The 144179-nt window shown below is 32.5% G+C and overlaps 4 protein-coding genes, 1 long non-coding RNA gene and 2 other non-coding genes across 7 annotated transcripts; 3 read left to right on the forward strand and 4 right to left on the reverse strand.

Moving 5' to 3' along the window:
* Window positions 1–418: 418 nt before the first annotated feature.
* Window positions 419–55438, reverse strand: LOC123662550. Its single transcript, XM_045597396.1, has 15 exons — window positions 54799–55438; window positions 20665–20784; window positions 11114–11247; window positions 9889–10061; window positions 7916–8091; window positions 7383–7490; window positions 6972–7132; window positions 6129–6229; window positions 5531–5662; window positions 5025–5190; window positions 4731–4810; window positions 4225–4450; window positions 2533–2707; window positions 1237–1379; window positions 419–547 (listed from the first exon to the last, which is right to left on the reverse strand). Exons 1-15 carry the CDS (start codon window positions 55436–55438, stop codon window positions 419–421), a joined length of 2664 nt encoding a protein of 887 aa, XP_045453352.1.
* Window positions 55439–63237: 7799 nt separating this feature from the next.
* On the reverse strand, window positions 63238–63812 carry LOC123661298. Its single transcript, XR_006744327.1, has 2 exons — window positions 63740–63812; window positions 63238–63349 (listed from the first exon to the last, which is right to left on the reverse strand). It is a non-coding gene; the product is annotated as an uncharacterized LOC123661298 (long non-coding RNA).
* A 5383-nt stretch (window positions 63813–69195) lies between these two features.
* On the forward strand, window positions 69196–85262 carry LOC123666559 (dual specificity protein phosphatase MPK-4-like). Its single transcript, XM_045600672.1, has 7 exons — window positions 69196–69304; window positions 70099–70230; window positions 70394–70493; window positions 70988–71223; window positions 71512–71876; window positions 72732–72924; window positions 85142–85262. The coding sequence occupies exons 1-7, from the start codon at window positions 69196–69198 to the stop codon at window positions 85243–85245; spliced, it is 1239 nt and encodes a 412-aa protein (XP_045456628.1). The 3' UTR covers window positions 85246–85262.
* LOC123667322 lies at window positions 80370–80573 on the forward strand. The gene has a single exon (XR_006745420.1). It is a non-coding gene; the product is annotated as a small nucleolar RNA U3 (small nucleolar RNA).
* Window positions 83289–83492, forward strand: LOC123667307. The gene has a single exon (XR_006745419.1). It is a non-coding gene; the product is annotated as a small nucleolar RNA U3 (small nucleolar RNA).
* A 1357-nt stretch (window positions 85263–86619) lies between the features above and the next one.
* LOC123662559 (zinc finger protein 84-like) lies at window positions 86620–91129 on the reverse strand. The gene is made up of 6 exons (XM_045597403.1): window positions 90925–91129; window positions 90092–90629; window positions 89592–89760; window positions 88843–88937; window positions 87801–87979; window positions 86620–87377 (listed from the first exon to the last, which is right to left on the reverse strand). The coding sequence occupies exons 1-6, from the start codon at window positions 91033–91035 to the stop codon at window positions 87210–87212; spliced, it is 1260 nt and encodes a 419-aa protein (XP_045453359.1). The 5' UTR covers window positions 91036–91129; the 3' UTR covers window positions 86620–87209.
* A 340-nt stretch (window positions 91130–91469) lies between these two features.
* LOC123661309 (ADP-ribosylation factor-like protein 16) lies at window positions 91470–92750 on the reverse strand. Its single transcript, XM_045596284.1, has 3 exons — window positions 92497–92750; window positions 91778–91876; window positions 91470–91691 (listed from the first exon to the last, which is right to left on the reverse strand). Exons 1-3 carry the CDS (start codon window positions 92746–92748, stop codon window positions 91488–91490), a joined length of 555 nt encoding a protein of 184 aa, XP_045452240.1. The 5' UTR covers window positions 92749–92750; the 3' UTR covers window positions 91470–91487.
* Window positions 92751–144179: the final 51429 nt, after the last annotated feature.

Raw genomic sequence — 144179 nt, forward strand, 5'->3', positions numbered from 1 at the left:
TGGTTACAAATGTATCTCTTTTGACTCACAAATGTTCGTTGGCTATTACCATTACAAATCACATAATTCAATAAAATCAATGAACATACGTGATTTAAAGTAACCGAAAATAGTATAATCTCAATTAATTTAAATTGCAGCATATCAGGAAACAAAATAAATATAAAACATATTTTATATATTAAATAATATTAAAAACATTTGAGGCAGAAAAATTGGTAAACGGAGTGGATACGTAAATTGCAACATCGTAAATGGTAAAGCTAAGGGTGACGCTTATACTTTAAACCTGTTTCTTTAATATAAAAATATTGTTTTAACATTATAAAGCTGTTAATAACATATTTTAGTTCCCCTGCATCAGGATCGATGTAACCTATGTATATAATACATATTATATAGGTTAAGAGTATTAGTATCACACTCGGTGGGGTTTCTTCTGCGGCGACAGTATCTTGAGCATGGTGACGATGGGCGCCTCGAACGCCACAGATATGACAAACGCCAGGAAGTATGATATCACGGTTAGACCCAGGAAAAGAACGAACTGAAAAGAAATGTTTATTTTATTAAAGCCTTATTATGACTATTCTTGTCAAAGTATTTGTTCTCTTTTTTTTTTTCGAATATTGACTTCAATTTGCAGGCAAAACGTATTTTGTAAACATTTCATAAAAAAATATTGTGAGGTCCTTACAGTTCAACAGTTATTTTTACTACATATTATCTTGAAACAACATTCAGAGCTATAGATATAAATTTACAACGAAAATACTAAATAGGCACAGAAATTATACAATATGTTCCAACAATCAAAAGTTTCGAACTTCGTTTATTCGTAATTTTATTGTTACTTGGGACCTTTTATATAAAACAAAATTAATAAAAGTTGGAAAGTTATTATGTAAATTAGTAAAAAAATAAAATAAAATAGTAATAAATTTTAAAAAAGTACATAATGTTATATCATTTGTATCATATGTATAATCTTGTGTTGTTCAAGTAGCTACTTATTGTCATTGTCTGGGGGATTGACGCTGCATGTCGTAACACAGGTTGTCCTAGTATGGCAGCAGAGGAATCCTAAATATAACTACTGTGAAATTACTTTGTAGCTACCTACATTTAATTTCATATGTAAATCTTTTTATTTGGAAAAAATAAAGTATTATTATTATTATTATTAAATTACAGTAGTCATAATCACGTTTAATCATAATAATTATGTGTACTGACCACGAGTAGCTCTCCCAAGTGTATGGGGTGCGTGAGGTGCATGGCGACGTAGCGCAGCACGACGGGGTGCACGAGGTACGCGCAGTACGTCACTCGCGAGAACGGGTACAGCGCCGGGGCCGACAGCAGCGGCCGCACCCAGCCTGGGGACACGGGAATACTTATTGTAGGCCTTCATTAATCATAGCTTATATCCAAGGATTAAAGTGTGTCTTCTGAACACAATGCATATTTACACACACATTATAAAAATAAATAGCAAATTAACTATAATTTATGTGTAATGAATGTGCTGTGTGGCTACGGCACTAAAGAATTTAGCCACCCCCTCTCTTCCTGTGGGTGTCGTAAGAGGCGACTAAGGTATAACAAGGTTCCACAATCATCTTGGAACTTAAGAAGCCGACCGATGGCGGGATAACCATCCAACTGCTGGCTTTGAAATACACAGGCCGAAGACGGGCAGCAGCGTCTTTGGTGCGACAAAGCCAGCCCTGCGGTCACCAACCCGCCTGCCCAGCGTGGTGACTATGGGCAAAACACATGAGTTCACGTTATTTTTGGCGTAAACTTGTGGAGGCCTATGTCCAGCAGTGGACTGTATAGGCTGTAATGATGTAATGAATACTACATGCCAAGACATTGTTATCATAGTAATAATAAATACTTTTTATTGGTCACCATTTAGAGAAACAAAAATAAAATAAATAAAAATAGTGACATAAAAAGAAAAATGTACAAAGGCGGTCTTATCGTTGGAAAATCGATCTCTTCCAAACATCATTTACATAATTAAATACACACAATAAAATACATAATAACAGCCATTATAAATTAAACATTAGTATTAAACACTAAATTATGAAGATACAGAAGTTTTATTTGAGCATATTTTGTAAATAAGTTTGGATATCTAAATACTTAGTTTTCATATACAAAAATCACACACACACACACGCACACACACATACAGGTTATTACTAACAATTTTCTTTATCCTTTTATTTATTTGTATTATTTGTAAAGCTTAGTTTGCTTCGTTTTATAACTTTCTATTAAGTATGAGTGTGTTAAGGAAGAGTGACTCCTTCTGGCACGGGAGGTTATTGTACTCAAAAGAAGAAGTCAACCTTTGTGTTATTATTGTAATGTGTTGGTTATTGATGCAATAAACATTTATTATTTATTATTATTGTTGTATTTATTTGTCTTTCAGAAAGTATGAAACGTATGTGGATTTAATGTAGAATATGCATAACTGTACCAAACTTAAACACAACTTGTAGCGCTCCTCACCTCCGTGTCCCGTAGAGCAGGCGATGATGACCCAGCCCACGCAGGCGGCCCACAGCGAGTGCGAGAGCGCGCTGTAGGCGGCGGCGGACGCCACGTCCAGCTCCGCGCGGTACAGCCCGAAGATGAGGAACAGCAGCGTCGCCGCGCAAACCGCCCAGCCCACGCACGCCCACACCTGTGGACGGTCATATTGACCGCTCGACGATATATTTACTTAGCAGTGACTATGCTGCCGCGCTTAAGGTCAAAGGCAAAGAAAATTTTTAGTGTTCGACCGAAAGTTAGGTTTCAGGCCGAAACCGAAACCGAATATTCGGCCGTGGCTCCAGTTTCGGCCGAAACTGAAACCGAAACTCATGTGTTCAAGTATAAAATTCCTTAAAATATTGAAATTTTGTGCATTTTACCCATTATTCTGCTTTAATTAGGACATGACATGGAAAGACAGTATATTTATTTTGTTGTAATCATTTATTTAATATAATATAAAAAATATCTATACTAATATTATAAAGAGGTAAAGTTTATAACTTTGTTTGTATGTAGGGGGTAATCTTCGCAAATACTGATCCGATCATGAAAATTATTTCACTAACAGAAAGCTACACTATTCAGAAGTGACATAGGCTATATTTTATTGTATTTGAACAAAAAAATCAGTAAATAAGAAAAAGATTAAAATATAATATCAAAATAGTAAATAAACTAGCGCCATCTATCGCTATTAGAAAACAATTTATTATTCTTTCGACGTTATTAATTTAGTCATAATTTAGTTTATCGACGACGTTTTCTCGATTTTTGATAGATGGCGTTGGAGCAACATATTATTTATTTAAGAGCTATAAAATTTGCTCTTTAAAGTATGTTATTTGGTTAATATAATCATAATTAACGCCCAACGAAGTGGGCACGGGTTGGCTAGTTGAAAATATTTTTATTATTTTTTCAAATTAAGTTCTCATAGCAAAATGTTTATCAGTTATCAATATTATCAAATCACTAATTGTTACTGTTTCATTAAATAATAAATACTAAGTATTGCTATTTTGAAATCTTATTAATAAATACTTTGGTTTGTATTTGTACTTAGAAGAATCATCAATCTAAAGCGTTGCCGCGAGTAACGAAGTAAGGTGAGCGTGCACGACAACTTCCGAAATCAGTTTCGGTTTCGGCAAAAGTTTCGGCCAATTTTGGCCGAAACCGAAACTACCGCTGAAACTTGATTTTTGGCCGAAACTCGGCCGAAACCGAAACCGAAACCGAACTTTCGGTCGGATACTAAAAATTTTATGTTTGGATTTATTTGAGCTAAATGTATGGTATTACAATATTAATATAGGCTTAGTGAAATATTTTACAATTGTAGTTATAAAAGAAATATAATGGCGTCAATATATTACGAAATCTATGAAAACAGTTACTTATTTTTACTTAAGCACGTCAGTAAACTACAGTGAGGAAATTTTGTTAAAAGAAATTACTATGTAGTACGTACGTAGTAAGTACTGGTTAGTAAAATAATATCATCCTAATATCCTAATATGTTGACGAATATAGTTTTAAAAAAGTTGCTGTATTTAAAAAGGTTTCTTACTGTAGTTAAAAAGGTTCTTTGGACTAAGCTCTGAATCTTCTCCTACGAGGAGAATGAGGCCTTAGCATATCAATCAATCAAAAAATTCTCACCTTGCCCATTTTGATCTTCAAATTGGTCTTAAACAATATCCAACCAGTGGCCATTCCAACTAAGTATGGACCGAGTCTCGTCCAAGGCTTGTCGTAGATCTTGTCGAACTGTGTGAACGGGTCTTCACTGTTCGGGATGTGTTCGCTGCTGTACGACACGTAGCCCGTTGTGATGAGGGACGACAGGAAGAAGAGCCCCGTGAGTACTGCTGATAGCTTGAAGTGACTACAAGTTTAAATGAGTTTTTACTTCACAATTTGAAAATTTGAAAATTAATTTTGTATATTTACTTCCTTCGAGTGATACTACATACAGCATTTTATTATCGATAGTGTATTTAAGTAAGTTCCCTGACTCTGATCTCAGCTTGGATGTTTGTATCTAAAAGGTCGGTTGAGACAAAAAACATAGCAATGTATTTAATTATCATGATTTACAGAACATTTTAAAGCAGAAGAGAATTTCAAGTTACCTTGAAAGTAAATAAAAAGATTCAAATACACACCTTGTAGCGAGGATAAGGAGTATAGCGCTGACAGCATAGAACTGTGTATCGTCAGAGAGATACCAACTCCACAGCATGCACTGGAAAAAAATATGCTCTTAATAATTTTTTTTCTTCTTCCAGAAACTTATAAAACTTTCCAGAAACTGTCAAATGAAATCAAAAATTATATGGCGAAGTGAAATTGAAAGGTTTATGATCATAGCATTCTAGAAGCAGGAGGTAGTGCTTTTAAATTCTATCAAAGTCCTCCTTGTGATTTATCTGTTAGATTATTTTCTGTATCTATTTTACCATTTGTTCGACGGGAAAGAGGGTGTTGATGTAGAGCAGGTTCCTCCACCAGAACTGCGGACACGTCTCGTGGTCGTTCGCTGGAGGCTCGAACACCGCGTTGTGCGCGAACCACTTCATCGTCACCTCCACCACGCCCAGCATGAACAGGTACGGTGCCGTAAGTCTGACAAAGATATTTTGTATGTCTTTAAACACCATTTTTATTTGTTTTCAGAGTTCAAACTATTTTTTTAGGTAGTAGAATATGTTCCGGAATTTTGGACAATTGTAATGACGTGTTGGACTTTATTCCAAAGGACAATGTATAATGCCAATCTTGTTAGTAATAACTTGTGGTAAATAACAACAACAGAACGTAAACCGGTAGGCCTAAATGGAGATTAAAGTTACGTTTACGATTAAACATAGGTTAGTATTGACCAATACTAATAAAATGACAGTGATTAAAATTATCAAAAATATTATCTAAACAGATAGGTTAAAATAAAAGAAGGGGGTCAGACCTTGCGAATCTATATCCGATGAGACCGAAGAACTGTATTACGCCGGCGGTGAGTTTGCGACGACCCTTCGTTAGGCGATCCAGACTACCCTTCGCGTTGGTGCGGAAGTACAAGAAAGATACCAGCATACCGCTGTCGGAACAAACAAGTAGACATTAGTGTGATAAAAAAATATAAAGTTTAATAAACATCTTAATTTTACTCGTAATGTATACTTATTAATGTCGAAGAGTTTACGACTATTAGTGACATCAAAAGTTTTTGAGGGTACATTTACCTTTCTGAAAGCTTCAGATAGATCCAAATAAAAACGATAATTGATGGGAAGTTATTGTAAGCTATTGTGTGTTTGAAACAGGGATTCCAAATAGCTTATTCATATTCGATACGTTAAAATACAATTTTTATCTGTGCATTTGTCGATCCAGATAGATTCATCAGGATCCCCAATGGAACTTAACATTTTATATCGGAGTTTTTTCACAGGGTCTTTTTAAAATAAGCACATGGTGATATGTGTAATAAATATCGTAATTCTTTACGTTAATAAGTTATATATCAATACTGAATGGAAAATATTATAATGTAAATTCTTTACCCAAGGCAGAAGAAAGTATCGACGCTGTATACGGCACTGATGATAAGTTGGAACCAGAAGCTCTTTTCTAGAATCGCCCTCAAGGCAGTATTGTCGGCGTACTGCGAATAAATTTATAAAGTATAATTTTCTTTCATCTAACAACTAATTGTTTAATTGAGGTAAAATCTGTGTTATAAGTTATAACTAACAATGAGTGTGTCGTGTGTATTTTATTGTTTGTTTGTGTCCCCAACCATACAATGAGTAACGATTAAATTTACTGGTCAAAGGTATCTATTGTTCGTGAGATACCAACTTAATTAGACAGATAAACCTAACAAATGGTATTTGTTTCATTATTATAAGTGCCGCTTTGAGTTCAACGGTCATCATCAGTAATTCCTGAAGGTTGTACGCCAATACAATTTAATGTCGATTCAGAGCGGAATGACACTGCTATAGTAGTTTCAGAAAACGCTAACTAGCAATGGTTGTTTGTATGTTTGTAAATGTAAATTTTAGGTTTTCATTCATGAACATCTACGGTATAATATAATGAAATTAAACCAGGTGATATATGTCTATGTGTCCTGTAAGCTATAGCTCTGTTCTGTATATATTTGTCAATTTTCTACTTTTAGATACCAGTATAAGCAGTAGTTGTTCGTGTCTGTGGACAAGTATCTAATCTGTGTATTTTGGTTGTTCTTGGTTTCTTTCTTTCGACCTCCCTCTACTTTCTGCCTGAATATTAAGAAAGCCTTATTTAGCGTCTCTAGCAAAATATCCTTTAACTTAACTAACTCAAAAATATCAGTACAATAGGAATTAGGTATTGATTCTAGAAGTCTTGAGTCTTACCTTAAACACTACAATACATGTATGCCCGAAGATGATCCAGACCATCGACAAGGAACGCAAGCCATGAACTTCCGGTACGGTGTCTGATCCGACAGACTGGTCGAAGATTTGCAGGATATTCGCTTTCATGGAGAAAGACAGTAGCAGCTCTGACCAAATACCTGTTTGAAAGGATACGGAGTCAGTAATTTAATATTAAAGTCAAGGATTTGTTTCATACGATTTACTAGATATTGTTCACAACATTGCAGATCTTATATTTACCGAGATACATTTTAAATTACATGGGACTAGCTATTACCAATTAACAAAAAAGCATAAAAAAGTCAAATGATATTGTGCCAAAATTAAAACCCTTATTTCTAAAAAAATTCAACCCTAAATATAATTTGTCCAACACAATGAACTTACTTAGTTTAAGTTCCTCTTCAGTGGTTGATGATGTCTCAGCAGTCAATCGTTCTTCAGAATTATTACTATTTATAGCAATATTATTGTTCACGTTGTACATTGATTTGCCTGTAATTTAAAGGAGTTTGAACATCTCATCATTGAACATCATCATTTGAATTATTTAATGCATATTTCCGCAATATATTCGACAATTTCATATTAAATTCAAGTATTTGTTTCGTATATTGGATATTGATCACGATTTCAACATAATTAACAAAGCTGCTTATAGGTTCTTCTAAAATAATGATGACCAATTTTAACGAAACAGTGATATTCAATCAATACTGACTCATAAATTAATACACTAGCTTATATTTAAATACCCTTCTCCTACATGGAGAAAGAGTCTTATGTCCAGCAGTGGAATGTTACAAGCTGAATCGTTTTTATATATTATATTTAATAGCATTCGATCATTTGAAGACGGTCATACTTTCAAGGACACAAGTGATATATTTATTGTTATTTTTTAAATTTAGTCAATATACCTTTCGAAACAGTGATAGAATCAAGTCCATTTAAGTTCATTCTCAAATCAGGCGAGCCGTTTTCAGCGGACGCCATGTTGGCTACGCGACACCTGCGCGCGCGTACCTCCCGGGCGATCTTCATGTCATACGCGGTCCCGGCGATTAGGAGCAGACTCACTATACATGATACTGCCCTGTAATTCAAATAAACGATAATTTTGTTGCAAAAATTTTCCAAGTATTTTTTCACTTTTGATTTTTTATTGATGAAATCTATGAACATAAGTTTGCTGTAAATAATATTAACAAAAAATTCCGGGAATTGCTTCTTCGCACTTAAAGCAAAATGGCGCTAATGAAGGCTTAAAAAGACTTGTTCGTTTGTATTTTTACTAGAAGCTAAATGTAGCTGTATATAATATAACATAGATGCATCATTTAAGGCGCAATTAACTCTAAAAGCATTCTTTACCAGCCAGCTTTGGGAAGTTTGGGAATTGCAAACTGGGACGTTTGTATGTGAGCAAAATCGAAAACTGAGAAAATTATGATGTTAAAAAAGGTAGCGTTAGTACATATTTTACATAGATGTACAATCAACCAGGAGTATTGATTACTAAAGGCAACATTATACGACACACCCAACGCAGTAACACAAGCAGGTGTTTAGCGCCCACAACGCCGCCAACAAGCATTCTATGATACTAGTAATAATCTGTAATACAGTTTCTGTTTGACCCAGATAATTTTCTATGATGTAATTCGATGTGGAGCGCTCGAGGCGCCTTGGCCTCCGCCACACGACAGTCATTACAAGTGAAACCTTTCGCTTTTTTTTGTTTTGAAACAAGTGTTATGTCAGCTGTGTTTAGTAGTGGATTTTTTTATTAAATGTTTTAAGACAGATACGGATTGATATACAGATAATACAATTGCTTATATTCTGTAAGTCATGTCAACGATATATGGATACTGCACTGTTTTTGACCGACTTCCAAAAAACGAGGAGGTTCTCAATTCGACTGTATTTTTTTTATGAATGTGACTTCAGAACTTTTGTCTGGATGGACCGATTTCGACAAAAAAAAAATTTAATCGAAAAATGGTGTGTGTCATTTGGTCCCATTTAAATTTATTTGAGATCTAACAACTACTTTTCGAGTTATATCTAATAATGCTTTTTTACTTGACGCTTTTTTCGTCGACCTACGTTGTATTTATACCACATAACTTTTTACTGGATGTACCGATTTCAATAATTCTTTTTTTTGTTAGAAAGGAGATATACCTAGTTTGGTACCATGATAAGGAAACTAGGATTTAATGACTCTGAGAAATCGAGGGAGACTCTCGAAAATCCGCATAACTTTTTACTGGGTGTACCGATTTTGATAATTTTTAATTTAATCGAAAGCTGATCTTTGTCATGTGGTCACATTTAAATTTATCGAGATCTGATAACTACTTTTTGAGTAATCTTTAATAACGTGTAGTTACTTGATTATTTTTTCGTCGATCTACGTTGTATTACTTGTCGATGTAATTGAAGTCGGTTTTGTTTTCGTTTGCGAGCAAATACAATTATATACGTGTGAAGTAATAGCTCATTTAGTATATTTATTTGTACTTAGTTCACAGCTATTAGTTATATGTGACTCTAAACAAATAGACACTATTGCGAGTGCATAAATACAAATTTAGACATATATGTGTCTCTAGAGCATTGTTTAAATTTTTACTTTATGCGACATCAATTTGTTTGTAACTCTCATTACCATTTAACTTGACATAATTATATTAATACAATTTCTTTGTCGACTAAACTAAAGTAGGGGAATTGCGTATAGGGTCACTTGCGATGCTTCTGGTGTTTTAGAAATACTTCTAAGCTACGGTAATCGCTTACCATCAGGTGAACCGTACCCTTGTTTGCGGACCGAATTGCGTAAAAAAAAAGTATCTCTCAAAGCTTTCATGTATATGATACTCACAAGAGTATGTGGAAGGTGGGGTCCTGTATGTAGGAGTAGCCGCCGTGCTGGGGCGAGCGCACTGTGACGACCTTGTGATTCAGCAGCGGAGCGCGCACTGCGTTCACCAGGTCGGCTACCTGTTCGCGGGAACACGCCCGCGGGAGGCAGAGACCAAGGTGGACAGTACGACGCTGTAGAGTTTTCAGAGAGTAATTGGTCAGTCGTGAGACAATTGTATTAAATGCGTTTTTAACATTTACTTATCGACTAAAAAAAGAAGAGGTTCTTAACTCGACGGTATTTTTTTTTTTTGTGGAGGCTGGTACTTGTACTTGCGACAATTTCAGCCCTGCGGTCACCAACCCGCCTGCCCAGCGTGGTGACTATGGGTAAAACACATGAGTTCACGTTATTTTTGGCGTAAACTTGTGGAGGCCTATGTCCAGCAGTGGACTGTATAGGCTGTAATGATGATGTAATGATGGTACTTGTTGCGTGGTCTCACTTAAATTTAAGCGAGGTTTTAGATAGAGAACACAATTATCACTCCATGGCATCGTAAAATACTTTAATGAGTCATGCGATTTCACTTGACTGTGTCTGTTACAGTATAAAAGTTTTACATAACACACAGTTAGGATGTACTACCGTTTATTGTAAATTGTTCGAAAGGTATGTTTAGATTCGAAAATTCGAAAAGTTAGTTATAGAATTCTGTACTGTTTATTTCATAATTGGTTTTTCGAAATTTTTATAATTTTTCTTCGTTGGGAAGAAAACTTAGATAATTCGACTAGCCCGTTGGCGCAGTTTGTAGTGCCTGTTTTCTGTTCCGCGGGTTGCGGGTTCGATTCCCGCCTGAGTCTGGGTATAATATTTGTATTTATATTTATATATGTATTATTTATATGTATATTTATCAAAAAATAATATAGTTATAACAGTCGGCTGTTACCTGTAACACAAGCATTAAGTTTCTTACCATAGGAACAGACGACCATGTGATAAAAAAAAAGAAAACAGTGTAGTACCTCGACCTTATAGAAGAAAAAAATATCAGCTGAATAATTATGTCATTCTTGTAATAATAATAATTATGTCTGGCAAGTTCGATTCTACGAAAGACAATTAAAAATTTTTTTATGCAGATCTACTACTACTACTATCCCTGTTTACTGTGTATTTTGTAATAGTCCATTATTTGGAATGTAAATTAAGTTTAACTTTAGTAAATATAACTTACAGTTTTAATAATTTCGGACATGTTCGTCGAGACGGACATGCGCACATTGTAGAAGGCGGTGTCGAAGGGCGGGCCTAGTCCAGTGACAGATACATCTTGACGCCATTCGCTGAAGATCTGTGAGCCTCTGCTTCCTAAGAAAATAATAAAATATTACTAAATATATTTAGACTTTTCACAACCTGTTTGGTAAGGCACAGCAAGAAATATCCTGCTGCATAATCTGGAGCAGCTCGACTGGGGAAATACGTTAACTTTTTAAAAGACTACAGTGTAATAATATTGCTCATTTATAGTATTAATATTTGGACGGGGGCTGGATTAGCAATACATCTGTTACTTTGTGTTGTAGGTGTCCATAGGCCAAGGTAACCGTGTACCACCAGGCACACCGTACAATTGTTCGGCGCTTTATTTGTATAGCCTGCAATTTTTGAAAACTGTGTTATGGTCTTAGATTAAAGTGCATTTGAATAATAAATTTTAAAATTAATAATCATAAGAAACTTACATGTCTGAATGACATTCTTAAATAAGTATTCCCGAAATGTAATAATTATTTTTTCTTTTACGTTCTTTTGTCGATATGATGTGTATGTGTTTTTAAGATGTAGGTTTTGTCGTTGTCTGCGTGCAAGCAAGTTGGACTTTCGGTGGTTCTTATCATAACTTTCTTTGTTATAGTTGTGGTAATTTACTGTGTGCATCGGTCAGAAAATTACTTTTGTTTTACTGTTACGTATTCATTACGACACCACAATGACACCATTTTTACTTTAGCATCGTAGTTTGCCAAATCAGTCAAAAGCTTTTACGAAGGTGATTAATATTCTTTTTCGTTATTGATCTTTCAGTGTGACAAGAGTTTAAATCGTACTTCTGTTAAAATTTGTTGCATTTAGAAATTCCTAGTTTGAATAAAAATGAAACAAAGTTGAAGGCAATTTTTAATAAGATGTTTCACTCCCTAAGGTTCAATAACCTTTCTAAATATATAATTTCCAGAAATAAATTCCTATAATTCAAATTACTTGTAAATATTTGCCTAAAAGTGTAAAAATGTTTTGACATACTTGAACAGTAAATACACCTCGAACATCGCACGTTGCTATTTACTTTACGTATAGTTTTAACGTTCTAAAATGTCACGCTCCAGTTGTCAAAAGCCTTCGCTCTTTGAGTCGGTTACGTAAACGTTTACTGCCTTTAGAATGATTCTATTGTCTAATTCAATAACACAACAATTGAGATAATTATAGTTTAACTAGCTGTCCCCGTGAACGTTGTTTTGCCATATATGTTATTAATCCCCTAAATCCCCCCCTCCCTTACAACTTAGGAGTGTGAAAAATAAATGTTGGCCGATTTTCAGACCTACCCAATATGCACACAAAATTTCATAATAATCGGTCTAACCGTTTCGGAGGAGTAATGTAACTAAATTGTGACACGAGAATTTTATATATAAAATTACTAAAAACAATTTACATGTGTCTTACTTTCCGCCCGCTTAACAATAACCTATTTAGCGTAATGGGAGGATTACAAAAAAGATAAGGATGGCATGATATTTTGAAGATTGTGCTGGTGTGGTCGACGCACAAACCTTACACTTTTATTCCACAGACTCAGTGGCAGATGTAAAGATCATCTGCGCAGATCGATTCAAACGGCATGCACATACTTCGAAGAGCTACAAATTGCGCGCTTTGCAATAGACACTCATAGACGTATACTGATTAATTCTCTTTTTACAGAGACAGTTGAGAATATCGTGAGTCTTTAAAGAAAAACAATAAGTTTTGTTACGGAACGAACGGTAACGCTATAATTCCTGCTATGTACCCATGTTAGCGCATACACCCCAAACGACATACGTCAATGACAACGATAAATTGGATAATTGTTTTTTTTTTTTACTTTTTGACAAGGTTTTTATGAATAGAAAATTTAAAAGAAAATTTAAAATTTATTTATTTTCTTACAAAAAAAAAAAAAAACATAGTGGTACGAATTTCGCCGTGTCAGCTATTTTTACATAATTGAAGTAGATTCTATAATAGACATATTATTTTTTATTTTAAAATTCGTTTAACGCTAAAAAACTTGAATTTTATAACGACTAAATCAGAATATTTCATGACTTAATTGTTTAATATTCATCGACAGATTATATCAATAAATGGGCAGGACCGACAAGTACATAGAAACAGAGTTGTGATGAAATCATTATGACATTTTATTTGTTTATGGAATTCTGTTAAAATTAAAAAAAAAAACTGCGTAAATATTATAATTTTTTTTTGCTACAAAATCCGGTTATCTTTTGCGTATTATGTAATAATCGTTACTAGTGGTCGTCCAGTGGTCGAAATTCGAACATGCTTAATAATTTAATTAACAAAAAACCGAAAAATGACTAAAATAAAGAACCTTTTTTTCAATAATTAAAATTAAGAACCTTTTTGTCAATTTGACTACAGACTTAACAATAAATAAAAGGGTATACATCTGTATGCGTGTGTGTGTCAAATACATGGTAGTGTGTGTGCCAAATACATGGTAGTGTGTGTAATGTTTTTTTTACTGATTTAATGTATTTTTTAAGCATAATTTTTAAAAAATATTAGCATTCTGCACTCCTTCTCTATATAAACTATAGGTGTACGAAATTTCATACTCCCCCGGCCACGCAATTTTCGTAAAAAGGGTACAAAGTTTTTGCTTCACGTATTAATAGATGTTGTATGAGATTACTTTAAATTTAATTAAAATGAAACACGTATGAGAAGGACTTTACACTTCGATACGGTGGCTCATTACAATGCGATATTTGGTCAAAACTTGTTCAAACATAGCACCCGCCATAATATACAATACTAGCTTTTACCCGCGACGTTTTACGCGTGGAATTTGTAATAGTGTAATTTTATTTCTTTGCAAAAAATTAAGCTAAAATGAAGCTTACAAAGAAGCAATTACTTTCTAAGTACAAACACTGTGTCTGAATTAGGCTGATTAACATGTTTGATTAAAAAAAAAAAAAAAACTTGAGTAGATATTAATAGGTCATTTAGTCATTATGTTAATAGTAAAGACAAAGGCAGTCGATAGTAAAAAATGCGTGTACAAAACGACTCGGTTATCATTTTTCTAATTTATTACTTGATACAATTTGATATATAATCGTATGTTTAGTTAGACTTCTAGGATTACTGAAAGCAACATCATCCATGCTTTTACAAACAACCCCGTAGAGTTTTTCTAAGTATCTCCTGTGTACAGACATCAACCTCTTACTTCTTACACGGTTTTTATTAGCTTCACCTGTTTGTTTGTATGTTTGTAAACGACTCCTTCGGACTTCATTTCGTCCCACTTTAAAAGTTCAGATTTCATTTAAACTTAGTAGACTTATCTAGAACCGATGACAATACAATAATTTGATAAGATTATTCCATTATACTAATTAAGATCTTCAGGATTAAATGATTTTTCTTTTTAATTTGGTTTATTTATAAAAGCATGTTTTTTTTTAATTTAATTAAACTATTATTTTATGTGTACGTATCGGTAATAAAGATCATATCAACCTTGTTCCAATGTTGCTTCCGACGATGTTTCGAGGATATTTTATAATACGTATTTTATAATACATATTTTATTTCTTAAGTTAGGTGTTATTGTCGTTTTAAAATTAATTAGTACTATACACAAAGTTTATGTAATTAGGTGCTGCTTTTAAAAGTAGCGTTGAAAGTTTGTGTTTTGTTGTAACTTGTAATTAAAAGAATATTATTGACATCCTATTGTAAGCTCATCTGCAAGAAACTATTATTAGTGTATCTGTTGTCACTTATCATATAGTAAATAAATAAATAAAATCATTATTTGCATGTCAAGGTCAGGGTATCAATAAATCTTAAGACCACGATACTTATATTCTTAAATGGGTGAATATAAGTTCGAAATACCTACATTTTTAAAATATGTGATTATTTTTATATTTTTGGTCATTGAAATATTATTGCCTTGATGATAATTATTACCAATACTATTGGAGATTTAGAGTGCTTTAAGAAAGGTAGGGTCTTTTATTAACCGTCGCAGCGAACGACGTCGTACGAGTAACTTATAATTGTGTTTGCAAGCAAACGAAGAAAAACCGGCTTCAATTATATCGACAAGTAATACAACGTAGGTAGAAGAAAAAACAGTCAGGTAAATACCCAATTAGCAAAGATTACTCCAAAAGTTGTAATCAGGTCTCGATGAAATTTAAATGTGACCACATGATAAACATCGGCTTTCGATTAAATTAAAAATCATTAAAATCGATACACCCGGTAAAAAGTTATGCGGATTTTCGAGAGTTTCCCTCGATTTCTCGGGGATCCCATCATCAGATCCTGGTTTCCTTATCATGGTACTAAACTAGAGATATCTTCTTTCCAACAAAAAAAGAATCATCAAAATCGGTTCATAAACGACGGAGTTATCCCCGAACATATATAAAAAATATATATATACGGTCGGAGTAACTTCCTCTTTTTTTTGAAGTCGGTTAAAAAGCACTCCAAGGGCGTGACAGAAAAGTACTACGTATTCACGAAACGTATTACATGTATGTATAGTATAGGATATATAGTATAGGTTAATTTTCAATTAGCACGTTTTAATTTAACCAAGCAGTTTTTTAAATTATTTATAAGATAGAACTGTTTTTTTTTAATAAAATTAAACTATATATAATAAGAAGAAAACACGCGGTGGTTTATAAACAGTACGTTATATTGTTTTTCTAATTAAATTATAAAGGTATAATATTTACATATAACGCGAACTCTACATGTTTTCATAGCTGTTTACTTTATACAATATCTGTTTCTATAAATAATTATATGCGATTTAAAATTAAACAGTATTAAAACATAAACAGAATTATTAAAAGAAAAAAATATGGCGCGTTATCTTTTTTAAGCGGTTTCAAAAAAAGAAGAGATTCTCAATTCGACTGTATTTTTTAGTGTTGCCTCATATCTTATTACTGGATGTAGCGCATAATAATTCTTTTTTTTTTTAAATTGAAAGCTGGTACTTGTCTTAGCCACATGAGCTATGCCTAATAATACCTATATATATAATGTCGATGTAAACTGAAGTCGGTTTTTTTTATTTGCGAGAAAATTCAATTATTTTTAATATTATTTAGCAAAGACTATTTACATGGAGAAGATTGTAGACATAATAAGAATCATGTACAAATAACAAGCTTTAATTATATATTTACCTAAATCTTGTTATCCTTGTTTGAACTTTTATATTGGTCCAATCACCCTTCACGGAAGATTTTACTAAAATATCAACTTTCACGAAAATATCATTACGTAGAATAATATAAATGTTCATACGGTTTGTCAGCCTTGTTTTTCGTAATATATTTTTGTAATACAATAATTTATTTTAATTTAAGAACGAAATTTTAAATTATTAAAAACTTGTTTGACGTTTTAAACGTTCTTTTTGTAAATCACATTCAAAAATTGACCAACTCTATGAGTAATGCTTAAATTATTTCTAAATATATATTTACTTGCTTAAAAACGAATATATTTTAATAGTTACATAACTTTTTATAGATCTGCAGGAGCAACCTAAAATATATTTACATAATTTTAATAAAATAGAATCCATCTGTAACTATTGCAATTTAATTGAAAAGTATAGTTGCGTAAAAATTATAGACTCAATTATAGATGACCTATTTTATATATTACAGAATACTTAGATTTTTTTATGAGCTAATCGTGACGCCACATCAATTTGTGGTGTTCAACATCTCAGCTTTAGGATAATTTAGGTGTTACTAGAATAGGCGCCACTAATAATGAATGAGTGAATGAAAGAATTAAGAGCGTACGAAACAATTGAACAATTAATTTTAAAAAAAATTAACACTCTAACATGGCAAAGATACAACTGGTAGCCTCATTGCTTCCAGAGCGATCTCATTCAAGAAGTCATCAATCTATGATAATAGATTAATGTTATCATAAATATGTTCATCTTTATATATAAAAAGATAAGTCCTGACTCACTCATCAACGTCCAGACCAAACCCTTGGACCTAAAAAGCTGAAATTTTGCACAGAGTTTCCCTTTATGATGTTTACAAGGAATAAGGAACAATATTTCGAAATTCAATCCCTAAAGGGGTAAAAGGGGGGTGGTTCGAAATTTGTATGGCGAAACAATATTAAATAGACATTTCGATTCGAAACTTCGTAGGAGTACTCCCAAAAATAAATAAGCATCTTTCGTGATTTTCTGAAAATCAACCCCTTCGATTTTATGAGGATTGAAGATTATGGTTTTTCAAGGTGTGATAACTTTATAACGGTACATTTTCCACTGACAAATATTAATTCGCATCTAGAATCTATTCTGCATATTTCTGTGAAAATCTCATCCCGATCAGGGTAACCGTTTGGGAGTAAATAGAAAAAAATAGTTCTCAACACCCCCAATATTTAAACGAATTTTTTGATAGTCCGTTTTCAGTTGATTTTTCTGTGCTAATAAAATAAGTAGTCTTAACCCTTAGGTACTTCCTTAGGTAGGTTTCCTGCGCGAACGAAGCCACGGGCAAAAGCTACTTAAACTATATACTTAACGAAATATACATAAAGTTTTAAAACAAAAAGTACGCTGAAACATTGTACATAATGATTAAAAAGCATAAAGGAATTCGAACCGATATAGCTTTTAGGTTTTTGTCATTTTATACGGACTAAAAATGTTTTAACTTTTTTACACTTTACATTACATTTCCGTGTTTATGTGCAAAGTATCATATAAGCAATTTAAATGGTTTTCATTAAATATTAAAATTAAAAAAAAAAATATTCAATTGTTTTAATTACGTAAATCATTCAAGTTTTTGTTAATTGATAGATTCGATTCGTGGTTGGTTGTATAAAATCTCTTTGGCAGAGCTCAAAGCCAGAAAATAATCACGATCGTGGGTAAAGCCGTAGTCGTAGGTATGGATTGTTTGTCAAATAATTTGACACTTGAAAAATGTAATGTTAGTTAGTAGATAAATGTCTATATTAAGCAAATGTAATTGTCAATTAAACTAATTTTAACAATAGTTTATTAAAACTTATACATTATTTACAATTCACAACTTAAAGTTTTTAAGCAAATTGATAGTGTGCGAATATTATTTTGAACTAGCTGTGGCTGCGACTTCGTCCGCGTGGAATTTAACAAAAAGTAATTGTTCAGTTTGCAGAGTTATAAAATAAATAAATTTCTACAATAAAAGTAGCCTAAGTCACTCGTTATTACATTAGCTATCTGCCACTGAAAGTCCCTTCAAAATCGGGCCAGCCGTTACCGAGATTAGCCGGAACAAACAGACAGACAGACAAAAATTGTAAAAAATGTTATTTTAGCATATGTATCGTGTATAAATCGTCATCCATATGCATTCACTAAAAAGCGGTTATTTAAATTTTATAAACAGACGCTCCTATTTTTTTTACTAACCGACTTAAAAAAAGGAGGAGGTTACTCAATTCGACCGTATATATTTATATTTATGTATGTTCGAGGATAACTTCGTCGTTTTTGAAACGATTTTGATAACTCTTTTTTTGTTGGAAAGGAGATATCCTAAGTGTGGTACCATGATAAGGAAACCAGGATCTGATGATCCCAGAGAAATCAAGGGAAACTTTCGAAAATCTGCATAACCTTTTACTGGGTGCACCGATTTAGATGATTTTTAATTTAATCAAAAGCCAATGTTTATCATGTGGTCACATTTTAATTTCATCAAGATCTGATTACAACTTTTGGAGTAATCTTTGAAAATGTGTATTTACTTGACTAATTTTTCGTCTACCTACGTTGTATTATACTTGTCGATGTAATTGAAGTCGGTTTTTTTTTTCGTTTGCCAGCAAACACAATTATTTTACTTGAGTGTTACCGGATTATTTATTTGTATAAATTTGTGATGGTGTGAGAATCATTTGTTTATTCTTTTTATGAACATTTTATGTGTTACAAATTTTTAAATGAATATATTAATGGAAAAAACGTAGAGTTTGGTGATGCACAAAAAAGATTTCTTTTTTTAACACACGTCGAGTTCAAATTTTCTTAATAATAGATATTATTGAGAAAATTTGATTTTTGTTTTTAACTTAAATACATCTTTGGGAGTGTGAGGAAAAGGGAGGATCCTTCAACCAGACGGGTATTGTGTCTGGTGGGCTACTGCCCCAACGGTTGTTGTCGGGATCTTGTATATACACTCAATCACTTTGTTAACTTTGATAGCGCGATGTAAGATACGTCAGTTTTTCGCTAGTTTGTATGCCGCGCGATAGATGTCGCTACACATCTAATAGTATACAGCAAATATCATTCTTACTCATAAACTCCTTAAATATTTTTTTTATTACTATAAAAAAATTACATACTCGTTGGACAAATGAACATTAAGAACATTAAAATTAACAGGAAGAAGATCAACAAAATGTAAATATGTAGGTAATAATGACATTGAAATAGTACGGCTTAACCTTCGTTCGGGCTTAAGGTAAATAACAAAACTTTATTTATGTTACAAATAATATAAAAAAAAGATATTATATTATATATCATATAGGTTCGGCAACGCATTTGCGATGCCTCTGGTGCTGCAAGCGTTTATAAGCTACGGTAATCGCTTACGGCCGAGCCGTACGGTTGTTTGCCAACCTAGTTGTATAAAATAAACTACAAAAAGTAATGTGATACTAATGGTCTGCACTCGTCAATCCTTGAGAAGTGACTGGCTATTATAAACAATATTTATGACATAAAAACCTTAAAGCAATAATTATATAATTGTTTATTTAACAATGTGGCCTTACGAAGTTGTTAGAATAACATAAAGTAGTTTGTGTATCGACAAAATAAATCTGGATTAAAATTTATTTTTACCTCTTGCCATTTATATTTTTCGTATATTAACATATCCACCCGTAATGTTGATGAAGGGATGAGAATTTTACTTCCGAATAATAAAAAGTACACAAAATAATAAATCTTTTTTTTTATAATTTCCTAACTGTTCCGGTCCACATGACCTTCACACTAGAAATACTATGTGGACATCCGAACTGAAGCTGTGCCGCAGGCTACAAATAGTTGGACATGTTTTCACTGACTTCGATTTCGGAATGCGATTATATCTTAATTTCCCATATTTTTGAATAATTATATTTATAGCCAGTTTTACCACTTCCACATAGTTATCTGACATATAATGTTCTAAATATATAAATCTGGCACACAAAACCTTGTGACGTTTATTTTGAAGCAGCATGGTGGATAAGACTATTTCTTAAATTAAATCTAGCTATGAACGAGTGTGTATGTTATTAGATATTTATTTAATTATATGAAGAAAGAGGACTATGCCCAGCAGTGGGACGTTACAGGCTAATCAATCAACTAGTCCATCAATATGACGGCTTAATATGTGTACTTACGATTGTTGTGTTTGGAAGGCGCGTGCTGGTCGTTGAGGATGCTGCACAGCTCCGCAGACCCGGTCCAGTAGTTGTTGCCCCAGTAAAACATAGAGGTGTAGCGACCGCTTGCGTCTTCCACTGCAAAGGTGTACTCATTTTAGTTATTTGTATCCAACACTAAAGAAAGTCACGATGATGACTTAGAAACATGTTATCTCTGTGTGTGTATAAATATCACTCTTGGTCAAATTATGATATTAAATCGAGTGACGAAACACCTCTTAAAACATTATACGTAAAATGAGGATGAGTAATTATTAATTTAAGAATGTTTTGATGCATTTAGCCTATTAAATGATTTATCATAATTTGATTAAAGCTTATAAAAATGATACTCAATCAAATGAATGAAAATCAAAAATAGCTTTATTTAAATAGGTTTCAAAAGCGACTTTGTGTTAAAAGTGAAGCTACCACCGATCTGGAATGTAGATTCTGTAGAGAAAAACCGGCAAGAAACTCTGCAGTTCCTTTAAAAATAAATAAAAACAAATTGTGCTTTTTACACAAAATTGGTAATATCTTGCATGAATACAGCTTCGTTAAATCAACACATCTTTATCATTTATGCAATCCTGTACCGAATAATAAACTTTAGCTATTAATTTTTTTTTAATACGAACATAAAATTTATTCTCAGACAATCGCAAAATTGTATGTGGGATTATATACACGCGATTACCATAACCCAGATCGTGTAAATATTGCGATTATTACTATTTATATAAAAACCAAAATATCTCCTTTCTCATACCTTATATATAAATATATAGTCATTGTAAATGTTTTTTTGTCCATATAATACACATAGATACATCACGTAGTGAAGAAATAAATGTTCCGCTTAAAATTAGATTAATTAACGAAAAATTAAAAACTTAATACGTAAGTAATGCTCAAAAATCTCCCACATCAAGCGAAAGTGCGGCTTAGCGCAGTACAACAATATAAATTGAAGAAAAACCTAAGTTTATTGTCAAGTCTGATTTTCTAATTGAAAAAAAAAAACCTTAAAAATCTCCCGTGTAAAGGGAAAGTACGGCTTGATTGAGTAAAACAACCTTAAGATAAACCGTAGGTCGTTGCCAAATCTGACTGAAAGCGTCCTTACAGACAGAGGTTAATGAACTAAAGAAACGAGTGCTATATTCGTTTCATGATTAATACGCGCAAGTCACGGTGGTTGTAAACCCTTGAACCAATGGTAATTACCCTGCAGTCTTTCCTTCCGTAAAACATAAGGAAATCAAACTTTCTGATGTCTCGGAAATTGCTTCCACGTATAATGACTGTCATCATAGCGAGTCATTCTTTTGTAAATTTTCAGCTAATGGAAATTAAACTCTATATTCGTATTTTAAGGTACAAATTAGTGATGGGAGTGCACGTTTTATGTTGTATGAATTATGATGGTAATTTTTAAGTTTTGGCAAGTAACTTGGAAGAAAATAATGATTTCGTTTTTTTTTTTCATACACGTAAATATTATTTTGAATTTATGACTGTAATGTATTTAATGACTATTTTAAAACAATTTTAATCGATTCGTTCAAAGTTATTTATTATTTTTTAATTACCGATTAGCATCGAAAGCGGCGCAATTAATGTTTCGATTTATTTCAAGGGAAGGTCGCAAGGTTTCTGACTTCAGACGCGGGAGGTCACGTTCAAGTTGCTTTGAGAAGTGCATCTTTAATATTGTAACCTATAGCTTACAATTATAATATATAGCCTATTAAAATATCATAGCAGCTTTATATGATTTAATGATGATTACATGAGAGGGATGTTGAGTTTTTTAAAAGGTCGCGCTGAGGCGATGCGTAGTCAAAAGCAAATTTGGCAACTAACTGAAAAACCAACAGTTTTTGTTATGAGTTATTAATGGTCTATTGAATCATTAATCATTTAGATCGACCGAAAACGTTTTTTTTTTTTACAGGAGGATAGTTATAGTTTAATTGATAGCTTTGCATTATCAGAAATAATAGTATATATTATTAAACATATCTCGTCTATTCTATGTGATTTATTATCATACTTGTTTTGTAAGATTTGTGATGTTTTGTTTTGATATTTTTTATATTCTTTAAGATTTATAAATAAAATAAAAATTTCTCATTATTTTTCCTTCTGCTTTATTAAACATACTTGATTTAAGTTCAACATTTGAAGAACGTTTATTTACTTCCTTATATATCCATAGGCTTTGAGTTATGTTCCTTAAGGTTTTGGTACTATTTTTCTTTTAAGTACCAAGTAACTTATTATATACGTGACGCCGCGTTGGCGCAACGGTCACAGTCATGGATTGTACCTTTTGCTGGCGGCATTGGCCTTTGCGCTGGCGGTTGCGGGTTCGATCCCCGCACATGACAGACATTTGTATTGGCCATATAGGTGTTTGCCGTGGTCTGGGTGTTTGTTGTTGAGAGCACGTTAAGTTGTCGATCCCGGTTGTTATCATGTACACCTGATAGCGATCGTTACTCATAGTAGGGAATATATTCGCCAACCCGCATTGGAGCAGCGTGGTGGATTAAGCTCTGATCCTTCTCCTACATGGGGAAAGAGGCCTATGCCCATTAGTGGGATATTATAGGCTGAAGCGTAACTTATTATATTATTTACAGTCATTAAACGAGTAATGTGTAAAAACTTGAAAATATTATCAACTATGTTAGGATACATGAGTTAATTTATCACTAATTTATTATATTGGTGAAATAATCTGTAAGTTTAATAATAAATTGTCAAGTAATGAAACAATGTGTCTAATAATAATTATTATTTAAAAAAACAGTCACCGATCTCTCACTAATCTAACAAAACTGAATTACAGTCTGCAAGATCTTTTTATTTTATTTTATTTAGTATTCTGTTCATTTTATAAAGCAGATGTAATTTATATGACATAATTTTATATTATAAATGCATAAGAATTTAAACTGCCAATTTGTTTGAGCCAAACCATCTGGGTCATAATTACCTGTTCTTAGAAATAATTGCTATACTTAGTAGGGAAGTATTGTCATATATGAATAATAATTAGGCAGACAAAAGAGGTTTTTCACTGTTGAAATTATTAATAGGTGTTGCTAGCGATGTTCTTCCGATAAATGCTTAATAACTATTATATAGTTGTATATTATACAGTTATCTCTCTTCTTACTGGTTTAGGTGTGGCAACCTTCGTCAAAAATATATAAAGGTTTTGTTTAATTTATGATTGATAATAAATGGTGTTAAAAGCCGATCTAACAACCTTTAAAATTATAAGTTTGACAAAATATACATACAAAATATAAATATAAATATAAATATAAATTCGCTTTCAAAATAAATTAAATGTCAAAAGCTTCCTTTTTCCGAATTTAAATAATCTTTAGAAACTTCACACAGGATTAAGAAGTACCTATCAATGATCCTAGACGTTAATCAGACACTCAAAGTTTTCTGATATGTGTAACACAATATGATCCTATCTTTTAGACAGCTATTAAGTTTTACTACTTCAGTTGTGATTACTTTGATAAGATAAACTTCAATCTTTGTTTTATAACTTTTAGTTGTTTTAATTTAACACTGATTATGTCGCCAATATCATGTGGGATGAAAAAGATACAGTGGAGATTGTTCGATCGTCTATAATCTATAGGAACAAACTTAATTTTGTTTAGCTATCTATTTCAATTCGTTCACGTTATTTAACAAGGTCGGCAATACGGCATACGGCTCATCTAATGGTGAGTACTGACAGTAGCCTATAGACGCCTATAGCACCAAAGGCATCACAAGCGCGTCCCCGCTCCTAATCCCAATCCCGCTAGGTGGTCTGGAGCTCCTAGGATGTTACTCATCACAGGAACACTAAAATACTTGAAACGATTGAGGCACTTCCACAGCAGTGGCGTAGCCAGGGGACGGGGGCAAGGGGATATCATACCCCGGGCTCTACTCACAAAAAGGCGCCAAATGGTTCGCAAAACAAAATTACTGCTGGACATATTATATGGTTTTCGAATGGGGAGAGGGCGCTAAAAAGGTACAAGTTATGTTCCCCACGTCACTGTTCCCCAGTCAGGTTGCTCCAGGTTTTGAGCAAGGTATTTACTGCTGTGCCTTACCTCAGTTTATTTATATAGTGTGTGTTTCCGGACCCCCAACACAGGAGAAAATCCTGCTGGGGGTCGTTGAGTGTAAAGCATTTATTTATTGTGAAAAGTTTATTTTATTTTTATTTTTATATATTATATATCGATTACTTTGACCGATTTGATTAACTATTTTCAAGGAAACTTCAAATCATTGTCAATTATTTCATAACTATTTCATGCTTGTAACCTAATTAATTGCAATTACGAAATGTATTTTTAAATTAGTAGAGTAAATTCCTTGACCCTAGTAATCAAATTTTTAAATTGAGATTCTGTGTAAAAATACCATTTAAATAAAACAAAAGCTGCTTTTGTTTAAATTACAAATAAAAAAATCGAATAGTAATCCTAAGTCTAACTATTTTAATAATTATTATACGAGTATAGCCAGAGAAATAGTTTATCTTTGACACTTTTTAAAGAATCTAAAAGGCAACAAAGCTAACAATCTTCGCAAATATATAAACTGTTTTGCGCAAGACCTTTTTACATAACAAAAAAAAAAACAAATATTTCGGAGACCTCCAGAGTACAAACACGCACATTTCTCAATTAGTCTTGGCATAACCTTAAATATATATTTACCCGTAATATTAAAATAATGTTTAAATATTAGGTGTGTCGCACACTATTTATTTAAAATCCATATACAAATATAGGTCCTTCATGAGAGTCAAGGTGAATCAATAAAATTTATTGCATATATATAAGGCAAATGTTTTTATATTAACGGTAGGTTATAATACGACCTCTAGTTCGTTTCAACTAGTACGTTTATATTTCCTATTTTGAATAATTATAAAAACATATTTAAAAAAAGGTTGACCATGCAGTTCTTATATTAAAACATTTGTGAAATGTTGTCTATATGATTAACGGTGTCATACTTTTTTCTGACTTAACATTCAAATGTTCGACGTTTTTATTATTTGCAAACTTGTTGTACCTCTTATGAAATTAATGACTTCTGCTTAATTATCCTTAGTATTATTTAAATTTTAAGTCAAATTCTAGACGAAACTGACTGATTTATTTTTAATACCATATTATTATAACACGATAAAAAAACGCTTTGAATGAATGGCTTTACTGAATGGATATACAATTATTTGTCAAGACCGGATACCAAACAAGACGCTAATACATTTGTTTTAATAACAAAAGGTCGAATGATGTATATTATTTATGTACTAACATCCCACTACTGGGCATAAGCCTTTTTCTCTAGGAGAGGGATTGGAGCTTAATCCACCACGTTGCTCCACTGCCGGTTGGCGGAACGATCACTATCAGGTATTAATGATGACAACCGGGACCGATGGCTTAACGTGCTCTCCGAGGCACGGTGAGGAGACCCACAAGGACAGACATCCAAACCGGAAAGAAATATTTGTACAAATATCCATCCCGAGTGGGAATCGAACGCAAAATAGTCGGTGTTTGAGGCGACTGCACGTACCACTACACCAGAGCGGTTGTTAATACGTCCCCGGTCCTACGGTCCCTATAAAAATAATAACGCTAAATAACGCTTAATTTGCTTAGGTTTGGAGGTGATCTATGGCTTAGATGTTTATTGATGAACCTTTTTTTTTTGATGTATATAATTATTTTCATTCTTTACACAAGATTCATTAATTTTTTTTATTGATCTGATACATATAATACCATATATATATTTTTACGGTTTTTTTAAATTCTGTAACGATTTTACTTCACTTAACGTTTATGAAAATTAGTAAAAGTAATTAGAACTTTATATCACTGCTATATAGACTATGATGTAAATTTTCACAGAATCCATCGAAGAGATAAATCCATACATGGAATCCATTGAAGAGATAAGTCCAAAGATAAGAAATATACATTTATTCCAAAAAATGACATCAAAATAAATTAATGACATGAAATGACATTTACACTACTTTAAAGATTGACAATGTGTCATTGCTTTGCGCTCGGCGGCTAGTTGCCAATCTGAAAATAAGTGGGTTTGTCATCACATTGCATCCTAATGATCCGATGTATTGCTATTCAGCGTGTGCCGGTTGAGCAACATGACGTCCTAGCTTCTTTCTCAACTGCTTTTGTAACCTGGTTAGGTCTTAGTCGGCACTAAATGTCTTTAAACAGATAATAAAAAAATTCCAATAATTTACGAAATCTGTTTCAAAAAATAAATATTTATTTAATTAATATATCTTAGGTTTGACGGTTTTTAGGTATATTCTTTTGCATCAGAAGAATTATTTAATTACTGAAAGCTTATTGCCAATTTATGTATGTCAGACTCAAATATACGATGTTTTCAAACATAAAAGAGGAATCGTGTAATCTTCACGTCTTGAGTAAATATGTTAAATGAAACTGGCGATATAATTATGTACTACTAGCTTTTACCCGCTGCTTTGCTTGCATTGATTTTTTTAATAACAAGTATCCTATGTTACTTTTAATACCTTCAAGAATATGTGTACAAAGTTTCATGATGATCGATTAAGTAGTTTTCGCGTGAAAGCGTAAAAACAAACTTATTTTCACATTTATAATATTTGTAGGGATTTGTGAAAAGTTTATTTTATCTATGTCATTTTGATACAATTAAATGGCTTAAAATGAAATTGTTTCTGTTAGAGAATTTGTTTTTTATTTATTACATAAAACATTATTAAATTGTATAAAAGGCAGGGAAAGTGCAAAAAACTTTTCTCCCCATCTACCCAGGTTAGATGAGATTAAGAATAAATATTTTAAAAATTCTTTACTGCCTACTAGTTTCAATACTCAATTTGGCTCTGAATTTGCTTACTAGATATAGAATATTTTCTTCAAAAAACTTCAAACGTTTTTTTGTCAAAACCCTATCGCTAGTTGTCAGTGATAGATAGATTATTGAAAACGGCTGGTAAATATTATTTATTTAATAAATAATGTATCGTATAGTAGTACTAGTAATAGATACATATCACACTTTGACGGTCATATTGCGAAGTACGCATATTTGCGTAGTGTGCGATGCTCATGCGTAGCCCATGTCTGTGTTGTGACACTCATGTACATTTGTGATATTTTAATATTGCGTAAAAATTATTGAATAAAATTATTTTTATTACACCTTTAAGTTCCTGTAATTTGTAATTATTTATTTATTTATTTATTATTAAGTTACATATGTCATTATTGAAAAATATATGTCATAAAGTGTTAACGTTGTTTCTTTTGTCAATAATCGTCAGTTTTTTTTATCATTATCTTCGGGCATAAGTTTCTGTTACTAATTCGCTTTGCATGTTATTTTCACATAAGAAATTTCAAAGATAGGCGCCCTCAATGCACTTCGTACATTGAATTCGTTTGTTTGTACCACCTTCCGGTCATGATGAATTAAAGAAACAATGGAACAGTCACATTGAACTCTTCCGTTACTTCGGCCTCGGTCCCAATTTGCCGAAATTTACATTTCATACACAGCACGTGCCAGTTGCATGTACTTCCCAATTGTCCCTTCCCTTTTGTAGTCCATAGTAGAACCTATTGCGACACCATGGGGTCTAGCTTTTCCCAGTTAATGATTACCATATACAAATTTTTTAGTTATCGCTTGCATTATCATTAGTTGGTGTAATGTGATTTTGACATGGATCTTTCTAACCTCTCTTTCTGGATTCTAAATTCAGGCCAAAATCAATACTAGCCAGTGTTATACCACTTATTTTTATACAAAGTTCTATTTCAACTGTTCCATTCATTATTTAAATTTCATTCATTACACATTCCTTTTCATCTTTTACACATCTACTCCTTCAACAGTAATTATTTTTTTATTATATAATTGGTAGTTGGAAGGCTAACATGTACACAGCCTGCCAGTAGCATTGTATTATTGCTGTTGATTATGAGCAAGATTTTTTTTAATGTAACGCTTTTTAACGATTCAGTCTGTAACATCCCACTGCTGGGCATAGGCCACTTTCTCCATGTAGGAGAAGGATCGGAGCTTAGTCGAACACGCTGCTTTACTTTGGGTTGGTGGATATATTTCCTACTATGAGTTACGGTTGCTATCGGGTGTATATGATAACAACCGGGACCAACTCATAGGGCCTGTTTCACTAGTTTACATCAAAACAGGAAAAAATATTTGTACAAATACAAATATCCATCCCCGAACTCGGAGCGGAAATCAAACTCGCAAGCCGTATTTATGCACACTCAGTGACTCACCACTACACCAGAGTGGTTGTTTGATTCGTTAAGTAAATGGTATTTCGCTTTTTCTCGAAAGTTTTTTTTTGCTTTATTTTACATTGTTGACATAATAAATACAGTTTATATATTAAGAAATATAAAACAAAAACTCACGATCATTCAAAGCTTTATAACTTGAAAAAAAAACAATGTCATTTGTCAAAGTTCAAAACGCGATAGCAAACAATATTAATTTCACTACATTTTTATGGTTACTACGTGATATACAAATCACGATGGATAATCGCCCCTATTGTTGTATACATAAGAATTATTAAAATGCGTAACATGCGTCCGTTCCGCGCGGACACTGCTAGTTGACATATTGAGTGTTAATATTCTTAGCGTGGTACTAGTTATAAGAAATTAAAATAGTATTTGCATTATTTAATTTTATTTAATTCGACATTACCGTGAAGAATAGAAAAAAATAATTAATAATAGCCATATTGTACTTTGTAAATAGATATCCGTGCAGATAGAAGGTTAACTTTTTTGCACTACGCAGTCGATTTCTTCAAGCAAAAGTTCTGGAAGATTACGCCACCACCGGTCCTTGAATTAAATCATTAAAAGGCTCTTGCTAAATTTTAAGATCGCATTAATATAATGCATTCCAATTGAGACAACCTACCTAAAAATAATTGATAGTCTACTAAAATTACTCACAATGGCAAGAGACCAGAAATCAGAAATGATCAAACAACAAATATTTGTCGCTTACATCTTTGAAACCCTAATCAGACATTATAATTTTACACAAAAATACTAGCAAAAATCCTAAAGAATTTTAGCTAGTTTCAATTGTTTGAGTCCTTAATTTTAAAGTTTTGATTATATTTACTTATATGGATTAATAAATAAATTTATTTGCACCAACTGTGAATCGACTGCAACATTGCAATAAAATAACTGGTTATTTAAAAGCACTTCTGGCATACTTAGCATTACCTATAAAAATTAACAATTATATAACTGATCTTGACCGCTCGCCAGTGACTTGGGCCACTCGTTGCGCAAACGTGAACTTTCACTGGCGCGTTATGTGGAGATCCGATTATGACGCGGACGTAAGAATTGCGTTCGGGAAATAAAATAAACGATTAGGAAGACGTATTCCGAGCACTTGTAACACATATAATCAAAATGCAATCATGTTTATATGTCACTTATATGTTATATGTTGTTAAATATATAAATTGTTGTTTAGTTTTTTATAAATAAAATAGGAGTTTCAAGATTTCACCTGCGTTTACATTTATGGGTGCCGTATCTATAAAGGCTTATTTAACCGATTGTGAATAGTATATCCTGCAAATAAGTTACGATAAGACTTTAACAGGAGAAGGTAGAATAGACCATTAGGACCTCTTTCACCTCTATAAATAAATAAAAAACTAATAATACTCAAAAACTATTAATAAACTAAAAGTTTTAGGATCATATCTGCATAAAGATATACAGGTATCACAAATACAGTGAAGTTTGATGATGACAAAGACATCAAAAACTTTTATCTTTTGAATTTCGTTGTCAAGATTGTCTGGAAGAAATCACTCTTAGCGGTAAGGCCGCGTTTGTACATCTTTCTTTGTATATATCACTTTAATGTAATGTTTTTTTATGGCGTATAAAAGAGTATTTATTATTATCTGACTGCATGTCACTCCCAACCCACAACTAATAAAACAGACTCTAAGTGGTCAATTCGTGCTTGTTGTCAATGAAGTACGCCGCCATTACGTAGGACCTCATGTTTTGGCAGAAGTTTGAACATATGAATACTATTACCAAGTTCATGGTAGAGTAGGGTAGTGGGTTGTGCTTCAGATTTGTCTTTGAGAAGAGGCTTGTGCCCCGCACTAAGGACGCTTGCTGGATGTTATAGTATCTAATTGTAAACATATTCCTAAAATTTAAAATACATACTTACAAATTTACAATGCACAATTTTGTATTTCTCTACATAGATTTATGATGATTGTGTAACATGAAAATAACGTATTTTGTTCAATACGATAGAAGTAAAAAAAAGCTTAAAGATTTAAAATACAGATAAAAAGAAGAATGTAAAAATAAAGATTTTAATCGTAAAAAATTTAGTAAAGGGTGAAAAACCTGGCACCGAACTTGTAGGCTTAAAACAAAACCATTACAAACAATAAAAGGAATGTCCGCTGTGTAGAACTGACTGGCTTACCAGAAAACTTATAAAAATGTCAAAGTCAAACTTCCCACTGGGTTCCATACAGTTGTAAAAGAAAATAACCAATTAAACTTGTGTCTTTTCTGTATTAGGAGTAATCTTTAATTATATTTTGATTATATTCGTAATAAGAGTTACAAATTAGTCGCAAGGCCCATTATTCTACTTCTGCTCACCATGTAATTGATTTATTAACAAATCTGCAAATATACACACACTATCGTCTTTCAATCAATATTTTATCGTCAATAAATAAATGTGTACATGCATAGCGCATGCATATTGCATGTGTATATGGGACGATCGCTCTACCTTCTATATATATATATATATATATTCGTCGTATATATATAGTCGTCATATAAAGAGTCACTGAAGAGTTTCTTACTGATTCTTCTCTGTAGAATCTACTTTCCGATTCGGTGGTGTCTTCACTTTTAAAAATAATTAAAAAATTTATTTGCAAAATAAAAAAAAGGAAATTTAAATTAAATTTAAATAATTCGGGCGTGCTATTTAAATTAAGCTATTTTGATTTTTCTTTTATTTAAGTAAGTAAGCTACTTTAGATAGGGAACCCTAAAAAAATATCACTGTATCGTCTTCCCTCATCGGTGAAAAAAAAATTTGTTTGTTTTTTTTAGTGAAAAGATTACAAAGAATCTTTTACTTGGTATTTGTAAATTTACTTTATAGATAATGAATCTGGTTACTTTTTTATTTTTTTATTAAGTTATAAAAAAAAGCTCTGATCCTTCTCCTACAAGGAGAAAGAGTCTAGGCCTGGGAGGAGAGCATAGGCCTATGCTCAGCAGTGGGATATTACAGAATGAAGCGTAAAATATGTTGATTATTTAGAAACTTTTTGTAATACAAAATAAAGAAAAGTTGTACGCGCTACACGATTCGTAAAATACTAATAAAACAGAAGAAAAAAACATCAGGCAACACGAAATTAATAATTTACGTAAAGTATTCTAAAATTATATCTTGGAATAAAATTTAAAATTATAATTAACTTTAAAATAGTTTCATTAACATTAAAAGAATAAATAATTGTTATTGCTTGCGGACTAAAAACAAACCGACTTCAATGACATGGACCAGTAATACAGCGTAAGTAGACGAAACAATAGTCAAGTAAATGCGCGTTATTAGAGACAACTCAGAATGAAATCATTAAATCTCGATCAAATTTAAATGAGATTACGTGACAAGTAACACCTTTAGAAAAAAAAAAGAATCAGTGAAATCAATCATCATTACAGCCTATACAGTCCACTGCTGGACATAGGCCTCCACAAGTTTACGTCAAAAATAACGTGAACTCATGTGTTTTGCCCATAGTTACCACGCTGGGCAGGTGGGTTGGTGACCGCAGTTCTGGCTTTGTCTCACCAAAGACGCTTCTGCCCGTCTTCGGCCTGTGTATTTCAAAGCCAGCAGTTGGATGGTTATCCCGCCATCGGTCGGCTTCTTAAGTTCCAAGATGGTTGTGGAACCTTGTTATCCCTTAGTCGCCTCTTTACGACACCCACGGGAAGAGAGGGGGTGTCTAAATTCTTTAGTGCCGTAGCCACACAGCACAGCGAAATCAATACACGAAGTAAAAACTTATGAGGTATATACGACGTAGGTTAACGAAAAAGTAGTCAAGTAAATACGCATTATCAGCGATAACTCAGTAAGTTAAATTAATATATTTTTTTCTACTATCAGTAATTTATTTATTAGTATTTATTTTATACTTCCAATTATTACTCTCAGTAAGTTAATAGTAAAAAAATACAGTCGAATTGAGAACCTTCCCCTTTTAAAGTCGGTTAAAAATATATTAAAGTAGGTTATTAATAACAGATAACGACAAATAAAACTCTTACAACACTTTTTGCAAATCATTTATTTAATGTTAACAAATTATTAAGTAATCGTAATCAGTTCTGTACAACAATATCGTGGAAGTCTGTTCGCTAGTTTTAATTGAAAGTGTGGGGTTATTGACCATATATGTAATAGAAACAGAACCCTTTTGTTTTTGTATTGCTGTTCTATGAAGATAATATGACATTACCGTGATACTACCTATTAGCACTAATTTACTTCTATTGCTCGATCGCTTTCTAGACGTTTTCTTTTTTTAAATTTCCTTTTTTTCACACTTTGTGAATGACGATAGTGTTTATAATGTTTTTTGTACTTTCGTTGTGTGTGCGAAACATTATATCAAAATATAAATTTTTTTGGATCTATCATTTAAAATTAAATAAGGAATAAATCTGAAAAGATAAGAATAAAAAAGTATAATATGAGTATAGTAAGGAATTTTGATTATACACCATATTATTGTCGAAATTAAAAAAAAAATGCCAAAATCGAGAAATGAAAACCAAACCTTTATTATTATTACACTGATTCATAATTAAAAAAAAACTCCAATTATCTTAATGGAACTCATTCTATAATGACACGTCGTAGAATTGATAATGATTTTCAGGGTAATTTTTTTTTGGATTATTTTCATTATTTTAAAATGTTAGTCGAAACTTAATCCACAACGCAGTTCAACTCGTACGTAATCAAATAAAAAAAAAAAAAACAGATCACGACGCCGTTCTTCGATTAAATGTGGTTACATTTATTTTAATAACAAAGTTTGCTCTCACAACGTTAATCATAATTTAACTGCTTCATTGAGCTTAATCCGCTTTATTAAGTTTTTGATAATATATTGGAACGAAATTGCGTATTATATAATCAACTTCAGAAATCAATCACAAATGTCAACGATTCGTTGCAACAGCAGGACTTCAATCGCTCATTTAGCGGTATATCTAATACATAATGATGAAATTTTCATACACAACTTCCTTTGGTGATCCAATTTAATATTTTTATTGCGATATTCAGTGATTTAGACGAATTACGCTAGCTTAGGATTCGTTTACACTCTGTTGATTGTAAAGCATGTTATAACCTCTGTAAAGATAAGAGCGTGTGTACAATGTTAAGTAACTATTATTTTATTAATAAGATATAAAGTAGTGAAATAAATTAAAAGATTTGAATAAGATTAAAAAAATACTGAATTATAATACTAATACTTATTAATTTATTAATACGCTTTAAAGTGAAATGTAGAAACACAAACGATAGGCTCAATTTCTTCGGTTTCTGAACTATTACGATTTCCAAAATATAAAAATTTAATTTAAATGTAAAGGAAACACTATACACATTTTATATTTCGTTACTTTTTTTTTAAGTTACAACCTTTTTGTTTATTTTATTGTCAGGACAGAATAATGGACCTTTGTCGTGATGACAGAAATATTTTCACATTCGGATTGTAAGAAATCAGTTCAAGAAAAGGCTTTAAATCTTTTATAATAGTAATTACACTTTTTTTGTTCTTGTTTTGGAAAAACGCAAATATCGTCTTTATTTTGAGATTTCTACTAAAAAGAACAGAAAAAGTATAATTACTATATATATATAATATCTTTAAACATGATGTATAGAATTTTGTCACGTACGACATTAAATTTAATTATAAAAAGGTAATAAGTGGATGTACACGCTGAGCGAGGATTTACTGACCTATTTTCTAAAAAGAAATATATGTGAATGGAAATATCTCATAAATTTAGTAGAAATCGATGGTAAAAAAGAATAATGAATCAAAAACTTTTTACTGTCGGATACTATCATCTGTCCAATAGCGTTATCCAAAATGGTAAAACAGGCCCTAAGTACTAAAACACTTTGTAATCAAAAATATTTATAGTGTAATGTAACACACTAGTCAGATGCGGCTAATAAAACAAAGATTATTAGTGCATACAACAAAACTATACAAATACTTACAAATGATATGAATCTTATCGTCATCAGACGTGACTTGAACATATAGGAATCTTAACGTAATACTGAAACAGGCATTGTTATATACGAGCGGCAGAGCAGAGCGGAGGGCGTCACGCTTCGACTCGCCCTTTACTAGTCAATGTTTCTTAATAGGACAGTATTGTTTATTATAGATACTAGATACACGAGAAAGTCATTAGATTAAAACTATATATGTTACGTAGTGTTTCTAAATTATCTATATATTATGAAGCAAAAACTTTGTACCCCTTTTTACGAAAATTGCGCAGATATAGAGAAGAAGTGCAGAATACTCATATTTTTTTTTAAATTTATGCATAAAAATATATTAAATCAATATTTGACACACACAAGCTTATTATTACGCTCTTTTGTTGATTGTTGAAGTCTGTAGTCCAATAAAATAATTTAAAAAAAAGATTCATTATTTTCATTATTTTTTTTGACTTAAATTTTTAATTATGGTCGAATTTCGACCACTGGGCGACCACTAGTCTACAAAAAATATGTCGAACAGTTTTAATAGTTTAAGCACAAAATAGGCTTAAAACTGAATTTAAGTTACTGTTTCTATTTGACAGATTTTTTGTACTAACGTAAAAATAGTGTGCAGTATATGTGGTCTAGTTTTATACTCCTCGCTTCAATGCAAAAAATAATGTTGTAGCATATATATTTTCAAACTAAATAAACGAATGGATTTCGTATTGTAGCGATTGCATAATAGTACAAAATATTAAACAATCATTATCGACTATTTCATTTTCACCTTTAAATAAATAAATAAATTCGGAGTCTCTAATATAGGTGATAAATAGATCAAAAATCTCTCCTAGACTATGTTTTAGTAAATTTGACTGTTGAAAAATAGTTATAGTTATAATTTGTCTCTCGCTAGATCTAATTATGTATAGGTTTGTTTCTATAGGTACTTCACTAGTATTGCGTAAGTAATCAAACCAAAAGTTTTTAAGGCTATAAAATCATAATCTTTGATTAATTTAGGCCTGTAGTGACCTTTTAATTGTCAATGATTCATGGCATTCTAATTTAGACCCATCAATAAGTTAATATTAGTAAAAAAAAAACATAATTTTGACAGTTATTTATAAATTTGGCGGCAACTATTTTTGTTGAGATTTGACAGTTACGGTATTTTAAATAATTGCTCAGTTCGTTAATTATACATAATTTTTTTTTGGTGTTATGTTGAGAATTATAATGCAATTAATTCTTTTTTTCTTTGATTACAAAATTTTGTATATATGGACTCAACAACCAAAAAAACCCGTGCTCAAATAGAACAACGGTTGTAATAAGCAGTCCAAATAGGCATACTTATTTTTTAAGATTTATTGGTCAAAGGCGGGGCTAAATACCAAACTAAGTGACAGCGATTAGTCACTATTTTTTAAGGCGAATACACTAATATTTTAGTTCAAATTATCTTTCGTGTGAACCTTTAACTTGTACCAGATGTATTGGTCAAGAATTTATTTATAAGTATTTTGTTACAAGTTCAAATCACGTGTTTGTTGGTGTAGTGTAAAAAGAGTAGACGAGCACAGCTGTCTATGAGTGTTCTTGCTTTGTTTCATATTGAGTTGTTGTTGTATCTATAGTTGTTATCTTATGATCAACCTTACCGTAACGCCTTTCAGTTTATATAGGTCTTTATTACATAATCCTTAAAGAAAAAACATAAATAAAAAAAATATATTTATGTTCTAGCTCTGTGTTATACATATATGTAGTAATGTCACGATCATAAATAACATATTGAAGTGTAAATACTTTTTTAATTAGCGTGGTGGTGCAAATTGAACTTACGTGGTCCATGTTAATTTTTTTGGGGCATTTGGAAAGAAATCTGTGTTATCGTAACGTGTTGTAGATTATTAAATCATTTTGTACTTTTACGAAATTGACAAGTTATCAGTTCCATCAAAAACTTAGTTTATAAGGATAAATAATTAACTCAAAAATATGTTTCATTTAAGGAAAGCTCAAATAATTTTCTCTGAGGAACAACCTCAACTTTAATTCTCATTATAGACAATACTTATTTGAAAATAAATTTATTATTATTATTTAATTTTACAAAATGGCTAAACTTTAATAAAGATAATTTTTAACGTTTTGTTTTTTAGTTTAGTGCCTTTTCGTTGTATTAAAAGCAAAAATCATTTTTTCTCTTTTAAAATATTTGACGTTTAGGTTATCTTTGGTAATCGTGAAATACTTTCACAGATAAAAAATAAATCTTCAGCGTAAAATTACCGGAAGCAAAGATGATTTGAGAACAATGTCGTAATTTTAATATGAAAGTTGTAAGTCGGTCAAAGGCGAGCGAGACAGACATATATACATAAACAAGAATGACAGAAGCAGCACGCGTTGCGTAAGGTGACCGGTTCGATTCTTGCGAATATTAATTGCCTTTTACGATAAAACGGGGAAAATATACTTTGCAGAAGATATTTCGGAATTTTGAAAAACAATCTTTGTCAATATGTGTAATGGGAATATAATTATATACACCTTGTATATGGTTATTTTATTTCATAATGTACAAGATGTATCTGATGATCTTCAATAACAACCGCGGTATTTTTTTTTGTTTTAAGTATTTCATTTACTACTTATTCGATGAAGGTAATAACATATTATACAATTCAAGGTGCAATCTCACTCAGGGGATACACCTGGGACAAGCGTTCGTCTGGGTCTCAATACTCAACCGGTGACGCAGTAAAGACCGCCAGGGCCAAACGAAATACATATATTGAAAAAATATAGCCTTAAATAAATGCTTTCTATGTATAATATAAAAAAAAAATGCTATAACATTCGGCTGTCCTATAATACAATTAGTATTAAGTTGCTTACTGTAGGAACAGACGACCATTTGTGTGTACGTCATAAGATATTTATTTATTTATAAATAAAACTACACACAATTACGCACACGCAGACTAAAGAACATTTAACTGTTCATGTTAAGCATTCATAAATAATATCCAAGTTTGCATTTCCATATTTACTTAGATTGACTAAATCTCTCACTTAGAAACTTGGGTCCTGTTTCACTAGCTGTGGATTGCTATTTGACGGATGACGGCATCGAAAAGATAAAGGTTTTTGACATATTATTCTTTTATAATCATCGAATATATCTGCGTTTATTCGCACGTGTGATTCCAAAAGTTGTAAGTTATTCGTTGAAGAGAAACAGGTCCTAATGACCCATAATATCACTTGCTCTTAAAGTCTCTTTGCAACTTATTTGCAGGATTAAACTGTATCCAAAACTTGTGAAACAGGCCCTTATTCTGTTATAAAATAAGGTAGTTATTTCAATTTACTTCATTCAATACCCTTAACCTTAAAATGGTATCGCATGTTTTGTTACATTATACCGATAAGTGCGGTAATGCGTAAATAATACTGAACTATTGTGTTTTTATACAAGTTTATTCATGTGGAATTAGCCGTGTAACGATCGTAATGTCATCACGATAAACTTACACACACAGATCTCTAGAGATTAAAGTATTAGGATCGGTGTAAGTAACTTAAAAAAAGGATTGTCGAATCAATTTTTTTTACCAGTACAATATTTTTTTTCTTAATATGAAAAAATAATACATTGCAAAACTAATAAAAAAAAAAAAAAAAAAAAACAAAAAAAAAAAAAACGTCAATAATCATCAAAATCAGTCGTGTCGATAAAACAAGACGGTATTTAAATTCGCGACTGTCTGGTTTTATTTCATATCATCTGATTAATTGAGTGGTTTCATTAATCAAATGTCATACGAATTGCATAAAAACATAACATCTAAACCTCATTATATACTTCTTCATACATAAAACTCGACATTAATGTAAATGCCTGTGTGTTCATCACCTGGCGCCGCATGCGGGTCGGTTATGACACGCGCCATACAAACCCACATTACTTGACCCACTCGCCTAGGAAACTCTGCTATTTATCGCTATAACCGAGTTAATTTCATAATAATTTACATATTTCCTAACAAATAAGATCGTAAAAAGTTACTAGTTTTTTTACTTTGTAAATTTTTTATTATATTATTGTGTAGATTGTATAATAATTAGATAGAATTTTTTTAAAAGTATTCCAGATTAATAAAAATCTAATTTATGAGATTGTAGAATAAGGTAGGTCAATTGTAGTATGTTCTTCTAATTACAATAGTAACTCATGGGTTACGCTTAATCTAAAGAAGCTATTTTGATTTAAAATAAGGCTATACCGTTGACATCACCGACATTTTAAAAATTCAAGGAATTTTTAAATACAAGTTTAAGATGCTTGTTATCAGGGTCAAAGGTAAACAAGATTCATTTTTTTTCTTTACAATTACATACGTTATAATGATGGTCATCAATAATAAACCATACTGAGAATTAAAATAATTTGCAATTTGTCATGAATGGTAAAACCAATTAGTTGGTATAACTTTAAATAATTTACAGTATTCAGCCGGTAACATTCCACAGCTGGACTACACCTCTTTCTCCATGTAGGAGAAGGATCAAAGCTTATTTTACCACGCTGTTAAATTGCGGGTTTGCAGATAATTCACAGTAGTAAAAAATATATTTTTAAAAAATATTTTTAAGAGTTATTTAGAAAATTCTGTATGTGCCGCTGTATGGCTACGGTAGTTAAGACTATAACTACCCCCTCTCTTCCCGTGGTGTCAAGGTGGTGTGTAAGAAGCGACTAAGGGATAACACAGTTCCACAACCACCTTGGAATTTAAAAAGCCGACGATGGCGGGGTAACCACCCAACTGCTGGTTTTGAAATACACAGGCCGAAGACGGGTAGCTGCGTCTTCGGTGCGACAAAGAAAACCCTGCGGTCACTAACCCACGTGCCCAGCGTGGTGACTATGGGTAAAATGGTTCACGACATTTTTGGCGCGAACTTGTGGAGGTCTATGTCCAGCAGTGAACTGTGGATGAAAATGGCTGAAACGATGATGATGATGATGATGATGATAATGATGATGATATGTGTAAGAAATGTGAAGAGTTTATAGGAGTAAAATATAAATTGTAGGTAAGTATCAATCTAGCAATATAAACACCAAATCAGAGTTAGTGTGAGTTTCACAAATCAAACGATATTAAGTGTAATAGTTTGCCTTTATTAATTTCAATTTCAATAATCAATCGTAATTCATATTGCGTTTATTTTGAAATTCTGTCTTGATTAAGAGCGCGTTGAAATCGGAGCGCGTTGATGTCTTCTGTTTGAAATATTTTTACAAGATTTAATCCTTCAAATTCTAATCTAAATGGAGACCACATAGTTTTTTTTTTATAAATATATGTTTATGGCATATATTAGGTGTGGTTTTTATTTTCAAACGTTTAAAGTCTTAGAAAATCAATTGAATACGTTTTGTTTGTAGTACAAATCTTAAACATTGGTTTGCTAACTGGCCCGTTGTCAAATAAAACTAAAAATGCAGCAATAAAATATATGAGTCACATTACTAGGTACAATCTCTTTTGAATAAAATTTTAGGTCATATCTTTGCGCAAAGCGGAACATTGAACCGGTGGACGTGAGTTTGTTGTGATCGTAACGCCCGCAGCTCCGCTAATATCGTGTTTGGGATATTTTCATGTTGAAATGTAAAATATTACACATTCCAAGTCATATTATGACATTTCGTAGTTTATACAGATGTATGTGTATAGTGTATGCTAAATGTATGTTTTCGTGTGAATGTTCATGTTGTGACGTAATATAGTGCAAGTGTGCTAACCTCAATGTAATAAAAAAAATATGTACTCAATTTGTCTGTAAGCTTGTAATTACCGGGCATTGACCTCTCCTCGCAAGAAGAACAGTTGGAACTTAATCTCTAATTCAACACACTAATAAAAAAGTATCTAAAGTTTAAATGTAAATATGTTAATTTTGAGATCTAACTACCTGTGCTATATATGTGTGTATTGATTGCTTATTTATTTAACATTTTTGTAAATAAATATTTATGTTCTTAAATTTAAAATCAATAAAAAAAACCGTTTAAACTATAGAGCGCATTAAAGACAATTAATACACTAAAAAACCCGTCCTCAGAAGCTATCCAGTATAAATATAAAAAAGATTTCGTCACATTTATGTTTCCCTACAACAATTATCAGTCATTAAGCTCACAATTAAGGTACTATAATTAGCAATAATTGTTTTCCAACTGCTTGTCAGTGTTAACAAATCGACACCGAATGTACTCGTAAAATGTAAATACTGCCAGCGTTTCTAATTCTAGCTTACGCTAAGATTTACTCATTACCTATGTAATGAAGTCTGAGCTCATATACATTCCCACGTGCCTATTCAATTTGCGTTCATAAGTTAAGGTCTTCACGCATGGATGGACGCTGTAAACACACATTAATTAGCATTATTGTTTTCTATATGCATAATTAATATTACTGGAAACAATAATAATTAACGTCTCACATGGAATGGTCGCCAAAAAGATAGAGTTCCTGTATTGTCCGGAAGCACAAACAGTATAATCTCTCAAATCACGACTACTGTATGATCTATAAAAACATTTTTTTTTTGTTAGCTGCGTGTATCGAATCAACAGGAAAACGATAAAACATTTATTATTTTGTATTTAATCTATATTTAATTTTGTTATACTTATACCAACAGTCTCTGAATCTTCCAAAGGACTTTTTACCTGTTAGTAGTTGTTAGAAAGTAAATTAGCGTTACAGAATTAGCGTGCAGACTTAATCATATTCCTATGAAACCTTTTCAGTACGAAATGAAAGTTTAAGATAGATATTTAAAAATGCATCTACGTAGTTCGCGATCGTCAGTATCAATTTAATGGCTTCTATTCACTGACTCCACTGGCTCGCATCGTCTTTTGAGTAAGGCTACAGATTATTTTAATTTTGATCCAAACAACACAATGCTTATTAGAAACCAAAAATTAATAATTAAAAATTATTAATAAATAAAAAAAAAAACGCCTAACGCTTACACTAAATTGCAACCAAAATTACGATAAAAGTCTCCAACCGGAAGATACGAATTAAATCTTTCTTCAACGTGATACCATTAGTTCTAAAATGGAAGAGAAACTCGAATTCCTTGTAACTTCCTGACATACCACGCCATAGGCAGCCGGCACAGTGTCAACATCGTGTAACCTAGGCCTACTCCACGCCCTTTACGAGTCAACATTAGTGATGTAATTTCTTAAACGTAAAATCGGCTTATGGCAATCGATATCGACGAACAAGCGACCATAGAGTATAATTTTTAAAGGTTTAAAAAAAAAAATTTAAAGGTATTTTGAAATAAAACTTCTTTAAGAACACTTGACTTGGGGAGTGAGCTGGTGAATGCGTGACGAGAGCGTTACGAGAAGTGTGACCAGGTGAGGCCAACGGCAGTTGAGAGGGATATATATGTTAAATGGAACTAAAGAAGTTATACTTCAGTCGTGTGGTCTAAATCACACTCGTTTTTTCCTAAACAATTTATACATAATATTTATTTTATTAATTAATTGTACAAATATGTAAGTATGATAGTTGTTGTGTTATAAAATTTATTGTAACTTTTAATTTTACGTAAATTATGACACAAGTCAAAGATATATATGTTTTAAGTATTTCATTATAATAAATTTTAATAATGTAGTAAAATCGAATTTTTAAATAATTTATTATAACAAGATACACAATAAATTATTTAAATCACTTGCGATTTTGAAATTGAAATATCCGCTGCGGTACAATTAGAGTAATTTAAATGTAGTTAAAAAAATTATAATTCTAAACATTTTTGAATATCATATCAAAAATTGACCGCTCCAGCGGGGATCGAACCCGCGTATCCGACTGACCGTGTCGGCGCTCTAGCCAATTAAGCTATGGAACGATGTACCCGCTAGATCGAAATTTTTGATATGATGATTTTTATATTCGGTTTAAGCGAAATAAATCAAATAAAATCGTACATATTAAAATTATAATTTTCAAAGGAAAAAAAATGTAGTAGATTCACAGAAAATGATTCTGTGACTAATCTTGGTCACCGTAAGTATATCAACTGATATATTTATATGTAATTTTCACAATAATTGTGTCATTTTAATTTCCGTAGTTCGATTAGTAAGAGCGTTCGGGACATTTACTCGTTGGGCAACACTCGGCTGAACGCGCCGGTGTGTTAACACTCCGCGAAGGCATGCAAGTTCAACTGTGTGGCAATGTAATAACCAATTATTTTAATCTCTGCTCCTCGTTTTTAACGTAATTGATATTGTCAGTAATTTAACAATATGTTAAAATAAAAAAACGAGTGCGCATTAGACCACACGACTGAAGTAAAACTTACGAAATGTAAATCTCTTTCTTTCTATCTTCACTAACTTATATTGCCCTCTCGACTTCCGTTCGCTTGGCCCGATCACACTTTTCGTAACACTCTTGTCACGCATTTACCTGCTTATTCCCCAAGTCAACCGTATGTAAAGAAGTTTTACTTCAGTAAATGATACGTATTTATTTTTAATCCTCTGCCCACATTTTCTCTCATTTCTGAAATAGTGTATAAATTATATTTGTATTTACCTCAATTTATTGCTTAACATTTGCAATTCTGATTCTAGCAAAGATTTTTTTGTTAATTTACTGTATTGATTAATAATTTAAATTATGATCTAGTTTTAGATTTCGAAAAGTCTTGACTCTTTGTCTTATGCTGATTCCGCTGTGATAAATAAACATCTTACTAGAAGTCTCTCTCTAAAAGTATTAGATAACTTGAATACTCGTATACTAGTAAAAGGAAATTTCAACTGTAAGAGGTTGTTTTCAAAGTTATTTGTACGTTGAAATTATTACACAAATTTTCTTACATTCAGGTCAGCACTTAATCGAAAAATTTTATAAACAGAAAGAGCTACTTTCGCACTTACAAAGTATAAGCGTCAAAGTATTCCACAATAATGTTGAAAATTATAATTAACACGAATTACGTATTCGCGATACGATGTGTTCGCATTTTGTCAGAGATACGTCGGGCACTAAAACAATTGCATAAGATGCAAGTATAATTACAACAGGCGTAACTCGATTCGGTTGGTTCGGCTGACGTAACTCTGTTGACAAATGTTTCGGCACTGTGGACCTATATGGTGTGGTCGGTCCCAAGTGTCGCTGGAGTACAATAAGGTTATCCTTGTTGGAAAAATTCGCAAGCTTATTAACAAAATTAAAAATTATTTAAAATAATTTTTTTTAAATTAGAACAAGATACTGAAAACATGGAAAACTAATTGGATGGAAGCTTATCACAGACAATTATACGGCACTACTAGATATTCCGCTACCAACCCCTATTTTAAAATCTGTCAATACACAAAGCACACATAACTAAACATGTAAAACTATCCTCAAGATAAAAGAGTTACTGACCTACTTGCACTGTAATTAGAGGCTTTTACAATTAAGGAACTTATCACTATTAACAAATAAGAAAATTGGAAATCTGTTACCACTAAAAGAACAAAGAGTAACTGTAACAACTCTATTTGACAACCATTTTTACCGTTCATAAAGGGGTTTACCAGCTCTAAAGGGTCCGTCGGTCACAAGAGCCTTGTCAACGTTGTTAACAATTACCCAACTGTAATCGCTGAAGGTTATAAAGATGATACAAACGGATATCGGAAATCCTGATGGAAACGTAACCATGCATGAAGACGTCTCCTGAGCCAAACATGCCCGAACATTTACAACAAAGTGGTAATAGGAAATGCTATATATAAATAAAAGCCTCACCCTCCTTGACCACTGTTAAGATGTAAATTCTTTGTCAGGGGTCCGGAAACACACCTAAATATACGACACGGAAAATTGGTGCTAAATAATTGTAGATTTCATTTTGATAAAATGTCATAAATAGATGTTTAAAACTGTCAGAGAAATGTATGGATTTAATAAGACTTAAATTCCACCCGGAATGCAGTTAAGCGGAAAGTTAGACATGGTGCAACTATTGCAGTTGTTACTTAGGGAAGGGCTTTGTGTAGCTCTATCTTGTACTGCCCACTTAACAGCTGAGTTACGTACTACATTGTAGTTGCAGTCGACAAGTGGGATCACTGGTGTAAATATTTATGTACTTGAACAAGATATATATTAAGTTTGGTTCAGATTTGTTAGAAATGTCTTAAGTGCTATTTAATTCATTGTAAATTAGAAGTGATGGATTTATAATAAGGTATTTAACAACGGCCCCGACATCATCACAGACGTTACTACGTTACACACCTTTCATGAAATGTTGTTGTTGCTCGATGGAATCAGTTTTCAATAAAGATTTTAATCAATAAAAAAAATTTTTTGGCAGCTATTAAACTAATTAACGTAATAATGATTTGTTTGTATTATTTTTTGTGTAATATTCACACATGAGGAAATTATAAACATTTTTAATATCATAACAAAATTGGTTTAGAGCGCCGAAACGGTGAATTGGAGAGCGGGTTGGGCGGGGGGGTATTTTAATATGATATATGAACATAATTGTTTCTCATTATGTATATTTTGTAATAAATACGTCTTTTTATATGTATATTCTAATATACACATTGAAAACAAATATAATGTATATGTAATATGACTACAAAGAATTAAATGGATGATCAGTGCCAACCAACAAACGAAAAAAAACAAAAATTAGCAATGAAAAAAAAAACATACTCAGGTAAATTAAGAAATAATGTGATGATGAGTGTCTTAAGTTTCGTTTTCGAAAACCTCTGTTCCACTTGCGAACAACGCTAATCAGCATACATATTGCTTTTTGCTTTCGTAAAATATTGCGAAGTAACTTTATTCTGCGCAGACATGAGTACATCGCGAATATTTTCTGCATACTTATTGTTATCGTTAAATATTTACACATCGATTATTAATTCCATGAATAAAAATATATTAATTATTTTAAAATAAATATTGATTAGATATAGCTTTAAAACATTTATCAAGTTAAATCTTGATTTCTTTTTTCAAGACAATTAAAAATGCTTTTTTTCAAATTCGAATTTTCAAAAATTTAAATAGCGCCATTAAATACAATGTCAGTACTTATATTTGAACGTGTTGTCGATGTATATAATTTGTTATGAAATAAGCATTTCTTTACAATTGTCTCGAGACAAAGAAAGCGTATTGCTTGCAGAAAGAACGCAATCCCATTGATTTAATAATTATTGTTACAAGGTCTGACTTTATATGAAATATTGTTTGAATATGTTTGTGATTGTTAATAATAATTATAGTTTAATGATATGAGTAATAAAGTCATGTATTGATGTGCGTTATTTGCCTTTGACAAAAAATGTGTCGACAAAAAACTTTTATTTGACCTTAAATGTGCTACATTTTGATAATATACTATAATGCTATTGAACATGTATTTTTTTATTATCATAACAATTTTTTATTGAATTGTGATATATGTTTTAATAACCTAAGCCCTTAAATTTACTAAGAGCCTTTGAATATATGGCTTTTGGGTATTGCAGACAATTTTATATTCTATGAGTTGATTTCTGAAAAGTTGATTACTTACATACCGATAGCAGCGCCACCTAAAAGAAGGTATAAAAAACAATAAGCGTGGATACTAGCTCGTTTCCTTCAATTTCATTAATTTACAATTACATTATCAGGCAAATACAATGAGAATAAATTGTAAATTTTAATGGAATTAGTGTTACACCATAACGGCATTAGATAATGCATCTTAAAGTTACTCATGCTTACATAATGTGTTGAAAAACGGAGATTACCAAAGAATTCTCTTTAGAAATTTCAACCAAGGTCGTTTAAAGATGGCAGTCAACAAGTTTTTAGTTTAGTCGATATGAGGTAATTAATGCTTCTTGTGTAAACAATTTTTATATTAACATTCTACACTTATATGCAATTACTTTACTGAAAAAATATACAAACATTTTTGTTAGTAATGCATTTTCTCACAATTAAGAATAAATAATACGAAATATAATAGTTTATGCAGCTCACTTATTTTATCTGTTACTAACATCACGCCCCGGCTTCGCACGGCTATACAAACATTTCAATTTTTTCCTAATTTAAAAAAGATAAAATTTAGCCTATATTAGTTGCGGATAGTGTAGCTACCTAACAGTGAAAGATATGCAAATAAACAATCAAACCTTTCCTCTTTATAATATTAGTATAGATTATTAAATACACGTGCAATTTAAATTTAATACATAATCACGATAAGTAAATAAATATTTGTAATGATCAAACAATTTTATGTAGAGGAAAACGTAATATATAATCATAATATTACATACAAACTTGCGGCAACAACGAAACTTTTACACACATTATCTACACGTTATAAAACTTACGAGATCATTAAATACTTTGTTATAACTATTTATCATCAAGTGTATGTCTTAACAGATGCATATTATATAGGTAAAGAGCGTTGTTCGTTTAAACGTACTGTGTTAAGTGTACGGAAAGATATTGTTTTAATGTTGTTGCTGCTTGTGATAGCTTAAATTTCTTAGGTAACTATAACGAATTAAAATTCAAGTTTTTAACTCTTGTCTTATGCTTATTATGTACGTATTATCAGATCTTTGCCAAACATATAGTAGAATACACTACATGCACGGGGACAGTACAGCCTGTAGGCTCGCTTTGTATGCAATCCTAATAAGTTACTCGATTCAAGCCATGTGAGACTGTATATTTTTATTTTATCAATAAAGTTACGCTACAGTTTATTCAAAAATATAATGTACCCATGTGATTTATTTATATAAATACTGGCTGACCTGGCAAAGGTTTTTCTGCTATATGGATTGAGATAACATTATTACATAGGAGTATAAATAGCCTACGACCTAGACTCAGACATACACAAAAAAAAACAGTCGATCGGTTTCGGAGGAGTTCGGTAACAAACATGGTGTTACGCGATTTTTACATATTGGACTTAAGGATTATAGCTTATTATAGAGTATTACATAGAGTTGCAACCAAATAACATAGTGGCTAGTTAATTACATAATTTGATAGTGGCGTATGATCCTTGAATTATTACATTCACAAATAAAACGCAGCCATATTTAGATTGGTTTAAATTGCTTTAATAAAAAACTATATCTATACAAATAAAAAAAATTGGAGTGTCTGTTTGTAATATTAAAATAAACGCTTTTTACTAAATGCATACAGATGTATACACGGTACAAATACCAAAATAACATGTTTTACAATTTTTGTTTGCCTGTCTGTTTGTTCCGGCTAATATTTGAAACGGCTGGACTGTTTTTGACGGGACTTGCACTGGCAGATAGCTAATTTAATAAGGAGTAATTTAGGCTACTTCTATTTTTGAAATTTATTTATTGTACCTATAACTCTGCCAACAGAACAATAATTTTTTTGTTAAATTCCACGCGGACGAAGTTGCGGTCACAGCTAGTCTGAATAAATAAAAATGAATGTTACTAAGCGCATAACTCGAGAATGGCACGACTAATTCAGTAATTTTTTTTGTACATGTTCCTTACGGAAGGTTTTAATATTTAAAAAAAAATGCACTATCAACCTTTGACAGAACGAAGACTATCTGGGTAGCTAGTCTTTCAATAAAATTTTATTACGAATAAAGCTTGACTTTCTCAGAAATCAATAAATGGTTTTTCGTAATTGATTGGAAATTAACTTTTACTACACCTTTCTTTTAGTTTGTCAATATTTGATTGTTATCAAACGTCATTTTATTATTATTACATATATTTATAATACGTAACATAATATTACATTGTTATTATTAAATCTGCCATTTGATGTTAGTAAAATTATTATGATAGTATTATTTTGTCGAATAAATATTTACGTTATGGGAAATGCAATTGTTATTGCATGTTAGTGTCACATTCATTACTAATGGATTTCTGTTTAAATTTATTCTTTTTTTCGTAATTTATTTCAATTTTTTTTCTGGTGTACAATAAACAATTTATTATTATTATAAAAATATCGGAATATCTCGAGATAAGAATCTACCATTACTTCACCAATGCGTAGCTAGCTAGCTTCAGCAAATATTTGATATTAATATAAACAGTGCAAACAGCGGCCAGCCATTGCGATTTATTTATTAATATTAAATAAGCGTTCCTGATGGAATGCTGTTGATATTTATTTATGCTGTTTTCTATTAGAATTTAAATTTTACAGTACTTTAAAAATATGTCAGCATTTTTTTCTTGTTTATAGTACTTTTTCGCCCGCAGTTTTAGCAGCATGGATTAGGGGGCGTCCATAAATTACGTGAGGTGTCTTTTTAAATTTTCTGTCCCTCCTTCCTGGTGAGATGTCGTGAGATTTTATTCAACCCCCTCCCCCGTCGCCAAATCTCACGTGAGATTTTTCAAAATGTGGGTTGCTTACGTAAACGCGTTGGATTATTGTAAAAAGAAAAAAAAAATTGCTTCGTGCTTTTATTTACGACTAGTTTAGACTAGTAATCAGACACAATCAACAAATCAGACAGTCAGTAGATGTAGAACGTCGAAGTATAAATGAAATTATTTTCTTTCGAACGAATTAATAAATGATCTTAATCGTAATACGATTACGCTTAAGATTAAATCTTAAGCATGTACGATCTGGATTAAATGGACCAAAATAGTATAATATTTTTTTTTTGTTTCAATCAGAAAAAAAATTGCGTGATATTTGCCCCCCTTTCTCCAACGTAAGATTAGATGAGATTTGACTAGACCCCCTCCCCACGATTCTGCTCTTCATTTTCTTGTGTTAAAATTGATTTGAATTCAGCCATTACAAATAAACAAAAAGTCAAATCTCTCCTCTAGATAATTTCCTTCTATGAGTAAAGATCACTATCAGGTGTATACGATAACAACCGGTAAATAGCTTAACGTGCTCTACGAGGCAAGGTGGGGAGACCCATAAGGACAGAAAAAAAAATAATGACAATCCATAAAACCAATATCCATTACGAGCGGGATCGAACCCGCAAAACCGTCGGTGTTTAGTCGTTACCAATAAACGTTACCTATAAATCATAATCAGAATAAATTGAGTTCAATTTAAAAGCAACCTTGCCTATATATATGTATCTTACTAATATTATCTTTCAATTTCAAATAGTGCTTAAGATTAATTCAAGCTGTTTGTAGGGGGATATATATGTAATTTTAAATAATACGTTGAAAAAAATTGCACTTATTTGTTTCTAAATGACTACCGGCTTCAGCTGTCGGCGCATATGAAGGAGGTTGACTTTTCGACCAGTACTTGTATTTTTTAACCATTATCAAGAAGGTTTTTTTATAATTAATATTATTTGTTTCCGTAAATATAATAAATATTGATATGTAGTCGGAATTATATGTAAAGAATGAAATTTATTTGAAACCCAAAAGTAGGGTCCAGGATATATTGATGTTCGTTTAAGCACACATTCAATAATTTTTAGCCTTGATTTCCTTTATGTACACTTTTATCAATATACATATGTATAAATATTAATATCGTTCTGCATTCTCCATCTTAAATTTTAACTATATTACTTATTGTTATGCTTATGTTTGTTTGAATTTTTCGAAATAAATACCATTTACAGTAAATATGATTTTTTTACATGACCTTGTAACAAAATACTAAAAATACCATAGAAGTCTACTAGGCAGAAGCACATAAGCTATGAAAAAATTACAGCTATGAGGCCAAGCTAACTAACATAACTAATATTTTAAAATATGTTTGCATGTCTACAGTCAGTGTGAATAATGTTTTGAATACAATGACAAAATTTTTTAAATTATACGCGTTTATACCTGCGGCCTATATTATGTTTGTTCTTGATGTAATCGATCTTTCTACATTAACCGTTATTTTAAACAGTTTTTCGCAATAAGATATCTTCATCGAGAAGTTAGGACTCTATCGATAGGTAAAAAAATAGCAATTAAAATATATAATACGAAAAATTAAATTGTACTAAATTTCTCTCATAAATGACGCTACAGCCTGTAATATCCCATAACTGGGCATAGGCCTCTTTCTCCATGTGGGAGAAGGATCAGAGCTTAATCCACCACGCTGCTCCAATGCGTGTTGGCGGATATATTCCCTACTGTGAGTAACGATCGCTATCAGGTGTGCATGATAACAACCGGGACCGACGGCTTAGCGTGCTCTCCGAGGCACAGTGGGGAGACCCACACAAGGACTGCACAAACACCCAGACCACAGCAAACACCTGTATGGCCAATATAAATGTTTGTCATGTGCGGGGATCGAGCCCGCAACCGCCAGCGCAACAGGTACAATCCATGGCTGTAACCGTTGCGCCAATGCGGCGTCTCTCATAAATACCATTACTTATGTGATATGGTAGTTTTTACTAAATTTCATATCATTTAGAATGTTACGTAAACGTTTGAGGTTAGAAATTTTTTAATAAAACTTACACACACATTTCTGCTTATCATTGTTAAATAACACGTCTCAACATTTATTTACATCACAATATCAACCTTAACATTTATTTTTGCTCATTAAAAATCAAAATCAAAATAAAAAATAGCTTTATTCAAATAGGCACCTAGAGCACTTTCGAATCATCATTTTACAAATTAAAACTTTAAAAATCATTTATTATTTTTGTAAAAGTGAAGCTACCACCGAAACTCCGCAGTTACTCTTTTGAAAATAATATATAAACTGTGTTTTAGTACAAAATTAGAAACATGTTACAGCGTCACTAAGTCCACACATCTTTATCAACTATGTAATCCTGCACCGAGTAATAAGCTTTATCTATTATTTTTTTTTAATAAAAACTTTAAATTAACATTTGTCGCAAACCTAAGAAAAACAAGCGGTCCTCGGGCCGTGGTCCAGATGTATCTGCTCTAAATCATCAGAGCATCATGTCATCGCCATACGTATGATAAGGATGTAATTAACATCTCATATATAATTATTATTGACAGTTAAACTTCATGATGAGTTGCAAACTCTTTAAAACTTCTATTGATGATTAACTTTTATAATATAGTAAATATAATTAGTTCTAACGTAGTTGTCACAATTGACAACGCTGTCAAAAACTTTGTGTGTTGTTGTTACAAACGCTGTTGATTATTTGCTTGACTCGCGATTATAGAAGATATTTGCATTGAATCTAATATTTGATTCTTATCTTAGTGTATATCCTTGTAGCCATCTAAACAAAAAATAAGAGTATAGGTGAAATTCAATCTCAACCTTGTAAACTACATTTATATTATTTTAATTGTTTTTAATTAAAAGTATTTTAATATAAAATATGAGATTATTCTTGTAGTATATACGAAATATGTTTACGAAGAATAAATAAATAAATAAATAGATTATAACTTTCACACACAGTCGTCTGTTCCTAACGTAAGCAACTTAATGCTTGTGTTATAAGGTAACAGCCGGCTTATATAGCTAAATACTTTTTTTAATGTACATGGAAATAATACATATATAAATACAAATATTACACCCAGACTTAGGCGGGAATCGAACCCACAACCCGCAGAACTGAAAGCATGGCCACTTCAAACTGCACCACTGGGCTTGTCGAATGTTCTTCCTTTTAATTAGTCGAATATATTTTTAAATATGAAGCTAATTCGAAATATTTTTGTTACCTAAATTATCTTTAAAATTTTAATTAACACAAAATATTTATTTGGTAATTATATTGTTTAACAAAGTTAATTATGAAAAAAAAAAATGATTTAATAATTATTAGTACCTACAGGTATACAAAAAAAACATTCGTTGTATTTACGGATAATCATTTTCGAAAAGTGAGGGATAAAAGGAGTTCTCGATTTGACCGTTATGTGTTACCTCACAACAATTTACCGGGTGTACCGATTTTGATGATTTATTCCATATTTAAAAGCTGGTGGTCGTGTGGCCCCCATTTAAATTTAAGCAAGATTTGACGAGTAGGTACTTTTGAGTAATGTTATACTTATCGATGTAAATTGAAATCGTTTTTGTTTTTGTTTCAGTACAAACACAGTAATTTGAAAATAGCAATCGGGCTTTAGTAGATCGTGTTATTGATAAACGTCAGTCTGACGAAAGTTAATTCGTCGGTGTGAAAGGGAGAGTGCTTACTCAATTGTTATGACATTTTACACATGGAATTGTGGACTACAGATAACGAATTCGTATCTCACAGATAATTAAATGTGACAAAATATACACAGTTATAAACTTTTTGAAGAAGCTCTAAAAAGCAAAAGTATATGTTTACGCGAATTTCACTGATTATAATGAAATAGCTTTTTCGGATTTCATCGCGGTTTAACAAGTTTTTTAGATGCCCGATGTTTCGGAGGTCACATGGAGGTTCGGAGGTTCATGAGGTCACGGGAGGTCTAAAAAATTTAATAAACCGCGTTAAAATCCGATAAAGTTGTTTTATTACACTAAGCAAAATGTAAGTAAGTAAAGTAAATAAGAAAATACAAAATTATAAATTATAATATTTTGGCGTACCAATTTATATATTCGACGATTATGCGACGATTTTTACCTGAATTTTCAATCTGCGTCGTCCGCTTTTAGTTCTTTTTACATGAAATTGGTTATTTGTATAGTATAAAACTATTCTTTTATGTTTATACATCATTAATATAACTTACTTATAAAAGATTTACTTATTACTTACATTTGTGTTTAACCTTTAGAGTTTTAATTTATCATATTCTACCTAAGAAATTAATCAATATATTTATTTAAAAGCTTACATAGAAACGCAATATTACTACACTTTGCTTACATAAACATTGTGAATAGTAATAAGGTAACACACGGACGAAATTTTGACTGGATATATTATTCATTAGGTTTTAACGTCTAAGATATCATTTTCTTTTTTAAGTATTGCGTAAGAATGGTGTATCAATATATATAAAAAAGTACCGTTTGTAGGTACAATAAGTAACGCAGAGTAGTGACGTTAAAGGAAAGGTGTTATTCGATTTTTTTGAAAGAAATAAAACATTTTAGTGAGGGAAATAAAATCCATCCAAGGTTTTAGTAGTTTATGAAAGTTTAATTTAAATTATGTTATACTTAAACCTAGAAATAAAGCAATAAATTCCGTGAGAATTCCGTGTAAAAAGTCACGAGCAAAATCTTATTTAGATAATTGTTAAAAAATGTTTTATTAAAATTTCTATGCAGGATGTGAAAATTATTTCCTTTATTACATTTAAGAGAAATCTGTTTTAGGCGGTGGTAGGTTTGCTTTTATGTGATTAATGAAATAAATTTATATTTACTATTATAAAAAGCTGTCGCCTATCGAAACCATCATAATTAGTCAGAATATATTTTATTTCATCCTGACTATTATTACTTTTTTCACAATTTATAAATTTGAGATGATTAATGATGAGGAGACTGAATAAGAATAAAAACTCACTTTTCAGCGCCCAGATTGTATTATCCTGCAACGCCTCAATGTACTCCTCGAGCTCCTCCCTACATTTTCCGCTGACGACCTTCCTGAGCTCCCCCCATTGTCCCACCAGAAGCTGCGCATCCATCACTCGCAGCATACTTTCCAGACCCATCAGATGCGTCTCGTTAGAAATCAACCTCGTCTGTATTCTCGTCTCGTTCACCGTATTTCGTATGGAATCGGTCAATTTGCCTAATACGTTTTTCGTGGGAGTCGACGTTGTTTTTTCAATTTGTTTCATTGTTTTTATTATGTGCTGGACGTTATGAGACTTCTCCGTTGTAGGTGACTGTCTCTCGGTCTCCACATTGCCGAAAGCTTCGGCGAATGTCAGACCATCTTCATCAGCGAACAAGTCAAAAGAATCTTCATTCGTAGGTTTCTCATTCTTGCTAGTATTAGGCAGCGGTATCATGGACCCGATCAGATCCGATGACAAATCATCGTCGCCACCCTTCGACGAAGCTTTCTTAATATTCTGAAAAGCATCAATCAATGCACTTCTAAGTTTTTCTTCTCGTGCGCTCTCTTTGTCGTTGGTATTAGCACCGATCGTATAAGTAGCACTTATAACTAAAATAATTAACACTAAGCGAGACATATTTTTTATTTTATGTTTTTGATTCACTGCACATGTCTCGTCTGAGTTTTCGAAGGCACGATTCTGTTTCGATTATTCGTATGTGAGGTGCGCGCGCGACGGCATAGTCGGAGAGCGACTGAGCGTTGTTGGTCCGCTATGACATAACGTTGTTACGGCGGCGGCGTGGCGGCACTTTCACTGTCGAAGCGCAGTCGCTCCGCAGGTGATCTGCATCCTTGTAGGACGCCCGATGCTAGCGCTCCACTTTGGGCAACTAGCCAAAGGCTTGTTTGACAATATCATTAATCTGTATTAATTATTATCATTACAAACTGTGCAAGGCTGCAGCGAATTGTATAAACAGCTATATAATTGTTATTTATGTTAGTCAAATATTTGATAATAATTTTAGCATTAAGTGTACTTAGTTTGTACTTAGGTAATTATTAAATCGCCGCTTTTATGTGTATTATATGAGTTTAAATATTTAATACGATTTTCCTGGTTCATACTATGGGTCGTAAATTCCATGTAAAGATTTCAATCAAAGTTGAAGCGATAGTTGTATGTTTTCTGTTATATTTTTATAATGATTTACATTTCATTACATTATATAACGTTATTGTACATTTTCACACTTTATCGTAGAGGTAGCATTTTCACACCCGAACTTATTGTAAATTTAATTTCGTCCTTTCAACTTTCTTGTTTCTCACGGCTCTTAAAACGTCCCCAATGGCTGGTATTCTTACTCCAATTCACGCGCTCGCGCTGTTTTCACTAAAAACCGTGTATTCTACGACAAACAAACGCTATTGTTTGTGTTTCATGAGAAGAAATAAACAAAATAAAAGTATGACGGTTATTTTTACGTAATTAATACTAATGTTATATAATCCGAAGTGGCAACATTTACGGTAAATAAAAAGCATGGTAATGCAATATTGTTTGATAAGGGTTCACTTTTTATAAGGTAGAAGACAAACTTCATTACATATTCTTATAAATGGTGGAGTATAGAAGATAAATTTAAGATATTGCACTATTCTCTCTCTATTACTAAAACTCTGTGATGATAGCATTGACTTAAACTTCGACCAAAGTTTGATAATCATGTGATCTGTCCCCTGTCTCTACCATATCGATGCCTAACAGCCAAAAAGGGTTAAGCGACATTTTTTGAGAAACTGAGTTATATATATAGTTAGAATCGAATACGACTATATATATAAACTATATATATAACTCAGTTTCTCAAAAAATGTCGCTTAACCCTTTTTGGCTGTTAGGCATCGATATGAAGTTTAATACATTAATTGTTAAACGTTTTGTTTATTATAAGACAATTTTAATGCAAGAAAAATTTATCTCTTGGTCTTTGAATGTTAATTATACACATATAAAATTTACAAACCTACAATAACGTGTACCTAATTAAGGAAATAGATAACAGGATCAGTCCTGAAATTAAACATTTAAAATATTATTTTTTTATGATTTCATAGTTGGGACGTCCTCCATCCTCCGTCCATTCCTTTTCTAAGTGGTTTTCATTCCTTTATTAAGTAGGTAATAAATTGCAATAAATTAAGTGCAATAAATTAATTAATTTTATCGTAAAACACTTCAAAAACTTATAACAAATGTTTAAAGTCCACGTGTTCTACACATTGATCAAAACAATCCACCCATCATCCATCCAACCATCTCATAGAGGAGACATGACTTTGTAATATAAAACATTTTAGCACAACATCGTTATATGTCATTAGAAGCTACGGTCGAAACATATTAATTTTTATATATGGAAAATATCTCGAACATTGTTGTCAACATTCCGCACTGTTATAAATAAAATTTATTTAAATGATATTGAATATAAAATTCACCAAATAAAAATATTAGGAATAAATACAACCATAAATGTAGAAGTATAATTCTATATTCCGTATTTGTTTTCGTATTTGTCTATACATGAATTTGGAGCTTAACACGTCTTATTTTTTCAATAGCGGTGAATAACCAAAAGAGATACTCGTATGTCTTAATATAGCGATCTTTTTAAACAAAATTTAATTTTTATTTGTGTCTCTTAATCTCGTTCAATTGAGTCGAGTACGGACTGCCGTCCAAGGCACTGAAAAAAATGTCCACAGACTTACACATCCATATCGAAAAAAGATATCGCATTATGTGAAAACCATATTAAAGGTTCCCCCTAGATCAGCAACCAAAAAGTTAAGACTTTGTTTACTTTACCCAGACAATCATTTTTGTTTACAAAATTCCTGGATTAGCATCTAAACTTTAATACTATCTGACTTGTCTATGTGAAAAAGGCCCTTAATTAATAATGCATAGTGGGAACGAGGCTTTGAACCAGTAAATCCACGCATATAACTTCCTCGAATATCAGATTCCCAGTACAATATAAAAGGAAAGGTACGTTATACAAAGCCTTACGTAAGCGAGGCTGTACTTTATTTAATTACATCCCCAGATGTTACGTAACCATATTGTCTCGATTTCGCATACTTTCCTTGTATCTAATATCATTAAGTACGTATGCACTCGGGTTAAGTCAAGTTTTTTTTTTCACTTCAGCCTATCGCAGTCCACTGCTGGACATAGGCCTCCTCAAGTTTGCGCCGAGTTTCTTGTTTTGTACAGATAATAAAAAGACAGTACAATATCGTATAATTATGTCGTAAATAAATGTAATAAAAATATTATGTATTGCTAGTGAATGTTATTAATATTAATTTAAACTTGGCAAAACATTTGTATTTAAATATATTTATTATTTCTAAACAACTTTGGTTGAGACGGACGCGGGCGGTTTTAAAATAATTTACCTCATTATTTATCCTTCTTTATTACCTTTTTAAAAACCGCTCTGGTGTAGTGGTGCGTGTGCCGTAGAGATGGCGCCTAAACTCGGCGGATTGCGGTTTGAATCCCGCTCGGGATAGATATTTGTATTTGTACAAATATTTTTTTCCAGTTTGGTAGTTTGTTCTCGTGAGTCTCCCCACCGTACTTCGAAGAGCACGTTATGTTACGTTACGTTCGGTCCCGGTTGCTATCATAAATACCTCCAATCATAGCCTATGCTCAGCAGTAAGATGTTACAGGCTAAGAAGTGATACATAATAAAAAAAAAAAAAAAAAAAAAAAAAAAAAACGAAAATAAACAAGTAATATAAAGATTTTCGTATTATTACTATGTCTTCAAGATTTGAAAGTTTTATTAAATTCAGTTATTTATTATGATATCTAAACAAATACATGTTGAATTCATTTGCGGTGTTGCTTGAGGTATAATTACAAATCCAATCAGGCCCCTCTTAGTCACTGGACACTTAGCGCAAATTTTCTGAGGCTCATTCTTCAAAGCCGTCGCAACCACCAGCCGATAAACGATGCAACCAACATACTTACACGTATGTTTTTTATTTGAACTTTCACTAATTACGTCTTCATACAGATTATATTTTACTATAGTTTGGTTAAAAATGAATGAACTTTTTAAACTCCTTTATATATATATATATATATATATATATATATATATATATATATAATGACCTTTATATAAAAATCAATACACTTTTTTTTTAATATCATATCAAAATTGTCCGCTCCAGCGGGGTTCGAACCCGCGTCTCCGACTGACCGTGTCGGGGCTCTAGCCAATTAAGCTATGGAACAATGTACCCACTAGAGTGAAATTTTTGATATGATGATTTTTATTTTCGGTTTAAGCGAACCGTGGCGCCGTCTATGCGGTTAAGACGGTATCATTGTAATATGAAACTTTGAATAGTTACGGGTCTCTGTAAAGAACTCACTATAGAATGTTTAAAATTCCTAATGTGTGGGTAACACAAAAATAAAATCGTACAAATCAATACACTGTTCGTATGTAGGCTATTGCATTACTAGCAAAAAGTAAAGGGCATAATAGTATGTACCGTCACGAATAGGTATTTAAAATGGCCCTGAAAAATGGGACGAGAGTTAATCGACCGGACCTATTACTATAAAATATAGAAACTAAATGTCTGTATGAGATTCAAACGCATTGCAATTTAGTGACTAATATCGCAATGTATATTGCTTTTTCGGTTATTTTATTTTATTATTATGTATATTAAAGATAAAATGACAAAGAGTAAAATCTAATATTAAAAATATTAGATTAATAACCTATTTCTCTTGGTCGCGTCATATTTCCTACGTATATTTTGAACTATATAGAATACGAGTTGGCGCAGCGGTCACAGCACTGGCTGTCGCGTTTTCGGTCGCGGGTTCGATCCCCGCACATGACAAACATTTGTATAGGCCATATAGATGTTTGTCATGGTCTGAGCGTTTGTGCTTGTGTATTGTGTGTGTTTCTGGACCCCGATGCAGAAAAAGATCCTGGGGGGCGTGAATGTGAAGCATTTATATATTGCACTTAATTTTTTTTTAATTTAAACTTCACGTGTTTGACAATTTGCAAGTAAGGCAATATCTGCCGAATTAGTAGGAAACAAATTTTTATAAATAAAATACTACAAATTTAGTTAGAATTATTCATATTTGATGTTAGCGCCAACATAACTGTTTTGATACCATCAAAAGCAATGAAACAAAATGAAATAATAATAAAAAGACAGTTTTCTTTTTCCATTGCCAAAAATTATTATATACTTTTGCCGTTCTTTATGTCTGTGGGGTGAATTTAGACATCGTTGTTATATGGGTAGGTTTAGGTAGTGTTGCTCTATACATTTGTTATTTACATAAGCAGCTTCGATTGCTTCATTCTAAAGTAACTGTCTAACAAGTGTGTTACAAGCCTCAGGTGCACCTCGCATACTTTCATACATAGCAATCAATTCCATGTGTCATATTTACTATTGTTACAAAGGCCCCTACTACGTAGTAGCGTTAATATTCGGTCATGTGATAAAATTAATAATAATAGTTTGTTTTTCTACACAAAATATTTTGTAGCAATCAATTCATTGATTTAATATTTTAACTATGATTTGTGTATGTATGTGTACGGATGCACTTTACGCTAATTGTGCTAAAATATCGGGACCTCAAAATCATTAATAATAAACTTGGAACATTTCCCGTTTTTCATATACCCATGTAAATTATTATATTTTCATCAAAGCTTAAAAACTTAATATAAATAATTTAGATTATATATATATATACACGTTAATTTGAAAATAATTGTGTTTGCTCGCAAAAGAAAAAAAAAACCGACTTCAATTACATCGACGAGTACTACACGCAGATCGACGAAAAAATAGTCAAGAAACAACGCATTATCAAAGATTACTCAAAAAGTAGTTATCAGATCTCGATGAAATTTAAATGTGACTGACATGATAATCATCGGCTTTCGATTAAATTAAAAATCATTAAAATCAGTACACTAATAAAAAGTTATTGCGGATTTTCAAGAAGTTCCCTCGATTTCTCTGGGATCCCATCATCAGATCCTGGTTTCCTTATCACGGTACTAAACTAGGGATATCTTCTTTCCAACAAAAAAATAATTATCAAAATCGGTACACCTAGTAATAAGTTATTGCGGATTTTCAATAGATTCCCTCGATTTATCTAGGATCCCATCATGAGATCCTGGTTTCCTTATCATGGTACTAAACTTGGGATAACTCCTTTCCAACAAAAAAAGAATTATCAAAATCGGTACATCCAGTAGAAAGTTATGCGGTATAATACAACGTAGGTCGACGAAAAAAGCGTCAAGTAAAAACGCATTATTAGATATAGCTCGAAAAGTAGTTGTTAGATCTCAAATAAATTTAAATGGGACCAATTGGCACACACCACCTTTCTATTAAAAAAAAATTGTCGAAATCGGTCCACCCAGTCAAAAGTTCTGATGTAACATACATAAAAAAAAAATACAGTCAAATTGAGAACCTCCTCCTTTTTTGGAAGTCGGTTAAAAATAGCCTATAGCCTGTCTCGATAAATAGGCTATCTAACACTGAAAGAATTGTTCCTGAGATTAGCGCGTTCAAACAAATAAACAAACAAACTCTTCAACTTTATAATATTAGTATAAATTTGGAATTATTTTTTCATAATAAATAACACTTGCTGTATTGGTAAATATTTTAGTTCATATTCATCATTTTATCATCATTTCAGCCTATCACAGTCCACTGCTGGACACAGGCCTTCACAAGTTCATGCCGAAAATGGCGTGAGCTCAAGTGTTTTGCCCATAGTCACCACGCTGGGCAGGCGAGTTGGTGACCGCAGGGCTGGCTTTGTCGCACCGAAGACGCTGCTGCCCGTCTTAGGTCTGCGTATTTCAAAGCCAGCAATTAGATGGATATCCCGCCGGTCGGCTTTTTAAGTTCCAAGGTGGTAGTGGAACTGTGTTATCCCTTAGTCGCCTCATACGACACCCACGGGAAGGAGGGGGTGGCTATATTCTTTACTACCGTAGCCACTAGCAGAGTAGTTAGAGAGTTAGAGTTAGTTCATATTGTTTTGTACATTATATCTATTTATATGTAGTCGCTACGAGTATATTGAACCTTTTTTTATTAGTTATTGAATTATACTTATTTGTAACTATTTTATGCCTTTAATAGTGTCAAGACTAGACTTTATGTATAAATGCGTTTAAAACGTACCCTAGGGAATTAATTGGATTTTTTATGACGTTAAGTATAAAATTAGTATTAAGTCCGAACCTTTTCCTACATGAAGAAAGAAGCGTATGCCCAGCTGTGGGACATTACAGGCTGAATCAATTAAGCTAATTACTGTGAAAGCTGTATGGTAAAAAAAAGTTTAAATTATCAAGCTACGATAACAAGCAGTAGAACGCAAAAGTAAAAATACTTAGTAAGTTTTGATGTCTCTATTTCAAAAATCATTCATTCGAATGATTTTGAATTTTCGTAGTAGGAGCCGATGATCAGACATGTAGGAAGTGCACTCCATCATTGAGAAAGATCCATCATGCGTGCATATTGCACAATCGTTACATTTGTGACGCTCTGTGCACACTCGTGTGCAACCACACAGAAACGTGTATTCCCATGATTTATATCTAGTATAATATTACTGCCATATAATTATACAAAATTAAAGGTTTTTTTTATCACAATATTACTTTTTAGTCTAGTCTGAGGTAGGGCACAGCAGGAATTTCCTGTTCAAAATATGGAGCAGCCCGACTGGGGTAGTACCTCGACCTAACAGAAGATCACAGCAAAATAATACTGTTTTCAAGCAGTATTGTGTTCCTGTTGGTAAGTAAGGTGACCAGAGCTCCTGGGGCATTGGGGATTGGGTCGGCAACGCGCTTGCGATGCTTCTGGTGTTGCAGGCGTCTATAAGCTATGGTAATCGCTTACCATCAGGTGAGCCGTACGCTTGTTTGCCGACCTAGTGACATAAAAAAAAAGTCAATACGCCGTAAGTAAAATTTTCCTAAGCAATCATTTCAAACACAATTTTATCAAGTTAAATTACGATCAAATTACCTAAATTAAATATCTTTCACTTACACACACAATCCACTGTTTCAAGGGCATCTTAATGCATTTGTAACAGCTGACTGTTTAAAAATAAATAGTACGCAAATACTTAAAAAACTGGGTAACTACGAGTAATGTGTCAGTCGTAATAAAATAAAAAAGAATTATAATTTTTTTTATACAAATGCGGAACGATAGACTAAAAAGAGTATAAAATCGATGAACGAGTAGATGTATGTCAACTTCAAGAGTTACTGCAATTACAAAATAAACGTTTGCACGAAAAACATATTATGAAATTTGTTCTCAATTACGTAAGATAGTGAAAGATCAACACGGAATTGGTTTAGAGGTGTTTTTTACCTTTTTTACTCCTTATCCAACTCATAAGAGTCTGTTTTCTTTTTGTATATTCCTCTAGGTCCTAGGTGATGTTGATTGAAGTAAATATATTTATATTTATTTATTTATTTATTCATAAGTCAACACCAACAAGTAGTACAACAACAAATACAAAATTAACAAAGTAAACATCAGTATCTATATATTATAGTTGGAATTTTGGGAATATGAGAAACGTGATGTGAAGAATCACGTCTGCCATCGAAAAGGGAGGATCCTCTGGCCAGACGGATGTTCTGTCTGGTGGGCTAACGCACCAACGGTTGTTGTCAGGTTCTTGTATATATACTCAATCACTTTGAAAACTCTGATAGCGCGATGTAGAATACGTCAGTTTTTCTCTAATTACGTAGTTGGTATGTTGCGCGATAGATGTTGCCACATCTCTGTTTTCTGTTTTCTTTCTGTATATTCGTCTAGGTGGTGCTGATTGAAGTAAATATCTTTATAGTTCGGATTATAAAATGGACCAACTTACAACAATTTACATTAATTTGCAATTTGTTCCTCAGTACTGTTCTAAGATGCGATTGAGTCAGAAGCGAAGCTTTATTAGAGTATCAATAACACGGCCTCTTGCTTATTACTCGTACAGCAAACATTCCTCCCCAGATGAGAGAGATACTCCAAAATTTCTGACAAGATATATCTGCTGTGTTTTACTTTAATAGAATAACGTACCTAACTTATTAATCGACTTCAAAAAAGGAGAAGGTTATCAGTTCCACTGTATTTTTGAAGTAAAACTTCTTTATCCACGCTTGACTTGGGAAGTAAGCTGGTGAATGCACGACGAGGGCGTTACGAAAAGTGTGATGATTACGAAAGGTGTGAGCACACATTTTCTTTCTCTCTTTCTCTCATAGCCAATTACGTTTCGTATATCTAAGACACAGTGCAGGCCTATCGTGTAGAAAATATAATTCAGTCGTGTGGTCTAAAGCACACTCGTTTTTTTTTTATTATAGACAGCGTGCATCAGTCATAAAAACTGGTTGTGCACTAGTGAACGCAATTTTGACGAGAGTTTTGAATACAGAATAAGCCATACAGATATATGTTATTGTGTAGCATAATTATATTTGTATTGTGGGTGATATCCTGACCTTTGACTCAAATTTCATCCTACTTAAGACTTTTTATATAAATTATGTGCAGCACTCGACTATACATTTAGTTTTTCGTATGAGTAACGTAATTTTTAGAGAAATTTACCTTATGACGGCACTACGATACAATTATGTACGCGGGAAAGTCCGTTATATTGCGTATGTAATCATTAATTACACTCGTAAAATTTGCGCTAATTAAACAATGGTTTTAAGATTCGTTTGTTTTGTAGTCGGCTTTATTTATTTTTCTTTTGAGACTTTAAAAGATTGTTTTTTTTTTAAAACTAAGATTGTTCATAAAAAATAAAAAGCACGTAATAACTTAGATATTTCGTAAGATTAGTGTAATATTACCACTGGTTCCTTTAATAATAATAAATAATTAAATAAAAAAAGGATGTATAATTTATTTTACAATTATCATTATTAATATATTTATGTATAGATATTATTTTCAAATTAGTTAAACAGCTAAAATTTATAGTTTAAAAGTTTGTAACACTAGATTATAAGAAACCTTTGTAACCAACACTATATGGGCTAGTCCCGATATAAAGATTAATTAATGTTAATCACTGCATACATTTAAGACAATTTATTAAGTAGGTTTGGCACATGCTTACTTGTCATTTAATACTTTGACATTTGATTTTTAGTTATTGAGTCAAAAATTACAAAAAAAATTATGATGCCGAAATAGAATGCTGATTATATATTAAACTGCTGAATAAAATTTATTTTATCATTCAGTTTTATTTATTTATCTGCCTATTACTTTGATTATTAAGATTTTTTTTTGGATTCAACTGATTATAACCTAGAGATAGATTAAATTTTTTAATACTTTCATGGACATGACACGATTTCGTGCTACAATAAAACGGTTAAATACAAGCCTCGAACATAAGCGAAGCGACCAAGTAGATAAACATCTAAAAATTGCGTTATTTCATTTAGATACAATTCCACATTTTACATACCTACCTAAATTTTATTTTATTAGCATATTAAAGATATTAAAATATTTCCTTAAAAAAATACAACAATAAAACCAATATGGCGATGATGTCATTAGGGTCAACCATAACAAAACTTGTTCATTTTGTGTTTTTGGCTACTATAAGTACCCATGCCTTATTTAAGGTATTGATATGCCAGTATACCTTATTTGACATGAAAAGTAAGGCTTATTTGAAATCGATGTCAATAACTACCTGCTTTGTGCTATTTGTGCTTTTATGTACCTATGTAATCTATGTAAGCATATGCAGCCTACTAAATAAAATCGACTAATTTTTAAATCTATTTTTATTGTATTGATAATTTACAATTCTCATAACACGATACTTTTGATTACCTAATATAACCATCCGAAACAGTAATCGGAAAAAGTCGCCGTGATTTCAGAGTTCGGATAAAACCAACCAAGTCTAAAGATACTTTCTGCGGAGGTTTTCGTACATTATTCCTACGTATACCGTATAAAAAAAGTTTGAGTGGTTTTCCAAGTCCAACTGTACTTACGTAGCGCAACAACCATACACTTACGGTCTTCGTGTCGAGGCTACCTTATTAATATATGAGCCAGAACAATATTGAAATTCAGAAATGGCATACATGAAAAAGTAATAGGTACTTATCCATTTTTTAATAAATGTTTTCAGTTGCACGATTATAACCTTTTTATTGCGCTACAAAAGTCAAGCCTAATAATACTGCAATTAATGCAATTACTATATCAGTTTAGTTAAAGTATTCCACAAAAAAAATTTTGAATTACTCGAAAAAAAAAAATGCAATTTCAATTCAAATTAATTTAAGCATTTCAAACAATAAAACAATTTTTTATTACTAGAAAAAGAGGACTTTCGTCAAATTTAGTAATTCTTATTTCATTTATAACAACGAGTGAAGAATAGGCAATGTTAAAAAGGTTATTACAAAATTATTAATATACGGTAGGTAATCTAGGTAATAGCACTTAGGTAAAACTTACGAAAGTGGCTCGCAAGCTGTCTTGTCGCAGTGATTATACAATTGGCATATAACAGAAAGTAATTTCGCAAAACCATATGTTATTATGAAATACGTACTTTGATCTATAAATGTTTTAATATCCTGCTAAAATAAACGCTGACTGATCTGGTCTAGTGATGTGATGGTTTAGTTAGACCACGATAACGAGCGGTTGCTGGTTAGATCTTGTGGATATCTCCAAATGTATTAAAAATAATGTAAAATGTTGATTTAATATCTTACCATAAATATCTGATGACAATCGTTGTTTTTTATTGTTTTTAACCGACTTCCAAAAAAGGAGGAGGTTCTCAATTCGACTGTATTTTTTTTTATGTATGTTACCTCAGAACTTTTGACCGGGTGGACCGATTTCGACAATTTTTTTTAAATCGAAAGGTGGTGTGTGTCGATTAGTCCCATTTAAATTTATTTGAGATTTAACAACTGCTTTTCGAGCTATATCTAATAATGCGTTTTTACTTGATGCTTTTTTCGTCGACCTACGTTGTATTATACCGCATAACTTTCTACTGGATGTACGGATTTTGATAATTCTTTTTTTGTTGGAAAGGAGATATCCCTAGTTTAGTACCATAATAGGGAAACCAGGATCTGATGATGGGATCCTAGAGAAATCGAGGGAAACTCTTGAAAATCCGCAATAACTTTTTACTAGGTGTACCGATTTTGATAATTCTTTTTTTGTTGGAAAGAAGATATCCCTAGTTTAGTACCATGATAGGGGAACCAGGATCTGATGATGGGATCCCAGAGAAATCGAGGGAACTTCTTGAAAATCCGCAATAACTTTTTATTAGGTGTACCGATTTTAATGATTTTTAATTTAATCGAAAGCCGAAGTTTATCATGTGGTCACATTTAAATTTCATCGAGATGTGATAACTACTTTTTGAGTAATCTTTGATAATGCGTTGTTACTTGACTATTTTTTCGTCGATCTACGTTGTTTGAGTAATCTTTGATAATGCGTTGTTACTTGACTATTTTTTCGTCGATCTACGTTGTATTTTTCGTCGATGTAATTGAAGTCGGTTTTTTTTTCGTTTGCGAGCAAACACAATTATGTTACAGCACATCAATATACTTATAATCCGTTACTATTGCTGCACGAAATGTACTAAAATATTAATATTATTAGAATTTGTTTACGACCGAAGAAATTGTAATTATTACTTTTAAGAGAAAAATCTTAATTCCTTACTGATACTTTAAAAAATTACTTTTTAAAAGTATTTAAGTGTACAAGTAAATTCAATTAATAAAATAAATATTTGTCAATAATGAACTAGATATATTAAAAGTTTGTTTTGTACAAAAAATTAGGTAACGAGGTTGTGACGCAAAAATATTCCGAGAAAAGTTTTTTGCCTTTTTGAGAGTTGCGGTCCGCGAATCTCATTATTACATTCTTAGTTTTAAAAAATTATTTTCTCTTTTACATATGTGTGTGTGTGTGTGTGTCAAACATTTGGAAGTCATTGCATAGTTATGGATCTGTTTCACCAGTTGTGGATAAAGTTTACACAGCCGTAGTTGGGAATAAACTAGAGAGAGAATTAGAATCAGGGGGTAGAATACTATACAAACAGTTTTACTTCAATTTTCCTACCACAGTGTAGCTTATGACACCAATGCATAATTTCGTTTTTAATAATTATGCTTATTAACAAACTTTAAAATATTTACGCTTTATTCGTTTAAAAAAAGTTATTTTGCATTAATGTATAAACGATTTGGAGTAAAGTAGGCAACGCGCTGGCGATGCTTGTGTTGTTCCAAGCGTCTTTAAGCTATGGTAATCACTTACCATCAAGTGAGCCGTACGCTTGTTTGCGAACCTAGTTGTATAAAAAAAATACTAAAAAAAAAGCGGCGCTACGAAGTTCACCGCGTCAGCTAGTTTATAATAAAAAAATGTGTATTACCCTATTTGTATAAATGCGTTTCAGTGGTTTTAATATTCTTTGTAGCCTTTGATTTTATTTACTAGCGTACAATTTTTGACACAATTCCTACGTTTATTGCAAAATTTAGAAATTAATAAATATTTTAGCCATATTAAGAGATATGTGCCATGACGCCTGTGTAAAATAAATAATTAACTTTTTATATTTAAATTGCTATAAGAAAGTAGTAGGAGCTGCAACAAGTTGTGCCTCCTACCAAGTTTATTATTTATTTCTTATTTAAGAAATAACAAAAGCTACACATAAATCGTGTTTTTATTTACTCATTTGACTTATGACGTTTTATTAAAATTTTAATATTCTTATTTATGGCAATAAGTAAACCCAAATCTCAACGTGATCTGTCAAATTTAGATGTATATGTACAGTACTCTGTGGTCAAATTACAAATAACAATTTACGCGCGCAATACAGAACACAATCGTAATACGTAACAAATTTTGTTATATTTATTATTTATTTGGTCATTCTCACGCTTAATTTTATTATAAACAATTTTTTTTATGTAGTCCTGTAACTTGGGATCTTATTGGACCATAAATAAATTGAAACTATTCGAGTACTTTAAAGTATTGATTTTTCTTCTAAAGGTGAAAATTGTTTACATTGTGTTTTGGTCTTAAAAATTGTGTAATTTACCGCTTCAAAAGTTGTTTTCTAGTGTATATGTGAATTTAAATCAAATATTTTCGTTTCTTATTTTCAAGTTTCTAGACTAAATGGCAAAACAAATAGCTGACGTACAAATCCACGCCTCAGACGAAAATGATTTGGAAGATGATAATTTAGATATTAGTGTAGACCTCATTGACGATGGCCTTTACCTAGGTGAGTATTGTTTGATTCTACATTTTTTTTAATCTATCGAATTAATATCATAATATCATAAGAATCGTTTATGTCATCAATATTTTAATTTATTGTATTTTACATCATATACATAGTAAGATAAATAAATATAAAATATATTAACTATCAACTAAAAAGTAAATGTTTTCATTCCATTTAATTTCATAGGCAACAATGCCTGTGTTATTAGTTTTTTTTTTTTTTTTTTTTATGTCTCTAGGTCGGCAAACAAGCGTACGGCTCACCTGATGGTAAGCGATTACCGTAGCTTATAGACACGTGCAACACCAGAAGCATCGCAAGCGCGTTGCCGACCCAATTCCCAATCCCCCCAGAAGCTCTGGTCACCTTACTCACCAACAGGAACACAATACTGCTTGAAAACAGTACAGTAGTATATTACAACCAGACACGGGACTAAACTTGACCCACAACCACTCGAGCAGAAAGCAAAGTTTATGCCAACTATGCTAACAGTAAATAAAATATAAAATGTAGTTTTTTATAAGACAACTTAGTACCATTATAATAGAAAGATGATTAACCTGTTAGAACTCGGGATACCAAGGTCGTTCCAGGAAGTCATGGGCAACATGAAGGGTCTGCTAGGCTTCCTTAAGGAGCTGAGCTAGCATGAATAGTGTCCACAGCCAGTCACGAAAAATAGGCGCACGGAGACGTCGAGTTGCGGAAAATGGCCCGTTAATCATCATCATCATCAACCTGTTAGAAATTTTTACCTTTCTTATAATATTAATAATTATAATTTTCAGGTAACCTAGCGTGTGCTAGAGACTTTAAAACGTTAGAACAGCTGAAAGTAACCCACATCCTTACAATAGACCTGGTGCCACTGCCGAGGTCTATACTGGATAGGACTCACCTAACATTTAAATTTATGAAATGTAAGTACTTAAATTTCTTTTTTATTTATATAGCTTCCCAATCTTTGGTAGCTTCACATTAACAATATTTAATTAAAGAAATATAATTTTAATTTGTAAAATGGCATTTCAAAGTAACCACTTTTATATATCCTATTTTAAAAGTATCCTTATTTGTTTTCAGTGGCAGATGTGCCCAAAGAAGATCTCATCAGTCACCTACCAGAGAGCAATGAGTTCATCAGGCAAGCAATTGCAAACAAAGGAACAGTTCTTGTTCATTGGTAATACAAATTATTAATATTTAAATCATTAATATTAAATGAAAGAGTTAGAAGATGAAAGAAAATTCATATTTTTATACAACTAGATTGGCAAACAAGTGTACATCTAATCTCATAGTACCTTAGCTCATAGATGCCTGCAATACCAGAAGAATCTCAATCGTGTTACCTACATGACCGTCAATCCTCCCCAGAAGCTCTGGTCATCTTACTCACCACAGGAATATAACAATGCTTTAAGTAGTATTATTTAGCTGTGATCTTCTGTAAGGTCGAGGTACTTCGCCAGTCGGGCTGCTGCAAAATGGCACAACAATGGTGCACATGGATCTACTACGGTGACCTGAGTCTCAGGCTTGTGTGTGTTCAATGAGTATAGTTATACTCCATAAAATTTTTCAATCTCTTTTTGGGTCTTAGCGCGAGAGCAAACGGTTCTACATTTGCTGTTTTGAGAATTGTACCTTTCTTTAACATAACTATATTAATTCCAGTTATTTTGGCGTATCAAGATCTGCGGCCGTAGTTATAGCATATATAATGGAGAAGTATGGCCTTTGCTATGAAGATGCGTTTCTTTTAGTGAAGACAAAGAGACGTTTCATTGGACCAAATGTTGGCTTCGTCGCTCAACTCAAACTGTTTGGACATATGGGCTATCAGATTAATAAGGATGATCCGAGATTTAAACAGTTCAGATTGAAAATGGCAGGACAGAAATTGAAACAAGGTCATTATCATACAAATAAAATCTCTATATATTATTAAATATCAGCTGAATGTTCAGCCAATTGTATAGTGTATAAAAATTTTATACTCTTAACTAAATTGACATTTTCATAATATGTAATAAGACATACTTTTTAATAGTTACAGGTTTAGTGTTAAAAGTCACGACATTTATTGAATTTTCTAAGTGATATGTGTAAATAAAATAATCTCATAATATACATTTTGAACTCATTAATGTTACGTCACAATATAGTGTATTAATTCACAATAGTATTTGAATTTACAGTGAAAATACTACCTCAACTATTCGCTGATCTAATAAAACCAGACCCCGGCTTGATCCGAGAACGTCCAGATCCAATAGTCTACCGTTGCAAGAAATGTCGCAGGATAGTCGCTAACCAGAGTAACATAATACCTCACCTACCCAAACAAGTTAAAGTAGAACTAGCCAAGAAGAACATTCGTCCTCCGCCAAGCAAATTAACTGGTATTAATTGTGCTGAAAACGGGCAATTGTTAATAGAGAAGTTAAAAAGTCTCGCTTGTCAGATAATGGACAATAAGATTGAGATTGATCAACCAAGCGATGATACCAGTCCTGGCAAGAACGATAACAGTTACCAGGATAGCGATGAAGGTCCTAGCCAGGTACTTATTCTTTTTAAATAAACTAAGAGTTAGTTTATTTAAAAAAAAATCCTCTCCCGCTTTCTTTCCATGGCTGTCGTAAGAGGCGACTAAGGGATACCACAATTCCATTACAATCTTGGAACTTAAAAAGCCGACCGATGGCAGGAATAACCATCCAACTGCTGGCTTTGAAATACACAGGCCGAAGACGGGCAGCAGCGACTTCGGTGCGACAAAGCCAGCCTTGTGGTCACTAACCCGCCTGCCCACCGTGGTGACTATGGGCAAAACACATGAGTTCACGCCATTTTTGGCTCGAACTTGTAGAGGCCTATGTCCGGTAGTGGACTGTGATAGGCTGATGTGATGAAGAGTTAATTTACATTTCAATAGTAAATAGCTGACCAGGCAGACATTGTTATATCCTGCAAAGTATCAAATACATGAAGTTTAAATAATCATTACATCTTCTGAAATTTTCTAATTTCTTTATTATTCCATAAAAACCTGTTAAGTATTAGAATTAAAAAAGTAGTAGAATTAAAAAGTAGTAGTTGTAGGCTTATTAAAGCTTATATACATATATTAGGAGTCAATTTGTTACATCTATTTTGCGGTTTTTCTTTATATTTATATAGATTTTAAATGTTTATTATAATTCTTTATTCCAAAGACGATCATTAAATGAGCCACAAAATTTACTTATCAAATTATGTATAACCTTTACGAGACTACACTTTTTATTGGAATTATAGTTTTTTTTAGGGGGTTGAGGCTACTGCGGGATGAGACATGCAGTAAAATTAGAAAAATTGACAAATAAAATTGATAATATTTTTTAGTATGTGATTAATTGTAACTAAAAACTTTTAGATACTCGATGGCTACAATGAGCAGAATATGGTGGATGCAAATATAGTGGCGAGGGCGGATGCTCCGGAGATCTGCCGCCTCATGTGGTTCGTGGAGCCCATGAGCTGGATGAAGGACGTTCAGAACTCACCGCAGGGCAAGCTGCACTGCCCCAAGTGTGCTAATAAAATCGGCAGCTTCAGTTGGGTTATGGGTAAGTACCTCAATACCTATAATAAGCCCTGTTGTTTACAGGTGTGTGGTTTTGTTATGGGTGGCTATGGACTACCTAATAACTATACTCAGTTCTTCGTGAGTTTCTAATAATAATAAAGTTATTTATTCAGAAAAAAATAGTGAAAATACAAATACAAAACTATAAAATATTTCTTAGTTTGCCATGCTTATTAGCAAAGGCCTCCAATAATCTAAATTAGGGATGTCAAAATGCCATATCTGGCCCCCGGGGCCGTATCAACACGGCCTGCGATCGCAGTTTGTCACAGAAAAAAGAATCATGACTTCACTCGATTTAAATAATTAAAATGTTATAATGATTTAGTACATTTTTTTTTATTTGAATCTGGCTCACCTATACTTTCTAAATGTAATATATGTATGGGCCACCGCAAAATTGAGTTTGACACCCCTGATCTAAATTGTTGTCTGTCCTGAGCTACTCTTCTCCAGTTTGTTCTTGCTTCTTGTGATTTGTGTCATTTCCCTTTACCATCTCGTGGATACTATTCTGTAATACTTTTGCTTCATTTTCTCATTTTATCTCACTTATGTGACTTGCCCATCTCCACTTCTGTTGATCGATTCACTCGAGTATGTCGGTAATTTCCGTTAATTGTCGTAGAGATACCTTATCCAGACGTTTAAAGCCCTTCATACTCCTCTCCATTGCTCTTTGTGTAACGGCAAGTTCTTCTTTCAATAATTTAGCGAGGCTTCAGGTTTCGCATCCATATGTTAAGCAATGTAGTATGCAGGTGTTAAATGCTTTCTTTTTTAGCGAGAGGCTTAAGTTATTTTTATAATTGTCTTCAAAAAAATGAGCAGGTTCTCAATTTGATTTTTTTTTTGTGCTACTTCAAACCTATTTACTGAGTTCACCGATGATGATATATTTTTTAATCGAAAACTGGGGTCATGTGGTCACATTGAAATTCGATTGAGATCTGGCAAGTGATAATAGTTTGTGTTTCATGGATAATTTATTCTACCTACGTCGTAGTACCTTTGAATGTAAATTGAAGTTGGTTTTCTTTCGTTTGCAAGCAAACATAATCCTGTGCCTCTCGTGACCTGTGATACAAGACGTAAATCATCATTTTACAGGAAAAGAACTTATGAGTTGTATTTTTTTTCACAATTATTAATTGCTTAAATTATGTGATAAGTGATAGGTTCACCTTACACGTAAAGTATTTCTTTGGGCAAAATCTAGAATAATGATCCTAGCGGAATGTCCCTCAAACAAAAGATATAGATATAAGCCTTAACTTATTCTTTTTGTTATTACTCTCCTAGCCACATAATTTACTTAAATTTTACCAGATTACGAAAATTTTAGGTTCAAAAGTATTCATGAAAAATGTACTGAAAATTAACTGCAATTCAATACAATCGCACTTAAATCACAAAGCATAAAACTTGACAAATATCTATTTTAACGAATTTTTTAACAGTTAAATATTTCCGTAACAATAGCAGATAGAAGAACGTAAATTGGACCAAAATATTCGTATTTTTTTCACAAAAACGGTATAACATGACATATCACTCATCAAAGGAGGCACTCAATTATATTATTTCAGTATGAAGAATTCCAAAACCATAAAAAAAAAAATACTGGAAAGGTGATAGATTAAATGTTTTATTTATTCTATCCTCAATCATCGTCAATAATGAACCACAACCAATCACATTAAATGGTTTGCGGAAATTTGTTAGTGAATGAATTATTTCGGACTTGAAAAGTACTATAAAAGTAATATACTAAAAAAAAATGATTAAACTTAAAATTTAGGTTATATTTTGTGCTGTGCTGTCATTCGGATCGATATTACCAGTGCTTGTTAATTAGCCGCTAGATGGCGCTTTACCTATCGCGCCCAATCCTGCATCGCGCTGGCCAAATTCTCGCGCGCACAATGACATCGGCCGGTCGCGGAGTTCGAGTTAAGACCAAAGAGTATAATAATATATAGGGAAAAAGAGAGCCCTCTCGCAGCATTTTAAGCCAATTCATTTTGAAGCGCCATCTAGTTTTTGGTTCCAACACTAATTGGTGTATATATATATATACATGCATACGTGAATATGGTTGGTATCTACCATGCTATTCACAGGAATTCAATATTTTGGCGCCAAACTAGAAGTTCTTTGTTTAGGAATATAATGGACATTGTGTTATTCCGACTTTCTGCGTTTATTGTATACTTTCAAACATTAAGATAATATTCACAGAAAGTCAGGATATCCATAATATTCCTTAACGAAGATCTTATAGTTTGGCGCCAAAATATTGATTTCCTGTGAACAGTGCTAACACGACAAAATTATAGCTTTCAGATATCAAAAAAAATTATACCACAATAATGTTCCAGTCTGCTATTTAATTAATATTGTGGCAAATGAACTTTTTCCTATACCAATAAATAAAGTGACTAAAAAATAATATATACTTATTATGCCACATATATATAATATAAATAGCTTATTAGAACAAACCTAGTATTCTCTGAATTCACAAAAGGGTAGGAATTTATAGCTAAAATAAGAAAAGTTTAATTTTCAAACTATTTTTTATTTTTATAATGTTTACGTTTATTGTAATAAATAGCAGCGTTTTTCTTTAACTCTTCTTCACCTTCATATGTGATTTTTCCGGACAAAATTCGATTAATATTTCTGCACCAACTGTACAAAATAATATTAATTGTCAAATCTAAAAAACATGCTTTTAGCTTTTCTTTATGGATTAAACAATCAAAGGGATATTCCACCAATATATCACAAAGTACAATAATACTTTTCTTAATATCTTTTTTGGGAATATTCTTTTTTAAAAATGATTTCGTTATATTTTGAATACTATGGAAGCATTTTTCAGCAAGTTCGCTTGGATAACACAGCCAAGTTTTGTTGCAATATTCTTTTGCTTTTATGTATTTATTATTTTGATTGGCTGTGTTAATTAAAGTTTTTCGGCATTGTTGACAAGATTTACAAATTTTTTTTAAGCATTTTGTCAAGACCCATCCACAAACATAATTTCCCTGTCCTGCATCTTCTTGAGGTTGCATTTCAACACACAAATCTTCATTAAAATGTGTTTCTTTGGGAATATCAGATGTTTCTTCTGGAATAGAGGTGTTGCAATTTTCTCTTAAAAAAAAGTCTAAATTTTGCAAACATTCATTTCCATCCTCTTCACAATTAGCTCTCCTCGAATGAGGAGAGCTATAATTATTTAAAAGCAACGCTTTAAATGCACCTTCAAAACAAATTGTGTTAGGGGCATTATTCCTTGCTCCATAACTTCTGATATTCCCAAAAAAATTTTCAACGGGGTCCTGATTGAAATTTCTTGTCAACATAGTGTCTAGACCAAACTTTTTAAACAAAACTTGCCAAATTGCTTCCACACCCTCTATGGTTCTGATAAGATTTGTGATTGATGGTACAGTTGCTGTAATTAATCGAATTTTATTTCCTGAAACTCTTTTTTGTATAAATTTTACAGTTTTTAAAACTTTTTTGCTTTCTTTCCATAGTTCATGGTGGGGCGAATTATATTTGACTGCTCCCTTAAAAATTTTACCATCTGGTATATTTAACGTACTTACATTTAAAGAGTCAAATAAATTGTCAAGTAGAAGCGTAATATCTACCAGTTGTAGACATTCCTCTGGCAGATCTCCCCTTGCAGTCAGATGGTCAGTAACAACTGCAACACTGTGGCTAAAAATCTGTGTTGCAGTCTTCACTCGCATTTTATTTATTTTTTCAGGATCAATATGCTCCTCAGTAATTTTATGTAATAATTTAAGATCGCCATATGATTTGTCAGCTCCATAAACCTTTTGATAATACAACAAGATAATTAATTGATAAATGATAATTTAACAAGTTTTTCTTTATTTTTTGTTGTATATACTAAATCTTTAGTAAGCAAATTATTTCTGATACCTTTTATTAAATGGGGAGTATCAAACAGAGGAATGATTTTACGACCCTTAATAGAAAAGCAGTCATACCGCCACTCAACTCCTTTCCTCAAATAAGATGCTTTCGTTTCATCTATCAATTCGTTTATAGCACTGACATTTACGGTGCTTTGGTCACATACTGTATTTATTATTATTAAACCAGAGTCCTGAGCGTGACGGATGTCTGTTTTTATTATATTTTTTAATTCTGTCTTTTTTAAACAACTAGTAAAATAATATGCAATCGGTTGCTTGAAATTTTGTTTGACCCCTTTAACCATAAACACAAGAGCATGGTTAGCAAACTGATGGTCATCATTAAGCGCAAAACCTTCAAATATATCTTTTTGGTTATTATAATTTATTTGTGGACTTATGGACATTTCATCAAATGACAAACTACATAGTTTGTCAGCCTTGCACTTTTCTGCCACAGTCTTTTTAATTTTTTCAAATATAACTGGGTTTATGCCAGGACACAATTTTATTTTACTTAATAATCTTTTCATAGCTTTTGCTGATGGCAATGTAAATGTTCTTTGAAGAAATTCATAGCATTTTGGGCTTTTTTTATATATTGACAAACACAATATTTTTTCTGGTGTTGTGAAACGTCTGCCTTTAGGTTTTTTTACATTTTGCAATTGCATGTTTAAAAATAACTGCGACGGCTTTGACATCTTATTTAAAGCTTGTTGAAATGCCACACTTTCAGACACTTTTTGTGCATTGTTCAATCTTGAAATGTAACTTCCATTCCTCTTCAAACGACAAATTTCACTACGTAGCTGCTTCATTTCAGTACGCATATTACTGACTGGAGCGCAGTTGAACCCCAGTGTTTTCTTGGAACCTACAAATAATAATTACATTAAATCACTTGAAAACTGTAAAGAGGGTCAGGAGTAATTTGTCCAAGATATATAGTAGAGAAATTACACCTACGTTTTTTAAAAGCTGGTTGTCTTTCCCTTCTAGCAGCAAAGTAATTGTGTTCTTCCATTACATGAGACAAAACTGTGTCTGCAGTGCTAGAAGTTTTCCCTGAAATTCAAATAATTTTAGGTTATGCATAATATGTAGTGTATATTTTTAATGATGATTGGAGAAAAAAAAATGAATCCAATCTTCCAGCTTCCAATGAAATTATTTATAAAAAGCATACTACACAATTAAAATAGAAAATGAAATACATAATGTAATAATATGTAAAGACCATTTTCATTGACCTGAAGAGGTAATAATCTATGCAAATTAAATTATACCTAAATAAATCAAGAGAAAACAATTTTGTTGCTTTTTAATGGATAGTAAGTTGTATCCTTTACCTGATTTATTGATTTGCGATGATCTTGCAACGTTTTCCATATCAGGCTCAAGTGCTTGAAACAATGGAATTTCTGTAAGTAGAGAAATAAAAACAATTAAAACCCCTTTTTTTTTACATTCCTGTCTTTAAGTTTCGTATATCATGTTTATTATATGTTGTCATAATTATCCCAAAGTTTATGAGTAGCTATGCCATCTCATCCCTTACTCTTCCAAGCATCAGTATTGATGTAAAGCTGTAATTGCAATATAATAGACCAAGATCCCAGGGCCTTAAGACATAACTTATTTTCTGAAAGATGAAGCCTTAGGTTCTGAGTAGTGTGTCATGTACTTTTAATACTTGGCCTGCTTGTGAATTTTGATATATATTTTGTAACATATTACTCTAAAGTAATATTAAAATTATTATATATAATGTATGTGTAGTTTTTTTTTTTTTTAATTAAACCTAAACAAAAACAAAAAAGGTACTTTAAGTAAAAAAAAGCAGGACAGATAAGCAAATAACCTATCCCAATAACAAGTTCATCAACCACTTAAGGCCCACCGGAAATCACCTCCGATCAAAACTATAAAGGATCTTGAAATGATCAGCCAGCATGCATTTAAAATTGGTAGTATGTGAATCACACATTTGTTTAGTAGTTATTTACCTCACTGAAACCCTAGGTGAGTTAGCTAGTACAGTATCATAATAAATATAGATAAAAAAAATTAAACAAATAATAGTTCTTACCTGCCAAATAAAGTGAAGGAACTGCTAAAGCATTGAGTCTTTTGTTACGATTGTGATCTTTTTCGACAAAATGCCTATCACAAACTCTTTTCTCCTTATAAATATTATAGTCAGCAGATGTTTCAAGTTTTCCCCCGCAGAGAGTAACCCAAGTCTTAAAGCGCTCAGGAAACTTTTCTTGACTGGGGAATCTGTGCATTGGAACACCTGAAAAAAAAAATGTGTGTGATGAATTTTAAATGTGTTTGAAGTTTATCCATTGAATTGTATTTGACGAAGAGACATCTGCTATGGTCAGGCAGTCGATCATGTCCTATATAACATATAAGGAATACTAAATCCAATTTCCTGTTTTTGGACACAGGTAACTGGTGTCATGTAATTTATCAATTTATTTATTTATTACTTTCTCCTTTCCTTCTAACTTAAGTTTACAAAATTTTGAGTAAACTGAGAGCTTAGAAAAGATGTTATAACATTCAGATGACTAATATAGTCAAAGCTTATAGTTTTAAGCTTATAAATAGTTCGTATATAATTTACAGATATGTATTATAAGTATTTCGTAAGAATTTAGTACCTATTTTAATCAATTTAATGAAAGCTTACCGGCTGAAGGTTTGCACCCAAAAGCGCAGGAGCACGGCATTCTTGCAATTTCAGGCACACTTAGTATCTAACACGAATCAGCGTCCTTCGCAAACTTTATCGCAATAAAACAATCGTCTTTCTCGCAATTCTAGAGTCCTATCTCAAATTGAAGCACTAAACTTTCAGTAAATACGGAGGAGACGAAACTCAACTCAACGTAGAAGGAAAATGAAGCGCAAATAACAATAACTTTCGGCAATACGGAGGAGAAACAACTCAACTCAACGCAAAACGAAAATTAAATGGCAAAATAAATTATATACCAAGGCAAAACTGAATCACAAAATTTTAATAATTCAAAATTTTATAAAGCAACTGATTTGAAAAAAGCCAGTATAACGTTCAGTTAGGGCTGCCAGCTTTGACTTTTTTATTGATAAATACTACTTACTTAAAACTCAGAGGACAAAATAAACAAGACGAACATTGTGGTCAAATTATCTTAATTTTTGACTAATTATACAAAAATATAATGTTTTTTTGTCTAATATTGAATTGAAAAATACCTAATAAGTTTTTTTTTAAACTTTAGAACCATGAAGTTGTACCTAAATGGTAGTAAATTTTTGGTATGGGAATACTTAATTGAATTCTGAATTATAGTGCCACCTGTTGAGGCTTATATATACTGTTTGCCGAAAAGTTTGTTACCCCATAAAACAGATGGCAGTTTTATCTTTGTTAATCATCTTATTATAGGAAAGTGTCTCCCCCCTGGTTAAGACCTTACTTCATAGGATCATTTCTATAGTAAGCGCTTCACGAGATCTACACACTACGTGTGATCGTACCGGCCGCGATGAGGAGATGTGGCGCGGCGCCCTGAGCGTGAGGCGGGCGGCGGCTCTGGCCGCCAGCCCTCGATGATCGTTCACTGCGCTCCCGAGGGAATGCAGCGTGGGGCGTTGTCGCTGTCTGAGTGGCTTTTTAAAATTATAAATTCTATGATGATGCGCTAGCAGTAGCGAGTAACTAATATTTGTCAGTGACCAGTGTAAAATTTAAGTTTAAAAAAATAAAACAATATATAAGTGAGATAATGATATATTGATAAAGCGTTTGTTTAAATACACTAACGGGGCCAATGAATGAGTCAGAAAAATAACTGTTAACTGCATAATTCTTACAAAAAGACAAAAAAACTGATTTATAGACGATTTAGAAAGCGAATGGTATGAAAAAATGTTTACATTGTCCTTTTTTTTAAGACATGTTGAATATTTTATATACAGATTTAAAATAATTTGCTGGTTATAATGGAAAGAATCAATTATTGGTTTATAAAATTTAAATGTAATACTACTTATATCAAGATCCCTCGAGAGTCAGACTCATTATATTATAAAAGCTGAAAATATCTCAGCGCATGGTTCCAACACCGGCATAAGCAATGGCCAAACATGAATTTGGAGTAATCGTGGCTTTGGCAAATACCAGTTATCAAAGGTGCACAAAATTGTTTCGTGCTTGCACCCACGGTCAACTTTTACACAACATCCTCTAATAGCTACCCAAGGAACATGCATGAAATTCACTTTTATACTATGACGTTATTTAAATTAGAAAAAGTCGGGACAATAGTTGAGGTGATTTCTAATATTACTTCGAGCAAAATATCAAAAAGTTACGCTTTATAAAATGAAAGATAGTTGGCATTTTGTACGCCTTTGATAGCCGGTGTCTCCCAAAGCCACTGAGTTTAACTTTATATTTAAATATTGAAATAAAATGAGATGAAAATATTTATTTTCGCTATAAACTTGAAAATATTTATTTTGATACAGTTGCTCAAAAAATGGCGTATTGCAGGGACGTATAGCGTTCGGGATGTGGGCTATTACATACTTGTGCTTTTTTTACCTTTCCCGAACTCGTGCGTTCTCTTTCCCAACTTTCAAAACGATGTCTATTAAAAAGAAAAACCAACCATGAAGTTTTTACTAAAAAAATTCATAGAAGTTTTTATGATTCATGCAAATACTTATATTTCAAAAAGAAGCTACTAATTTGTTTCAATATCAGATTTAATGATTTGATTGAATGAGTTTGGTTAGGTTTCATTTCATTTCATCTCATTGAATTTCATTTTCATTTCATATCAATAAAAAACTTCTATTGAAGACTTGGCTGTATGGGCATAGTTCCCTTTGCCTACCAGAATGGGTGAAGAAAAAAAAAACTGCTTATAATCTACGGTAGGCGCCATTTTTCAGAAATTTTCTTTTTATTATTTTATTAAATTGCTTAATTTTTTTGTAACGGTATTAAAAATAGTCGTCCAGTACACGTGCGGAACCGTCATTGCAAAGAGTTCCGACAAATGAAACAGAATGACAGACGGAACAAGTCAGCCTTTCCGCACTTGTAATGAAATATACTATTGTCGCTATAAGTTTGAAAATATTTATTTTCGCCATAAGCTTGCGCCATTGCTTTTTATTCACACATTATACTTCAATAAATTATTGTTCTTTTTTTTTTAAATAAAACACGTTGCTCCTAAAAATAAACGTGTCTCTCTCGCTTCAGCCTATCGCAGTCCACTGCAAGCCATGGGTCTCCACAAGTTCGCGCCAAAAATGTCGTCTTCGGCTTGTGTATTTCAAAGCCAGCAGTTGGATGGTTATCCCGCCATCGGTCGGCTTATTAAGTTCCAAGGTGGTAGTGGAACCGTGTTATCCCTTAGTCGCCTCTTACGACACCCACGGGAAGAGAAGGGGTGACTATATTCTTTACTGCCGTGCCGTAGCAGAAAATAAAAATAAATGTGTCTGAAACTACATAATTATGTGCTATCTGAGTGTATGTGTTAGATTCTTCAAATGGCAAAAAAAATTATGACCTTTAGTTCTATGAACCGTTTGTGCAAAATTTCACGTCTTATATTTATCATTTTCGGAATTAACTTAACAACACAGTTTATTATTCATTGTAACATGGGAGAAAGTGAAAAAGTAAATTTTATGCTTCTCAATCTTAAATGTAGGTTTGGCTTTAATTTTTTTTTTTTTGTAGAGCGACCATAAAATAGTTGAAATATTATTTATATTATTTGTGTTAAATATAATGGAATGATAAGCCACATATTCTTTTGCCAGTGAACGTTTATACTCTCTTCAACACACTCATTTTTACTAAAGATAACAAACACCTGATATCAGCAAAAGGCAATGTTTGTAATCAATGAATCTATAACATTGTGTGAAAGGTACCAAAGGCGACGTGCAAAAATGCCAATTTTGCATGTCTCTCAAGCCTAGCGTCGTTGAAAAAAAAAAATAACATCGTTAAAAGAGTATATACAAATAAAACTGGAAAGAACGTAAGCTTTTTATGTGTAACTGTGAAACCTTAAGAAAAGTGAGTGAAAAAAGGTCCGTAACTTGTTGCTAGATGGTTGCATATAAAGTAAATATCATTAATAAACAAATAAAAAATAAAGGTGCGAGGTTGAAACCCTTATATACTACAGAAGTAACTGGAATTAATAATAAACGCATACGTAAATACGATTTAACCTAACGACGCAGTTTTTCAATCAGCCACTAGATGGCGCTTTACATATCGCGCCCAATTCTGCATCGCGCTGGCCAAATTCTCGCGCGCACAATGACATCGGCCGGTCGCGGAGTTCGAGTTAAGACCTTACTTCATAGGATCATTTCTATAGTAAGCTCTTCACGAGATCTACACACTACGTGTGATCGTACCGGCCGCGATGAGGAGATGTGGCGCGGCGCCCTGAGCGTGAGGCGGGCGGCGGCTCTGGCCGCCAGCCCTCGATGATCGTTCACTGCGCTCCCGAGGGAGTGCAGCGTGGGGCGTTGTCGCTGTCTGAGTGGCTTTTTTATCACTTATAAATAATTGTTTGAACATTGGTTATAAAGGAAATTGTACCGGTGACATTTAGCTAGCGATAAGACCGCCTTTGTACAGTGTTTTTTTGTTTGTAATATGTTATTATGTTGATTGTTGTTGTGTAAAATAAAGAGTATTATCATTAGCTTTCTCAACTCATTGTATCTTACACTGTATAATAACTAATAGTTTTTGGAATCAATGCTGTACTTTTGTACCTATTCAAAATTTATTGAAATCCTCGTTCTTCGCACGATATTAATCTATATAAATGAAAATGAATGTTTCTAAGCGCATAACTCGAGACTGGCTCGACCAATTCGACTTATTATTATTATTTTTTGTATGTTCCATAAGACCCACGGAAGGTTTCAATACAAAAAAAAATCTAAAAAAAACAATATTTGCTTTATTTAAATTTTACTATTAACTTTTGACAGAACGAAGCCTGTCCGGGCAGCTAGTTGTAAATAAAACAAAGTTTTCAGCGAATCATCTGAATATTTTTTATTATGATAATTGATATTTTCAATGAGTGTGACATAATTGAGGTTCAATTTCGTTAATGTGTCGAATTATCTCATCCCTTAGCTCTCGAGTGTTATTGGCTTATTGACGTACACTCAATATTTTAAATACCCCCAAAGAAAGAAATCCAACGGTGTCAAATCAAATGATCGTGACGGCCAATTAACATCGCCACGACATGAGATAACGGCCATTGAATTTTGAATTTCTCGCGCAAAAGAGCCATTGTTTCGTTGGCTTAGTGGCAAGTTGTACTACTATCCTGTTGAAACCACTTATCATCCAGGTTCATATACCCAATTTCTGGGCATAAGAAGTCCGTTGTTGAACACCATTCGTGGTAACTGCTTAGCCGACCTTATTTGAAGAAGGTCCTTGTTAACGTATCCACTGCGGTGAATGTGTGCCTTGTCGCTGAATATGATTTTCTTTGTAAAGTCAACATTCACTTCTATTTGTTCAAATGTTCAACCAACCATTCGGCGTATTGACGACGCTTGAAATGGTCAGTAGGCTTCAGCTCGTATAGTCAGGTAAACTTTTAAGCGTGAAAATTCAAATCTTTATTCAAAATTCGCATCACTGACGTTCGTGAGATGTTCAATTGTTGGGCACGACGACGAATCGAGGTCGACCGCTCTTCTGCCACACTATCGCGTACAACAGCAATGTTTTACGCAGAACGAACTAGACGAGCATGCACAAGTGTTTTTACATTTCCTACAGACCTGCTTTGCTGAAATTTGCGCACAGTTCTCCCGATTGTGGACACATTTGGTCGATTATATTGACCAAAAAATTACGATGTGCACGAAATGCATTTGATTTGAACGCCTATTTTCGTAAAAAGCTTTAACAATTTCAACGCGCTGCTCAATTGTGTACCTCAATGGTTGAATTTGAAACAAAGAAATGTTAAATTAAGTTGGACAAAAAACTTAACCTTAAGGTGTAACTCACAATTAACATCGTGAATTATGGTTGGACCACCCTATGCAAATGCACATTATTTCTGACATTGTGACTTTTATCACAAAAAAAAAACTATTAAAATTCTAATATTAAATCATATTTAAAAAAAAAATAAAAAATTGTTTTTCTTTCAGGTTGTAAATGTCCCTGCGGTCAAAAAGTAGCTCCCGCTTTTTACTTAGTGCCTTCGAAGGTGGAGTGGTCGAATATTGTACAAAATGTACAGATTACTGTATAATAATCCTCAACGTAAAACTAACGTACCCAGAGGTAGATTAAGATAATATTTATTTACAAAATCCAACTCATATTATTCAATGAATTATAATATTAACACGACTATCCATATAAATGTTTTTATATTTGTTTATGATACAATTCTTATTCAAAGATGTCTTATTTGAGTGTAATAAATCTTGTATAATAAGTATAATAAAAGTAACTGATGCTCAATAAAAGTCTGGAATAAACTTCACAATCTATACGTAAATTATGCATTAAAAATTAGTAACTGTTCTAAAATGTCTTATTTTATCTTAACAAAAGGTATATATAATTATTTGTAACATCGTATTTTAATACATGTATATTTAATTGAACATTTAGCAAATTTTTGTAGTACCGTGTCATATCAGTTAGTAGACATTTATACTGAAAGATTCTTGGTTAAGTGTATAGCTGAGACATAATAATTATTTTGTAGTATTAACAGGACCGTCATATAGTCCAGTGTATCCAATCAGTGTGACTTAATGAATGTCCATTTGTTTAAATTTAGAAGTACATAAAAAATGTTTGTGTAAAGTTCAAGTTCAGTGGTCAATATCCATGCCGATAGCTATACCCTGTGTCATGTCTCTTCAGCATACATTTAGCCTGTTAGCGTTTAGTAAATGTTTGTTATTCTGTAGGGTTCTGCATCTTCCAATCTATATTTAATTATTTGTATTAGTGAAACGAGACTGTGTTGTTGTTTACTTTTGAAAAGTATAAAAATGTTTTAAATGCTTTTAAATGTCTATATAAAGTAGATTGTTGGTACTTTCCTCTGTAATAATTTCTCGTTAAGGTACTTTTTTTCAATATAATTATGTTACCATGTGTACAAATTGAAATAAAAGTAATTATTATTTATGTAGTAAACATTTACATTTATAATTTTTTTTTAAATATATAAACTAGCTTATACCCGGGGCGCGCTGCTACGCTTTTTTTTTATCTGGTCGTACCAACTCAGAAACCTTTGTGGGCTCATACACAACACTTTGCTGAAGATCATGATCAAATGCATAGTTTACGATTACTTTATAGAAATAAAGGAAATACAGACAAACGGCAACGAGCGTACGGCTCACCTGCTGGTAAGCGATTACCGTAGCTTATATGTAGACGTTTCCCAATCGATCGACCGATCTTATCCCCAGGAGCTTTGGTCAACTTACTTACCAACAGGAACACAACATTGCTTGAAAACAGTATTATTTAGGTGCGATAAGGTAAGGTCGAGGTTCTCCAGTCGGGCTGCTCCATATTTTGAGCAGCAATTTCCTGCTGTGCCCTACCATGTATTAAAATGTTATTAATGTATGTTGTGTGTATTAAAATATTTTTGTAAATTGTTGAGTCATACATATTTCTTTGGTTTATTGTTTGGTTTGTAATTTTACAACTCATAATTATGACAACTTTTTGAAATAGACTCATCACAATTCATAACTATTCATTGTTAATTTAACCACATTCAATTTTTATTTGATTTTATTTTACAAAGACATTAAAGCATACGCAACTGAAGTTTAAGTACGATTAAAGTAATATCTAAAATTTATTAACCTCTAGTTACGCGGTATAACGTCACAAAAAATAAAATAAAAAAAAAATAATAAACAAAAGTAGCCGTCGTTTCACAGATCTTGATCTTTGATCTTGTTAATTAAGGAGTACATTCCAATAAGTTCACCTTTTAGGGGTGCGAGGAACGGGGTATGAAGTTCCTCATCGCCCATTGAAAAAGGAGGATCCTCCGACCAGACGGGTGTTGAGTCTGGTGGGCTACTGCCCCGACGGTTGTTGTCGTGTTCTTGTATATATGTTAAACCTTCGGATAACTTTAATTTTGACGTCAGTTCTTAGTTCCGTAGTTCGTATGTCGCGCGATAGATGTCGCCACAATGTCGAGGAGTCCGACTGGGAGCGTCGCGCCTACGCGCCTAGCCTCGTGCCGTCGGTGCGCATGCGCGGGATGTCGGCGAGCGCGAGGCGGTGCGCGCGCATGAGGTGCGTCTTCCGCTTCCAGCTGTCGGCGAACGCGCGCGCGCAGCCCGGGCACTTGTACGGCAGCTCGCCTGTGTGCGTGCGCGTGTGGCGGGCCTAGGACGATGGATTGTGTTACATGAAATATTAACTTCTTTAAGCACGCTTGACTTGGGGAGTGAGCTGGTGAATGCGTGACGAGAGTTACGAAAAGTGTGATCGGGCGAGGCGAACGGAAGTTGAGAGGGAGATATAAATTAGTGAAGGTAGAAAGAGAGAGAGGGAGTAACGTTTCGTAAGTTTTACTTCAATCGTGTGGTCTATAAAGCACACTTTTTATGTTATGTTGGTTTAATTTCCGTTTGCATCTATAAGGACTAAAAAAGTATTTTTTTGACACTAGAAAATTTAACGAATCAAAAAAATAATCCTCAGTAGGTAAGTCAATAAGGTAACATATATTTAATTTTATATTACGAATAAATATAGCCTTCACTACAAAAAAAAAAAAAAAAAAACTTGAAAAACAAACAATATTACCAGTCCGCTGGCATCGTAGAAGCCCTTCCTACAGTGCGTGCAGACGTACTTCCGCGAGCCGCTGTGCCTGCGCTGGTGGCGCCGCAGCGACGACGCGGCCGCCGACCGGAAGCTGCACTGCGAGCACGCGTGCGGCTTTGAACCCGTGTGAGTCCGGAGGTGCACTTGCAGGTTGTTTGCTGGTCATCAGTTTGAACAATTGTCACATTACTTGATTACATGAGATACTCTTCAGCCTGTAATACCCCACTACTGGGCATAGACCTCTTTCCCCATATAGGAGAAGGATCAGAGCTTAACCCACCACGCTGCTCCAATGCGGGTTGGCGGATATATTCCCTACTATGAGTAACGATCGCTATCAGGTGTACATGATAACAACCGGGACCGACGGCTTAACGTGCTCTCCGAGGCACGGTGGTGAGATCCACAAGGACTGCACAAACACCCAGACCACGGCAAACACCTGTATGGCCAATATAAATGTTTGTCATGTGCGGGGATCGAACCAGCAACTGCCAACGCAACAGGTAGAATCCATGGCTGTAACTGTTGCGCCAACGCGGCGTCTTTAGACGGCGGCGGTTAGATGAGATACATTACAGAGAGTACATTTCAATATTATTTATTTGTATTTTGTTTTTTAATAACTAGTTTGGCAAACAAGCCTATGACCTACATGATACTAAACGTAAATAAGGCCTTTTCGTATAGATACATTATATTGAGGTAGGGCACAGAAAATATCTGGCGCAAAATCTGAAGCGGCCTGAATGCTGAAATACCTTGATCATACAGATCACAGCAAAAGAATACCGCTCTCAAGCGGTGAGTAAGGTGATCAGAGTTCCTGTGAGGAATAGGATCGGCTGTGTGCTTGCGATACTTATGTTGTTGCAGGTGTCTATAGACTATGTTAACCAGTTACCATCGGCTGAGCCATACGCTTGTTTGCCGACGTAGTCATTTAAATAAAAAAGGACAAATCATAAAAATCAGAAGAGAAAAAATGCAAAGAAATGAAAATGAAATATACGTGTACCTTGAGAAAAGCCCCAGCCGCAGTAGGAACAGAGGTACTGCTTGATATTCTCATGAACTTTCATGTGACATTTCAGTACACTCTTGTTTTTGAACCTGACAACATAAAACACATTTTGTTGTAATAAAATCTGTTTTATTTAATGTCACATGACCTTGTTAAATGGACCTCAATATCAACTTAGTTTAATGGTGTTCTCAATGTAGCTAAAAGAACACAGATGATATTCTTGATTTTTCTATGCAATAATATTTTGTTTTGTGACATAACCATTCTAAATATAATACATAAAGACCTCATGCAGTAAAACAGTATTAAAAATCTCAGTTTCTAAAGCTCAAAGAATTTCGCTGTTATCTTCGGTGGTAAAAAGGTCGGTATGTAGGTAAAAAAATATTATACTTTACAATATTATGTAGTTAATAAAATTTGACAACAAACAAAGTGAGTGAATAGCTATTATGAAAACAAAAGTTTAGCCCCTGTAAATGTTGTTAGTGCCGAAAAAAAGCTTAAATGAACATTTTAATGTTATTATTATTTATATTTTAAACTTTAATGGTCAATAAGATTTAACACAAAAACCGGGATTTTATTATGTATGTTGTTGGCCATTTTGACTTATTTCCGCTCTACCACAAGAGCTATGGTGGTAGTTGCAACGAACGGCTAACTTTATCTTACATATAAATTGTTATTTATATTGTCATAAAAATGTTACATTATTAGAAGCACTATAATTATAATACCTCATAGTACATTTATCACAAGCAAACGGCCTGATATCTGAATGTCCTCGGTTGTGTATGGTCAGCTGCTTGCGGTATTTGAATCTCTTGCCACATGTGTTACAGGCATACTTCCTCTCATCAGAATGTGACGTGGCATGGTACGCTAGTTGAAATGGCTTGGAGAATGCTGAAATTGTTTAAAAAAATATTTGTTTTCTAGCAAATAAATTTTTACCATAATAGCAATTTAAATTATTATTGTCAATTATAATAAATCATATTTGACCATGTGAAACAGTTGTATATGTCTTAAAAGTTCTTTAGGTTCTTGAAAAAGGATTTTAGACAACAAATTACCAAATTCTGGGGTAAACTGCACTGATAATATAGTGTAGCAAAATCATATAAAAAAAAATTGCATTAATTTTGTTATTAAAAAGTTTTATTGGTTTTGAACTTTCTAATATTTATAGCACTTAAAAATACAGGAAGATATAATTATAAAAGTTATTACTTACATCTTGGACAATGTGCACATGTATACTTGTTTCCCGAATGTTCTTTCTCCATGTGTTTATTGAACCATTTCTGAGAGACAAAAGTTTTTCTACAAACTGGACAAGCAATCTTCTTTGTCTCGTCAACTACTTTACTATTTTCGCTTACAGTATTTTGATTTGTTTCATAAATATTACTATTATCAGGCATTTCATCAATTACTTCACAATTTGTTATTGCTGGAATAGTGTTGTTTGGAATTTCCGGAATATTATTTATATTATCATTTTCAGAATTATCAAATATATTACAACTGGTAGAATTTGTTATTCCAATTGATAATTTATATTCTGGTAAAGTTAGTCTCAGTATGTTAGGCCCAGGTTCAACAGTTTTATAGGCCTCAGGTTCAATAATAATGCTTGTTTCACTTCTAGATGCAATATTTTTGAGGGTGATATCAACGTTCTGGGCTTCTTTTACAAATGTGTAGCAAGATTCGATTTTAATAATACAGTCATAACAAAATTGTCGAGGAAGCTTTTCGTCATCTGTAATCTTAAAAAAAAAAGATGGTTTTACAAAATTTAAAATATTTTTTAAAGAAATGAATATTTTTTCACATTGCTCTAGTATTTATTATATATTATTCATTTTCTAACTTCATTACATTAATAGAAATAAACTAAAGATGCGATAAAAATTGTTTGTTATGAATTGAAAAGTCCATTTACTTACTACACTTATTATTATCAATTTATTTAAAAGTCCTTACTGACATTTGGGATTGCAAATAAACATTAAATTTAGGCTTTTAAAAGCTATGTATGGATAGCAACAAAATTAAATTTACCTTAATATTTGTACAAAAACAGAACATTTCTACAGCGCTATCGTTAAAATTTTCTTTTTCCCACGATGCGACTTCTCGCATACAACTACGACATAAATTTGTAATATCCATAATTATTTAATTACTAAGCATTTAGTTATTAATTAAGCAAGATATCACACAACTACATAGAATAAATCAATATGAAGTTATGAACTTGGAACTTGTAAGTAAATAAGTCATTTTTTTAATGTACGGATTTGTTGTGGTCTAATGTCAATCGGTAGGAAGACGTTTCGTTTTAGGCTTAAAACTGTCGGAAGTAATCGACAAAGCATTAGTAATTCTATTATTATTTAAAGAATTCATAAAGTTACAAAAAATATTCATATAAAATGGCATTAAATAATAGTAATTAAAAATGTTAGCTTAATATTTCTCAAGAAACGTAATGTAAAGTCTACATCGTTATCAAATAATTTGCAATAATTCACGTATCTGTTCATCTTTCATTATCTGAATTTGTATGTAATTATTTTTTTTAGGTCGAGGATAATAAAAAGCAATTTAGCAAAAGTATGATTTTAATTAGCCGTTTTTGTGTAGCGTTTCGTTTCAGCGAGGTGTGTACGTAGTGTGTCCAATCCTTCGCCCGTTAGAGGCGAGGCTTCGAGTAAAATTGGCTTATTTTGTAGTTCCGAACAAAGTCGAGCATATTGTAGCATTAGAAGCGCCTCATTTCGCATCTGTCTGTACGCAGCGTCCATTTTACTTAACACTAGAATAAACTTATAAATAAATAATTAATATTGAATTAAATTAATTATCTTACGTTAATTAAAAAAAAAAAATAATATGAAAATTTTTCTGATACCTTTGCGCTTTTTAACTTTGGTTCGGCCAGCAATGTATAGAGCATTACAGCTGCTGCAGATATTTGGCATAAGTTAGAAGTATCCACAACAAATATTACCTGAAACAATATCACACATTTATAAAAAAAAAAACGAGTGTGCTTTAGGCCACACGAATGAAGTAAAACTTCTTTAGCTCCATCTAACTTATATCTCCCTCTCAACTTCCGTTCGCCCCACCTGAATAAACTTTTCGTAACGCTTTTGTCACGAATTCACCAGCTTACTCTCCAAGTTCAAGTCAAGCGTGTGTAAAAATGTTTTCTTTCAAAAAAGTTTGTATCAAATCAAATATATCAAGCGCTTTTTATTATATCTAGTTTATTTTATATTATCAAGGCTATTGTTCAAATGCATATTAATACTTAATAGATAGTGTTTAATAGATAATGAAGAATTTTAAGTATCAAAGATTAATGAAAGCAAGGCGTGTTTCATAATTTCAACTTGATACTCGTATTTTTAGGGATTAAATCACTCTTCTACTGAGCGGCTGAATTGTTATATACTTTTTATTGTAAGCGTTTCAACAGAAACTAAGAAAAAAAAAACAAAAAAAAATAAGCACAAAGAACATTTTTCAATTATAAAATGAGGTAAAAATATGATCAAAAGGCCTTTATTAATTTTTACGGCGCTTGAATTTTTAGATGGCTTTTAATTTTACGTTCATACTCACTTTTTCAATTCCATCAAAGTAATTACTCCACAGTGGAGCCATTTCTCCCCCAACTTCACGAATCGAAAACGATTGCTTTTTACCATTTTTATTTAAATAATAAACGTCATAAATATTTGTTCCAATCGTGGGCACGGGACTATACGTGTAGTCTATGCCTTCCGCATCTTGGAGTTTCTTTAATAGCGTAGTTTTCCCAGACCCTTTTGGCCCTAAGCATAAAACTGGTATGTTCTTCTCTGGATCTTCCATATTAGTAATTATTTTGAGTTTGTGAACATTTGTTTTATCAATAATCTGACTAATGTGTCACTGTTGTGATATTTTATCTACTTCCCACTAGGTGGCGGGTAAAGGTGGGTGGTAAGGAAATGTTTAAATTCTAGTAATTATATTATGGCAAGCATAACTATCTTATTTATAAATATGTCGTCGCTCATGAATTGCTACTTATCCTATCACGTAGTCTTATATAAAAAACCGATTTCTACATAACGCCTTAAATTTAATACATTAAAGAATTAAAAAAATAAATAAAGTTTTTATAAATAAAGATTTTAGCAAACAAATGAAAATTATTAAAGCAAAACTTTATGAAAGTTATAAAGCATGTCACTTGCTTTGTTTAATATGGTTAAAAATTAAAACCGAACACCGTAACAACGACTTCGCATAGCAAGTATCGCCGCGGTACGTAGGTGTTATGTTCTACAAGTGTCCGAAATCTCAGCCTTAAACTTGCCTTACGTCATATCTATAATGTTACCTCATGCTTTGCTAGTGATGTGCCTCACTTGTCTCATCGTGTCGAAAACTTTTGATTATTTTATTCTGTTAACATTATTTCTTAACTTCAAATGTTAATATATAAAATCAAATATACATTTATAATATAGTATAATTGTATTAGATATTATTGAACATTTGTTATTTTTCATACTTAATGTTATCTATTACATGAAATGACTAATTAGCCATAAGTCCGCCCATTGTACTTCACTGTCTGTAATCTTTATGCTTTGTTTGTAATATATTTGTGGTGTACAATTAAGTATAGAATAAATAAAATAAATATTACTAGCGACCCCCCTGGCTTCGCACGGGTGCAATGCTGATACTATCAACAACAAAAGATACGTTAAAAACCTCTGAAATTTTATCAGTGTTTTTCTACCATATTATGCATGTATTAACCGCAAAACATGTAAACCGCATCAAAATACGTTGCGTAGTTTCAAAGATCTAAGCATACATAGGGACAGACAGCGGGATGCGACTTTGTTTTATACCATGTAGTGAAGATAAAGTATTTTATTAGGCTGGAACTACTAGGTATAATCTCAATAGTTTAGTAAGTAGTATTGTCGTATTGACTGATGAAATGATCTACTACTACTAAACTATCGTAGTTGGTCCAACTGTTGGGCAAATACCTCTTCTCAATATAGGATATACGACCGGAGCTTAAATCAACATACTGAGAATTGTCGGATAATTTATCTACCAGAGTAACGATCGATGAGTAACGATCGCTTTTTGGTGTTCATGTCATCAATCGGAACCAACAGATTTACGTGCTCTCCATGTTACGGTGGGCTATTTTACAAGGACATACATACAGAGCAGTATCAAATATTTGTATAAATCCAAGTATCTGCTATTTAGCGATGTCATCATACACACTACAATCATACATGCTTTCCGTCTTGTTTATTTATGAACTTTGAACAATTGCTTCTAACGTTCAGCACAATATTAGCGATTCAGATCATTTGATTACTAAATTCCAGCAATGAATACACTACTAGTTTAACAACTAGACAGGCATTTTGAGAGTAAAAGTCAGTCCTTACCACTTACTAATATATATTTATTCCATTACAACATGATGTGTTGTGATGAGCCAACTGAAGATAATTACTACTATCCAAATTAAAGTGATATGTCAACAAACATTTTTGTCGTTCAATTTAACTTAGGTTCAATAACAATGGCGGAAAATAGTTGAACTCTTAACAAAAATATGTAGATATTTTAACAATCAACAGTTATTTACAAATCAGTAATTCAACATAGTCCTTGCCGTAGCGGGGGGGGGGGCATTATGCCCCAGGCTACTCACAAAAGGGAGCAAAATGGACCGCAAAACAAAAATTGCTGGCTATTATATGGTTACACAGCATTTGACTTCGGATGACCAAAGTTAACAGCAGTTTTCTCCAATTGATTATCGATGAAAATAGGATTAACTAAGTGTATGTAATACGACGCCGCATTAGCGCAACGGTCACAAAACTGGTTATTGCGCTGGCGGTTGGGGGTTCGATCCCCACACATGAAAAACATTTGTATTGCTCATACAGATGTTTACCGTGATCTGGGTGCAGACAAAATTATTATAACTTAGTATCCAATTGTTCAAGTTTTTATGTGGTTTATGAGATTTTTTTCCATAGGGTATTTATTGTATTAAAATATTGTTAATAAAATATGTAACAATTTTGCTACAAATTTTCGATAGAGGTAGTCATAATGTTTACTTATTTTGATTTAACATAAAAGATGAATAGTAACAAGTAGAAGGACTCACAGCGAAGAATAACAATGTATTTTGTATGAGAAGGTTGAAGTTTAAAATAACATGTAGGAAGTTTTTTTTCACCAAAACAATTTAGTCTGGCCAGGAAACAATATTGCTTATTCCGATTTCAGCAAGGTTTTTCTTTAAGTGAGATAACAAAATTAACGCAGCTTTTAAAGGTTGTTCTCACTAATTTAACTATTTAAACATTTATGTATCATTGAATTTAAATATTTTGTTATAAACTGATTTTTGAATACAAATAAACAAATTAAGATCTTTTTAAATATCATTGAATATTATATTATTTATTATCTGCTATGAAACCTGTACTTATAATAATTCCGATTTTAAATAATGTGTAAGAAAGTCTATTATCGAGAAAGATCATAGGCCGAAAAACATCACGTTAAGAGCCATTGTAAAACCGAAATATCTTCGCAACTTCATACACTTAAGACGAATTCGCTGTTTTGTAACCATTAATTACAACAGGTATAATAATTAATATTTATAATAAAAAAATATAAAATTTTGTTAAGCAACAGTAGAACAGATAATAAATAAAAAAAGTGAATCGACGCCCGCCCCTCTCTACACATTGAGGTTAGCAACTGACAGCTGTAGCCCGCGAATTTCGACTGCGTAACTAGGACATACCCTTGACCCACTGACTCACTGCCAGCTCCATTGTTTTTCAACAATCAATAAATAATACGCCGAGCAAAACTCTTTACGATAGCGTGTTTGCGCAACGGACTCATCGCCATTACTGTGCACTATTTTTATTACGTTTGCCTATTTTTGACATAAATATTTTTTAATTTTTAGTACTTTCACTTTTTAATTTCTATTACTGGAGAAAAAAGTTTTAATGAAGTATAAAAAAAAATGTAAAATAATTATGACAGTATTTTTTTTTTAATATAATAATGGATGAATGATAACGGATGAATGTCGTTTAGCCTACTTAAAATGTATTTGATGTATTATGACCTTCACGAGTGAGTTGGTTGAATAGTAATCTCAAACGTTTGCCGAAAATAGAGAAATAAATATCGAAACATACCTAATGCATATATAAGAATACAATATTTACATTATCTATAGAAAACATACAATTAATTATTATTTGAATAACTAAAAATATCTGAGAAAAAATTCGTTATTTTCAAATTTAAAGAATAATTTAAGGACGCGAAATGGTCTTGGTTGGTGAATATCTCGAGGGTTATCGCTTGGCCTCCCGAAACGGCCGGAATCCGAACGTTAAAATTTTGATAGATACCTAGAAATATATAAAAAAAAACAATGCAACGATGACCTTACTATTGTTTAGTTATTAACTATTAAGATTCACACGTTAAGATTAATAATTAAAGCTAGGTGTGATTTTTTCAGTGACATTGGACAACTACATTTTTTATTTTAAGTTTTTGACGTTTTTAACGACTGAAACCTTTTTACTTGTAATTTATTCATATATGAATAAGAAGAAAAAAACTATTAAATGTTACAATTTTTATATTTTGCTATATTGCCCTAAGTAATAGCTTAATATTTGAATTGTAAGCTTTAACATTTAATCGACGTATTGTACAAATATGTAAGTGTATGACCGTCATAAGTAGGGATGTCACGTTTGGGGCGAAGAAATTATATTATTATTGTGTTACTCATAATATCGTAAATATATGCTCTGATCCTTCTTTTACATTGTGAAATATAGAAAAAAAGTTTGTTTGGGTAGAAGTATCATAAAAAGAAACTAACGGAACAGATAATGAATTAAATTTTATATACTTATTCCCAAAAATATATTTACTCAGTTTTGTGCTAAGAAGTTTGAGCGAAGCAGTAGACCTGAAACATTCAGGCTAAATTAAAAAGATTAGTTGATAAAAAAGTGTGACACAGATAATAAAGTACATCGACATAAAGAAATAAAAAAATTAACAAATATGTAGAGTAGAGGCGGCAACCCTCCACGCATGAGGTCAGCTTACATCGATCGTTTTTTCCTTGAATAATCAAAACTACATTAAGATAATACTTTTAAATATACAAATACATAATTATTATATTAAACAAAAAACTAAAATAAGAGAAAAGATTCCTTTGAGTATATATTTTTTAAATATTATTATTTTTCTTAATATGAATAAGGTAATGAAAAGTTTCTGTCCTTGTTAAAAATAAAATTATGTGACTCAACACGATTTGCCACGTTGATTCTATATTCTTTAAAAAAACATTTCTATAGTTACCGGCCAGTACTGGGTTTTATTTCTCCTCAATAGCTTCTGCCGTAGCCAAATAAAAAAGTTAATTTTTTTGGCGCCAAACAGGATCCCAGTATACCTCATGGTAAGCGAATACGGCAGCCGATGGACGCATGTAAAACCAGGAGCATTGAAACGCCTTATCAACTTATCCTTGACCCTCTCCAGAAAGTGTGGCTATCTTCCTTACTAAAGGAACATAACACTACTTAAGGGCACACTAAATAGCACTTATTTAACTGTTATCTTCTGTATGGTACTTTAACCTTCTCTAGTCAGGCTGGTCAAAATTTCAAGAGAGATATATTCTGTACTCTATTATAATACAATATACATTCGCAAAATTTCCTGAAAGTGTCTTGAACTTCATACTAAAATAAGGTAAATAGAATAATATTTTAGACACGAAACAGACTGAAACAAGCAGTCAACGACATCGGCTTAAAAATATTACCATCTATGAATAATCAAAGCATATTAAATCGCGCTTTTCAATCGACTTCAAAAAAGGAGGCGGTCCTCAATTTGTTTGAGTTTTTTTTACACGTGTTATCTCTTAACTTTTACTGGATGTACTGATTTAAAGGATTATTTTTTTACTTGAAAGCTAGTGGTTGTCATGTGGTCCCACTTAATCGAGATCTGACGAGTACTTTTTGAGTTATTTTTAATATTAATGCGAATTTAATTGATTATTTCTTTTCGACTACCATCGTTGTATTACTTGTTGATGTAATTGAAGTCGCTTTTTTTCGTTTGCGAGTAATTACTAACACAATTAGGAATACGAAAGTCAAATACCAAACCTAACCTAAGCTAACATTGTTATCTGTGACCAATATGGCCGCTCCTTTCACTGCGCTTGCGTCGCTTGCGTCGCGTGACAGAAAGTGACAGTGACACTGTGACGCGGGCTCGTTTCTCGATTAACTTCAAGTTTCCAATTTACTCACGATGCATTAATGGCTGAAACGTTGTACAATTTACTTGTACTAGTAATTATATGTACTATTATTGACGCTTCAGCCTGTAATATCCCACTACTGGGCATAGGTCTCTTTCCCCATGTAGGAGAAGGATTAGAGCTTAATCCACCACGCTGCTCCAATGCGGGTTGGCGGATATATTCCCTACTATGAGTAACGATCGCTATCAGGTGTACATGATAACAACCGGGAACGACGGCTTAACGTGCTCTCCGAGGCACGGTAGGGAGACCTCACAAGGACTGCACAAACACCCAGACCACGGCAAACACCCGTATGGCAAATACAAATGTTTGTCATGTGCCGGGATCGAACCCGCAACCGCCAGCGCAATAGGTACAATTCATGGCTGTAACCGTTGCGCCAACTCGGTGTGTACTATTATTATACTACTTTTATTTTCGGTTTTGTTTACGTTTTTTAGTAGATATTATTAGGCTGAATGAGTTGGTTTCAATGCTCATATACATTTGTTTTTTGACTATGGTGAGAAAAAAGAAAAAAAAATCTTGACGAAAATAAATTATTTATTTTGATTTTGTATTTAGTTAATTTTGTTTACCGAAGTGTTAAGCCATAATTATACTTAAATATTTATCTACAAATATATCACTATTCTTGGTTTTATATTTGCTAAATCTTCTAACAACTTTCTTTTATACAATGTCTAATATTTCATGCGCGATTGAAACTATAAAATCATTAATCTTTGCTGGAGCTTCGTTAATGTTAAATAATTTTTTTTAATTTTTAATTTTGAAAAGGATCTTTCACCAAATGTAAGTGAAACCAGCAGTTTAAGCAGTATTGTTAGCGCTATTGCTGTATTCGGAAATGTTGCAATTACTGATTGGATTTCGGTAAAATGAAACTTTATTGCAATGGTTCCATTAAACAAATCGATACCATTAATGTCTGATTCATAACGTAAATCATCTTTAAGCTTCAGATTTAAATCTTTACAAAATCAATATCTTCAGATACGTCCATAGCTTCTCAATGTACCTAAGGCTTCGCTTGTTAAGGCAACGTCAACATTTTCTTGACATTCCGTTTCCTTGATTTCTGGCTTGCTAAAAAATTTAATTTAAAAACCCGCCAAGTTCTCTTTCCATTTCTCGTTTTTTTCAGTTGAAATATTGCGCTCCTAAATAGTTTTTTCCTTTTCTGCGGTTCCTGAAACTATTTGTAAATGTCAAGTATTTTTTTATTTAAGTTTTTTACAGCACTATTATGCCGAAAAAATTCAGACAGAACTCGCTTAATATTTTCTAAACTAAGTTCATTTCAATCATTACATAACCCATTCGTTCATTTTTAACATTATAATACACCTTTATATTTATGGATACTAATTATATCTATTATGCAAGAATTAGTGGCTTGTCCCGGCTTCGCCCGTGGTACATACTTACGCTTATGTCACCCACAGATAACCTTTCTATTACGATTTCTTTGCACTTCTGTTTTGCACTGACAGATGATGATACATTTGATTACGAGTATAATAACACTAACAAAGTTTGCTGTGTGGCTACGGCACCAAAGAATATAGCCACCCACTCTCTTCCCGTGGGTGTCGTAAGAGGCGACTAAGGGATAACAAGGTTCCACTACCACCTTGGTACTTAAGAAGCCGACCGATGGCGTGATAACCATGTAACCGCTGGCTTTGAAACACACAGGCCGAAGGCGGGCAGCAGCGTCTTAGGTGCGACAAAGCCGGCCCTGCGGTCACCAACCCACCTGCCCAGCGTGGTGACTATGGGCAACATACATGAGTTCACGCTTTTTCGGCGTGAGCTTGTGGAGGCCTATGTCCAGCAGTGGACTTCAATAGGCTAGAATGATGATGATGATGATGATGAACAAAGCTTAAATCAAAATCAAAAGCAGCTTTATTCGAATGGCTCCAAGAGCCAGATCCAGAGCTCCAAGATATATATATTTTATGTATGTTCGGGGATAACTCCGTCATTTATGCACTGATTTTGATAATTCTTTTTTTTTTTTTGGAATGGATATATCCTTAGTTTGGTACCCTGATAAGGAAACCAGGATCTGATGATGGGATCCCAGAGAAATCGAGGGAAACTCTCGAAAATCCGCATAACTTTTTATTGGGTGTACCGATTTTATTAATTTTTAATTTAATCGAAAGCCGATGTTTATCATGTGGTCACATTTAAATTTCATCGAGATCTGATTACAACTTTTGGAGTAATCTTTGATAATGCGTATTTACTTGACTAATTTTTCGTCTACCTACGTTGTATTACTTGTGGATATAATTGAAGTCTGTTTTTCTTCGTTTGCCTGCAAACACAATTATACAAATTAAAAATTTAAAAATAAATTATTATATCTGTAGGAGTAAAGCTACCTCCGATTAGGAATGTAGATTCTGCAGAGAAGAATCGGCAAGAAACTCCGCAGTTACTCTTTTGAAAAATAATATATAAACTGTGTTTTAGTACAAAATTAGTAACATGTTGCATAAAATACAGCGTTAATAAGTCCACACATCTTTATCAACTATGTAATCCTGACCGAATAATAAGGTTTATCCATTATTTTTTTAAAATAAAAACCATGAATTTATGTTGAGACAATTCCAAAATTGTTTGGGATTTTATTATACATCCGAATACCATAACCCTGAAAGGAAACGTTTGCGTATTCGGAAACTTGGAGTTACAATTTTGTTATTCCTTCTCATGTTTACAATGCGATTATTACTATTTATTTCAAAATAATGAATATTTTGGTGAATATACATAATATTGTTATAAAATATATATTGCGACGCAATTGTTAATATGTCTAGCTTTTGGAAAAAATCCTGTAGGGAGACTCGAGCTCCAAGATCGTAAATGCCACGAATAGCCCTTTTTTGCAAGATAAATATACTCTCAATATCTGCAGCATTACCCCACAGTAATAGGCCGTAAGACATAACACTATGGAAACAGCAAATATATTAAGCGTGCAGTTGCAACGTCGGTCAGTTGTCGTACTTTTCTAACTGCGAATGCTGCGGAGCTGAGTCTACCATTCAAGGATGTCAAATGGGAATTCCACTGAAGTTTTGAGTCCAAATGTATCCCTAAGAAAACTGTACTATCATTGACAATATAAGCCTCTCGTTATTCATTATAAAATTATAATTTGGATGCTTAACATTAGATAACGAAAACACAACGCACTTGGTTTTTTAACCGACTTCCAAAAAAGGAGAAGGTTCTCAATTCGACTGTATTTTTTTATGTATGTTACTTCAGAACTTTTGACTGGGTGGAGCGATTTCGACAAATTTTCTTTTGATCGAAAGGTTGTGTGTGTCATGTGGTCACATTGAAATTTTATCGAGATCTGATAACTACTTTTTGAGTAATCTTTTTTAACGCGTAGTTACTTGACTATTTTTTCGTCGATCTACGTTGTATTACTCTTCGATGTAATTGAAGTCGGTTTTTTTTTCGTTTGCGAGCAAACACAATTATTTGGCGTTCAAAACCAAGTTGTTTATTTTAAACCAATCTTGAATTAGCGACAAAGAAGTGTTCACTTCATCATAATTTACCCTTTTTCTATCAATTTTAAATATTAGAGAAGTGGCATCTGCAAATAGCACTATATCACAAATATCAGTAACACTGACCCACAAAAAATAGTGTTCTGTATCTTTGACCAGGCCCATCTTAGGGCTATTTATTTCGATACGCTGAATCCGAATTCGGGGTCCTATTCGTTCCTACACCGCATATTTTTGAATAAATTCGAAAAAACTGCAAAAATGCATTTATGTAAATGATTGTGTGATGAAAATGAAATTAAAACATTTGTTTCGACATAAGGAGATTACACACACATAGCGAACGTAAAAAAAATATACACTTAAAAAAATACCAAACAGTCATGGTAGCAAAATCAATTAACAATTTAAAAATTGCTACATTATTACATTAGGTACAACAAAGGTAATTGGCCAAGTGTTATGTAGTAATCATAAGTTAATCAATGGATCACCATTTTTAGGAAATCATCAAGAGTTAACAGATAATATTAGAATCGACGTGGAATTTTTGCCCGTTGATAAGCGCTAACTTGATAATAAATAACGTTTGAACATATTTGTCTTTTTATTTGTTCAAACGTGAAACCCTAATTGTCTTATTTCTATATGATTTAAAAAGATTAAAAAGGAGCTGGAATAAATTAGTTTTAAGACTTGTACTAATGAAAAATTATTAATAAACAGTTGTGCCCGCAACTTTGTCCGCGTGGAATTTAACAAAAAACTTATTCTTCAGTTCGCAGAGTAAGAAAATAAATAAATTTCTAAAATGAAAGTAGCCTAAGTTACTCCTTATTATATCAACTATCTGCCAGTGAAAGTTCCGTCAAAACAGGTCCAGCCGTTTCAGAGATTAGCCGGGACAAACAGACAGACAGACAGACAGACAAAAATTCTAAAAAATGTTATTTTCGTATATGTACCGTGTATACATCCACATCCATGTAGTAAAAAGCAGTCATTTTAATATTACAAACAGACACTCCAATTTTATTTATTTGTATAGATAATATGGATTTTCGCAGTCAATAAATCTTCTTATAATTATACTAGCGATCCGCCGATAGCATGATAATATGTAGCCTATATATTGACCCGAGTTCTTAATAATATTCGTGCCAAATTTGAAGTAAATCCATGGGGTACTTTTTGAGTTTATCCCGGACATACAAACAGACAAACAGATAAACAGACAAAAATTCTAAAAACTATATTTTTGGCTTCAGTATCTATTATAGATCACACTCCAAATATTCTTTAAAAAAAATATTCAATGTACAGTTTTGACTTTCCTACCATTTTATTATATGTATAGATACATATATAGATTATTGGCACAACGACTTCTTTGGATATATACTCATATATGTTCAAAATGATTAAGCTAGACAGCTTTGCAACGACGCGTTGTCGCAACGGTCACAGTACTGGTTTTTGGCTGTAGCGCTGGCGGTCGCGGGTTTGATCGATGCATATGACAAACATTGATATTGGCCATACACATGTTTGCCGTGGTCTGGGTGTTTGTGTAGTCAGAAGGAGAGCATGTTAAGCCGTCGGTCCCGGTTGTTATCATGTACATCTAATAGCGATCGTTTTAAATAGTAGGGAATATATCTGCCAACCCGCATTGGAGTAGCGTGGTGGATTAAGCTCTGATCCTTCTCCTACATGGGGAAAGAGGCCTATGCCCAGCAGTAGGTTATTACAGGTTGAAGCTAGACAGATTTATTTTTAATCAAAAGCATGTTTATTGAAGGACACTTGTAATTTAAACTCTTTTTTGTAAAAACAATGTAAAGCGATTTCAATTCTGCGCAAAATCGACGTAAAAATAATCGTGATATATTAGCAAAGATAACTGCCATTTAGTTATGTGTTCTATGCATTGGGGTTTTTATAGATCAATGCTAAGACTACACCATATTTTTGTACTGAATAAATTTCGCCTCATTAAATTTGTTGTTATTTATTAATATTTTTTTTGTCTAAAAATCTTCAGTAATCATCTTTTACAATTGAAACACATTTGGTAGAATATTTTTGTATTTTTGTTTAAAAATCTCATTTTAATATTCTTGTCTTTCGTAACCGCAAAGTGTATATAAATAAATGAGAAATGAAGTGTTTGATTTAGTCAGAGTGCATTTATGCAGTTCGATGTGCTCAGAACTTTCTTTTGAACTTTCATGATTTCTTCTCACCCACGAATTACGAGTATACCCTTTGACCGTTAAGGCTAAATTTCTATTGACGACTGTTTACATTAAGAGTGAATTCTATCAACTATAAGTTGCGTCATAAAATAATCTTGAGACTTGTTTATAATACATTTACAGACGATTTAATTAGAAAATAGAAAATGTTAAAGTGAAATCAATTTTGAACCTAAGTTACGCAATATGAAATGTTATTCGTTTTAACAACGCAAGAGAGATTCATACGTCTCATATGATTCGGCAGAATGGCTAACGTTTACGATAAAAAGCCACTGCTATCAGTGCACGCAATAGTTACATTAATTAGACATTTTTATTGTTGCCGTCCCTCATTAGCTCGAGTGATCGCGTATGTCTGTTTCGTTCTAAATGAACTAAGTCTTATCGCGAAAGCAGTCGCGTGCGCGCGCGCCGGTGAAAGAGTCGATGACCTGCGCGGGAGCAACGAACGTCTTTGCGCGCAACCCCCCACCCCCGCGGACCGCACGCACAGACACCACACGGAGCTGATTATATGGTATATATTGTACTTTCAATGCCTTTAAAAATAATAAAACATATATTTTTTATTATTTTGATACAGATGCGATTTTAGCGAACATGCGTACAAAACAAGGGCACTTAATTGTTTATATATAATTTAGTCCGAAATTGATTTGTTACCTTTTCTTAGCTTTTTAGTCGGGTAACAAAGTAGTTATATTAATTCAAATGGTTCTCTCAAAATCCCGATTCTAATTAAGCGCGTAAGAATTAAATTCATTGAATCAATAAGACTAAATTATTTAGTCATTCTTATTATATACTAACGAAATAATAAACGATAAGCCTTGCTTTGATATCACGTTATTATCTTTTAAATGTAACATATTACAAATGACATTTGGAGATTTAATGTGTGTTACGAATTGTGTTTTTACTACACATGTTACACAAAGGTTCACTTCGTCCAAATGGGAATACTAAAATTGATTATTATCTGTACACAAAGCTTATCTATGTCAATATTGCTATAAAAATATTTAATTTTATTGTATTACAGAAGGCACATACTACAATAATTCGACCTATAAGTTGTCTTTGGTTGACGCTTTTGGCTACTTGAAAAATAAGGGATGGGTAAAAAAAGTAGGATAATAAGATACTTAGAGCAAAAAATTCACTTTTAGTCTTTTCCATAATAAACATACTTCTTAACAATAAACTTCTAAATTTTATTGCATTCCTCATCGTTCGTACACTCATCTTATTTTTACTGTTATTCCGTTTCAATAACAAATTATCGTTTTCTTTGTAACTATTTTTGAAATGAAAGTCCGTCATTAAAGCGACCTGATCCTGGGACTACAGCTCTAAACAAAGTCCAGGTGCTTTTCATTAGTCGACCGAATTTTCCGAGGCCAGATGCACGACTCTTTGACCCGTCACTTGTTTTTCTCGCTTTTCATCATGCAAGATACTGTATTTATTTAGGCACAAAGATGTAGTTCAAATATTATAGTTTTCTCCTTATTTTAAAGTTTTAACTATTTCTATAGGTAACTTTTCAAGGTGCATGTAAACTAAATTATTATGAGGTGTATCTTTTCACTACCTTCTTGTACCCCATTGCATTTTGTTTCTGCAAAATTTATATACTGAAATTCCTCTAACACTTATAATTTCACATAGCTCTTCCAAACATTAAGTTCCCATTTATCAACGTAACAATAAATTTTCTTATGGCTTCAGAAATGAAAAATAATTCTATATAAAAAATTAAATTACTTATAGCTCGTTCAAGTGTTCCACAAAGTAAAACTAAGTTTATCTTAAACATTTCAAAAGTTGGAATTGCATTGATTGATTTCATTTTTAATGAGAATTAAAATTTTAATTTGTACGATGGCGATTCGAAGGTGCTTTTGAAGTCTGTTTGAATTGAGTAATCAAAAAAATTATATTATAATAAAAATGGACTATCAATATAGTCCACTATCAGCTCTATGTGATATAATCCGCTGCATTAGACGCACACACTCACGGTGCAATCCCGCCGTACACAGGCTAGCTCTTCTAATAGATGTAATGGGACGTGTACACAATGATCTGTTGTCTAGGAACGTTCGTTTTCTATGCTTTATTTTGTTTGTTAACTGGCAAAAGTTGATTTTTAACGACTCGCTCGACTTAGTAGTTACAATAAGCTTTACGTATGCGAAATAAAAAAAGAATAAATTTATTAAAAATATTGTGAGTAGTGAGTGTAATTTAAAGGGCAGTAATCAAGATTTTTTTTAAAGTGTTTATCGAATTTGACCAGACTAGCCGAATAAAACGCTCGTTTATTTGTAGTGACAGATATGCTTTGAGCTATTTTTATTTTGCTAGTTATTATTATTAAATTATTGGAAGTAAGAACTTTTTGTTATTTATAAGTAGTTATTTTTGGTTGTTTTCTTAATAATTAATTAGTAATTTTTTTTTGCTTTTGTTTATTCCACAGATAACCTATACAGTTTGCAGTGTGAAGAAATTATAAATGTGTTTGGTCAATAGTAAAGAATTTATTTATTTATTAAGTTATAGCTCAGCTATTGACCCTAAATTATTTTATATATTTGTAAAGAACTACTGTTATAATTCCGTCGAATTAATGTAAATGGCACTTTATATTATTTAACATCGGTCTTACTGTGACCAAGTGTGGTTTCAAACATATACTCGAGTTATACAAGGAGGACAAGCTTTAACAATTGAGATTTCCAAAAATCCATACATATATTCTGAGGATAATTTGACTTTTAAAATTAGTCCATCATATGGTAAAGGCTGTGGCGCTCAAACAAAGAATGTCTTTCGCTTCATTACACTCAAAATTTTATGCGACATCGTAAAAAAGCGCTTTCAATTAAATCGCTCATATGACGATTTAAATTAAAAATTTATATGTTCGTTGAATACACATGTTAAAATCAAGAAAGTATTACTTTTGTTTTTAAAACAACTTTCTGAATTTAATAGGATATTTTTTTGTAATTTACGGAAGCTTATCTTAAGATTAAAAGTTTATTTTCTTCTCCTAACTAAACTTTTGATGTTCATTAAGTTGGCCGAGATTGAAAAGATTTAGAGTGAGATTTTTAAGTAACTAAAGACAGTAAAATTTACTATTAAATGATAATATTATTTAATTTGTCTTTTTACATCGATCAAAACGTATTGATTACTCTTCACTCAGTAACAGCCAGTTACATTTTTTTGTTGTTATTTTTTTTCTTCTTCTCATTTAAGTGTTGGAATAAGTTATTGAAGAAAATCTTCATAGATGTATACAGTAACCAAAAACACTTCTCTATAATATATTTAGTTATAAATACAACTTAAAATGTTATTTATTATATTAAATACATACTTTTTACACGACTCTAGTTTACATTTAGATATAAGTCGATAATTATAATCGTAAAAGATTATAAATGTAAAATAGATAACATTATATTATATAGTGGTAAAATTATCATTTATCAATGTTAAATGTTAATAGTTAATGTACATAATATTAAATGGCTTATTATTAAAATGTTCATCACTCATTTTATTCAGAAACATTCGTTGTTATAAATTTCATTAATTTTTATAACTTTTAATTGTTATTTAAAAATTTGATAATTGTATTTTAATCCTGTTATTATACTAATATATTATAACTAGAAGTATTGTAGTATTGTAGTGAGCGTGTTGAAGATTTTTGGGAAATCAACAGTACTTGGAAAAATACTTAAATAGAAACATCTGAAAAGTAGCCTACGAGAGTTTTCACAGATAATATAAAATACTGTGTAATGTATTCTATCTCTTTAGCTCCCACACATTTATGTGTTTGTTTCTTTAACGTGACGCATTTTCGTTTCATCGAGTTTTAAATCATAAAGATTCTAAAAAAGTTTCACTTGAACTTATATTATGTAATAAATACTTCGTGTATTTAACAGTAAAACATTCAATATACACAATATGAATTGTGAGTTCGATTCCCGAGCGGGATTAATATTTGTGTTTGTTCAAATATTCATTTCTGCCTGGATGTTCTAGCAGACTTCCTCACCATGTCTCGGAGAGTCAAACATCATAGATGCCTGTTAGCAATCGTTCTTCGTGGTAGGGAATTATCCATCAACCTGTAGTACACCAGCTTTTGTATCTAGCGTAGCTTTAATCTTTCTTATAGAAAAATTACTTTCCTCCCCCTTATAAAGACAAACAACAGGCATATATCCAGCAGTGGAACGTTAACAGGCTAATTTATTAATTCATTAAACTATAAAGGTATTATATATATTTATTTTTTAATTTTATTTGTCTTGAACGCGTCACTAATGTGAAGCAATCCTAGGAATAGTTCGCCAAGTGAAAGTGAGCGTGTGTTGGTGTGTATCGCGCGTCGTTGCTCGCACACAGGCGCGCGTTGCACTTTCTGAACGCATAGGTTGTTCCGAAGCCGGCTATTTCTAAAACATTTAAAAACTAATGTCTATTTTATAATCCTTAGTAGTTTAAGTAATGTAACTTTATTTTGAATATTATGTTATCAAAATAAATAACTATGTATACGCAATTTGTAGTATAGATTTTTTAACAGCCTTCTTGAAAATAGTAGTCGAAATTCAAGCATGATAAATTTCTATTATAAGTTTGAACATTAAACAAAAGAGTATATATGCGCGTGTGTATCAAATATATGGTAGTGTGTGTAATGTGATCTGATAGCGATCGTTACTCATAGTAGGGAATATATCCGCCAACCCGCATTGGAGCAGCGTGGTGGATTAAGCTCTGATCTTTCTCCTACATGGGGAAAGAGGCCTATACCCAGTAGTGGGATATTACAGGCTGAAGCGTGTGTAATGTTTTTTTATTGACTTAATGTATTTTTTATGCATAATTTAAGCAGTTTGCACTCCTTCTCCATATGAACTTCTAATACTAAACTGATACTAGCTGTGCCCGCGGTTTCACACGCCTTAATTTGAAAAAAGGAATATCCTATAGCCTTCTTCGATAAATGAGCTATCTAATACTTAAAGAATTTTTCTTCGGATTTCATCTGATTTTGATTTATAGATTATAAAGGCATTTCTTTCGCATTGAAATATCTTTAATATTATTATCGAATATAAATTGTTTTGACGACGCATTGGCGCAACGGTCACAGCACTGGTTTGTGGCTGTGCGCTGGCAGTTGCGGTTTCGATCCTCGCGCATAACAAACATTTGTATTGGCTATACAGATGTTTGCCTTGGTCTGGGTGTTTGTGCAGTCCTTGGGGTCTTCTCACCGTGCCTCGGAGAGCACGTTGAGCCGTCGGTCCCGGTTGGTATCATGTACACCTGATAGCGATGGATTAAGCTCTGATCCTTCTCCTACATGGGAAAAAAGGCCTATTCCTAGCCGTGGATAGGCTGAAGCGATAAATTGTTTTAGAAATGTGAAATAGGTATAAAAATGTATCAATCTGAAGTGTACATTTCTATAGTGATATTATTATATAATACATTTTTTATTTCCAACGAACAGTCGCAGACTGATATGTGGCTTGTATTAATAATGTATGAATGAGAGTCGGCACCTTTATTATGGAAAATCTCGCCACCCAGTAAGCTGTGCGTCATTATTATTAATAATATAATTTTTTATACTATTATTTTCCTTAGACAGATATTCTCATCGCTTTGATGTAGATATAAGGTTGCTATATAACATAACTCTTAACGGCCTCACTATATATATCTTCTGTCTCGGAAACATGCACAATATAAAAACACCAACACCCAGATCACGGCAAACATCAGTATGGTCAATACAAAATATTTGCCATGACCAACAAACACGTCGCCATAATATTATAACTATTGCACTAAAACTGGCTGATGCCAACACTACATTTCCGTAGAAGTACCAAGACAGTCATACATTTTCCTAGGACGAAAGTATGCTTGCGGTATTTCAGACTACGAATAAAATAAAATAAAAATATTTCTTAATCGGACAACAAAAGATCTAATATAGTTTTCTCTGTGTCAATTTTCATCCAGATCCATCCATTTTTGCGTTATTATTAAGTAGCCGTATGCTTTCATACGCATTAATTTGAGAAAAAAAATATAGCTAATGGCCTTTCTCGGTAAATGGGCTAGCCTATAGATTTAAGTGAGATGTTTGTTAAAAGTAATATCTGTTCATTTATTTTAATGAAGTAATGAAGTTGTATGATAGTTCATTTTACAAATTAAGGTTATTGTACTCTTTTTTTGTAATTGAAATAAATTACTTAACCAGCTTGACAATAATGATAGACAAAGAAAGCTTGATTTCTTAGCAAGGTTGTATATTTTTCCTTAAAATAATATTTACATATAAGTTCAGGGGTTAAGAGGTTTCGAACAATGATATAACTATTGAAGTCGGTTGAGTAGTTTCTGACTTTAACAAACACAAACAAATAATAATAGTTTATGATTACAATATTGCCAGTAATGTAATTGTATTTGTGTGTGTTTGTGTGTGTGTGCGTGCGAGTATTAGTATTAACTTTTAAGAAACTGACAACATCACAAACATCGTTATCGTCGTTGTTACGTAATAAAATTTCACTAGATATAAAAAGTGTATGGAAACATCGCAAACGATTAAGCTTAATCCATTATTTCGTTGTGTGTGTTTGTGCAGTGATGCATTTCTCCTCCTACCAGAGTGAATGCACTCTCGCCGCTGTTATGTAAGCGCTTGCGCATGTCGGCGCGTGTGTGCGTGCAAAAAATACATTAGTATTAGAACTTGCATGTGTGCGTTTATTTACAATGAGATTTGAGTTAGTGTTCGAGAGATCGGGTTTTGATTAATTGTATCTATTTTCGATGTATTAGTTGTAATACATTAATATTAATGTGTTGTATGGTTAGATGAATAATAAATACTTGTGGAGTATAATTATAGATATTTTACAATATTACTCGACAAACACGTCCCGAGGGTTTCGTTCGTTTAATTTTGATTGTCGTGTAATTGACATTTGTGTTTACAGTATTCTTACGACTTGGATCAGACCCTCAAGCCAAGTAAAATATAACTAAGCTACTTTTTGCTCGCGGCTACGCCCGCGTAGATTACCCACATGATATTAGATGTTCCATTTTCTCCCGTTAAAATATAGCTATTATCATTCAGTCATAATACAGATGATTTTCTTTTGATGTAAGAATATTTAAAATGTGTTAAGTAATTTTTGTGTTTATCCATTACAGAAATTTGAAAATACAAAAATACAAATTTCCCTCTTTATAATATCAGTATGGATGAGAGCCAATCAGAGAACCACGACGAGGGTTCCTTTCTACTGAAATGTTTATAATACTACTAGTAGCGTTCAGGACACTATTGCCGCAAGCAATTCTACGAACTGCTTCGACCATATTTCGTGAAGATGGATTTGATATCATCTATTAAAAAATACTGTGTACTGTGTGGCTACGGTACTAAAGAATATAGCCACCCCCTCTCTTCCCGTGGGTGTCGTAAGAGGCGACTAAGGGATAACACAGTTCCACTACCACCTTGGAACTTAAAAAGCCGACCGGTGGCGGAATAACCATCTAACTGCTGGCTTTGAAATACACAGGCCGAAGACGGGCAGCAGCGTCTTCGGTGCAACAAAGCCAGCCCTGCGGTCACCAACTCGTCTGCCCAGCGTGATGACTACGGGCAAAATACATGAGTTCACGCCATTTTTGGCGCTAATTTGTGGAGGCCTATGCCCAGTAGTGGACTGCGAAAGGCTGCTGTGATGATGATGACCTTTCTCGAAGGTTCCATTACACTCCCGGTCGGGCATCCAGATTTTGTACTAGATATTTCTTGCTGTGTCCTCCAATAAATTTTATAATATCAACTCTATTTTAAACGAAAGCAAAGCAAGTGGTGATGAATAATTTGAAGAGGTATTTGAGGAATATAATTGTACAAATTATTGTCTAATCTTAACCATAAAAGTGTTAGCAAAATCTTTTTAACATAAACTTTTTATTAAATAATAAAGCATAAATATAAATACAATACTTCCTATTTTCTATCTTATGTAATAAATATACATAAATGAAAATACAAAATTAATAAATATTATTATTTAATTTAGACATCCATTGTATAATTAATTATATATGTATATCAATAATTAATATAATATTTTAGAATTAAATACAAAATTTAATCATTCTTTCGAAGTGATGTTATGTCAGTTATTAGCTGAAATAAATAAATAAATATGTTTATAGAACGTATTTGGAATTCTCTAAATTAATTAAGTTTCATTTTAAAATAAATTCATATCTAATAGAAATTATATAACGTGCATAATCTCATATGCATATATGTTCATACGTATGGAAGTTTATATTTCTGTGTGTCCTGACTTACAAATCTGTTTCAATTTTATGAATGTTCGTTTTTTGTTTTTATGTTGTATCTTAACACTCTTTCTAGTACTTGTGAAGGTGCGCTGGTAAATAAGCCTGTATAGCTTTAGATCCGCTGATTAATTGCTGGTAGAATCAGCCAGTTGAAGTGGCAGTAAGCTGGTCACGTGCATCACAGCTTCGATGGCCGCTGGAGCATACATATCCTGAAGTGGAGATTACGTTTCGACAGAAGCAATGTGGGGCGGGGGCAACCGACGACCTGGGTAAGATGACCTGTAGAGACTGGTTAGGGTTTGCGTACTACCTGGATATTTGGTACGAACATGGATAGGCCAAATCCAGTCGTGGACTGAAAGGTTAAAGAGGGCTTTAATTTCCCCTATTGCCTTGTATGCAATGTGTGTGTTTTAACCGACTTCAAATAAGGTGGAAGTTCTCGATTCGCTTGTATATTTTTTGTGTGCTTTGGTGTTTCTTTTTTTATTTAAAAGTTGGTACTTGTCACGTAGTCTCATTTAAATTCAAGTGAAATCTGACAATCGGTGATAAAAAGAAATGGGTAATAAACCTGTCTGTCACTCAATACACAATCCACGTTTTCATCTCATCAGATGACAGAAGTATGTCACATAAATGATACAATTTACACAATTCGTCTGTGACTCCGGACAATGCGAGGAAACGTTAAAATGGAGTCGTTCGGTAAATACTTCCATATTGTCTCGTAAAAGCTTCCGCGCTTACCGATTGAGAAGAGATAGGATACACGGCAAATTAATGTCGTTAGATGTTGACTTCTTGTTGCGTCAGATGTGGAACGTGAATTCTAAAGAATAACTGTAAATATTTAATAATTACAATACGAATATGTGTATATTGTGATATTAGCATAGTCTTTAAAACATATAATTATATTTAGATAAGATGAGTTGAAAAAAACAGTTTCGAAATAAAAAATAGCACAATATTTTTATTATGTAGCTAATTGTGTACATAATTAATGCTAATTGTAAACATATTAACTGGCAAATTTGTGTATGGAAATATGCAATACAGAAACAGTTAGTGAAAATCATCAATAACATCCTTTATCAGATAGTTTTACTATATCATCCAAATACGTTGTTATTTTTTACAAAACTACATGCATGTGTAATGCTCGATATTATTTTCATTTTAACTGAGGTGAGGCACAGCAGGAAATTTCCTGGAGGAATCGGGGATGGGGTTGGCAACGCGCTTGAGATGCTTCTGGTATTGCAACGTCTACAAGCTACGGTAATCGTGTGCCGTAAGCTTGTTTGTCTTCATTACATTTTTCCCCGTTGAATCGCTATACTGATTCTCGGAGCAAAAGATGCATTAAAGATTTAAAAAAACCAAAACCAAGACTTGAGAGCATTCTTGGCACCATTCAACGTGCACATAATTTATACTGTAACTATCTGTAAATATTTAGTTAAGTTGTGTATTGTAAATATGTATAATATTGTAAAATTTCGAAATTAATGTTATTTGATTATATATTTATTGCCAATAATAGTAGCATATCTATAATAAAGTATACAATATGAGCTTTTCTCATGTAGCATAGCTGCGGGGTAGCAACAAGTAACGTAGGTAGATAATTCCAAATTCCGTTTGAGGAGAGTAGACCAATCTATTAGAAGTTTGTAGTTACAAAATAACAAATGTTCTGTAAAGAAGTGTATTAATATAATTGTGTTTGCAAATAAAGGAAGAAAAACCAACTTCAATTATATCGACAAGTAATACAACGTAGGTGGACGAAAAAATAGTCAAGTAAATACGCATTATCAAAGATTACTCCAAATTGTAATCAGATCTCGATGAAAATTAAATGTGACCACATAATAAACATCGGCTTTCGATTAAATTAAAAATCATCAAAATCGGTACACCCAGTTATGCGGATTTTCGAGAGTTTCCCTCGATTTCTCTAGGATTCTATCATTGGATCCCAGTTTCCTTATCATGGTACCAAACTAGGGATATCTCCTTTCCAACAAAAAAAGAATTATCAAAATCGGTTCATAAATGACGGAGTTATCCCCGAAAAATACAGTAAAAAATATATATATATATACGGTCGAATTGAGTAACCTCCTCCTTTTTTGAACTCGGTTAAAAATGAAAAGGGACAAAGATCTCTATTCTCCATTGAATCTAATTTACATAGAGCGTGCGCTGCAGTCCGTACTTTCACTGCGCCCTTCGAGGGCTTACGTAATTGCCGTAACAGCGAGCGGCTTGCGAATTTCTAACAGCAATTATAAAGCTCAACCGTCCCTTCTAGACTTTTCTTAATACGTTCTATTCGTGGGCAATTAGTTTCAATTGTTCATATTTGTCAATTGAACGTTGCGTTCATAATTGAATTGAACCAGTATCGAATTTTGTCGAATCAAAATTCGAAAATTTTGTATTATAGTCTTGCATAGGCGATTGACAGAACCGCAGTTTTTATACAATTCGTTAAGAAAAACAAGATAATCTAACCGCAAAGTCGCTTTACATATCTATAATAGTAGCATTGCATTAGCTATTTCCCATTCCTTGCACATCCGATGTTCTTCCAAGCGTGAGTTCTAAGTTGTTAAATCCCATGCGCCTGTTAGTACTGCACTTACTCTTTATACTGGAGTAAGACGAGCATTTAGGGTTCGTTTTAGAATGATTTAAACTACGATGTATTAGATTTAAATTCTGTAGAATCCCAATTCCCTCGATTCCTCCGTGATGAAACCTAAAAAAAGGTTATATATTATTTTGGGTAGATAGTAATATACGAGTAGATACGCTCTAAATTAATCAACGACCTTAATCAAGAGCATCTACATAATTAAAACCTAATAAGTAGTCGATAATATTTGCAATATAATAAATATTGCGTCATTAGCGGAAGTTACATTGAAGTCACACAAATTATGTCGCGACCAGTTCACCTCGAATAAAAAAATATATATTAATTTACTTTTTTTTTAATTTAACGCAGATTTAATGTACTATTAATTAAATGAAACTTAACAGCCAGATTATTAATTTAAATGCATAAATATTTACAAAAATATTTCGTATTAGTTTGTTTCAAGAGTAATGGTATCAGTGTCAATCATTTATTTATTTACACTTTATTGTACACCACAAATATAATGCAAACAAAGCATAAAGATTACAGACAGTGAAGTACAATGGGAGGACTTATGGCTGATTAGCCATTTCTTCCAGGCAACTTTTATTATCAAAGTTGGGTAGGTGATGTAGATGTATAATAAACTTCTAATACTTGTAATGCGACTTGTAAATGTCTACATTCTAATACTTAGAAAATACATTCAAATTTCAATTTAAATCATCTTTTGTCTATGAAAAAAAAATTCTGATTGTTCTTAGACAACAAAAAACTGTCTTTAAATATACATTATTAGGGATAATGGATAACTCAAAAACTACTCGTAAGATCTAAATCAAATTTAAATGGAACCACGTGATAAATTCCAGCTTTCGAATAGAACAAAAAACATTCAAAGTGTGTTCACGTGTAAACGATAATTGAAGAATACAATGGATGCGACAATTGCAGTTCAGCTTCCAAGTTCAAACTTTTAAGTTGTAATTGAATTTAAGCAGCGCGTTATAATATATAAGTGTATATTTTTTAATTATTTAAATATATATTGTAGTAGGTACATAAAGCGTAATAAAATCTCTAAATTAATTTAATTAACTATCAAATGTCCAAGGTAACTAACACGTTTTCCGGATAAATATTTATATCATATATATTTTGTTTTACCGCGTGTAGGATCATAGCCTTCATTTTAAAATTTTATTTATTTCATGATATAATAGTTCATGTAAGTCAGTATAGACAAATACGATTCACAGTTTCTAAGATTCTAAAGTTGCAGTGAAGTACCGATGCATGTTTAAACGAAAAAAAAAAATGGAATAACAAAAGCACGGGCATTATAAGCCTGTGGATATATCACTACTGTATTGTGTGGCTACGGTACTAAAGAATATAGCCACCCCCTCTCTTCCCGTGGGTGTCGTAAGAGGCGACTAAGGGATAACACAGTTCCGCTACCACCTTGGAATCTAAAATGCCGACCGGTGGCGGGATAACCATCCAACTGCTGGCTTTGAAATACACAGACCGAAGATGGGCAGCAGCGTCTTCGGTGCGACAAAGCCAGTACTGCGGTCACCAACCCGCCTGCCCAGCGTGGTGACTATGGGCAAAGTGCATGAGTTCACGTTATTTTTGACGTAAACTTGTGGAGGCCTATGTCCAGCAGTGGACTGTATAGGCTGTAAAGATGGATATATCACTTACATAAAAAAAAAATACGATTTACAAAATTGTTAAAGCCCGTATTAATGATAATTTAAATGGGCTTTATTAAGGGGTGGAGACCTGGTTCCTAAAACACAGGCCTCGAGCCTGGCTTAGGCACCAGTCTCCCACAATATTAATTATAAATATTAAATATAAATGGGTGTTTGTGCAGTCCTTGTGGGTCTCCCCACCGTGCCTCGCAGAGCACGCTAAGTCGTCGGTCTCGGTTGTTATCAAGTACACCTGATAGCGATCGTTACTCATAGTTGAGAATATATCCGCCAACCCGCATTGGAGCAGCGTGGTGGTTTAAGCTCTGATTCTTCGCCTACACGGGGAAAGAGGCCTATGCCCAGTAGTGGGACAGCTGATTATAGGCTGAAGCGAGCGCGAAATATAAATATGTTATCCATTGTAAGAAGAACTGTTTTATGGGTGATTTGTTACCTGAAAGAAATGAAGAATAATTATAACAATCAATGCTCATATTATTGTACCTACCAAATGTCATGTTTACAATATTGTGGTGATGTGATGATACGTCAAACTTGTATAAATGCAGTATACACGTTTTTACTATGAATGTATCAAAAGCTCATTTCCTATAGACCAAAAATAATACTGAATATTTATTTCAAACCCTTATTTAAATATGGAAAAAAACATTCCATTCAAATGTCAAATTTTATAATTATTTTTACTAAAACTGTGTACTATACCCAAAAAATTGAAAAACAGTTGCTAAGATGAGCATAATAACGATCTATAACATAAACATTTAACTTTCCTTTTTATATGTGAAGTTTTTATCTGTATTGTATATGAAGAGTATATTACATAGTATTTCTTATAGTAAAAAATATGATTATCCTTTTGCTGTCGTTGACTTATTACGGAGCACCTTGTCCTGGAGCGTATTAGAAAACGCAGTGTAGGACGCCTTCAGGCCGGACCGACGGTCTTCATAAGATTGCCGGAGTTGGTTGAATGAGGATTGCGGAAAACCGGAATGTCTGGTGCGAATTTGGGGTCTATGTCCAACAGTGGACTACGATAGTCTGAAGTGATGATGATGATTGGTTTCGATAAGGATTTTTTTTTTTCATATTTATTTCTTATTGATGCTAGAAGTTGGTTTGGACTCTACTTTATTTTATATTTAGTCTTAAAATTAGGCTGTTTGATAATTTTAGGTTATTCAGAGTGTAGGAATATAACTCCAAAACAACATTTATCTAAATTTTCGAATAAAATAATATTCAAGTGTTTTCAGTTTCAAGTTTAATCATTCTCACGGAACAGCCTTGTTCGTATAAATAATGACTTTTTATAATTATATAGATACAGCAGCAGTTCACGTCACTTCAATGAAGAAAAAAAAACCTTGTAAATTTCAGATTTGCGATACTGCTAGTAACTTTGATTATTTTATGTAATTTTATTTTATTAAATTAATTAGGCATTAATAAAACAAATATATAAGGTTTTAGGCTATTTATAATGTACACGACGCCGTGTTGGTGCAACGGTTACAGCCATGTATTGTACCTGTTGCGCTGGCTGTTGCGGGTTCGATCCCCGCACATGACAAACATTTGTATTAGCCATGCAGGTGTTTGCCATGGTCTGGGTGTTTGTGCTGTCCTCGTGGGTCTCCCCACCGTGCCTCGGAGAGCACGTTAAGCCGTCGGTCCCGGTTGTTATCATGTACACCTGATAGCAATCGTTACTCATAGTACGGAATATATCCGCCAACCCGCGTTAGAACAGTGTGGAAAATAATGTACAATTTCTAAAAACCTATATTTAAAACCCAAAATTTAATATATATAATGTAAAATTAAGACATTTTATTCGTCTATACATTCATATTTTAGCTTATGTTAGTGGTTTAAGCTTTGATCCTTCTCCTACAAAAGGCATATGATCAGCAGTGGGATATTACAGACTGAAGTATAATCCATTTTAGCTCTCAAGAATCTTTCACAAATTTTTTATTTATATAAATAAGATTAAAGATTATACACACCATAATTTTATTTGTTTTTCAACGTATCCCTTTACTGCAGCGCTGAAGGTTGTTGAGACAACCTAGGGATCTGGACAGGTTACTGCTTCGACCTCTACGACCCATTAAGGGCTAACCGGTACAAATTAGATAAAAATTATTTTATTGATAATTGTTACTATAAATAATTACTCGGTTTATTTATTATCCAGCAGATGACACTGATAACCTTTGTTCTATGATAAGTTGTATATAAAGGTTTACTGAGTCGTGATTGTGTTCGAGTGCAGTACTCAGATCACGCAGTTGGTAGAATCCTTTTTTACACTCCTGCGTTGCAGGTTCAATCCCCGCTACGGGCTCAATCTTACACCTTGTATCCTTGATTAGGTATTATATTTTAGTGGTTATAAATATATTATATATATGTGTATATGTGTGTTTAATATTATATATATGTGTGTGTGTGTAAATGTGTATATAAAAGTAGACGAAAGGATTGTATGAGAGACATTTATTAAACAAATTTATCTACGCAATTTAACTGCCATAAACCTTACCATAGACAGTTCAATAAACATTTGTAATAACTCCGTGTAACTACTCAATTTGATTATATAACGATGTCGAGAGAAATGCTTAGACCGAAGTTGCGGTCTCGGTGTGCGTTTACGGACGCACGGCTAACCGTTAGGTTATTTAATATATATATAAATAAAAACAAATTGTTGGATATGTTACTAAAAGCAAAACTCGAGAACGACTAAGCCAATTTGCTAAATCAATTCGACTAATTCTTCTTTTTTTTAAGTATTCTAATACTCTTGAAAAGGTTCCTATTTAAAAAAAAAATACGAAAATTGTGCATAATATTTGAAAATTTAAGACAACTAACGGGAATTTAAATTTATGCGTTTCACAGTTCATAATACAGGACAACGTCTGCTAGGTCAGCTAGTCTATACCTAAGCCATAAATAAAAATGAGTTGCCGGCATAAAATTCGAGGATGAATGCACTACTACTATACGGTAATTTTTTTTTAAGTTTCCAGACAGACACTGTATTGCTGTAGAACGTTACAGAATTTTTTTAAAAAAGCATTAAAAAAAATTCGAAAATTTAAAATAATAATAACGGTTATTTGAACGTTACGCGTTCAACAGTTCGGAAGACAGAACGTGTCTCAGGTCAACTAGTATTTAAATATTGACTGCTTTATATCAATTACCTTATGATTGACCGTGATGAAATGCTACACGAGGTTGTTGAGGTCGAAAAATATTTTGAGGGTTATGTAGGCAGTCGATAAAATGAAATATCTTCATTCAAGTACGATATTTTTATTTGAATTTGATGTTTAAAAATAATATCAAATAAAGTTAAAAATAAAAGTATTCTAAATAATGAAAGTTTTGGGATTAAGTTTCGAATTAATGAAAAAAAAAATTCAAATATTGTTTTCTAATGTTTACGCGAATTTCGCTCATTGTAATGAAACAACTTTTTCTGATTTTATTGCGATTCACTAAGTTTTTTAAATGCCTCAGTCCTCCCGTAACCATGGTTGCTGTAAGGTATCCGAAACATCGGGCATTTAAAAAATTTAATAAACCGCGATAAAATCAGAAAAAGTTGTTTCATTACGATTTCAAAGTTCGAAGTCAATTTTGATTCGAAATTTTTAAAAAAGTCTTCTATCTATGCTTAATAATATAGAGCTGAATAGTTATACTTTATTAAACGTTATTTACAGTATCTGTATATAAAAAAGTATATATGTATTTATGACAAACTTTTGTATTTTCTACTGGAGGCAGTTAAGTATAACGCGTTCATTTATTATTCTTTTTAATCAATGCACATCACGCGAATCACACTTCATATTTCATAGTTTAAATTAATCTTTTTTTTTTTGTACATCTCTATTTTTTATGTCTCTTAGGGAAAGAATTACTACAACCTTTTATATAATTTCAGACTTAACTACAACACGTATGTTCGTTGGTTTATTATTATGTATAATAACTTTTAATATATATTATTATTATATGTGATCGTGATACAACGTGATAACATGGCCTCTTGACGGCACACGGCGACCTTACGCGAGGTTGCGAGGGTTGACGAACAATATTCTTTGATACTAATATTTTGCCAAGAGAAGCTTGGAGTACTTTTTGGGTAAATAATTGTTAACACTTAACGGTTAAGTCTAAAATAGTTTTGTTTTGCAAAGGAGCCATGGAAGAACTGTGACGTTTCCAATACGCAGAACTTATTAAAGATATTTAAATATATATATAACACTAAGTCTACATTATTACTTATACTGTAATATCAAAAATACATCAAATAACATACAATAATATCAAATAGAAGAAAAAATATTCTAACATAAGTAGGCTTCAAAATAATTTGTTAATCATAATTTTTAAATATGCAATATCTTTTAATTCATTATTCTTTTTTGTTTTTTTTTCTTTATTCAGAAATTACAGACATATGTATGATCTTATCGAGGTCCAAACGTGCAGAAACCCAGAATCTACAGAAGCCTTTAAATACTCAGTTCATCGTGCCGGTGTACACAATGTAAAATTAAATTGAAAAACACACCTTTCATATAATGTCCTCCCACGACTGAAATCTATTAAATAATTAACAGATTTATCAATGAGCACTTGTGCGGAAGTAATTAAATGCCCTTTACGAAATATTCTGCTGCAATGCTATTCTGTGACCTCAGCGTGACCTTACTGCAACCTTACCGAAGGCTCGGCAGAACTTTCGCAACTTCACACCGTCGCACTGTGGACTTCTGAAATGACGACGTGTTACGGAACATAGGTCAAATATTGCTAAGCCCCACGGCCGTTTTGATGGTCTTTTAGTTTGGTGATTTATAGGAGCAGGCCAATGGGCTTTAGCAGTAAAGGTCGAGTCTATTAAGATGTTATATAACGTTTATGTCTATAAATAAAAATGTTTCCTCAAATGTGTATTCATTGAACACAATCACGAGGTTTTGTTAAGCATGAATTTTTTTTTATATTTTTTTTTTTGTTTCGATGTTTTTCAAGTTTACGTAAAAAAGTTTCGTAGTAATTTAACAATATTCGATATTTTCTTAGCGTAATATTAGGACGTCTAAACTATTTAGGTGATTTATTGTTAATTTTTTATCTTATATTTTGATTTAAAACATAATTTTGAAACAGCAAAAAAAAAACAAGTACAAATGTCTTAAGTCGTATTATGCAACTTGAATGTACTATTTGACAGTTCATTTTCAAATTTACAGTGATAATATATTTTTTTCTTCAAATTAAATAATAAAAATCTTCATTAAGTAAGGTTCAAAAGCACTTTGAATCATCCCTCTACAAATTACTATCAATATTTAATTAGTCATTTAGGTAAGGCTTTAGATTAAGAACCGTCGAATTATCTAAGCTCAAAATTTGACCGTTTATCGGCATAATTTCGTTACAAAAAAAACCGTAACCTATCTAACTTCAAAATGACGGTTCTTAATCTAAAGACTAGCCATTATCTGCTATCGATTAGGAATGTAAGAGAGTAACCTGAGAGTAACCATCAAAATACTTAATTGTTGTTGTGTACTATTTTAAAAGTCTCCAATATTTTACGTAATCTTTATAATTTCAGACATATTTCCTGCCTGAAAGCCAGCTTCAAGGCATATCACGAGCCTAAAGTCTGCTGTGTTAGCTTATGACAGTGCAAACACAATAACGGTGATGTCAAAGAATCATCCGTTGCTTTCCGCTGGCGAACAATACGATAATATATCATTGCTATTTTAGTACGATTTATGATTCAACCTGTAACATCCCACTGCTGGGCATAAGCTGCTTTTTTCATACAGGAGAAGTATTTCTATTTAAGTAATTTCATTAAATGCAATTAAGCAAAAAATTATTAATTTGGAGTATGTAAATTTATTCTGAAAAATAATTATTAACAAGAGTCATATTAGGTATTTAAAAAAAAACTATAAATACGTTTAACGATAGGCTGTTTGTTACTCCAGAAATATATGACCGTTTGTGAAGAAACAAACTCGGGACACATCAGGTAACGTCATTCAAAGCGCGCGCTAAATGGTGCCGTTTGAGCAGAATACAAGTTTAATTAATGTTTTAAATTTGACTTTCGAAAATAATTCAAATATTTTCAAGCTTATTTTTTTTAACATTATAAATATGTAAACGATGAATTTGAGACAAAATACTAATTGTGTTTGCTGGCAAACGAAAAAAAACGACTTCAACTACATCGAAAATCATCAAAATCGGTACACCCAGTAAAAAGTTATGCGGATTTTCGAGGGTTTCCCTCGATTTCTCTGGAATCTCATCATCAGATCCTAGTTTCCTTATCATGTTACTATACTAAGAATATTCCAACAAAACAAAAATATCAAACTCGGTTCATAAACGACGAAGTTGTCCCCAAATATACATTAAAAAATATATATATTTATACGGTCGAATTGAGTAAGCTCATACTTTTTTGAAATCGGTCAAAAAAGGCATGCGTAGTCCCAATTGGTTTAGAACCCTTGTTTAGTTGTAAATACACGTTACTATTCTGTAGTGTGTAGTTAATTTATTCGAAATATATAACCTCAGGGCTCAGCGATCCAAGACTTTCTCCGCAGAACGTTCATTGTCTCAGCACCACGACGCCACGTGACTGTGTGCTATATTTTGATACGTACATTATCAGACCCTTCCAGTTTTATAGAGAAAGTTCTGCTAACCTTGTCCTAGGGAGTTTTTAATATACCACAATACCATGAAAGCAATTGTCGAAATAGCTTTATATCCATATCGAATTAACATTGTTTAATAAAACTTGTTTGAACTTGATGCTATTAGTGGGGGGTATCGGTATCTACCAGTCGTGATTGTTTATTCAAACTAAAATATTTAAAGTTTACTTCTGAGCCAGCTAAGCAAGAATCTGGAAAAGTAGTACCCTTCTGTAGTAGTTGTGTAGTTGTTATTGTTCTGTAGTAAGTGCTATTAAGTAGTGTTGTGTTCCTGTGGTGAGTAAGGTGACCAGAACTTTTGGGAGGATTGGGGGTAGGGTCCATAACTCATTTGCGATGCTTCTGGTGTTGCAGACGTCTATAAGTTTCGGTAGTCGCTTATCATCACGTGAGCCGAACGCTTGTTTGCCGACCTAGTTCTAAAAAAAAGGTAATAATTAATCATATCAGCAGTCCTGTAAATTACTAGATGTTGAAGGTTGCAGATTCATTTTCCACAGTCTGTACAAATACTGTTTCTATTCCGGATATATATTCTTATGTTTCTCACTAAAGTATCACGACGAGAACGTAAAGGCGTCCATACCGGACGTGATCATAAACATCTAACAATGATAGTGGTTAGTCTCAGTAGAGACATTAGTAGGTCTAGTCACAGTAGAGCAGCATGATGTATTCAGCTTAACCACACAATAAACGGCCCCTACTAGGACTTACTCCTATGTCCGGGGTTCGGGACCACGCACAACACACAAGCACAAACACCCAGATCACAAATGTTTGCCATATACGGGGATCGAACCCGCAACCGCTAATAACAGCAACCACAACAAGTGTAAGCCGTACTGGCTTGGGACCATTGTGCCAACGCGTCGTCAAATTGAGAAAGGTGACCTTTGTTAGCCATGCAAAATCCAGTAAGACCACATGTTTAATAGCGATAAGATATTTGCCTCCCTTTTTAGAAAAAACCTCACAATTACTCCACATAAATTATATATCATTTTATAGATAATAGATATAGATAGCTTGCTCTACCGGTATCCACAACTAAGAAATTTGTTGTTGCTTTTGTTTTGGTCAATTAATTAATTATTAAAATTATATATATGACGGCTTTAATTTTGAAAAACCGTCAACATGATTGACGGTCGGTAAATTTTTTGTTAAATATCAAATCGACTTACGTATAAATACTTTTTTTGTAATTTTGTAAAGTAATAATTATTATACTTATTTAGTGCGAATTATTCGCACGGGTATAGCTACTATTATATATTACAAAAGTAATAATATTTTACGACTTACTTATCTCAGATTCTTCAAAGTTTTGAAGGTTAAGAACATATCTAGGTCATATGAGAGATAACAAATATAATGAGCGCGGAAGCTCGGAAAAAGGGAGATAAAATAGGCCAAGGGTTGATTTATTGATTACACTTTACGTGCGTTATTTTAAGACGTTTCGTGAAAATCGGGTTTTTGCACATTCTACTGTTTTATTATTATTATGTAAAATATACATTTTTTTATTTTATCGAAAAAATATATAAAAAATCTAGGAAATAGTGCTTTTAACATCTAGACAAACAAACAATCAGAACTCTATTACTTTGATACAGTTAGCATTGTTGTTTCAACCAAATTTAACCTTGAATTTGAATTCATATATATTTCGTCATAGATAATTTTATATATCAAAAATTTATATTAAATTTACGTTTGTATATAATTTTAATTGTTAATAAATATATTTCCAGTTTGAAAAATCCAAATTATGCCCACATTGCATCGAAGGTGATATATTATCTTTGGCATTTAATTAAAAATGGCAACACAATACAAAGTCACTGACGTAGATTGGCGGGAAAAGAACTAACCTTGAGTGACGCGCTTCCCGCACCGCGACCTCGCTGGCGGCCGCCACCGATCGGCAATCGTCGGCGGGCGTCGGCAAAAAGGACCTCGATTGGCTCGTATGAGTTTCGGGTAGAGCCGGTAAGTGTCGACCAGAGACGACAAGCATCGGCGAGATTTGTCAATGGTGGAAATGTATCGGGAAACTTCGGTCGCATTCGTAATCTGTATAAGACATGTTAGTTAAACCAAAGTAGCGCTTTTATTTTTAAAAGTAAATACCTACATAATTGAACAGATGTTTAAAATATTGTTGCGAAAAATTATTAATTTATTTGTCCTGTATACATTTGAGATCGCTTTGCAATTAACTAAATATTTTTCTAAAAAAAATATTAAATAGCTCAGTCAAACCACTGCGAGAAGAATATAGAACAACGTATTCTTATATATGTTATGATTGTTAGTTATGATTGTTAATTATGATTCTCCTCCGAAACGGCTAGACCGATTTTTATGAATTTTGTGTGCATATCGGGCAGGTCTGAGAATCGATTTTTCGTACCCCTAAGTTATACGGGGGGGGGGGGGGGGTTAAGGTGGTTAATAACTTAAATGGCAAAACAACGTTTGCTGGCTCAGCTAGTAATATTATAGAGTTATGAGGTCAATAGTACAAGCAGTAATACAAATAATTTTCAAAAAAAAGTACAAAAAAAAAAATATTCTGACGCCGTATACTTTTACAATGAAATTTCGTCGGCGTATATATGTTTGTAGAATTAAAACCACCAATAGAAATGTTATAGATATAATTCTTCTTTTACATTTACAGCATGCGCTCCAGACAAATTCATTACAATACAATAGACCTGTTTATAGTAACTATATGGAATGGTAAAATCATGTTGACAAAATATATGCAGTATTAAAATTGAAATTGTTTATCAAAGTTGTGCTCTACATGCTCTCAAACATGCGATGCGGAGACATACATGGGACTACTAGCTCACTGAAGTCAGAAAGATTCTTGTTTAAATACAATGTGTGTCACTAGTATAGAAGTAGTGCTTAGTGTAGTCACATTTTTTTTTAATACAAAAGTATATGGCGTAGTCCTCTTTCTCCATGTAGGAGAAGGATAGGAGCTTAAATTTAACTTTCTCAAGTAATGTTGTATTAGTGGGGTGGGTAAGGTGGCTGGAAAGAAGGTGGTACAGGCTACGGTACTCGCTTACTATCAGCCGTTGTGTATTTTTTAGGATTCCGCACCCAAAGGGTAAAAATGGGAGCCTATTACTAAGACTTCGCTGTCTGTCCGTCCGTCCGTCCATCCGTCCGTCCGTCTGTCTGTCACCAGGCTGTATTTCAAGAACCGCGATAGTTAGGCAGTTGAAATATTCACAAATTGTGTATTTCTGTTGCCGCTATAACAACAAACACTAAACAAAATAAAATTAAAAATTAAGGGGAGGTTCCCATGTGGCGACATCTATCGCGCGAAATACGAACGACTACAAACTACGTAATTAGAGACGTAATTACTGACGTATGCTACATCGCGCTATCAGAGTTTTCAAAGTGATTAAGTATATATACAAGATCCCGACAACAACCGTTGGGGCGCTGTAGCCCGCCAGACACAACTTCCGTCTGGTCGGAGGATCCTCCCTTTTCTTCACCCCTAAACTGGTGACCCCGACGTGATCCAAAACTATACCATCATCCAAAACTGGTGACCCCGAGCATGAACATCAGCACAGCCTTCGCAAGCTACGTCATTGTGACGTCATCATCACTTGACCTCGAGCATGAACATCAGCGCAACCTTCATCGTCATCATCACTTCCTCAAGCTTTCGAGCAGCGAGTAGCATCCAGCATCTACGACTTCAGCCAGCCAGCATTTACGGCTACTACGGGTATCCTGACCACCAGCATGCAGCGGACGCGCATTCCTGGTCATCGCCCACAGCCTTCTCAGCGACTTTGGCACAGCACACTGCACTTCGGCCGGTCAGTAAGCAGAGACGCACTTCTCTCCTGGTCGACGCAGCAGCAGCCACTACGCAGCACTGCACCACTCCGACTCACTGGAGCATATGCAGAATCACCGCAGACAGTTCCGACTCACCGTGAACTATGCGGCATCTGGTTCCGACTCACTGGAACTTTCCACTAGCCCGGCAAGCATCACAAGATGAATGGACGACTTAACCTGCTATCGACCTCCGGTCTCGGAGGGGAGTGATGTGGCGACATCTATCGCGCGAAATACGAACGACTACAAACTACGTAATTAGAGACGTAATTACTGACGTATGCTACATCGCGCTATCAGAGTTTTCAAAGTGATTAAGTATATATACAAGATCCCGACAACAACCGTTGGGGCGCTGCAGCCCGCCAGACACAACTTCCGTCTGGTCGGAGGATCCTCCCTTTTCTTCACCCCTAAACTGGTGACCCCGACGTGATCCAAAACTATACCATCATCCAAAACCCATACAACAAACGCGAATTTTGTGCTTATTTTTGGTCGTTATCAATAAATGGTAACAGGTAGGCACTTGAAATATTCACAATATACTTAATTGTATATTTACTTTAATAGTAAATAATAATATTATAATAAAAAAAAATTTGGGGTGGGCTCTCATACAACAAAAGTGATTATTTTGCTGCTTTTTGCCCGATATTAAAATCAGCACCAGGTAAACGCTTGAAATATTCACGAAATATTTAGTTTTTTTTAACAATTAAATATTTTACAGAATATTTCCCTTATATAATAATTATAATAAGAATATTCCCTTCGTACGCGAGTCCGACTCGCACTTGGCCGAATTTTTATTTATTTCCGTACGCTTGTTTGCAACCTTTGAAATATAAAAAATAAACAGCAATATTATAACAGATAATATATACATATACTTGATAATATTCTGTGAATTACTATCAAGACGCAATTAACCATGTAGAAAACTATTCTGTAGATTACGTATTGATAAAATTGAATAACAAAAGATTATTCGCTGATAATTATTTAACACTACAGTCGTAGATAAATAATCTGGTTTTCACTAACTAACTGAAACCTAAAGTTATGAAACGGACCCTAAAAACTAAGGTAATTACTTATTTTTTACTTTGTTTTGACAGTTATTCCTGGGCAAGCAGTTGTATTGGATTTCGAAATATTTCAGAACATTTGTTTTTCAATGACTATGACTAGCACGTTGGCGCAATTTGTAGTGGCCCTGCTTTCTGTGCCGTGGATTGCGGGTTCGATTCCAGCCGGAGTCTGGGTGTAATATTTGTATTTATATATTTATATATATATATTATTTATATCTATATTTATAAAAAAAATATAGCTATAACAGTCGGCTGTTACCTGTAACACAAGCATTAAGTTGTTTACCATAGGAACAGACGACCGTGTCTGTATGTTAAAAAAAAGTTAGAACTCAACCCAACAATAGATTATATTAAAAATTAATAATAAATAAATAATTAATTCATACAAATGAACGATAAAAAAAATAATTACCATCTACAAATACATATTAATATGTTCCTATAATATGAACGATATGTTATGTTACAGCTGACTAATTATTACACAATTTTAATATAATTTCGGACAATACATAAAATCCAAGGCAAAAACTGCTGGTAAAAAACTTGGTATCCTCAATAAAATCAGGCAGTACTTCACACCGGAACAGCTTCTTACTCTGTACCAAGTACAAGTTCGATCTTGTATGGAGCACTGCAGCCACTTATGAGATGGCTCTGCCAAGTACCAGCTGCTACTTTGGATTTTGTGGATCGACACGCCAGAAGAAGCATCGGTGACGAATCGCTGGTTAACTCTAGACTTCAAAGTCTGGAACACCGGCGCAAGCAAAGATATAATTTGGAGAGTGTGCTGAAGAACTATACAATTTGGTTCCATCATCACCTTTTTACCACCGTACCGCAAAGCGTCGCATGAGTCTGCACCTCTACGTGGTTGAAATCCTACGATCTCACACTAAGCGCTTTGCTTTCTCGTTCTCTTAATACGCACCGCAAAAATTTGGAATGCCCTTCCGACTGCCGTTTTTCCAACTAATTATAACTTGGGTATCTTCAAATCAAAACTGAATAGGCATTGTCTAGGCAAGCGCGCATCATCTTAGGCTGCATCTTCACTTACTAATCAGGTGATATTGCAGTCAAGCGGTAGTCTGTATATAAAATAATTGTGTTTGCTCGCAAACGAAAAAAAAAAAACCGACTTCAATTACACCGACAAGTAATACAACGTAGATCGACGAAACAATAGTCAAGCAACTACGAGTTATCAAAGATTACTCAAAAATTAATTATCAAATCTCGATAAAATTTATATGTGACCACATGATAAACATCAGCTTTCGATTAAATTAAAAATTATCAAAATCGGTACACCCAGTAAAAAGTTATTACGGATTTTCGAGAGTTTCCCTCGATTTCTCTGGGATTCCATCATCAGATCCTGGTTTCCTTATCACGGTACCAAACTAGGAATATTCCCTTTCCAACAAAAAAAGAATTATCAAAATCGGTACATCCAGTAGAAAGTTATGCGGTATAATACAACGTAGGTCGACGAAAAAAGCGTCAAGTAAAAACGCATTATTAGATATAACTCGAAAAGTAGTTGTTAGATCTCAAATAAATTTAAATGGGACCAATTGGCACACACCACCTTTCGATTAAAACAAAATTTGTCGAAATCGGTCTACCCGGTCAAAAGATCTGATGTAACATACATAAAAAAAAGAAAAAAAAAATACAGTCGAATTGAAAACCTCCTCCTTTTATGGAAGTCGGTTAAAAATACTAGCTAGCTTACCCAGCAAACGTTGTTTTGCCATATATACTATTAAACCCCTTAATTCGTCCCTCCTTGTAACTTCGGGGTATGAAAAATAGTTGTTGGCCGATTCTCAGACCTACCCGATATGTACATAAAACTAACATTGTGATTTGTGACACTCGAATTTTATATATAAGAATATAATACCTTCCATGTAGAGATTTACAATTGTTTGAAACGTAATTAATAAATATAGAGGAAATTACTTATCCTTCATAGAACAAAGCAGATTATTAAATATTTACTGTACAAATAGAATATAATTAATTTAACTAAATTCACAAAACTTATCAAAATAACAATAACAACGGAAAAGGAACTGTAAGCTCGTGGATAAGTAAAGCAATTTATGAGAAGGAAGTTACGCGAGGAAGACTTTGCGAATTCCGAATTGTAAGCAAAATTTTACACAAACAATAAAAGATACATACAAACACAAAGATAAAACACAATATGTTGTTAAACGTTACTGTATGTATTAAATAAGTTTTTTTTCCGTATTTTTCTTTTCGATTACCGATTCTTCTCTGCAAAATCTACATTACGAATAAGTGCTCTTGGGGCCTATTTGAATAAAGTTGTTTTTGATTTCGATTTTTATTATTGTCACATTAAAGCGGAAAAACACTTGTGACGGGTTATTGACCTCCTGTAGGATGAAACTAGCTAAGAGGAAATACGAAGGCAATTTTTCTTAAGTTTACAGCTTAAGATAGATTATAAACCTCATCATCATCATGACTTCAGCCTATCGCAGTCCACTGCTGGATATAGGCCTTCACAAGTTCGCGCCAAAAATGGCGTGAACTCATGTGTGATGCCCATAGTCACCACGCTGGGCAGGCGGGTTGGTGACCGCAGGGCTGGCTTTGTCGCGCCGAAGACGCTGCTACGCGTTATTTTTATTGATTATAAGCCTCGTGGCATGAAAAAAATATGGAGGGTAAAACTATATGAAACAACAACGATGAGATACCCTGAGGATGACGTTTTACCTTCTTCTCGTCTCTTGCGATAAAGATGAATATATTTAGGAGTTATTATAGGAAATTATCACAGAAGTTAAATCCAGTCGCATTTCAAAGCTGATATGACATGTACAGTTTTTTCTACGTTCTTCTTTTGTATATACCTATATGTCATAAGTTGGAAAATTGGTTCAGTTGTTTCGGAATTGGTCGTTAATATACATATGTGATATTCGAGTTCAAATAAGTCTGAAAGTATTCTTCCTTTATAAACATTATCAATTTCAGCGTGAGCGAAGCCGCGGGCAACTGCTAGTATACATATATAGATTTGTTGCTTATAAGGTAGGCCAAGAAATATATAACGTGGCCACAACCAAACGTGGACGTAACCAGAGTAGGACAAGATGGGGTATTGCCCCACCTTGACTTTTGAAGCTAATGACAGACTGTTAGAATTGTAATTTAAATTTTAGATAATCCAAAACATCCCCAAGCTATTATTGAAATAGTGTAGTTAGTGAAAGTGAAAAAATGATGCTTTCAAGTTGTTTTGTGTTTGAGTTAAATAATAATAGGTATTTACTAAAAGGGCCCAAATAGAACTTAGTATTGCGTAATCCGTTATTATTCCGGTTTTTCGAGCTATATCTATAGAACTGAAATGTAACACTTGAAGTTTTTACACAATATGTATACTATTTAAAACAAATTTAAAATTCGTACAAAAAATAGTATAAGATATTTATTAAGTATTCAATATTTTATTTAAGAACGTCCCTCTCTCACTCCTGCATAGTCCCTTTATACGCAAGTTCAGGTCGAACTTGCCAAACCCTTGTATGCATCGTTTACTAAGTGTTTATTGATGTTAAAATATTAATAATATAATTATTAATTATCAATATAATAAATATTAATTACGTCGATTTAACTGTAGTCACGACTGGCTAGCCATAAAATAATTTTTATAATATCAATTTAAAAAAAATTAAAATAATATTTGACACAGTATTTAATGAATATAAATGCAAAAATATAAGAATAAATAAAACATATTGTTCAGAATTATTGTACAGATAATTAAAAATAATTCAATGTTCATAATTCTTAGAAAACGCACGTACCTACTGGCAGTTTATTAGCAAATAGCATTCAAAAAAAAAAAAAAACACAAAAATATTATCCCAGCAGTTAGCCGAAAGGACACTGCCTCAATACCCAGTTGACCTGATTCCTAAAATTCAGGGTTCCATGATAAGTTACTCGCATCTCGGTACGGAGGCGGGCGGCAGTTCAGTGACTTGACGGCCGTCGAGCGGGCTGAACGTGTGTGTGCAGTGACACAGTGTTACGTGCTGGATGATTAATTTACGGAGATTTTTGTGTTTGTGGACACGGAATTTATAACGTTTGGATTGCATTTTGGATGGTGGTAAGTTTTATTTTTAATTCTCACACAATTTTATACGTTTGTCAAAAATGTGTTGCAATATTGACACGTTTTGTCACATGTTTCATTTATTTGTTTTTGATTTTGTTTTACAACAAATAATTGTGATTGTTTTGTTTTTAAATTTTTTAATACTTATTATAATTTCAAATGTAGGTGATGAAATTATTTATATTTAATTTATAAACATTACTCTTAAGTTTGATAAATGTGTAGAGATGGTTAATAATTTTATGTTACAAAAATTTAATGCTACATTTTAGGAATTATATTTATTCATTATTTTATATATTGGGAAGCGTTTGAAGAATAGGTATTTAAATATAAAAAAAGTTAAAGTGAAATCCCAAAATAAATTAATAAAACTTTTGAAAATATTATTGTAGAGTTTTTTTTTTTTGTTTTGTTTTCACACAAAACCAAAATGAAAAACTATTTAATACATGTAACGAAACGAAGATATGTGTTAAGTTATAAACATTAAATTAAACAACAATTAGGTTTATAGATTGATAATGAAGACATTTTAATATTAAATTGACTGACCTTGTAGTTTGAGTTACGTCGCAGAATTGCTTTTTTTAACCTGAATTCTGAAATAATATAAATATAATATAGAAAATTAAAAATGAGATATTGTTTCATTAAAGTGGAATTTTATAATATTATTGTAAAATTATATCTGCCAACGCGCCGTGGAGCAGCGGGGTTGATTAAGCTCTGACCCTTCTCCCAGATGGAGGAAGAGGCCTATGCCCAGCTGTGGGATTTTACAGGGTAAATTAATTAAACATTGTTTTAACTATATCTAGAGTTTTTTTGATAATAATTGAGATTAATTGTTTTTATTTCTCTTGTTATTGATATAATGCTTGGACGTATTCTTGTAAATAGACAAAGTCCGGGTTCACGCTATCATATCAATGCGTACAATTGGGGACGAATTTTATTTATGGAGTTTTTTATGTAAATAGAACAAAAATTTATTTGTCTTATAATTTTTAAATTAAATGTAACGCTTCTTATTAGATTTATGAATCTGAAGTAGTTTTTACCAATTGTTAAATTACTTTCATTACATAGATCATATCCCTCAAGACCATCAAAATACCATATATCGTGGGCTAAATACCCTTAAGTCCTTCAGGGTTTTGTTATTTAAATGACACTATCTTTTGTGCAACTATGAGTTTTTGTTATCAAAACGAAATGTAAGTCTTTCTTGTTATCAAACGTTTTTTTTTCATTAAAGTTTTGTGATAACACTTAAATTATTCATTAGTTGCTCTATAAATAAAATAATATTACCCACAGTTAACGCTATTGCTTAAAAACATTAGAACCAACATTTTTATTCATTGTTTTACAGATATATTTACGTAAACACTACCTTTTTTTAATCTAATTTATAATTCAACGAAAGACAGAAATAGTACTATTAAGACCGAAACAATTACAATTTTAATAATATAAGAGCTATAAAGTTTATTGATGTTTTATTTATACTAGAATATTGTGGCATAATTAATTTCAATATTTACACACTTTAAGACACGTACAATGTGATGTTTACTTTTGTGTCACATTATCAAATGAAATCGAAATGAAATATTAATATTCAAAAACTCTTTCGAATCATCCGTTTATAAAGTATGTATAAGTATTTAAATCATTAATTATATTTAACGTGCTACCACTAGACTTTGGAATTTAGATTCTACTAAGAAGAGCAGACAATAACCTAAGACTCAAGTAGAAACAGAATAATTGTAGTTCAAATATTAATAATACTAATGCTATATTGGTATAATATATGCTGTGTGGTTACGGCAATGAAGAATATAGCCACCCCCTCTCTTCCCGTGGGTGTCGTAAGAGGCGACTAAGGGATAACACAGTTCCACTACCACCTTGGAACTTAAAAAGCCGACCGATGGCGGGATATCCATCCAACTACTGGCAATGAAATACACAGGACGTAGACGGGCAGCAGCGTCTTCGGTGCGACAAAGCCAGCCCTGTGGTCACCAACCCGCCTGCCCAGCGTGGTGACTATGGGTAACACACATGAGTTCACACCATTTTTGGCGTGAACTTGTGGAGGCCTGTGTCCAGCAGTGGACTGTGATAGGCTAAAATGATGATGATGATTGGTATAGTAATTAAAAAATATATTAACGGAAGAATTCCTATTGATAATCTCAACACGACTGTCAGAAGAAACATCAAGATCTTACGATCGAAGACCTTTGAGTTATTTGTAGGTAAAAATTATAATGAAAAATGGATTTTGTATGTAATGTAATACAATTGCATAGTAATAAATGCATGGTCTATGATATGCAATGTTTAATGCAAATTAGGGTTGGCAACTTTACAATATTTAATCATAACTGTGTTACCAACTAAATAATTAAATGATGGTTTGTTTTGAATATTTTCGTGCAAAATCATTCATAGCGTTTTTGACGAATTTCTTTAAAGGAGTACTTTTACAAAATATTCAGGTATGTATACATTAAAAGATTCTTATAATTATTGGTGGAATTACATATCCCACGCACAAATTTTTCACAATTTTCAGTTAACTCCTATATTCCATATGAATAGATTCATACTCTACTATGCACTACATATCATAATCTCAATCCGAATCCATTGTTTCCATCATTTATTTCATTCGATCTATTTAATACACGTTTGTCTATACATTTTTATTATTAATAAGGTTTTTGTTTAAGTTTTTAAGATATTTAACCATGTTCTTTAGTAACATATATTGTGCCATTTCTATTCCCTAATGCAGAAATCACGGAAGAAACAAATCCTAAGGGAAGATAACGAGTGCACTTATCAGACAATAAATGGCCTTGCCCTTATCATGTCGAACAAACAACTGTAATACTTCGTCCTTATCTAGATACGTTGATATTACGCGTGATAGAGAGAGACAACGGCATATAAATTTGTTACGCTTGAAACAATTGTAGTTCGTATTTGAATAATGGATGTATCTACTGAAATAATCTGAGTACTATTATAAATGCGAAAGTTAGCATGGATGTTTGTCACTCGATCAGTTAATAACCGTGAAACTAATTTGCATGAAATTTGGCATATAAGAAGGTTATATTCTGGAATATCGTAAGTGATCTTTCAAAAATGTGTAATCCCCATGGGGTAGGTTAGTTTTAGTCTCTTACCCAAATGATTGGATAGTTTTTTACAGTTGTAGTTTAGGGGTTAGAGAATAACATGGGTAATTTTCTGTTACAATAAAGGTACGGTTCGTTTCAGTATATCGTTGAGTATTGTATCCCACAAATGATAATATAAAAATTTCTACGTAATAACGTGAGTAAAAGCTGGTAGTTATAATTTATTTGTTTGTTATTACTGTAGTCTTAATGTGATACAGTTCTAAAACGTGTTATGTATAAAATAAACATCAAAGTTTCATAACTCGAGAGGAGAAAGCATGTTTACCGCACTCTTCGTGTTGCGGCTCTTTCACGTGATTCGCTATTGAAAAGTTCTTATGGAATTTTAACGAATTTCGACGACTTAATTTTAACATGTCATCTGTCGTGCTTAATAATAATAGCATTATAAATTTACTTTTCATTACAATATAATAAATTTTTTAAATAGAAACCTTTAACGTAAAATAATAAAAAAAAAATTGCGAGAATGGTACAGAAAATTAAAAGATAAGATTTGAACTATGTAAAATCCTGTCATGTGTGCCTGTATTTTTTTTTGTTACACTTCATCCGGGAGGATCGAAATTGCCACACCTTATAACCTGGCTACTTTTTTTTAAATTAAAGTAGTTTTACTCTGTTGATTCTAATGGTAAAGATAATGTTCCTTTTTTTTTGAGGAGTTAAGTCGAATTCTTGTGGAGCTCTGCTCTATACAGTTCTGTACTGTAATACTTAATCGTAAAAGTACAAGTTTGCTAAAATAGAAGCAGTTATAGGTTATGACGGTAAAAAGTAGTAATGATAGTTAATAGATTCAAAATTGGACGCGTTAGTGCAGTGTTCAGCAACTGGCTAATATACTAAGGGCCTATGGCAAATGCTTGAATAGAACATATATCGTCAAAGCAAATAATTTGTCTATAGCTACATATATAAACTAAAATTTTGACGAGATTATGATGATGCTTTCGCAACTTATCACTTCCTTGCTTTGCTGCTCTCCACTTGTTGAGTGTTAATGGCCTATATGAGTTAATAGAACATTACAGAAGTAATAAATAAATAAATTAATTCATAGTTATATAGATGAGCGTTACCGATTACAAACAAACAAAAACTACTCTACATAGTATTAGTGAAAATTATTGAAAATAAAATATTTCATACCGCTTTTAAGGATGAAATTACATCAACATTTTTTTTTTAAATTAAGGTCGACTTCAAGCGAATTTGACATTGCTTTGTTTGACATTGCTATTAATTTTTCAATTGAGAAATTAATTATTACACATGTACTTGTTTAACGCTCGCTTCGAGAGTCCGACTTGTGGTTCTTTTCGTAGAGTCATCAATTATTGATAGATTTCATTGTAACCAACGCTATTCATATAACGATGATTTGTCAAAATGTTACTTTCACTTATTCTGTTTTTTTTTTACTATTTTTATCTTTTAACATGTATCTCGAATTTGTGATTAGGTTACAAGCACATGTAATATTCATGTGTTTGTGATGTGTATACGATGTTTATTGTGTAACACATTCGTATTATTCAATATGTAACTCATTTTTTTTTTGTTTTTATCTTTTTATTCACCTAAAGATATAACATTCCGAACATTTTCCATACAAACATAAATTAATAATTGTTAGTACGATTTGTTTGTTTGTCGAGGGCCAGTAGTATCTTTTTTCAATAAATTATATACAGTACTTAAAATAGCCGCAGCGTTCACATTTGATTTTTAATTAATTGATACCATAGTCACCATAAATATTACGTTTTAACCGTCAATTAAATACTTTGACATTCAGATAAATATTACTACATTATTTATATAATTCAAAAATATACTTTCACTCTAAGAACTACTCAATTCATAACGCGAAAGTTTAAGGTTTCTTTTAATTCAAATTTACAGAGAAACTAGAACCAAGTTTATTAGATAAGGGAATAGGAATATAATATAATAATTTATTCTGTTTTGAGACATTATTTTTAGTTATCTATATAAATGAAATGATAGAGGTCAGCTTTTGTTTTTTTTTATTTCTCACACATTTGACCTTTTGTAAAAAAGTATTAATACATCTTTATTTATTATAAAGACTTCCAAAAATTTTTTTAAACATATTTAAAAAAAGAATAATTTTTTGAGGTGTTCAGTGATGAGTGTTTTTTTAAACAATATTTTAAGCAAAGCAGATGTGAGGTTTTAATGTGACTTTTCTGTGGTACTAAAAATAGTAACAAGAATTCTTTATTTCCTAATTAGTGAAATGTCTATACGCAAAGAGTTGTTATATATTAAACTAAAAAAAGACGGTATACGCTGACTTTTGTACTTAATAAAATAAAATCTATTAATTTCTTCTGTTTTAAACATAGTTCTAAAATTGAATCGACATACTTTAGGCCCTTTAGGGGGCCTTAACTAACAATTAGTACACACATATATTTTACTAAATGTTTAATAACTAAGTAATGTATTAACAATTGTTTAAGTTTCTTGTCGAGTTTTCTTAGCTGAATCAAATTTCTACAAATGTGGTATTTTCAGACTAATTATAGATTAAGGTGAAGTTTTGATTTCGATTTCATTTGATATAATCTGAAAAATAAGAATAGCCATGATCAGATAGAGCACGACAACACAGAGTCGCTTCTGTGCGCACGCGCAGTGAAAGTCAACGTGGAACGTCACTATTACGTGTCCAAGCGTCTAGTTAATTTAACTGAGTGAGAAATAGCTATTGTTATTAACAAAATTTCTAAATGTTCTAATGTGGTAAATTATTAATGTTAGACTGTATTTCGTATACTAGGCTATATTACATAATGTAGAGTTATGTTAAGACGTACATCCAGTTTATATTATTAGTATCATAGAGTTCTACTGTAAATACGTAAAGTTTACCTTATTCTAATAATTGACAATGTATAGCGATATGTTATTAAATAATTAAAATAAGCATATATAAATATATTATTAATGTGTCCGATAGAGCTCTACTTTTTTATCTAGAAATGACTTCTGCCCAGTTGTGGGACGTAGTGGGTAGGGTGCCGGTTGCAGATAGGTAACCTACCCGGTTGACTTTTGAGCAGCGCAAACAGAGAAACTTATGGCATACTGACAGCATCGTAACCTACGCTAATATTAAAGTAATTATGCAAATTATTAACACTTGCTTATGCATAATTGTTTAAGTGGAAAATTTTATACATTTAACATATTATGAAAGTTCTTGATCGACGTTTTAGATTCTTTATTGTTATTATTATAAATGTATTATACACACACTCACACATACACATATGTGCACAACAGTATGTAAGAACATTGTTTTCTTTACATGAACACAGAGGTATTTTAAACTAACAATAAGCCCTACGAGCATGATATAAGCATTTAAATTACTGCTCTATCTAATAATCATCATCATCATCATTTCAGCCTATAGCAGTCCACTGTTGGACATAGGCCTCGATAAGTTCGCACCAAAAATGGCGTGAACTCATGTGTGTTGCCCATAGTCATCACGCTGGGCAGACGGGCTTGTGACCGCAGGGCTGGCTTTGTCGCACCGAAGACGCCCGTCTTCGGCCTGTGTATTTCCAGCCAGCAGTTGGATGGTTATACGGTTTTTAAGTTTCAAGGTGGTAGTGGAACTATGTTAACCATTAGTCGCCTCTTACGACACCCACGGGAAGAGAGGGGTACGACACCCACGGGAAGAGAGGGGTACGACACCCACGGGAAGAGAGGGGGTGGCTATATTCTTTACGGCCGTAAACACGCAGGACATCTAGTAAATCAACTTTTAATTGAATAATATTATAATTACAATTTTAGTATCTTTCTATAGGTTTTTTTATGAGTATAATCATATAAACTTTAGTATACGAAGAGAGATATGAAAAATTTGAAGTATACCATTGTTCTAAAATCATAGTCTTATATATTCTTATATATAAAATTTTCGTGTCACAATGTTAGTTACAATACTCCTCCGAAAAGGCTGGACCGATTGTTATGAAATTTTGTGTGCATATCGGGTAGGTTTGTGAATTGGCCAACATCTATTTTTCGTACCACGAAGTTATAAGGGGAAGGGTATTAAGGGGATTAATAACATATATAGCAAAACAACATTTGCGGGGTCAGCTAGTAATAAACAAAAAATTCGAACCAATTAAAAAAAATCAAAATGGCGGCGCCATACATTTTCAATCAAGGATAAATGAACTCGCGTGTAAGACGGGAAATACTTTTAGTATTTTTATTTATTAAAATAAATAAAGCCCACGTTAAAGAAATAAATAAATCGGACAGTCCTAATTCTAATCTAACGGCGTCAAGGTTTGCGAATTTTTCTCCAATATATAATCCTTGACACGAATGCCGTGATGCGCTGTTACGCACTCGCGCGAAAAACTCAACAGATAACACACGACGCTAGTGTTGTAACGTACTATTTTTATTTTTTTACGGTTATTGTTTACGATTATTATGCATGATGTTTCGTTTTTTTTTTTGCTTAATTACTATCTTAGAAACCATTTACTGGCTTTAAATCAAACAGCTTAAAATCATTTGTAGTTATTGATATTTTCAATATATGATTTCTCCTAACATAATAAAGAAGGAATGCGTTTTTCTAATAGACTGTTTTTAATTACATAACCCTCTTAAATAAAATAACATAGGCTATATAAGATCATGTTATGATAGTCACGTCAATACTACTGAAACTTAAAGTTATTTAATATTGTTAATAAGTAAAACTAACGTGCGTCAAACAAGTGATTACCAAAACCTTGTCAATAACAATTTATTGCGTTACAATATGAAGGTCGAATGTAATATATTTTTTAACGACTCTGTGTCTCATATTTTATTAGTAACATTACTTTAAAGTATTTCAAAAACTCTTGTTACGTTATTATTTGAAAAATAGTAGTAGTTTTGGATAAGAAAAAAGGCTTAAAACAGGTAAAAACAGTATAACGACAACACAGAAATGTTAAAAACCGTCAAAAAATTGTATGGGGTTCCCTCAAAGGGTTAAAAAATCGAGCTATTCAACGTCCATTTCTTTAATAGCATACCATAAATTGTAATAAATCTTTATTCTTGCTTCCTATTGCATCAAGAACAATGCTTAAAACGACCTTTCCTTTTTATTGCACCCTTTCAACAAAAGATAAGGAAGTGCTTCAAAAAATTTTAAATTTTTTTTAAGTAATAAAAACTCTTTTTAATGTTTAAGCTTAATAAAACATTTTTAATCCTTGAAACTTAAGAAAAAGAAACAGGTCATATTAGAACTAAGTTCCTATAATCCTATGCGAAAACATTATTAGTATCAATCGGAACTATTCGGATGTTCTCGATCCTACAATAACAATCCAATTTAGTTTGATCTATCCCCCGTCCCCCAAACTTCACCGCTTCGTAACCAAAGGTGGGTGCGATAATACTATCTCAGAGGTCGCGATACGCTGGTCTCATCGGTTAACCTTGGCCTACTTTGATACCACCCGCGCCTTCCCTCTGATGTATCGACTTCCTACTTGAGTCTCGCCAATACTATTACTAGTTTGTCTTTCGATTTGGCGGCAAAACCGGCGACCAATAACATTCCAGAGTTCCAGACTAATTTTTTTTGTGTGCATATTAAAATGGCGCCTAACAATGTGTCATCGGAGCGAGCAGATGATTTTTTTTATTTAACTTGTCAATAAGTCATAATTGAATTTAATTTATATTATCTTAACTTTGAATTGTATTTATAAAAATATATGTGTATAACTGTACTATCTAAAACAAATATGTCTGCCTGTTTGTTTGTTCCGTATTCACCGAAGTTTCTTGTACAAAATACACATAGGTTGTGATTCTCCCACTTCTTTTCCTGGACATAAAATCTATTTCTTTATTTAATATATTATTTGTTGCACATTTGAAATAACATTAAGTGAAACAACAACATTCTAACTTTAAAAAAAAAGTCTAAAGGCGATCGTATCACTAATAGTGATGTCTTACAGACCACCCCTATCTAGTGAAGGTTTCATTTTGGTAAACCTTCTAGAACAAGAGTTTTTACTCCATAAACAGTATCAATGAAATCTTAACTAAGTCGTTTCGTAAACATGTATGTATAGGCAAAGTTGCGGGTATCAGCTAGTACGAAATGCCATTTCTGAGTCAAATCTATTTGTCTCTTTCTAACATACCTATATTGTTCCGTACCCATTTGTTTTTGTTGGAGTCTATTCATATATTAATTAAACTGGTAATGAAAAAAAAATAGTTTTAAACACCCATGACCCAGTTTTAAATTATCTGAATAATAGTATTGCCGCATTTTTATTTATTGTACTTATTAAAAGTTTGCATGATAAATTGATATAAAACATTTTTGTTAATATTTTTTTTTGTTATATAACATTTTCTATGTGTCTATTGACAATTACAAGAGTGGAAAAATAAAATCTTTATTTAGCTGAATAAACAATATTTCAGTAGCATTGTTATAAATTTCCTGTAATGCAAATATTTAAGTCGCAGTGTTTCTTGTTACATAGGTAACTAAATACCTATATAATGTTGTTCCAAACATTTGATAAATTTTAAACGAAAGGTACACACGTTTGTGTTACCTAATATAATTGCAATTGAAATATCAATTATCCTTGAAATTTATTATCTGTTACTTTTGTTTTTTTTTTTCACAAGGGTTAAATTATTTATTTGCATGATAATTTTTAGGCTGTGACACAGAAAAAAAAAAACGAGGAATTCACTTAATAACAGTTTTAATTAAAGGGAAAACTGTGTGTAATTCCCATTATAGCGTTACGAGCACATACGACCTTATCCTACTACCACACGTAAAGCAGCCTTGATCTCTAGCTATTACTGAAAAATGCTGCATTTAAAACACCCAACTTATTGTCTTGCACTGCTGTATATAAATATAAACTGTTACAAACCCTATATTCGTATAAATAAAGCTTATATCAGTTTAATTCGTAATTTTGTGGACCTTGACGACTGGCCTTGCCTCTATCTGGCGTCCGCTCTTTCCGCCTTCGCCGAATCAATTTAAACATTATTATTTTTATTAACACGTTTTATAAAATATACACTTCTTATTTCTATTTATAATTGGTTATTGTATTATACTTTGTTGATTATCTAATCGGTATATTGACAAAAAAAAAAAATAGAGGAAAGAGTATGGTATAAAGTACTGGCTGAATGCAAAACGTGAATTTGTATGTGTGTGTGAGAGCTTTGTTTTATATATAAATTGTAAAAAAATTATTAACGAATCTATGACCCACATCCAAAAATACACATAAACGAGGGGCGTCGAAAATTCGTGGACGAAACGATCGTGCGCGCAGTTCGCACACACGCTCGTAATCGACGAATGTGTGTCATGATCAGTGGGTTAAGTTCACAAATTGATCCGAGGGCCGCGAACAGGTATCGGGCTGAAGGTCTCGCGTAAGGCTACGGACACACGAGTCACTGTTACGACTTATTATCTACGAGTATACTTGTACTAGCGTTGTGTGAATAGATATTTTTTTTGTTTGCTGTAGTACTGAATCAATTGTATTAAAACTTTAAATAAAATAAAAGCAACACTGACCAGAATTATATAGGCTTAAGAATTAAAAAAGTACTTAGTAAGTTGTCTGTATATTGTTTTTTTATCAATGGACAAGTACAAAAACTATCGGGCTGATTTTAAAAATTACTTCACCAAGAGAATCTTACGTTATCACTGAGTGACAGAGGCTATATTTTAATGGAAGAAAAAAGAATAGCAAAAAACGTATTATCCACGTAGGAGAAGCCACAACGTAAGTTTGTATGAAATAAGTAATACAAAGAAAAATTATTTCACGTCGAAATTATATTGGTTATAATTTAAGTATTGTATTTAAGGTTGGATTGAATTTCAATGAATTTGTAATTACGTTGTGTAAGGTTTCTGA

Source organism: Melitaea cinxia, chromosome 2, assembly GCF_905220565.1.
Source record: "Melitaea cinxia chromosome 2, ilMelCinx1.1, whole genome shotgun sequence".
Taxonomy (NCBI): Eukaryota; Metazoa; Arthropoda; class Insecta; order Lepidoptera; family Nymphalidae; genus Melitaea; species Melitaea cinxia.

Excerpts from the sequence above, each read along its gene's own strand:
- LOC123662550 (XM_045597396.1), bottom strand. The coding sequence starts at position 55,438 with ATGTCTCGCTTAGTGTTAATTATTTTAGTTATAAGTGCTACTTATACG. Across the intron at positions 6,230-6,971 it reads CATGTATTGTAGTGTTTAAG|TACGCCGACAATACTGCCTT; the intron begins GTAAGACTCAAG and ends ATTTATTCGCAG. Across the intron at positions 4,811-5,024 it reads TCTTTCCCGTCGAACAAATG|TGCATGCTGTGGAGTTGGTA; the intron begins GTAAAATAGATA and ends ATTTTTTTCCAG.
- LOC123662559 (XM_045597403.1), bottom strand. The coding sequence starts at position 91,035 with ATGGATATTACAAATTTATGTCGTAGTTGTATGCGAGAAGTCGCATCG. Across the intron at positions 88,938-89,591 it reads TGTGATAAATGTACTATGAG|GTTCAAAAACAAGAGTGTAC; the intron begins GTATTATAATTA and ends TTATGTTGTCAG. Across the intron at positions 87,378-87,800 it reads TCTACGATGCCAGCGGACTG|GCCCGCCACACGCGCACGCA; the intron begins GTAATATTGTTT and ends CCATCGTCCTAG.
- LOC123666559 (XM_045600672.1), top strand. The coding sequence starts at position 69,196 with ATGGCAAAACAAATAGCTGACGTACAAATCCACGCCTCAGACGAAAAT. Across the intron at positions 70,231-70,393 it reads AACATTTAAATTTATGAAAT|TGGCAGATGTGCCCAAAGAA; the intron begins GTAAGTACTTAA and ends ATTTGTTTTCAG. Across the intron at positions 71,877-72,731 it reads GCGATGAAGGTCCTAGCCAG|ATACTCGATGGCTACAATGA; the intron begins GTACTTATTCTT and ends AAAAACTTTTAG.
- LOC123661309 (XM_045596284.1), bottom strand. The coding sequence starts at position 92,748 with ATGGAAGATCCAGAGAAGAACATACCAGTTTTATGCTTAGGGCCAAAA. Across the intron at positions 91,877-92,496 it reads ACTTTGATGGAATTGAAAAA|GTAATATTTGTTGTGGATAC; the intron begins GTGAGTATGAAC and ends ATATTGTTTCAG. Across the intron at positions 91,692-91,777 it reads CAAAGTTAAAAAGCGCAAAG|TTTATTCTAGTGTTAAGTAA; the intron begins GTATCAGAAAAA and ends TTTATTTATAAG.